The 143,307-nt window shown below is 34.1% G+C and overlaps 16 protein-coding genes and 1 long non-coding RNA gene across 28 annotated transcripts; 8 read left to right on the top strand and 9 right to left on the bottom strand.

Moving 5' to 3' along the window:
* Positions 1-15,267: 15,267 nt before the first annotated feature.
* On the bottom strand, positions 15,268-16,018 carry LOC107900433 (auxin-responsive protein SAUR50). The gene has a single exon (XM_016826031.2). It carries the CDS (start codon positions 15,922-15,924, stop codon positions 15,610-15,612), a length of 315 nt encoding a protein of 104 aa, XP_016681520.1. The 5' UTR covers positions 15,925-16,018; the 3' UTR covers positions 15,268-15,609.
* Positions 16,019-18,626: 2,608 nt separating this feature from the next.
* Positions 18,627-23,850, bottom strand: LOC107902022 (transcription initiation factor TFIID subunit 14b). Of its 4 annotated transcripts, XR_001685557.2 has the most exons (7): positions 21,640-23,850; positions 21,223-21,341; positions 20,892-21,113; positions 20,088-20,275; positions 19,883-20,004; positions 19,381-19,683; positions 18,627-18,986 (listed from the first exon to the last, which is right to left on the bottom strand). XR_001685557.2 is itself a non-coding variant. In XM_016828248.2 (6 exons), the coding sequence occupies exons 1-6, from the start codon at positions 21,751-21,753 to the stop codon at positions 19,606-19,608; spliced, it is 801 nt and encodes a 266-aa protein (XP_016683737.1). In that variant the 5' UTR covers positions 21,754-23,850; the 3' UTR covers positions 19,360-19,605. The 4 variants fall into 4 exon arrangements, 3 of the variants coding, with proteins under 3 accessions (XP_016683737.1, XP_016683736.1, XP_016683735.1); XM_016828248.2 differs by lacking the exon at positions 18,627-18,986 and having other exon boundaries at positions 19,360-19,683; positions 21,223-21,299; XM_016828247.2 differs by lacking the exon at positions 18,627-18,986 and having other exon boundaries at positions 19,360-19,683; positions 21,223-21,302.
* LOC107902019 (pentatricopeptide repeat-containing protein At3g12770) lies at positions 21,641-23,845 on the bottom strand. The gene has a single exon (XM_016828241.2). It carries the CDS (start codon positions 23,843-23,845, stop codon positions 22,388-22,390), a length of 1,458 nt encoding a protein of 485 aa, XP_016683730.1. The 3' UTR covers positions 21,641-22,387.
* An 8,030-nt stretch (positions 23,851-31,880) lies between the features above and the next one.
* LOC107902021 (uncharacterized) lies at positions 31,881-34,744 on the top strand. Of its 3 annotated transcripts, XM_016828245.2 has the most exons (5): positions 31,881-32,160; positions 33,330-33,626; positions 33,706-33,912; positions 34,050-34,178; positions 34,363-34,744. In XM_016828245.2, exons 2-5 carry the CDS (start codon positions 33,414-33,416, stop codon positions 34,567-34,569), a joined length of 756 nt encoding a protein of 251 aa, XP_016683734.1. In that variant the 5' UTR covers positions 31,881-32,160; positions 33,330-33,413; the 3' UTR covers positions 34,570-34,744. The 3 variants fall into 3 exon arrangements, with proteins under 3 accessions (XP_016683734.1, XP_016683733.1, XP_016683732.1); XM_016828244.2 differs by lacking the exon at positions 31,881-32,160 and having other exon boundaries at positions 33,117-33,626; positions 34,372-34,744; XM_016828243.2 differs by lacking the exon at positions 31,881-32,160 and having other exon boundaries at positions 33,141-33,626.
* Position 34,745: 1 nt separating this feature from the next.
* On the bottom strand, positions 34,746-36,688 carry LOC107902020 (aquaporin TIP1-2). Its single transcript, XM_016828242.2, has 2 exons — positions 35,885-36,688; positions 34,746-35,790 (listed from the first exon to the last, which is right to left on the bottom strand). Exons 1-2 carry the CDS (start codon positions 36,032-36,034, stop codon positions 34,954-34,956), a joined length of 987 nt encoding a protein of 328 aa, XP_016683731.1. The 5' UTR covers positions 36,035-36,688; the 3' UTR covers positions 34,746-34,953.
* A 10,540-nt stretch (positions 36,689-47,228) lies between these two features.
* LOC121224637 (uncharacterized) lies at positions 47,229-48,001 on the top strand. The gene is made up of 2 exons (XM_041108267.1): positions 47,229-47,391; positions 47,465-48,001. The coding sequence occupies exons 1-2, from the start codon at positions 47,286-47,288 to the stop codon at positions 47,692-47,694; spliced, it is 336 nt and encodes a 111-aa protein (XP_040964201.1). The 5' UTR covers positions 47,229-47,285; the 3' UTR covers positions 47,695-48,001.
* Positions 48,002-55,353: 7,352 nt separating this feature from the next.
* LOC107947405 (aquaporin AQPAn.G) lies at positions 55,354-56,612 on the bottom strand. The gene is made up of 3 exons (XM_016882075.2): positions 56,497-56,612; positions 56,344-56,419; positions 55,354-56,261 (listed from the first exon to the last, which is right to left on the bottom strand). Exons 1-3 carry the CDS (start codon positions 56,583-56,585, stop codon positions 55,602-55,604), a joined length of 825 nt encoding a protein of 274 aa, XP_016737564.1. The 5' UTR covers positions 56,586-56,612; the 3' UTR covers positions 55,354-55,601.
* Positions 56,613-73,778: 17,166 nt separating this feature from the next.
* On the top strand, positions 73,779-75,484 carry LOC107947404 (uncharacterized). 4 transcript variants are annotated; one of them, XR_001697105.2, is made up of 5 exons: positions 73,779-73,795; positions 73,929-73,995; positions 74,685-74,782; positions 75,061-75,135; positions 75,223-75,484. It is a non-coding gene; the product is annotated as an uncharacterized lncRNA (long non-coding RNA). The 4 variants fall into 4 exon arrangements; XR_005922241.1 differs by lacking the exon at positions 73,779-73,795 and adding an exon at positions 73,843-73,860; XR_005922242.1 differs by lacking the exon at positions 74,685-74,782 and having other exon boundaries at positions 73,781-73,795.
* A 4,781-nt stretch (positions 75,485-80,265) lies between these two features.
* LOC107945054 (COBRA-like protein 2) lies at positions 80,266-83,872 on the top strand. 2 transcript variants are annotated; one of them, XM_016878883.2, is made up of 6 exons: positions 80,266-81,557; positions 81,832-81,911; positions 81,993-82,449; positions 82,550-82,724; positions 82,837-83,099; positions 83,374-83,872. In XM_016878883.2, the coding sequence occupies exons 3-6, from the start codon at positions 82,092-82,094 to the stop codon at positions 83,664-83,666; spliced, it is 1,089 nt and encodes a 362-aa protein (XP_016734372.1). In that variant the 5' UTR covers positions 80,266-81,557; positions 81,832-81,911; positions 81,993-82,091; the 3' UTR covers positions 83,667-83,872. The 2 variants fall into 2 exon arrangements, with proteins under 2 accessions (XP_016734372.1, XP_016734371.1); XM_016878882.2 differs by lacking the exon at positions 80,266-81,557 and adding an exon at positions 81,579-81,730 and having other exon boundaries at positions 82,565-82,724.
* A 99-nt stretch (positions 83,873-83,971) lies between these two features.
* On the top strand, positions 83,972-86,083 carry LOC107945055 (type III polyketide synthase B). The gene is made up of 2 exons (XM_041108268.1): positions 83,972-84,783; positions 84,920-86,083. Exons 1-2 carry the CDS (start codon positions 84,600-84,602, stop codon positions 85,924-85,926), a joined length of 1,191 nt encoding a protein of 396 aa, XP_040964202.1. The 5' UTR covers positions 83,972-84,599; the 3' UTR covers positions 85,927-86,083.
* A 326-nt stretch (positions 86,084-86,409) lies between these two features.
* Positions 86,410-90,218, bottom strand: LOC107945057 (ER lumen protein-retaining receptor erd-2.2). The gene is made up of 6 exons (XM_016878889.2): positions 89,639-90,218; positions 88,246-88,445; positions 87,429-87,569; positions 87,266-87,346; positions 86,765-86,889; positions 86,410-86,656 (listed from the first exon to the last, which is right to left on the bottom strand). Exons 1-6 carry the CDS (start codon positions 89,859-89,861, stop codon positions 86,608-86,610), a joined length of 819 nt encoding a protein of 272 aa, XP_016734378.1. The 5' UTR covers positions 89,862-90,218; the 3' UTR covers positions 86,410-86,607.
* A 3,063-nt stretch (positions 90,219-93,281) lies between these two features.
* LOC107945058 (uncharacterized) lies at positions 93,282-100,154 on the bottom strand. 2 transcript variants are annotated; one of them, XR_005922244.1, is made up of 4 exons: positions 98,136-100,149; positions 94,636-94,778; positions 94,465-94,539; positions 93,282-94,252 (listed from the first exon to the last, which is right to left on the bottom strand). XR_005922244.1 is itself a non-coding variant. In XM_016878887.2 (2 exons), exons 1-2 carry the CDS (start codon positions 98,695-98,697, stop codon positions 97,907-97,909), a joined length of 597 nt encoding a protein of 198 aa, XP_016734376.2. In that variant the 5' UTR covers positions 98,698-100,154; the 3' UTR covers positions 96,282-97,906. The 2 variants fall into 2 exon arrangements, 1 of the variants encoding a protein (XP_016734376.2); XM_016878887.2 differs by lacking the exons at positions 93,282-94,252; positions 94,465-94,539; positions 94,636-94,778 and adding an exon at positions 96,282-97,941 and having other exon boundaries at positions 98,136-100,154.
* Positions 100,155-106,290: 6,136 nt separating this feature from the next.
* LOC107945052 (uncharacterized) lies at positions 106,291-107,090 on the top strand. Its single transcript, XM_016878880.2, has one exon. The coding sequence runs from the start codon at positions 106,550-106,552 to the stop codon at positions 106,838-106,840; it is 291 nt and encodes a 96-aa protein (XP_016734369.1). The 5' UTR covers positions 106,291-106,549; the 3' UTR covers positions 106,841-107,090.
* Positions 107,091-112,800: 5,710 nt separating this feature from the next.
* LOC107912721 (asparagine--tRNA ligase) lies at positions 112,801-113,966 on the bottom strand. Its single transcript, XM_016841029.2, has 4 exons — positions 113,787-113,966; positions 113,547-113,676; positions 113,404-113,462; positions 112,801-113,108 (listed from the first exon to the last, which is right to left on the bottom strand). Exons 2-4 carry the CDS (start codon positions 113,559-113,561, stop codon positions 112,925-112,927), a joined length of 258 nt encoding a protein of 85 aa, XP_016696518.1. The 5' UTR covers positions 113,562-113,676; positions 113,787-113,966; the 3' UTR covers positions 112,801-112,924.
* A 6,019-nt stretch (positions 113,967-119,985) lies between these two features.
* On the top strand, positions 119,986-120,682 carry LOC107945051 (uncharacterized). Its single transcript, XM_016878879.2, has one exon. The coding sequence runs from the start codon at positions 120,112-120,114 to the stop codon at positions 120,496-120,498; it is 387 nt and encodes a 128-aa protein (XP_016734368.1). The 5' UTR covers positions 119,986-120,111; the 3' UTR covers positions 120,499-120,682.
* A 1,176-nt stretch (positions 120,683-121,858) lies between these two features.
* LOC107945050 (uncharacterized) lies at positions 121,859-122,562 on the bottom strand. The gene has a single exon (XM_016878878.2). The coding sequence runs from the start codon at positions 122,495-122,497 to the stop codon at positions 121,859-121,861; it is 639 nt and encodes a 212-aa protein (XP_016734367.1). The 5' UTR covers positions 122,498-122,562.
* An 11,239-nt stretch (positions 122,563-133,801) lies between these two features.
* LOC107947403 (translocon-associated protein subunit alpha) lies at positions 133,802-136,561 on the top strand. 2 transcript variants are annotated; one of them, XM_041108270.1, is made up of 8 exons: positions 133,802-133,959; positions 134,346-134,495; positions 134,594-134,644; positions 134,797-134,880; positions 135,267-135,344; positions 135,450-135,653; positions 136,000-136,071; positions 136,239-136,561. In XM_041108270.1, exons 2-8 carry the CDS (start codon positions 134,376-134,378, stop codon positions 136,284-136,286), a joined length of 657 nt encoding a protein of 218 aa, XP_040964204.1. In that variant the 5' UTR covers positions 133,802-133,959; positions 134,346-134,375; the 3' UTR covers positions 136,287-136,561. The 2 variants fall into 2 exon arrangements, with proteins under 2 accessions (XP_040964204.1, XP_016737563.1); XM_016882074.2 differs by having other exon boundaries at positions 133,817-133,959; positions 134,792-134,880.
* Positions 136,562-143,307: the final 6,746 nt, after the last annotated feature.

Raw genomic sequence — 143,307 nt, forward strand, 5'->3', positions numbered from 1 at the left:
ATGTAGATCTACTTGTAAACTTTAACATGTCCGGTTTTTCATCAAGCAATGGGCAATTTTTGTTCTCTAATATACTATATAAACATACGTGAAAGACACAAGAATTGTCATATTCTTTTTATCAATCAGGACGAGTAAGACCCATGAGAGAAAGAGAGTGGGAAGAGCATGGGCAACGCATGAAACAACCCAAAAAGCAATAATGGAGGGTTGGAAAAGATATGTATATTTATTCTGAGGAAGTTATTCTCAAAATAGGTTTAATTTGTTTTAGCTGAATATGTATGTATGAGGTCTGAGGGGAAGTTGCAGAAGCAGTTAATACTGACAGGAAGAGGTGAGGATGTGAGTGGGTATATATGTGTGGCTAGAAGGAAAGGAGGGAAAAGATTATTGCAATGAAAGAAAAAGAGAGAGAGGACCATCTAAGCTAGAGGCAGCTTTTGCGTCCTTACTGGTCCATCTTACGAAAGGCAGTTACCATCAGCAGGTTTCACATATATAAATGCCTCACTATATGGCTTCACACACACATATAATATTTGTCATGGTCCCCAAGTTTATACTTAATAAAGCCAAATAAAAATAATAATACTCTGTTTGTTGCGTGAATGAATATTTGTGCATGTGAGAGGTGGTCTATCCAGATTACATTGCATGCATTGCACTGTTTCTTCCTTACATCCCAAACACTGCCCAAGTGGGTGTTGGGGGGAAAGTTATGCAAGTCATGGATGAGTTAGTTTTTTTTAACCCCAAAAGTATGTTAGCTTTTAATTTTTTGAAAAAGTAAAAACGAAAACAGAAAATAAACAGATGATGGCTGGTGATTGAATTAGGCTGCTTCTTTATATTTTTTATGCAATGCATCCCTCTCCAATATTTGTGATTAAATAGTAATCTATGTTCTGGGATTTTATGTATCAACAGAACAATCAATGAAGGAGGAGGCTGGCTGCTCATTAATATAGGAAGATAGAGGAGACAGACCAAATAGATAAGTGTTATTCCAATAGGGTCGGAAGCGTGTAAATTATTGTACTAAAAAATCACACAAAGTTCAATTCCCAGGGAAGAGAGGTGGATCACATGGATCTCTTAAATACCAAGTCTTTCCTTAGACAGAATATCCCTTCTATAGTAATTTAATAGCACAATTAAATACTACTATTATACCCTCAAATATTGAAAGAAAAATAGGACAAGAAAGAACACAAGAGATTTAACGAGGTTCGGTAAATTATACCTACGTCCTCGGGCACTAACACCAGATGATAACTTTACTATCTCCAAAGTATTACAAACAAATAGAATTCCTTAAGAATTCTCAAATGGGAGAAGAGAGAAAACTAAGAGAGAAAGATTGGTTGGGATGAATTGAAATGAGAAATGAGAAGGCCTATTTATAGTTGAGGTTTAAGGACCAAACAATAAATAGCCCATTATCTCAAGGACCAAAAAAAAATTATCCCATGCCACTTTTTCAAAGTCAACTTTAGGGTGCTAAACTTGCACCACTTTGTATTGTTTGCCATTAATGTTGTCTTCCATTAATGTTAACAATCTCCACCTTGAAGATTTGATTAGGATAATCACATCTTCACACACTTCCTTCAACTCCCCAAATTCGATAAAGTTATCTTTTGTAGTGCCTACAAATGCACTCTCGAGCGCCATACACCTGAAGGTGCTCAAATTCTCAGGATATTAATCAAGTTCAAACAATGATTAAACTTGATTGTTGTTACCACCTTGGTCATCATATCTGCGGGATTATCTGCTGTCGGAATCTTCTGAAGTAGAATTTTTCCTTTTTCAAAGACTTCCCGCACAAAGTGATATCTTACGTCGATATGCTTGGTTCTTGAATGATAGACTTGATTTTTCGCTAAATGAATAGCGCTCTAACTGTCACAATATAAACTTATGTGACTTTGAACAACTCCTAAGTCTTTCAACAATCCATTAAGCCAAATAGCCTCCTTAACAGCTTCTGTAACTGCCATATATTCTGCCTCTGTAGTAGACACAGCTACTGTAGACTGTAAGGTAGACTTCCAACTCACTGGGGCTTTCGCAAGAGTAAACAAATACCCCGTAGTTGAACGACGTTTATCTAAATCACCAGCAAAGTCGGAATCAACATATCCAACTACAAACTGACCAAGTGCTTCATCCCGTTCAAAAATTAAACCAACATCTACGGTTTTTCGAAGATACCGTAGAATCCATTTCACAACTTGCCAATGTCCTTTTCCAGGATCATGCATATACCTGCTTACAACTCCAACAGCTTGTGAAATGTCAGGCCTCGTACACCCCATCGTATACATCAAACTCCCAACTGCATTAGCATATGGGACTTTTGCCATATATTCTCTTTCATCTTCAGTCTTCGGAGATAATTGAGCACTAAGTTTCAAATGAGAAGCAAGTGGGGTACTTACATGTTTTGTGTTTTCATTTACACCAAAACATTGTAATACCTTTTTCAGATATTGCTTCTGATTTAAACAGAGCTTGCCTCTCGGTCTATCTCTACTTATCTCCATGCCGAGAATCTTCTTGGCCTCACCTAGATCTTTCATCTCGAACTCTTGATTCAACTGAGCCTTCAGCTTATCTATCTCATTTTGGCTCTTCGAAGCGATTAACATATCATCAACATACAAGAGTAGATAAATGAAAGATCCGTCATGCAGCTTCTGCAAATATACACAATTGTCATATTTGCTTCTTGTGTACTTCTGCCTTCTCATAAAGCTATCAAATCGCTTGTACCACTGTCTCGGGGATTGCTTCAATCCATATAGCGATTTGTTAAGCTTACAAACCCAATTTCTACCACCAGCATCTGTGTATCCTTCTGGCTGAGTCATATAGATCTCCTCTTCTAACTCACCACGCAAGAAAGCCGTCTTAACATCAAGTTGAGCTAGCTCCAAATTCAACTGTGCTACCAAGGCCAACAAAATTCTAATGGAGGAATGCTTCACAACAGGGGAAAATACATCATTGTAGTCAATTCCCTCCTTCTGAGCGTAGCCTTTAGCTACCAATCTTGCCTTGTAGCGAATATCCTTCTTGCTAGGAGATCCATCTTTCTTTGCGAATACCCACTTGCATCCGATTGCCCTTTTACCTTTCGGTAATTGCGCCAACTCCCAAGTATTGTTCTTCCGGAGAGACTGCATTTCTTCATCCATGGCGCTTTTCCATTTATCACTTTCTAAGCTTTGCATTGCTTCTTGATAAGTGATAGGAATATCATCAACAACGGGAAGGGCGTATGCCACCATATCAGTAAATCGAGCAGGTTTACGAATTTCTCTCCGTGGCCTTGTAACTGCAACTGGTTCTGGTGTACTTAGTGGTTCTTGGGTCAGAACCTCTTCAACCTCTAATTCCTCCATTGTGGCTGGAGAATTAGACTTATTAACTGGGCAAATCCCCATCTGCTCAAACTCCACCTATTTTGGAGTACACTCCACCTGCTGTGGAGTATTGCTCGTCTGAATATCTTTATCTGCTACCTTTTTCAATGTGGCAGATTCATCAAAGGTAACATCTCTGCTACAGATCATTTTCTTTGTGCTTAAGCACTAAAGACGAAATCCCTTCACTCTAGAAGTGATTCCCATAAAGAGAGCTTTCTTTGCCCTCGGATCTAACTTTGACTCCTTCACATGGTAATATGCAGTGGTTCCAAACACATGTAAGGAATCATAATCTGTAGCCGGTTTTCCAGACCATACCTCCATAGGAGTTTTTCTTTCTAATGCAGATGATGGCAAACGATTAACAAGATGGCCAGCGTATGTCACAGCCTCAGCCCAAAATTGCTTGCCCAACCCAGCATTGGACAACATACATCGAACTTTCTCCAGCAATGTTCGATTCATACGCTCTGCCAATCCATTCTGCTGTGGTGTATCCCTAACTGTGAAGTGTCGAACAATACCATACTCTTGGCACACATCGAAGAACGAATCACTTTTATATTCCCCTCCATTGTCCGTCCTAAGCCGCTTGATTTTCTTGCCAGTCTGGTTTTCGATCATAGTTTTCCATTTAAGAAAAACTCTAAGCACTTCATCCTTAGTTCTATGGTATACACCCAAACTCTTCTGGAAAAGTCATCAACAAAAGTAACAAAGTAGTGTTTTCCTCCCAATGAAGGTGTCTTGGAAGGCCCCCACACATCTGAGTGAACATATTCCAAAATACCTTTTGTATTATGGATAGCAGTACCGAATTTCACTCTCTTTTGCTTTCCCAGAACACAATGCTCGCAAAATTTTAATTTGCAAGCCTTTGCACCTTTCAACAATCCTTGCTTTGCCAGAATTTACAAGGATTTTTCGCTGGCATGTCCCAACTTCATATGCCACAACTGCATTGAGTCCAATTCTTTGTTACCGGAAGCTGTAGCGACTGCTCCAATAACTGTACTACCTTGGTAGTAATACAAGTTATTTTTTCTGATACCCTTCAATATCACAAATGCGCCAGATGTCACTTTCAAAACCCCATCTCTCATAGTAACAACTGAACCATTAGATTCCAAGGCTCCCAATGAGATGAGATTTTTCTTCAAACTGGGCACGTATCGAACATCAGTCAGAACTCTGGTTGATCCATCTTGATTCTTTAATTGGATTGAACCTATCCCAACAGTTTTACAGGCATTGTCATTGCCCATATAAACAACTCCTCCATTTAGTTCTACTAAATCAGAGAACCACTCCCGGTTAGGGGACATATGATAGGTACAACCCGAATCCAATATCCACTCATCTGAATGGAACGACGATGATGATGCAACCAGTGATAGTTCAGAGTCACTAGTATCATGCTTTGCAACACAAGCATCTACAGCAGCTTTTCCCTTATTCTTCAGCTTTGGACAATTTTTCTTCCAGTGGCCTTTCTCATGACAAAAGGCACATTCATCTTTCCCGAGTCTAGACTTTGAATTTGATCTCCCCTTTTGAGTTTTCTTCCGAGTGTATGAATGACCTCGGACTACTAAAGCTTCTGTATCTCTGATTGAGTTTTTCTGTTTGTCCTTCTTTCTCTGTTCATAACTGTATAAGGCCGCACAGACTTCGCTAAGAGATATATCACTCCTGCCATGAAATAGAGTAGTTTCTAGGAACTCAAACTCCTCAGGAAGTGACCCCAACAGCATCAAAGCCAAATCTTCATCTTTGAATGTCTCATCCATATTCAGCAAATCAGTGACTAACTGATTAAATTTGGTGATGTGATCATTCATTGTGGTACTTGGGACGTATGTGAAGCGAAACAGTCTTTTCTTCAAGTGGAGCTTATTTTGACTGTTTTTCTTCAAAAAATTTTCTTCAAGTGCCACCCACAACTTATTTGCAGAAGTCTCCTTTGAAAAAGCATACCTCTGCTCTCGAGAAAGGCATGATCGAATTGTGCCACATGCCAACCGATTGATCGCCTTCCAATCTTTCTCCTGTACATCATCTGGTTTCTCTTCATCAATGGCAATGTCTAGACCCTGCTGAAAAAGGGCATCTAGAACCTCACTTTGCCACATACCAAAATGGCCCGTGCCATCAAAGATCTCCACGGCCAATCTTGCATTTGCAATTGTCGGTCTTGTCCACATGGACGATGTTGAAGCTCCTACATCGACCGTTTTCTCCATAATCTTTCAATATACCTAAGGAAATCTTTTCTGATGTGGAAGATCAGTTTAAACTGCAACCACAGAGCATACTACGATTAACCTTCGGCTCTTGATACCACTTGTTGTTCCAATAGGGTCGGAAGCGTGTAAATTATTGTACTAAAAAATCACACAAAGTTCAATTCCCAGGGAAGAGAGGTGGATCACATGGATCTCTTAAATACCAAGTCTTTCCTTAGACATAATATCCCTTCTATAGTAATTTAATAGCATAATTAAATACTACTATTATACCCTCAAATATTGAAAGAAAAATAGGACAAGAAAGAACACAAGAGATTTAACGAGGTTCGGTAAATTATACCTACGTCCTCGGGCACTAACACCAGATGATAACTTTACTATCTCCAAAGTATTACAAACAAATAGAATTCCTTAAGAATTCTCAAATGGGAGAAGAGAGAAAACTAAGAGAGAAAGATTAGTTGGGATGAATTGAAATGAGAAATGAGAAGGCCTATTTATAGTTGAGGTTTAAGGACCAAACAATAAATAGCCCGTTATCTCAAGGACCAAAAAAAAATTATCCCATGCCACTTTTTCAAAGTCAACTTTAGGGTGCTAAACTTGCACCACTTTGTATTGTTTGCCATTAATGTTGTCTTCCATTAATGTTAACAATAAGCCCCACCCTTTCTAATTAATTCTGTCTGAACAAAAATTATTCCAAAGAAAATTTTATGTTTTGAGTTCTTTTGGAGCTAAAATCTATAGGAATCTGCCTTCAATCTTTCAAAATTTTATTTCGGTGTACCTCCACTCAGATTGATTCTTAATCATATAAATATAATTAAAATAAGGGAACCCTTCCATATATTTTAACAATTTAATCCTTGTATTTATTGATATAATTGTAATTGTCATGTAAATTTTTAAATTGATTTAGTATTTCTATTATACTAATCTAAAAAACTGTTTATATTAATATTTATTGAACAATTCAAAATTTTTTTATATAAAATAAATAGTTAGAAATTTTTAATTTATATGAAAGTTGACATTATAATCTATATGAATAGAATATGAAATATGGCGTTCGATCATTAAAATTTTAACCATACCAAAATTTAAGGAAGGGTGTAAAACTATTTTTAATTTTTCACCGGTGTAAGTGGATCCTTTCCCCATTAAAATATATTAATTTATCAATTCAAATATTATAATAGAATATTTTCAAATAATAATTAAAGTATTTTTAATATATTAAATTTTTTTTCAAACTCGTACTTTATATATATATTTGATGAATTTTTTCGTATTAGTTGAATGATAGATTACATTAAAAATTTACTTATAAATATTTTATATTTAAAATTTATTTAATATCATTTGTAAAAGTACACTAAATATATATATTTTTAAAACACCAAAGCGTCTAAATATTTCACTTAATCAGCATCGTTGTTTGTAAAATCAACTTTAATTCAAGGTTTAATCACTTTATTACCTAAATTATATATCATTTTCATTCTAATTTCTCCAATTTTTAAAATTGTCTATTAAGAATGTGACATGCAAAATATTCTTATTAGATTGATTGCTAACCTAGGTATTAATATTTTTTAACAAGTAATTAAACAGTTAACTTAATTTAATTATTCAGTTATATTCATATACCCAAATTGATTAAAAACAAACCCCAAATTTAACTACCCAAGATATATTATTCTAGTGTGCAAACAATATTAGCGGTAAATGTAAATCAAAATGTCAAATATATTTACTTAGTTTTTATGTAATGTTTTTTAGGTTTTTAGTATATGAGTTGAATAGCAGATTTTTCAAATTAGTTATCACAATGGATAAACTCGTGACACTCAACTCATGATTGTTGGAAATATAAACTGAACGTAAATAAATAAAATAATCACTATATCGTGGAAGAACCACTGTCTTAGAAGCAAATTCGTCCTAATCGGTGTAATCGTGTAATGGACATCACCCCCCAAGGTCAACACAGTACCTCAATATTCGTACACTCGAATAAAGAAGGTAGAACACAATTGGTATTGCTCTTCTCGAAAGGAATCGAAAATATAGGACAGAAAATAAAACTGAAGATTTAGCCGAAAATTTTGATAGGAAAATAAAACTGGCGAGTTGAGAAAAGAAGAATGAGGTTGTTGTTTTTCTTGTTGTCTAAAATGAGGAGAATGATCTGCCATTTAAACTATTTTTTGAAGAGGTAAAATGGTAAAACATGCAGTGTCAATTTTCACAAGAAGTGTAACACCCAGAAACTGACTAGATTTTCTGTAACAGTCAGAGGATTTTTGGCAACTTAAAATATTCTGGAAAAAAAAATAGAATAAATCCTTTTCCAAAAAGAAACACGTGCAGTACGTGTTAACACGGGCCGGGCAGCGACGGCGGTGCACATGTGTTGGGCCTTTAGCCCTAATTACTCAATGAGGGTAAGAGGCAAGGCTATATTTAAACCCTCTTAGTAGCCTTTTCTTAACCAATATGAGATTACTCACTTTTCATTACCAACAAATGATCATATTTAAATCCGCTCTTTATGTAGCCATAGCATTTAGGAAGAGCGTCAACTTGGATAAATTTATATAAAAAAAATCATTAGAAAACTCCTAGCCAGAAGCTAAAAGAGTAGGGGGGATACTAGAGGGGTAGGTTGGGGTCTTGGCCTCCCTAAAATGGATAATTTAGTTCCTTAAAATTTTAAAAAGTTATAAATTAATACATGATAAAATTACGTTTTGTCTCTCTTTAAAATGATAAAATTATGATTTAGTCTTTTGAAAAATTATAAAGTTTTAAGCTTACAATGAGGAAAAATTGCATTTTGGCTCTTATAAAAAATTTTAATTTAATTTCGGCCCCTCCAAAAAAAATTAACTTCACCAGATTATCTAGTTTGAAATATAAATTTCCAACATTATTTGATTAAGAAAATATACTATTATTGAGTTGAATGATGAAAACGGTGATGATAAAGTCAAAATGAAAATTGGTGCTTATCCCTCAACTAGGAATAGCACACTAGAGATATACGTAAAGTTTGAGGATGTTGAGGCAAGTGGCCTGAGCTTATCCAAATTTCCTGTTAGTATGTCTTCCAATGTTGGTAAGAAATATGACTAAGAAGGCTCAACAACATGTTTGTGTCATGATTTTGCATCGTTGTCGAAAAATCCATATTCGAGGATATTGTCATCATTTTTAGCAAGGCATTCTTGTGTAAGTGTCTTAAATTTCAACTTCGGTAAACCAATGAGGATTGCTACTAACCTGTATGCAGAGATCCCATCAAGTTCTATAGGGAAGCATTCTGTAAGAAGCTTTTATTTCAACTTTACTATGTTGATGTTATATGCTTCAAACTCTTATACATAGATCACATTATGTGGAATCAAGATACATTCTATAAGCACATCTGATTTGAACATAGGATTCTTGATGGAGAATGATGTCGAGTCGTGCCTATACACTAGTGAAGGGATATTCAAGTAGTTACATAATTTGAAAACTAGGATTGATTTTGGTAATCAGGGTAATGTTGAAAAAATCCGATTTAGAAAGTGGGTTTTAATCACAACAAAAGTTTGAAATTTTTGAAAACTGGGCCTATTTTTTATATTCACAACAATAAAATTTTTACTGACAAGTGCCTATGCTTTGTGCGTTATGGATTTGGATTGTTCTCAACTTTCGATCGAGCGACCTTCTCCACTATCCTTGTGCCCCAAATTGTGTCGAGTGTGGGCTTGAGCAACATGAACCAAACATAGAACAAGAAACGATTTTATTACTTTCAATAGGAAATTAATTCTCTCAATAGAAACCGGTAAAAATTGTAATTCCCAAAAAACATAATTTTCTTAGCTTTCTGGTAAAACAACAATATATGAAAACTTATTGTAAATAGTTCTACTAGTGTCATCTATTTATAGGGATAGATAGGAGAATCCTAGTTGAATAAAAATAATATAAATAATATTTATTTAATAGAAAACACACTCCTAATCCAATTGTAGTAGAGGTGGGCGGCACACCCTAGATAATAATTCCAAGGTTGTCGTCCCTCTCATGTAATATGTGGGGAGTTTGGTCTATTTTATATTGGGTTTAATTATATGTGCTTCATAGACTTTTGACCCAACACTTTATAATTTAATCCAACCCAACATTTTTTTCTATTTCCCAAAATAAATATTAATTAATTAAAATAATTTCTTAATTAAATAATTTTCTCAACCAAATTCTAATTCTGTTAAAGTTATGACAACTTTATCGTAAAAGAGTCTATGAAGAAATATATTTAATTTCCTTATTCAAATGGATTCATAATGACTAATTAATTTAATTCCATTTCAAATTTCATTTAATTAATTATAATTAATTAAATAATAATTTAAAAACCTTAAATTAATTCTCAAGTCATTTATATACTTAGTTGCATTCATTTGTGAATGTCACCCTTTTCTCTAATTTCATCATTTTTATTCATTTTTGTTCATTTGGTTCTACATGCAATTCATTTATGGTTTCAATGAGCTAGGGAGTGACCGATTGGATATATATAAGTAGGGCTTAAATAGTTTATAAATTAAGTACTAGTTTTTCGCCTATTAATTATAAATTTATTTAATCACAAAGTCATTCCACTATAGTATCGTGATTGAGCTCTCACTAATTACATACCATTATGAAATCTACTTAATAAGTGTTCGTCCAATGACCTTGTCATAAGTGTATTACCCTCATAGAATATCCTTAGTCTCTTTTTGGATAAATTTGTTCTCCTAATATGATCCTATTTTATCTCATAGTAATTATTACATCTTCCTTCATGAAAAATCAATTACAATTAAATAGTAATCAAATCATTTATCACAAAGATAAACGACTCGTGACCACATGTACTTTTCATCTATCATGTAATGCCAATGAGAGGATATTTTTTACTCATTAGTTGGGATATGAATTCCACTATTGTGAATGATGTTACATATTACAGAAGTCTTATACCTAATGCACTAGCTTTCGGTTCCTTATGTATTTGAACTTAGGCTTTACTTACATCAAAATATACGAGTCACACGTACATAGTCAATTATCCATTCAATATTAATGTATGTCACATTGTGAACGTCACAAGCGGATAAATCCATAAATGGATTTAGGATCAATTCTAATTGGGTCCTACCTGATTTACTGTTTGTCCAATAAATCACATCTATGTATTTATCATCTGGGAGTCAACCGCTTCGATTCTTAAGAAAAAGCCTCTCCCCAATTGGGTTTGATAAATGACATATTAGTTTTTGAATTGGTTTGTTAATTTTCGATTAGACTAAAGACATGCTTAGGTTTTTCTACTAATGCAAGTTGTCTTTCCATATTACGATTTGACCACGTAATACCACTTAGTATTAGTTAAACATTAGATAGTCAATGAGCCAATATTTGCTTCCATTTTTCTTTGCGTGCAAAAACATCAAAGAAAATATACAAAGGGTATTAATGTAATTAATGAATATTTTATTAAGCCGATTTGTTTAAAAAATACTACATTAAGGGAACTAGATCCCAACAGGTAAATGATGTGAACATGATGAAGAACTAGCCCAAGAGCTTAGCCTTGATGGTGCTAAAACAAGTTTACTTTTTGAGCTTGAGGTCATTCCAATTGGTGTAAAGGTCAATAATTCTAATGATGAAGTACCTAACAATGTTGTTGTTAACGAAATGTGTTCTAGAGGATCAAGTGGAAATCTACCACTGTATGAACCCCCATCCCACATATGCAACATTGACATTAATGCAATGTGTGTATTAGAATTTTTGAAATTACCTCTTTCGATACCAAGGCATGTGAACTCTTTTTTCAAATTCCAACAATTTGTATATTGGGATAGAGTTTCCTTCTAAAGTGGCCTTGCTTTTAAAAATAAAGCATTACAATATTAAACATTTAGTAGATTTTAAAGTTAAGAAATCTACTACGGTCGAATATATTGCAAAGTGCTTAAAGCATGGTGATGGGTGTAATTAAAATATTGTGGCATCACTTAGATAGAGAAAGCAAGTCTAACAGATAAATAAATATAATGATTCACATGTATATGTTGTTGGAGGTATATTACAGAATCATTGAAAGTGGGATTTTGACATTATCTGTGACTATATAGTGCCTTTGGTGCAAGCCAATTTGGGAATACATGTTTTAATCTTGATCATTGATGTCTAATCGCAATATCAATTTCTTGTCTTATACACTAAATCATGGCATACAAAACAAAATGATATGACTCAACTATATGAAAATTGGGATAAATCCTTTAATGAGCTACTTTGATGGTTGAATGTAATGGAGAAACACATTTTAGGTGGTGAAAATGCAAATAAAATCTGCATACCATGGACATTGGATGGCCACATGAATTTTTTTTTTACAATTAATGTTTTGGACATTCAAGCCTTGTATTGATGTATTTCAAGTTTGCAAACCAATTGTTCAAAAACAATACTTGGATGTACGAGAATATATACAAACATTGTTGTTGGCTATTGTATAGAATGGTAACCAAAACATCTTGTTAATATCGATTACAATTGTTAAAAAGGAGATGAAGGAAGCTTGGGATTTTTTTCTTGAAATACTTACATAGGAATGTCGTTATGCAATATGGGATATACACTATATCCAATAGAGCAACAGTGAAAAAAGCTGTGTTTAATTGTCTTAGAAGCCTATAGAATTATGCTCATCATAAGTATCGGATACAACATATAGATTTAATTATATGGGAACATTTCACAATAATGATAAATATAAACTTTAATAGGGTACAAGCTCGTACCGAACCTATTACAGATGAGGAAGTTTTTTGTCCGCAATGACCAAAGTTCACAAACAATGTGTAGTGGTGGAAATAGATAAGATATTGAAGATGATGGAATGGAAAAAAGATTTCTAATCTGATTTGGTGATGAATTTGGCCTTGTAATATGGAGATGTGATTCCTCATAAAAGATAATTTCAGATGAGCAATTACTCGTATATGGTGCCAATGGGTATCCTTCCTTCATGGAAAGCCTTTAGATGGATGATCTCTAGATAAATGATACCAAAGAATGCCCTTTTCCCATGAAAAGGACCTTGGACAGATAAAAATGTCAAGAAATGGTCTATTCCATAAAGAGAGTCTTGAATGGTGTTTCAAGGATAAAAAGAATAGTCCCTTATTATGGATACTTTCTTAGGATGTGATTTTGATCCTTTATGAATGAAGCGAGGGTGGCGAAAGTTGTCCTTCGAGGTGTACTCCAATGGTCAAGATGATAATCGGGCGAAATAAGTAAAGTAACCAAAAAAAAACAAAGTATAAAAAGTAATATGCTTAAAGTGCAAACAAAGTGAAGTAGAATGTCTTTGGACAAGCGTATTGTTGTGATAAGTAATGATTTTGGTCGGGGGAGGGGTATAAAAGTATATAGTAAAAGAGAACCAAAGAAAATTGCTCTTAAATGGATAAGATCTTATGGGATTGTATTGTGTTTTGAGATATGATTGTTCAAATGGGCAAACCCTTCTATTTATAGTACTTTCCTCGCCAAGCAAACATGTTAAGTTGGGCGTTGGCCACATGTCTTCTTGTGAGATCTTATGTGATTGTATTGTGTTTTGAGATATGATTATTCAAATGGGCAAACCTTTTTATTTATAGTACTTTCCTTGCCAAGCAAACATGTCAAGTTGGGCGCTGGCCACATGTCTTCTAGTGAGATGATGGGAAATAGGTGTTTTTTTAAGGTGCATACATATTATTAATTGTGTAAGGGTGCAAGTGGTGTTTACTTACAATTGATTATGACTTTTGGATAGCTTTTCCATGCCAAAATGGGCTCTTTATTCCCCAGAGTAGGCCTTTGGTGCCCCGTAATGGGCCTGTATGCCTAAGAATGGTCATATACACTCGAGAATGAGCTCCTATATCCATTGTCAATGGTTAGGATGGGAAGCATTCTTTTGATCTAGCCTAGTGATCATGTCTAACATTTAGTGCATCAACATGGTCTAGGAATTTCAATGCCAATTGTATTGGATCTAAAACCCCCTCATATATTCACTTCTAGTTCTAACCTTCTTTTTACTTGGTTTAGGTTGTTTCTTAAATGAAATCCCCTCTTGCGTTCACTCTTAATTTAGCATAATTTGCATAACATGCCTATATATGGCTTTGGTGAAGGTTAGAACAAGTTTGAATGAAGATCTGTGGAAGTGAGAAGGTGGGATGATCATGCAAAGAAAAAGAGATCTAAAGCTTGAGCAGTTTAATGTGGGCATTGTAACACCTAGCTTGATGGTTGCAGTGCTCTGAAGGTTTCCATCTGATGCTTCTTATTCATTTTTTTACTTGGAACAAGGCTATTTCTATATTTTTGCCCGTAGATCGTGTTGTAACCCTATAATGCTATGTAAACACATATAAATAACACATTTTAGGCTAGGTTAAGGGTGCTATTGAGTCTTAAGATAGTATGTGCTATTCAAGAAATTTTTTTTTCAATTTTATTCTCTCTAGCTTTCAAGAGTAGTTGCTTGGATAATTACTTGTGGATTTCAATCAACTCTTGGATCAAATTATTAAAAAGACCTTTGCTTCAATCAAATAAAATTTTCTACTCTTTTCTATAATATTTTTCTTTGCACTTATGTTTTCTTTTATATGTTGTGTTAATTTTAATTTCACCATGCACTACTTTTTCCAAGTTGTATTAATGGTTTAGTAATTGAAGTAGGTTAAATATAGGTTTAGACTGTGGGTAGATTAATTATTCAATTTGTTACTATTAGTTAACCTAGGTGATAGATAGGTTAATGAAAATATCATAGAAGAATGCAACAGAACGTTGACTTAACCTTAGCAAACCCCATTCAATAGTTACCCAACTCACTAAGATATACACCAACTGTGAGATTGTTATAAGTTATACACTAATGTAGCAAATCTCCATCTAAGTCTCCTAGCTTCTTTCAAATCACATAATTGTGGTATTTGCCTTACATGTATCTGATTTTGAGATTTATTTAATAAGAGTAATCTCCTATGAATATTTATCAAATTTATGAATTAATATAGGATTAAGTAATTATTAATTAACTTAAAAGACTTTCACAAATTAGAGAATAAAAGTAGGGATTATTTTGATTTAATTTGAAAAAAATTATTTGTGATATGTAATATTTTGATTTTCTAAAATCAAATCCACAATATTATTATTTGATCAAGGTTCAAATTGTTTTTTTTTATATATATATATAAAATTATTTTTTTCAGTCCTAAAGCGAACCTTGTGATCCGTACTTGCTTAGGTACCCACATTCTCTGACAACACATGTTGCTGTCGAGTGTGGAAGCACATTCACACTCTCATGTTTTCTTTCCCTTGTATGTCCTTCACTTGATTAGACTAGGATTCAGATCGTACAAATGACATTGTTATTGATACTAATCCCATAATTTGCATGGGAACTAAACTGTGGGATGAAATAAAGAAAGGAGAGATGGAGGTTGTGAAGTTAAATAGGTTGATTTATATATCTTCTTGCTTTCCATAACATTCAACATCTCTCACACATGGGTTAAGATTAATCCACCATCTGTCTGTGAGGAAACAAACTTAATTTGTACAAATTCATCTAAACCCAGAAAAAGTTTATAATTCTTGGGCTAAGTTAGATTCACTACTAACTACTTAAACACGCACAAAAAAAAACCCAAGTTAATGGGTTCAAAATAGTAAAGCCTAATAAGAGGGGTGAAGAGAAGGACGTTAAAAAAAGAGAAGCTAGAAAGCTTCTTTTTGGCCATCATTCTCCAAGCCAAGCCCCATCGTTTGACGACATTAATCAATGTTTATCGAAGCATAGAAGTGAGAGAGCGAAAAACGACTTCTTCACAAGGGATGGTAAGGCCCATATCGTGGTTAAAACCAAACTCTTCTTCAGCTCGTTGAAGCAAGCATTGGAATTCAGGGTGAGTCAAGAAGGTGATAGGGACAATGTATCTGCTTCGGTTTTCGCCAACATAAACGGCGAAATGACCTTTGGGAACGTCAAGAGGGAGTCCATCTTCGCCGTACCCATGTTTCTTGCCTAAGCTTGAACATCTCTTCAGAATTTGCTTCAGAACAGCAGTTTGTGGCAGTTTGGACGACTTTCTCATAGCCATTGTTGCTGCGGCACTGCAAGCGAGAAATGGAGGGTTGAGAGGGGGGGAGGAGATAAAGCGGTATTTATTTAACAAGAGAGATCATGTGGAAGAGAAAGGAGGGGGGGGGGGGCCGAGGGATCATGTGCGACTGTGGGGGCAAAGCTAGCTACAGAAGGAAGTACCACGGGTGTTATCTATATATTTAGATTATAAAATACAAATAAGACACATAAATAAATTATAAAAAAAAATGTCTGCAAGCCTCTTCTTTTTCGCCCTGATTTGTAATCTTTCTAATTCCGTTTAATTATAGGGTAAATTACACCCAAAGTATCTAAACTATTAGTAAGTTTACGTTTTAGTCACTCAACTTCAAAAAGTTATAAAATAATCACTGAACAATTCAAAAGTTTTTATTTAAGTCATTGGGCTATTAATTTTTTTTAAAAAGTCTGGGTAGCGAGCTTTAAGCAGCAATTCGGCAATCAGTATAATGGATCAATACACATTAATGAGTGAAAGAACATACATTAAATCTAAGTTGATTACGATCAAAGTCAAAGATTGAAGAAGAAAGTTGTTTGAATTTTAGTTCACAAATTTGTAATGTTCAAAGTTGTTTCATGAAAATAAATTGAACTATAGAAGAAAAAGAGAATGAAAGCTTTCAATTGGTGAAAGCGGTGTGAACAGATAAGGCAATACGATAGCGATTTTAATTCTAATAACTTAAATAAAAAAATTTAAATAATTTAGTGATCATCTTATAAAATTTTAAAATTGAGTGATCAAAATATAAACTTATTTTTACCCATAATTATATTGTATCATCTTATGTGTGTCTCTCTCTACCTGAACTCACGGACCGATAATACGTGTACTATAGAGTACAACAGTTTTGTTGGTTTGGAATTTTGTGATTGTTTGGACTTGTGATTGCTGATTCTTAGTTTTAGAGACATTAAAAAATAAAATAAAATAACACTTGGTTGAGAGTCGCAGTAATATCCGGCTTTCAAATTGCAGAAACCCATGTGTTATTTACTGCTAGATTTGCAGGTTTTGACCGATGTTGCATTGTTTATTACATGGTCGGTGATGACTTAGTTGGTCATATCTTCATCAGGCATTAAGCCATAAAAACCCTTAGGTTTTGCTTAAAACCCAAAAGGAGCATGTTTCTAATGGCAATGAATTATCCAAGTGAAGCAAAGGATGAGAAACTGGGGTTTGGTTGGTGGATGCAACTGCTGCAGCTACATTTAATAAAAATGACAAGCTGCAGGTTGGGATGTGCAATGCAAATTAGGGCTGGGTTTGCATGTGGTCCTACTCCAATGTGTGCAAATACTTAATAGTTTTAGTTTTAGACGCAAAATGTTTACACTTGAATTGCGCATCACCATCTTCCTAAGGCTCAGATTTAATGTCTCATTCTACACTCTCTTCTCTTCTTGTTATTCTCAAGCCATAACCCATAAAACAGGCCACCAACCTCATATGTACTGCAAACCTATGGCCTAAACATAGTGAAAATTGCTTTACTTTGATTTTGACAGGCTGAAAAAAGGGAGAAATAACGCCATCTATGAAAAGAACTTTTGCATGTTCTGTGAATGAGATTGGATGCAAGAGAAATGTATGAAAAAATATAAAAAGGCCCATCATTGTTTACAACAATACGGTACCCTGATGAGCCAGGAGAAATTGATAGACAAATCATTTTCCCTTTTTGTTTATAGTTGAAAATGACTTCGGCACGTGAAGGCCATGTTACTTCTGCCCCTACCAAGTTCTCCTGTAAAGACAATATCCTTTACCCAATTGCTTCAAACCGCTAACCCCTGATTTTTTTTTTACTAAAACTGTATACAACTCTCTTGGAATCTTGGAATTTTTTTATCAGTCCCTCAAAACTATTTAAAAAGTCATCAATTTCCCTTTGTCCCCAAATCTGATATCATAATAATACCCTCTTTTTTTTTAACAAATATCATAATAATTCTTAAAAATAACATTCTTATTTTATAGCATGTACAATGTATATCGTATAATTGTGTCATATCTAAAATTATCAAATCTTCGTATGATCTGTAGCTGTATTCAAAATACATGCATGGACATCAAAGTTTAATATAATTTTGCTATATTACTCAGGGCTAAGCTATAAGATCGTGACATGCATAACAACATAAAGTTTGATGGGGGAAACATTTTTTGTGGCTTTCGTGAAAGATGGATCCTTGATCAGATTGACAGAAGGTGAGGTGAGGACATCAAAGTTTAATATAATTTCGTGAAAGTGTAAATCATCTAAAGGAATGCCTAAAACATGAAGAGATAGAGAACAAGTAGATAGGGGTTATATATATTAAGGATTTTATCATGTTTAACAGATGAAAGAACCAATGGAACAAACATCACTAAACATACTTACAAATCTGAGTATTGATCTAACTAGTCAATTCAGCGGCTTCTGGAAAATAAATAACATTCTAATCCAATGGATCTAAAGTTTGAGTGTGAGAAGACTAGATAAGGAAGTTCCTTAAGCAAAGTAGAAGGTTTGGACCCACTATAACAAAATTAGGAAGGTTTTTGAGACAGAAGGATATATATAGGGCTGTACAGTATATTTGCAAATCCTAAATGATAATGACAATGGAATCATATTGAAATGATATTGACAGCAAGAAAAAAGACCTATCGAAATGCCAGAATTGACGACTCCATTTCCATTTACAATCACACTTAAAGAGCATTCACAAGGACTGGTTTAAGTACCTGGTGAAGGGCCATTTGATCAGGCAGCTTTATTGAAAGTTTCAGATCTAATGATGCATTTCCAGTACAAGAAATGGCAATCTGGTAGATAATGATACAAGTTTGAGAGCCAAATTCTACTACTTTCGGAGTAACATTGAAACAAAAGTAATCAATCAAGTAGACGGTTTGAGGTGCTTCAGAAATAACACACACACAAAAAAAAAAATTGAACCATCTATAACCAGAAACTGATATACTGAGAGCAGAATGGTAAAGATTCATCAGCCATGCATCCTCTGGCAAATGGCCATAACCTAACCAAATAAACAAAGACCATTAAAAGCAAAAAGAAGATGATATGAATTTTTCTTAGCTGGTCATATTTACAAAAGACATGATTTTAATCTTTATCAACATGCTTATTTTACATTTAATAGTTAAAATATTGTGCCCATAGTTCTTGGTTTGTTCCTCTGTCCCTCAAAAACAACTTATTGCCACTTTAAACTCTTAGTCTTTTGGGATTAGACTAAATCATTGTCATGAGTTTTCCTAGCATGACAGTGAACTGTAGCACTGCATCTTATCAGAAAACTGCAAAAAACTAAAATTTAAGGACTAGTTCTTATTTTCCACTATATTTTATATACTTGTATATCTTCAAGGAGAACTAGGAAGAAACTGGTGTTTTTCAATTAGTGAATTTACCTTCTATTAAAGAAAGAAATAGTAGATACTGTTCCTTTTGCCATGCTTTTATTAGTACAGAGCTCAAAAGCCATGAAAAGGAAGAAAACAAGACAAAGCTCAGCAAAGTCTTAGAAAATACATATCTCAGTTACATTACTATGCCATCACGTGCCTTTGCCGCGAAATCAATTTAAACTGGAAGTGGAAGTCTCAAAATTTCCAGGACTACTGTAAATTCACAATTCAGAGTGGTTTGAACTGTTGATTCTGCCCGTCGGTCAAGCTAATTTGTCGTCTGAGCTTAGCAATATGAGCTTGTACCTACACATTCCAGTTAAAATATCCAAACATTTGAATTTCTTGACATCTCTACATGATAATGGGCCAAGTATTTTGAAAAGATGTCAAAGTTTGTGAACAAACCAAATGTAACTGGAAATAGAAAAAGTAAAGATGCTTCGCATTTCATATTTCACAAATAGGAAACTCATCCTAGGAAGTAAAAATCATGCTTGCTTACCTGCTGACGAGCAGCTGCAAGTTGTAATAGCTCATCTGCTTCAGAGAAATTCAAGAACCACTGGCTTAGGGGATGGTCCTTAGTGTCACCTCTCTTCTTTTTACTTTCATCTTCAGTTGATACTGCAAGCAATTTAGAGGTATCCTCATGAAACATAAGCTTAACACCAAACAAAAAATTTCAAAGACAAGGCATAGGAATAAACCTGGGGGTGGTAAAGTAACACCAGCTGGTAACCTGGGGAAGGTTACTGCTGGATGATTCTGCACACGAGCTAAAAAACTCTCTGACGGTTCTGTGAATACAACCTCATCATAGGATTCCACAACAACAGGTTTTTTAGTTGACATGGGGCCAGATTCATCTTCTGGGTATAACTTCAGATGATGATATCTGGAGAATAAAATTTTACCATCAACATTTTGCCTCGAGGCTTTATTTAGATTTTTCGCTTTCCACCAATGGAGTGGGTGATATGTGATTTTTATAGCAAGAATTTTTAGTTAAAAACTGAATCATTGCGAGAAAATTCCAGCAATCACTAAATATCTTCAGTACAAAGGGGGGGGATGTCAGAAAATCCAACATTAATTCAACATAATCAGAACATTATATCTGCTGATTATTAAAATGTTTCACTTTGATACCAGCAAACTCCTTAAGAAATTGAATAATATAAAATGGAAAACAACAAATAAAGTAATTCATGTATCTCACGGTTATATCTAAATATAACCAAATTCATGAATTTTCTACACTTGATTTACCAACTGAGACACATCAACAGTAGTCTTTCATGGTAAGAGTTATCCACTGTAGGCCAAATGACTATTAACAACATCAAAATTAAAACGAGTAGAAGTTCTTTCTAGTGCTACAGAATTGTATGTTCTCCTACATATCTTTAACAATGTCCTAATTAAACAATGACTGTATTAGGACTAAACCTCTGCTATTTCTGGAATAAACCAACTTAACTAAAACCAGATTAACAGGCAAAGCAACTCACAAGTTCAAGGGCTTCTCACAAACATCGTTATGGAAGAATAGTGTAATGGCAATCTCAAATTCGCCCCACCCTGATTCTGATAACTCAAATGGAGCAGACTCCACAACCCTTGTTGGGTTATTGAAACTGGAATGCAACTGAAAAACAGCCCGTTTTACAACCACACTAAGATCCTCATTCGTTGCCCCACGAACATACACGGTCCATTTGTGCGATTGATACCTGAATCAAGCATTGAAAATACAAACCAAACGTAACTGAAACGTGCAAATAACAAACCAAAGAAGAAAGCAGAAGTTCCAATAGTTCCAAGTGTTAAGCAAATACTCACTCGCTTGCCTTTTTACCAAGCCAAAATGCAGCATTACCATATACGATAGGAACACTTATTTCAACATCTTTGATCTTCTTCTGCACCGGAATCATAAAATATACAACAATAAGATATTCCTGACAAAAGAACTACTTGTTCAGTAATAAAAACCTTTCAAAATCATAGTTTTATAGTGCAACCAGGTTGATAACTAATTTCTCTTTTCATAGGTTACATCATTTTGATTGCCGACATATTGGGTAAAACTCCAAATTTAAATGATGACAAATTGTAGCTCTAAAATTCAATTAAACATCAGTCAAATATCTGAACACGGCAATTTGAAAGAAAAGAAAAAAGACAGCTTTTTGGCTTCTTGGGGTGATGTTATTTAGGTGAATTGAGTCCAAAATTGAATTGAGATTTCAAGGCTACCTTCTTTTCACTGTCTTCGGATTTGCCCATTTTGGTGCGCTGTGATTTGAGCGTGGGCAAGCTAATCTCCGGCTGATCTGGATCTTTCTTTTTCGACAATGAAGTATCTACCATATCATGTAAGAAAATCGGCTCAACCTCGTAAGAAATCAAGGTTCAACTAGAAAGAAAATTAGGGTTTTTCTTTCCCCTTAGTTACAGTGCCTGGTTTGCAGGGCATGGGTTTTGAGGAATTGATTGCGTAAGAGAGGTTTCTATAACACTCATGATATTAGCCAATAATAGAGCAACATGTCATGTGACAGACGAACAAGTGCGCTATAGAATGACTAAAAGGCCCTTATTTTTAATGTTATGTTCAGTAGGATTGGCCAGCTTGAGTCTGGCCCTTTTGTAGTTGGCCCAGCGGCCCCGACAGAGAAATTAGGAACAAATTAAATTGCCCCAAAACTGGAATTTAATTCCAAACTTTTATGCCAATGAAATCTTGGCCGTGTTCGTAAGGTTAAAGCTTTGGAATTCTAACGTGAAAATGATGTGCACTTAACATAATTTATACAACACAATCCTTGCAAGCTCCATAAAAGCAGCCAAAATGAAGATGCTGCAGTTTCCTCCAAAGCATGTGGTGACATGAAGTTATCAACGTATTCACCCTTCTAAACTGCATGCTTCAGAATCCCATATGTTCATTCAAATGAAACCATTTACATCCTACATGTCTCCTTCATGACTGATACCTGCTCTATCAACCACTGACTTCTACCCAACTAAATGCGGTATCTTTCTTTAATCCTCTCTGCTTCATTGTCTCCCTTAACTGACCAATCTCATTCCACATTCTTAACCTAGCGTATAAATTTGATAGCTTAACATAAACTCCAACATTCTGAGGATCCAACTCGAGTGCCTTTTGAGCAGCAAATTTACCCAACTCAACATTTTCATGATCACTGCAAGCACTAAGTAAAGCCACCCACAAGGAAACACTGCCGTTGTTGTGGCCTTTCTGAAGCATCATCTCATTGACCACCTTCATTGCCTTCTCTAGCTCACCAGCCCTACATAGTAGATCAACCACACAACTGTAGTGCTCCGGACCAGGAATCAACTTGTAAACGTGAGTCATGCTATCAAAATACTCAAAGCCTAGTCTTATTTGACCAGTGTGACCACAGGCTGAGATGACTGTTACAAATGCCACCTCATCTGGCTTAATACCCTCCCTCAACATCTCTTTAAATAGCAAAATCAAATCTTTATAGTGTCCATTTCTTCCATACACACCAAGCATTGAAGTCCAAAGAACAACATCCCTTCTTTTCTCCCTCCCCAATCTCAGCCCTGCCAAACTGAAAACTTGGAAAGCTTTCATCACCAACCCACATTTTCCATACATTTCAATCAATGAACTTTGCAGAAATACATCCTCCACCAAATTATAAAATTTACGGAATAAATATCCATGCACTTGCCTCCCCAATTCAATAGCCGAAAGCCCTGCACATGCACGTAACATAGCCGATAAAGTAAAATGGTCATAATCCAAATTCAATCCAGGCATCTTCCTAACAAGTACAAGTCCCTGAATCCACAACTTAGCCTCACAAAATCCTGATAAAAGCGCATTCGCACAAACGGAGTTCTTAAAAGGAATTTCATCGAACATCACAGCTGCATCGGCGATGAGTGACGATTTTGCATATAAATCAACTAGAGCACTGCCTACAAAGACACTCGACGTCCAACCTGATTTCGCCACGTGACAATGAATTTGTTTACCAAATTCAGCTTTTTTCAATGAAGATGACGCTGATATGGAACTACACAAAGCATAAGTATCCAAAGAAATGCCATTAAAGTGCTTAAAAGAAAAGGTTTTTAGTGCAAAAAACGCAAACCCATTTTTTGAAAAATCAGATATTATTACATTAAAGGGCAATGGGTTTGGGGGATTTATGGATTTGAAGTAATTGGTTAAGATTTTAATGCTGGTTTTGCTTTCCAGGCATGCGGCATATGTGAAAATGAGTTCGCTGTGGATATTGGGAGAAACAAAAAACAAGCCTTTTCTAAGTAAGACAGCATGAAGGATTTTGGTGGCTATTAGACTCTTTATTTGGGAACAAGTTTGCAAGAATTTGGTGATGGAGTTGAAGCTCATTAAACTGGTAGAAGAAAATATTATGGAGTCTTCCAAACGCATTTTCTTCTTCAGAACGGTAGTTCGAACTTTCAATTCAATCAATTATAACAAGAGGAGATTGTTCCTTGATAAAGCCATGACACGGTGGCGATCTTGACTAACTCAGAAAAGTTAAAGAGGAAATGAAATGAAGAAGCCCTCGTAACAATTGATGGCATAACCACCTCATTTCCATTATGCTGTTTTAATGGAATGAAGAAGCCCTTGTCACAATTGAAATTCGGCTAGCTGTTATCTCCACAGCTGTGCTACCCAAAACGCCCCGTTTCACTTAAGAGACTAAACTAAAACGTGCTCGTATTACTAACCTGCGTATATTAACATACAACGCACCGCATCTCTTCCCCTAAACTCACCGTATCACTAACAATACTAACATTAAAATGCAGCGTATTAGATTATTAACGGTAATAATAGAAATTCAAATTTAGTTCATGACAAATACACCCATGCCAAAAAGATCCTTGACCTCAAGGATTGAATGTTGGATAACGTTGCTGCAACTCTGCAAGGCTCTCCCAAGTGGCATCATCAGGGAATGTGTTGGCCCACTTGACCAGCACCTTCATGGCCGTTTGATTGCCTCATTTGGCTAGGCGCCGATCTAAAATACAAACTAGTTCCTTGATTATAATTCCATCCAAGTCCACTGCTAGAAGTGTGTGTTAAACCGATTGTTGTCCCACGTGTCTTTTGAGTTAAGACACGTGGAACGTGGAGTGAATGCGGGACCTTGGGGGTAACTGAAGGCGGTAAGCTATCTGACCGACCTTTACCTCCACAGTAAAGGGTCCAAAGTATTTAAGGGCCAATTTTCGATTGAGGATCCTTCTGAAAAAATGTTGTCTGTAGGGTTGAAGCTTCAAATAGATCAGGTCTCCCACTTGAAAGGCCCAGTCACTCTTTCTTGTCAACAAAATGTTTCATCCTTTGTTGAGCACGTTTGAGATGGAACTGTAAAAGTTTTCTTGTTGCCTCTTAGTGTTAAAGGTTTCGATCTACACATTCCACACTAGATGAACCAACCAAGTATGAAAGATGATAAGGGGGAGGTTGGTCGTACAAAGCCTCATAAGGAGTCATTTGAATAGCCAAGTGGAGGGTAGTATTGTACCACCACTCAGCCAATGGAAGCCAACAAGTCTAATCCCTTGGCTGATCCCCAATCATGCATCTAAGGTAGCTTTCAAGACACCTATTCAAAACTTCAATTTGCCCATCAGTTTGGGGATGGTAGGCTGTTGACAAGTGTAGCTTGGTCCCCAGCTTGGTGAAGAGTTCCTACCAAAACAAACTTATAAAGACCTTGATTCTATCATAAACAAAAGAGTCAGGCAAGCCATGGAGTTTGAAAATGTTATCCAGGTAAGCCTAAGCCACTGTCAAAGCAGAGTAAGGATGAACAAGGGCCACAAAGTGACCATACTTTGTTAGCCTATCCACCACTCCCCAAATGGTATCTTTCCCCTTTGAAGTTGGAAGCCCATCAATAAATTCCATACTCACATCCAAAATATAAATTATTTATAAACTCAATTTAAACTATCAATTAAACAAATTAAGTTAAACTTTCTTACTACTGTTTTAGACCATGTAAATGATTAAAACAATGATTGATTGATTCGTTAATCACTAACTAAGCTAATAAACCTATACCGATTATATTGTTTGTCACTCTTAGCTAGGAATTTTCTCTCGGTCTCATCCTAGACTAAAATATACCACCTAAGTTCTCTCGGTCTCACTATTCATCACAATTATATTGAACTATCTAATGATATACTCTCCTTTCAATCTCGTTTATCTAGATTTTCCATTAGATGTGACAATTCTAGCATATTACGTATTTCGACATAAAAGAACAACCAAACAATCAATGATAGACATTAACTTAGTTTAACAATCAATTCATTAATTAACCAACAAACAATATCAACACATAATAAAGCTTAACACCCAAATAGACATTTCATCGAATAGTTGATATGCACAATATAAAGGTAAAGGTAAGAAATACTCATTTAGATGTGGAACCAATGACATCTAAAAGCTTGATCCATCTTCATTTACAAAAAAAATCTTTAGCAAGAAAAAGAAATAAAACAAAAAAGTAAAATCTTCTCTAAAAAAAGGTAAAACCTAATCTAAAAAATGAAAAGAAAAGAAAACCTAACCTAACCTGTAACACCCCTAACCCATATCCGTCGCCGGAACAGGGTTACAAAGCATTATCGAAATTTACAGATCAAATACAGACATTTCATATCACTTCACATTCATATCAGAAATCAATCATAAATCAATCATATTGTCCCTTATATGAGCCATCGAGGCTCAAAATACACATTTGAATCAAGTCAAGACTAAATTGGGAACTTAGAGAATATTTCACAAAATCTCAAAATTTTTCCAAAATACAGGGGACACACACCCACGTGGTCAGGCCGTGCATGTCTCAGGCTATGTGAGCATTCGAAATAGGGCACACGGTCGTGTCCCAGCCCGTGTTAGTACCCGTGTAACTCTCTAACTTGAGTCATACGCCCGTGTGCTAGGCCGTGTGAACATAAAAAAATTTGCATTAAATAGGTGCAGGGGTCACATGGCTAAGCCACATGCCCATATGTCAGGCTGTATGATAAATTTTGAGCATTCTGTTTTGAAATTTTAAAGATGAAAGGGACACATGACCAAGTCACACGCCCATATGCTAAGCCGTGTGTCACACACGGCTGAGGCTCACACCCGTGTCTCTACCCGTGTGGACAAAATAAGGACATTTCTAAATCATATTTCTCACCCAAATTTGCCTTCCACCTACATGAACATTTAAACATATTCTCAAGCCAATACAAGACATTCAAATCCATTCAAAATCAAGTCTTATACATGATATAATACCTCTTATAACCAATTATACAAACTTACCTAACTTACCAAATTCACATATATGCATATTTTACCAAATATGCTAACTTAATTTAATCATTAATTTACCAATATGATTCTATCAATCAACCATTTCAAACACATATCAAACATGATATAGCCTCTTATATTCACATCAAAACATGTCCATCACAAGCCATTCCAATGGCTAGTGCCATTATAACCAAAGTTGATTTACTAAATATACCGAGATGAGCCGATGGATAGTGTGATGATATCTCTGTCAAGCTTTCAACCCAATGAGCTTCTGAATTACTATAGAACAGAGGAAAATAAAATAGAGTAAGCATATTATGCTTAGTAAGTTCGTATAACAGGAAATTAACTTACCATTCATTTACCTTTAAAGTAAGCAAGCAAAATTCATCCAAATAAATTTGGCAATTTTCCTAAACACAAAAAACCTCAAGAAACATGTTAGTCATGTACTTCATGTGAATATCAAGAAATAAGGATGAGCTCATCATGTAACAATTTTCATATACATATGTTTTCCACATCATATATTCATATAACATATACATTTCCATAATAATTCATCTCAAGTTCAGATTATTCCATGTCGGAACTTTTCCCGCTGAATTTATTTGAAATATCGGTGGATACACAGGTAGTACACTTGAAGTGTACAAAACTGTAATCCGTCAAATCATATTCGGGATGCTTATACGAGCACATAAACAGGAAGCTCTTTCTCGAACCATATAACGGGAAGCTCATGTCAGCCATTAACAAGAAGCTCATACGAGCCAATAATAGAAAGGTTCAAGCGAGCCAATATCGGGAAGCTCTAGAGATCCATTAATCTGAAAGCTCATGAAAGCGCATTTAGTCAGGAAGCTCCGAAGAGCCATATATCGGGACGCTCATAAGAGCTGCGGTGTGTCCACAACACATGTAAGATCACAACCAATTGGGATGCTCCGAAGAGCTATTAACGGGAAGCTCGCAAGAACCATATAACGAGAAGCTCGAGAGGGCTAATAACGGGACGCTCTTTCGAGCTGTGGTGTGTCCGCAATATATGCAGGATCACAACCAATTCGGGAAACCTGTATCCATCGAAATTTCATCTTTTCAAACGGAACTTAACATTTATCAGACTTTGTCGGATATGTAATCAATTTCATATAAATAGCAATTACAAAATTCACATATACAACATTCAATTCAAACATATAAATATACAAAAATTTAATTACACGAACTTACCTTGACAAGTGTTCATGAATAGTAATATACTAATCTGATACTTTTTCTTTTCCTCGATCAAATTTCGTATTTGGTATATTTGGATCTATACGAGTAAATTTAGCTCAATTTAGTACAATTCATATTCAATTCAATCCAATTCACATCTTAGGTAAAATTATCATTTTACCCTCATACTTTTATTTAATTACGATTTCATCTCTAGGCTCGGAAAATGAAATTCATGCAATTTAATCCTTATTCCAAGCCTAGAAAATTTTTACATGTAACATTAACAGCCCATGTATTTCATAAAATTTATAATTTTTCCATGAATTTTATAACTTTTCAATTTAGTCCCTAAATCATAATTTCATCAAAATTCCCTTTACAAAAGTTGTTTATTTATCAACAATCTTTTATTTTCTACCATGAAACTTCATAATTCAACTATATTCATCTATGGAAAAATCCCAACACTTTGATAACTTTACAAATTAATCCCCAAGATAGCTAGATTAAGCTATTACGATATCGAAAATTTGAAAATTACTAAAAACAGGACTTGAAAACTCACCTAATTGAGCCAAAGTAAGCTTTTCTATTTTCAAGCTTCAAACTAGGATTTCCATATCTTTTGATTTTAGGAAAGATGATAAATGATGATATTTTGTTTTATTTTATTATTTATCATCTTTCCAATTTTATCATTTTCTTTTATTAATTTTCTATGGATGAATCATCATACTTATCTACTAACTCCTCTTAATGGTCTATTTTTCATATAATGACCTCTAATTTTGAATTCCATAGCTATTTGATACTTATAGCTACTAGAACTCAACTTTTGCATTTCATGCAATTTGGTCCTTTTATCAATTAAACATGTAATCGGTAAAATTTTCTTAACAAAATTTTCATATGACATTCCTATCATAATTCAGACCATGCAATAATATTAAAATAAATTTTTTACGGACTCGAATTTATGGTCCCGAAACCACTGTTCCGATTTCACTGAAAATGGGATGTTACATAACCTAACCTAACACTATGAAAACTTAGAAGAAAATGTTCAGCCAACAAAATCTGAATTCAAAGGCTTATAAAGTGGTATTTAGAGTCTACTAACATTTAACCTAACATTAACTATTATGCCCCTAAATGAAAACAAAGACTTAAGCTTGTTTGGACACAAAATTGCCCCTGCAATGTTATCACCCGTCAGGCAGCGGAATTGTGATACCATGGTAGTCTTGAATTGAAGGGTCATGGGGTGTCTCGGTATCGCAATACCACTAGAAATGACCTCACTGTTCTTCATTTCAACCCTAACTTCGATATCGTGATACCCCTTTTAGGTGATGTTTTCTTCAAGTTCGAGCCATTATTGACCCCTTACACTACTCAATTATATTGTTAGGTTCCCCATGGCACGACTGACCAATCTGGGTCTCAAAAGAGCATAAAACTCACAAAAATAATTTATTAACAATAAAAACTAAAAGTCGACAAAAGTAAATAAAAGGCACCTAAATTGCTTGAGAATAAGCTCTTTAAGTGTAATGGAGAGCCTAATTTGACGTATCAAATTATGACAGATCAAGAGGTGAGGTCAGCCTCACAATCTTCATTCGGTTTTTAAAAGATTTGACCAACTAAGAAAGTTGGCTTTTTAAGGTTTTATTTTATTAATTTTAATTATAAAATTATTTTCTATGAATTCAAAATGGAATAGTTTTTGGATTCAAATGAATTTATGACCGTATTTTAATTAGATCAATTTTTCATTGGTTTTGATTTTGTAAGATTTATTTAATTTTCAAAAATTAAAAAAATTGAAGTTAAATGTGTTATTTACAAAATTAACATTCGAGTTTTAGTCCGAACTCAAGTTAGAGTTGGATCTAAGCAAGTTTTAATGTTTTCAAATTTGAATCATTTCGAATTTATATCATTTTGGGCTTACATATAAAAATATTAAAACTCAACATTATTTAAACTTGACATGAAACTAAACTCGAAATAATTCAAATTCAAACTGAAATGCATTTTGATCTGATCAATACTCTTAAGATTATTTATATATAAGTCGTTCAATTGGATAAATGATTGTAGTATCAATATAATAATTCATTTGGTTGAGGAAGGTATAATTGATCAATACTCTTAAAATTACTTACTCACCATAATGTCATTACATTCATGCATTCACTGATTTAATTGAATTAATAATTGTACGATTAATTATATAATTCATTCAATTAGGCTCATAATTAGGAAATGTGTATGCACATAATGTCAGTAGACTAGTACATAAATGATTCAACTGGATCATTAAATGTAAGATTAATTATATAATTCATTAAATTATATTTATACATAGTACTTAAACTCAATTCGATAAAAGATTATATAATTAATATTATAATTCATTCAATTATATACATAATTGGCAAATGCACATAATGTCATTACACTAGCATAGAAACAATTCAATTGGATCATTAAATGTATGACTAAATATAATTCATTTGATTACGTTTATATAATTAATGATTGTATGATTAATAATAGAGGTGGCAATCGATGGGTTTGGGTGGGTTCAAATCGAGTTATTTCGGGTTTGGATCTTTTCAAGTTCAGGTTATTTTGACTTCGATTTTGAGTTTGAGTTTGTTTTACACTCCATATAATTATATATTTACGTAATTTAAATGTTTGCATCCAATTAATGTTTCAAAATTAGACCGGACCGACTAGCCATATTGATTGGACCGACAATCGTCGGTACATCAATCCAGAACAAGGCAAAAAAAATGATTGACTGCAAATCGATACGAACTGACTAAACCGGATTTTATAATTTTTAATGATTGTTTTATTTTTATGAATTTCAATAATGCATAATAATTGTTGAATCGGAACCAGTTACCTAGCCAATTCGAGTATCAGTTTAGTTCCAAAAACATTGATGTCCATATAAATTATTAGTTTATTGTTAAGTAAATTTTTATCGTAACGAAATATTTTAATTATATTGTCATTAAAATTAAAAATTTTAATTGTCACTTATTAGCATAAAAATAATATTCAATTATTTTATCATATAAAATCAAGTGTTCAATAATTTTATTATAAAAATATAACATATTATAAATTAATTATGTTAATTGAACTTGATGTTTGGAAAAAAAACTAATAATTGTGTTATGAAAAACTAACAATTTAAAAGAAAGGAAGAAAAGAAAAAATAAAAGATGATTTACAAATAGAAAAGATAAGTAATTATATATATTTGAGGGTTAGGTCTAGTTGATATTCTTAACATGGTTGCACTTAATAAAGTTGAAATTATTTTAAGGGGTATAATTAGATTATATATTTTTATGTAGTAAAATTATAATTTTATTGTTTTAATAGTTTTTATTTTTATAAATTTTAAAAAATTAAAATAAATTTTTATTAATTTTAAAGAAATAAAATATAATTTTATTATTATTAATTTAAAATTTTATAAATTATAAGAAAACTTAAATGAAAATTTTTCTACCTGCTACCCCTGGCTGTGAGTCACCGATTGAATGACTTCAAACAAAGATAAAAACAAAGATTTACAGGACTAAAGTGAGAGTTTATCCAAAATAAAATTTTAAAATGGCTTCCATCAACATTTGATTACCACGTATCCATCGAGGGTAAAGAAAATCTCAACAGTAATCCACGCGTCACCACGAAGTGGGGGGAAGGTGACAAAAGTAAAAAAGGAGGGATGGACTTTTTGTGCTCCCCATATCTAACTTCCCTTATCGGAGGCTCACTACCATCCCACGTGTCCTACCCCCAAATCGAGACTTGTATATAAAACAGCCTAAAGAAGCACCCGTCAAAAGGCCATTCGTATTTGACTCAGAGGCCACTGCAAAAATAAAGAGGCCTAGCTGTTTAACTCACAAGACAGCCACCCGCTTTTGTTCTAAAAGAGAATTAATGCAGACAAGTAGTAGAGGACAGGAGGAACCTCCCTAAAGAAGTTTAAGTTCAAGGGAGCTTGGTAAGGACAGTGATGGTCAGCTTTCTGTGAAGCATTTACAGTACAACCTGGTGTTGTTGATGTCAGTGCCTCTCTTGGCTTGGCTGCTTAGTGTTCTTCAGATCATATTATTTACTTTGAGGTTTGTCTTGTCCCAAAACCCCACCTACCTCATTTTCTATCTCTTTCTTGGTTATTTTCGTGCTTTAAGTAAAGCTCATGCATGTTAGGATTCTTTTCCTAGCTAAGACAGGTAACAAGAGAATTTCTATTAAACGAATTTTAATGCTATCATCTTAGAAAAAAAAAAACAAGAAGCCAAGTCTAGATGCACCAAGTATAAAAAAAAATGTAATCTTATTTGCTAATCTTACAGTTTCCAATAATCCAACCTTTTAGCTGTCGCTGTATCATTTGTAAGTTGTAAATTAATGGATAACATACAGGCAGTCAGCCACCAAGGTCACAAGTATAAAAAACCCATTGTCCTTTGAGGCTTTGACCAATTGACTTGTAAGGGGTATTTAATTGTCAAAATTTCCATTTCTAACTTGCTCGAGAACAATCGACCTATGGATTGATTCAGTCGGTGTTATATGGGCGACTTTCTGCTATTCTCCCACTCACACTTGCTTTACCTTTTCCTTTTATCTTCATATATGGGAAGGAATCTAGTGACGAATCTTGTGGAAACTAGGGTTGTCTTTTAGGAACTTTATTCTGCATACAAGCCATGAATGATTAATTTAAGACTTTGCTTGCCTCGTTATCCAATCAAACTGTGACACCATTGGCCAAAAGTGCACAATCAAGCCACACTTCGGACTAAGATTAAATTAATGAAAGCCTTGTTTGTATGTTTTGAATGTCATGATTAGTGGGGAAAACGCAAGTACTTGCTTCAATATTGGACCATCTTCCACTTTTATACCTAATTCGTGAATCGTTTACTCAAATTTCCCTTTAAATAATGAGATCAATATGGTCATATACACTATAAAGGTAGTTATCGGGGGGTCCCCTCTTTCCTTTAGGAGAATGAGTTGATAAAAATTGGAGACGAGACAATTGAGCACTATTCTCATGATAGAGAAATATAAAAACAGGTAAGACTTGGACCACGTCCAGGACCAGTGCCAGTATGATTTCCGATCATTAGCGTATAAAATAAGCGCATAAGCTTCTGGTTCTGCATATGTGTTTATAGGTTGTGAATAGAGATCGGGAATTAGGAACTGAAATCATCACACGATGGATCATCAGAGTGGTGATGGGATATGGAAGCTGACATTATTTAGAAATGTTTTTCAGGTTTTGAAAGAATTCACCCATGGAAAACAACAAAAGGTGAGCAAAACTGGGCTTAAAGAGGCTCTTTCAGATATTCTACTTGGTATGGCTGCAGGTTTGAAGCGGGATCCTATTGTGATCCTCCGTATGGATGGAGAAGATCTGTTGGAATTCATCAATGGTCCAAGTTATGAAGCGGAGATGGTGTCTATATTTTCACAGATAGAGTGTGAAGATGCATCGTTGCGTGATTGTATTACTAAGGCTTTGGAGAAACTTACAGTTGATCAAGGAATGCCCCCTTCGTCAGATTCTTGGGTATTTGGCTTTTTACACCTTTCGTTTCAGTCAGTAATATTAGGAGAATGTGAATTTGGTCTTTCTTCTGCTTGTGTAGGTTATGAGGAACATAGTGGAACCAGCTTTGGAATCATGGGATGACCAACCTGTCTCTCAAGAAACCTTCTTGGAAGAATCAAAGAAAGTAGCTAAGCGTGTTGCTCAAAATCTCAAGGAGGAGCCTGTGATTGTTGCTCATAGTGAAAACACCTTTGATGGAAGTGGCATTAAAAGACTACTATCCAACAAGTTTGAATTAGACAAGGTATATACATACATATACATGCTTTCGTATTTTCTTGTCTTACCCTAGTTTTCCCTGTGTGTATATATTTATGTCGGATTTTACATTTTCTCTTGTGCCGCCATTACTGAACCAAGTCTTTCATTTTCGCAATACAGTTGCTGAATGTAGGTTTAGAAAATGTGCCAAAGGATCGCAATGGGAAAATATCAAAGGAGTATTTACGTGTGGTGCTAGATGTAGTGGCTCCATCAGTTGGATTAACTCAAATCGGTGCTGTTGAACAGGTATTGGTATTGCAACCACACATCTCGATCGCCTGCATCTTCACATTCATCAATACATAACAAAAAGCTTGCAAACTGCAACACTCAGCTCTGGTTTCCGGAGGGTTGCTAGATTGGCATGCCCTAAAACACCTTTGTTTTTTTTTCACTCCACTAACTAAAACTCTTTTTTGAAATTCACCAGATGGACAAGGTTGTTGCTGATGTTCTCAACAGGATAGACGCGGATGATGGGAAGATGATTAAAGAAGATGAGTTCACGAAACTATTGACAGAGATCATGGGGAGCATCATGCTGCAGTTGGAGGGAAATCCCATCTCGGTTTCTTCGAATTCTGTTGTTCATGAGCCCCTTCCATCATCCTTATCGCTTTTACAGGCATCAACCTAGTTGCCTATCATCACATATCAGGTGTCATGAAATAAAAAAAGGTTCAATAAATTCTGGTTTAATCAAGTACATTTACCTACTAGCTTAAGTCATTTGTTGTGCAGTTTACTGGGTTGTGTTAATGAAATATGTTACTCTTAACGTAACTAAACCTAATGCATGTTTTATCAGCTAACAGACATTATTTGGAGCATTGACATTCTTTTCATACAGGTACAGCCCTAGAAATTGTCCATGATGATCACACCAATTACCAATATATAGAGAACATCCAATTTTATTCAATTTGCTACTCTGATTTAATCTTTTGGAGATAAATATATTCAGTCTCCCATGAGAATAATAATACACTCCACCTGGTAGGCGGTAGCCTCCATCAGTGATTCAGCGTCTCACAATTTCCAAAACGTTCCCATTAAGTTGACTTGTCCTACTTCTAGGTCCCCAACAACAAAGTGTAGGAGCGGCTAAATTCTTAATGTCATGCTTTTCATCTTCCCAAACAAGGCCTTCTTTGGGTAAGCCCTTGGTGAAGCCATAATAAATTATGCAAGCTAAACAAGGTCCTATCCAAAAGACCCAATGGCCATCCCACAACGAACCACCTCGCAGTAAGGCTGGGCCTAAACACCTCGCAGGATTAAGCCCCACGCCGGCATAACCAGCCCGCCCAGTCACACTAATGGACACAAAAACTGCTAGTGCCATCGCCCCTGCCACCACTGCACAAACCATAGCTAACCCTAGTTCTTTGCTTCTTCTCTTGTCAAATGCTATGGTTACACCAACAAAAAGCACCACAAATGTACAACAAAATTCCAACATCAATGCCGTCCCAGAGCTAACCCCAGAGGTTGGCCCGTTTCCATCAATGGTACAACCTCCCAAGGAATACTTTTTTGCTGCGTCATGGCTCATCACACTGCTGAGTATGAGAAAACCTGTTATCGAGCCTACACATTGGGCCAAGATATAGATGGAAGCTCGTGCTAGAGATATGATGCCCTTGAGGGCAGCAATGAAAGTAAAAACTGGGCTCATGTGTCCACCTGAAAGAGGAACTGTCACCATGAGAAACAGAAAGGCAATAATAAATACTGCAAATGGGACAAGAAGCTTGGGATTAGACTCGTTCGAGTCCAAGCAGGCGACAACGGATGTTGTTAATGTGAACATTAGTGAAGCAGTCGCCACCAACTCTGTGAGTGCTGCCTTCCACATCTAAAACAAACGAATGAGGAGGGAAGCATTAGAGCCCTTTTCTTCTGAAAATTGAATCAAGCAGAATAAATCATTTGTGGAAGAAGATCATTACCTCTGGTGAGGAAAACTCACGGGCACCAATGCAACCAAACAACGTCGCTTTTATAGATTTAGATTCCTTTGGGAGCCTTGTCTCGTGATTTTCAGCTGAACTTGCTGTTGGAAGATTATGATCAGATCCGCGAGAGAGAATGGAATCCATGTCTTGAAAAATATCCGAGACTATTTACAAGAAATAATGCTTGCCGGATGAAGAAACCATTAATGGTTAATCCATTATATATATAATATGGTGAAAGAATACGACCAAAGATTGTCACACTGTGACTGCCATGGCTTTTATATTAAACGGCCAAGTCCCATAATATTACAAGTGATAGTTGCAATTCAGAAACGAAACATTAGCAATCCATTCCATAGTTGCCAGTTACAAGAAGACGAAATCTGATCTGGTTTCTGGCAAAGACCAAATGCAAAACACCAAAGAAACTAACAATGGAAGTATATCTTGTGTAATATGCTTTAGGCAAATTTTGTTGGAGGTGCAGAAGTAAACCCACCACGATCCAAAAAGCCTTTTTATCCGATAAGGATATCCATTTTAGATCAACTAAGATGCTTACTCTAGGTTTATTAAAAAATGAAGCATCCTTAACTTATATAGCAGTCGATGCTTAATCTTGGCGTTTTACACTTCACACCTGTCATCTATACTTTGAAATTGTCAATTTTATTATATCACTAAACAGTAATCAACTCCAGCTAATACTCCAATCCCCCTTAAAATAGTTACCTAGGAATTTTATATTACAGAAAACATAGAAAAATCCTACCAAACAAAATATTTCAAAGAGAAGGCATAGGAATAAACCCGAGGGTGGTAAAATATTTCATTCAGTTTGCAGCTTCCACTTTTCATAGATTGCATATTTGTCAATTCGCACTTTTTTCGAGTTCCGACCACTCTTTCTTGACCATCTTGCAACAAACTCCAATGTTGTTTTCTCGTGCAACTTCTTCAAAAATTGCATGCTCCAATACTGTTAAATTACATCTGTGATAAGTTTCAACAATAGGCCTGATTTTAACAGGAAGATCATCAAAACCTTCATCTTCATCTTTATCTTCAACTTTAGTCATCTTCTCAACCGGTTTTGACTTGCACACTTGACTAAGGGAATTATAGTTCACATGTCCCTGTCTTTTGTGCCAACTATATGATTTATCCATTGAACTGGTATAAGCTCAAAGTTTCAATCCAGCACAAAACTTTTATTATTCATTGAGACTGTGATCACTTCCTATCCTAATGAATCAAATATAGTGCAACATTTATCTTTGAAAACAACTATGTATTTCTTCTCCATCAATTAACCAATGCTAAGAAGATTATGATCTATTTCATGAACTAAAAGCACATCTGTAATTTCCTTAGTACCTGTTGGAATGTTGACCAACACATCCCTTCTTCGCTTAGCTTCTGAGAGTTCGCCATTACCAATCCTCACCTTAAGATCACATCTTTTGTTAATCTTCCCGAAGATGTTTTCATCTGAGGTCATGTGGTTGGTGCATCCACTATCGATCAACCAACCTTTCGCGACTCTGATTTTTTGATGCAAAACTTGTGGCTGTGAACACCTACTCCTCTTGAATGTGATCTCCTTCAGCTGCCTAAGCCTGCGTATTCTGTTGAGGAGTTCACCCTTTGTTCTTGCATACCTTCTCCATATGGCCAAATTGTTTACAACTTCTACATTGAAAATCTGGCCTGAACCAATAACACCTTTCCGAGTGATTTGTCTTTTTGCAGTGAGAGCTTGGTGAGCTTTTTTCCTTGCCACCATCTCTCCATCTATCCTCTTTCTTCTCTACCCAACCTTTCTTAACCTTATGTTTCTGAGGGTTCGCATTGTAACAGCCCCTTTTTTTGAATCTGATCGGAACAGTGGTTTCGGGACTACTTAACCGAGTAAAAATATTTATTATATTATTTTTAATAAGTTTTACAGCATGATAGAATTATAGTATAAATTTTACCGTTTAAATACTTAATTTGATAAAAAAGACTTAATCGCGTAAAATGTAAAAGTAGCATTCTATAAGTTAAGAGTATTTATTTGCTGATAAGTTAAATGAGAGGTCCTTATTATGTTATTGGACCAATGATAGTGGTGCTGGTCATAAATGACCTTAAAATATGTGAATTATGCTTTTATTTCATTAAGGTTAATTTGGCAAAATGGTTATTAATATTGAATTAAAGTAAAAAAAAAAAAACAAAACAGAAAGTGGCAGTCATTTTCTTTCTGCACGATTTTGAAGTTTAGAAAGCCAATGTCATGGCTTTTACATTCGACCAAGCTTAGATTCTCAATTAGGGTGTGGTTTTTATTCCGTTTTTAATAATTTTTACGTTTTTGAGATCGTTGCTTTGTATTAATTCTAGCTAGCTCGTACCTCAATTTCTGAAAATTTTGATGATTTTGAAATGTGCCATTGTTGAATGCTAGTATATTTTGAAGTATTATGCTAGATTATTGATGGGTATTGAAATATATACAAGTTTTATAAAGTAAATTTTGACAAAAATGAGCATTAGGGATTTAATTAAAAAAATAGAAATATTATGTTAGAAATGTGAAATAAATGAAAATATGGGCTGATTAGAAGATATATAGTATTTGGCTAAGAATACGTATAAAGAAATTTCGTATATTTTGTGTATTTGTGAATTAGGAACTAAAGTGTCAAAATGTGAAAATATGAGGGCTATTTTGTAAAAATGCCAAAATATATTTATATGGATTGAATTGATTGATTTGGTGAATAAATGAGTTAAATTTGAATTTATATAGATCAAGATAAACAAATATCGGAACTTGATTGGGGGAAACAAAAGTTAGACGGGTAGACGAAAGTATTCGAGCAAATACGAGGTAAGTTCGTATAGCTAGAATTGAATTATTAAATAACTGTAATTGTCCAAAAATGAATGTATGTAAGTTGAATGAATAATCTATTTGAATTTTAAATTATCAATATACTATTATATTACTGTTTACATAAATGCAAATGAAATGTTATAAATACTTTATACGTTATATTGTTTTGGTATGATAATAGGCACTGAATATGAAATTTTGAGTATTTAAATGTATGTACTAAATTATATTAGATATATATATACATATGAATTGAGAAATTGAGTTATTGATTTTTAATTGCTTAATTGATAAAATTGGTTAATACCGAGCCCGTTTGAACTTTAGAAAATTGTCGGATACGAATGACTTGTCACTAGGGTTACCGTTTGGTTGAGCTCCTGCATTTGTTGCGGACTCACTACAGCTTGAAAGAGCTTACCGTTTCAGCTCTATAGAGCTTACCGTTTCAGCTCGATAGAGCTTACCGTTTATCAGCTCGAAATGAGCTTACCGATCATGGCTTGAAAGAGCGCAAATGACAATGAATTGACGAATTTCTGATAAATACACTTATAGTGTATCACCCGTGTATCCCTCGATGTTCTAATAGGTTCAACGGGCATAATTACTGTTACTGATTATATGAATAAACTATGTAATTATATGCATGAATTACCGTTGATATGTATAAGTTACGGTTGATACGAATAAATTTCTGTTATTACTGATGAATTACAGGTTATACGAATAGAAAAAAATTGATATAAATGTTATATGATTTACATGATTTAAAAGTTACATGAAATACATGATTTACATGGATTGTTGTTTTATGAATATATGAATTATAGGGACGACATGATATATTTAGCTATATGACTAACTTGTGGATGGTGATGTGAATAGACTTTGTAGACAAATGAGTTGATTTTAATTGTTTTAATGCTTAAATGTTAAATTGGTAAATTTTAATTCTATATTACACGGCTTACTAAGCTTAATGCTTACTTCATTCATTTTCTTATGTTCTAGATTTCGGAAGCTAGCTCGATTTCGGGAGAGGTCGGAGATTTGCTATCACACTATCAAAATGATTTTCGGTACTTTTGGACCTTATGCAATTAATGTAAATATGGCATGTATAGTTAGTTTTTGGTATGAATTTTGGGTTTTGATCAAGCTATGTGATATGGCTTGAGTTGGAAATGTCTAGTTTAGAATGGAAACATTATGTGTTATGTTCATTTTGGGTACACTTTGATAAAGGGTATTTTGGTATAATTGTGCATTGGTTGTAATTTGAAATTTGTAGGGAATGTACAATAATTATAAAGGGGTTATATTCATTTTTTTTAAAATGAATGAATGAAGTCAATTAGTAAGAATTTATATGAATTTATGATTATATATGTTTGTTATTTATTTAAGAATTATTGTAAATTATCCAAGACATCCGGTAATGCCTTGTAACCCGATTTCGGCGACGGTTTGAGGTTATGGGGTGTTACACGCATCATCAGTACTTAGGGTTCGCAGTGTTTCTTCTTCTATGCGCTCCCAATGCCTTGATGCTCTTCTTTGCTCTTGAGCATACAAATCATTTATTAACTCTGAAAGAGAGATCATCGGGAGATCCTTTGAGTATTTGAGTGAGGAAATCATCGATTCATACCTCTCAGGAAATGTTGTTATGACCTTCTCAACGACCCTGCTATATGCGAACTTTTCCCCAAGTAACCGATGTTATTTACTACCGCCATAATCCTGTCTACGTATTGCTTCACAGTTTCAGCCTCCATCTTCAAATTCTCAAAGTCTATTTTGAGATTAATAAGTTGTTATTGTTTGGTCTTATCAGAACCTTAAAACTCCTCTTTTAGCTTATTCCAAGCTTCGTTGGGAATCTCACAAGCCATAATACGCATGAATATGACATCCAAGATGTCATTCTGTATACATGACATTGCCTTGTATGTTTTAGCTTGCTCGTCACTATGGTGTTTAATTTGAGCGACTGTAGCATTGTCCCTCAATCGTGCTAGCTTGACATCAGTATTCACAACCTCTCACAAGTCATAAACCTGTAGGTAGGTCCTTATATTAACAACCCATATATGATAGTTTTCTCCATTAAAACAAATGGTGAATGTGGTGAGAAACTCGCGGAAGTCATGTATAACTCAGAAAGAATAGTAACAACTTGTAATAAGATAGGTCTAATACCACTTGTTGGAATTTTGATACTAAGGAAAAAAAGAATTGCAGAGAAGAAACGAGAAATTTAGCAACAAAATTATATGCTAAGGTTTTTATTATTTTTCACTTATATATTTTGAACAATATAACAAGAGTATTTATAACAAAAAAAACTCCTAAATATGGAAAGAAATAACAAAGATTTTTATACTAATAAATGTCAAATATATTATGCTAATAAATGTTAAATATATTATGCTAATAAATGCTAAATATATTATACTAATAAATACTAAATATTCTAGAAAGAAAATATATTTTGTAAACATAACTTGCAAGCAAGCTCTTCAAATCTAGCTCGTATTTTTAGTTCGCCAAAGTTATGAGCTCGCCACTTTCTGTGAGTCCGCCAATATTAAAGGATTCGCCAACTTTGCATGTGGCATGAACGGTCATCTTGCAACAATATATCATCCAGTTGAAATTCAAATTTGCAGTACTTTAAGCAAATTGAACCTTCCTTTTTGCACTTCTCTAAGAGAAAATAATTTGATTTCGTATTCCTATAAAAAAATAGGATTGTTAGAGGTAGAAATTGTAGCTTGATTATTAACGAACACTTCTGTGGATCCTTCTTGATTCAGATTCAAATCCACTAAAACTTTTTTTAACCACAAAGCTTGATTGACAGTAGTACTAGCTGCAATAAATTCAGCTTTTGCTATAGATTGTGCGACCATATTTTACTTTTTGCAGTACCAGGAGAACACACTTGAACCAAACTTGAAACAATAACCTGAAGTGCTTTTCAAATCATCAAGTGAACGTTCCCAATCACTATCTAAATAGCCTTGCAAAACATAATCTTGATTTGCACAAAACTTGATTCTATAATCTAGTGTTCCTTTCACATATCTAAGACTCTTTTAGCAGTTGTAAGATATGTTTTAGTTGTACAATTTGTAAATCTGAATGATAGATTTACATAATGTAAGATACCAGGTCTTGTAGTCGTTAGATACATCAAACAACCAACTAAACTTCTGTAGAAGGTTTTATCAATTTTTTCAACTTCATCTTCTTTGCTCAGCTTCTCCTTTTGACACATTGGAGACTAGGAGAAAAAATATAGAAATATTTGTGGGTAAAGTCACATTTTTATTGAACTGAATTGTTGCTTAAATACATGAAAAAAATAACCCCATCCTAGTGTCACGGGCCGCAGTTCAAAGTCCGTGAATAGCGCACCAAATGCATCCAATGGAGGTCTGTTGCTCAGATAGGGATCATTTGGCCCACAAGAACTGGCCCGATTCAAAGAGATATTGGACAAGACTGTCAGATTGAAGCCTGGTTGGCCCGATAATGAAGAGATGACAACTTAGGCTAATATGGTAACTGATCTTAGAAGATAGAGGGAATCTAATCCCTAAAATTAAGGGATATGGTTAAATCTCATCCGTCGATGTAATTGTATCTTGACCGTCGGTTTTGGGGGAGCTTAACTATAAATAGAGAGCCTCCCCCTCATTTGTACTCACTCCTGAATTGTTTCATTATTCTTTGTAAATAAGAATTGAGAGCATTTACTCAAACACTTTGCGAGCGCTCTTTCTGTTGTTCTTTTGTAGCTTCTTTTGGCACAATCGCTTCCGCTATAGAGTTCTAAGGAATCCTCACTTTTAGGCGTAAAGGCTGACTTAGGCAAGTTTGGAGCAAACGGATCGCCTAAGGCCGCACGGTTTGTGAGACGAAAGGTCTAGCCCCGTGACACTAGAATCAAGCAACTACCACATTTCATAATTAACAAACTCCTAAAATCAGCAACAATAATGAAACAATTTAAAAAATGAAAAAAATTTGTTTTAGTAAAATCTCTAAAGCACAACTTCAGCAATAACTTATTGCCACTTTAAACATTTAATCTTTTAGGATTAGGCCAAAAAAATTTAAATACTAAACAAATATAAATTATTAAGTTTAGAAATAAAATAAAATAAAATAAAACCAAATGGCTAACTCTAGTTTATAAGGAAATTTTCAACCCAAAACAAATGCAATAAAACTGCTAGTGCCATCACCCCTGCCATCACTGCACAAACCATAGTTCTTTGCTTCTTCTCTTGTCAAATGCTATTGTTACGCTAACCCCAAAGGTTGGATTGTTTCCATCAATGGTACAACCTCCCAAGGAATACTTTTTTGCTGCATCTTGGCTCATCACACTGCTGAGTATGAGAAAACAGAAGAGCTCTTCAAGAAAGCACCATCTATTTCCCTTAAAACCAAAAAGCTCTTCAAGAAAGGACCATAAATTTCCCTTAAAACCACAAAACTCTTCAAGAAAGGATCTCAAAACTTTTTATCAAATTCCCTTAAAACCAGAAATCCCTTCAAGAAAGGACAATCAATTTCCCTTAAAACCACAAAACTCTTCAAGAAAGGACCTCAAAACTTTTTATCAATTTTCCTTGAAACCAAAAAGCTCTTGAGTACCATCAATTTCCATTAAAACTAAAACACTCTTCAAGAAATGACCTCAAAACTTTTTATCAATTTCCCTTAAAACCAAAAACCCTTCTTGACCTTTTCTTCTGAAAATTGAATCAACCAGAATAAACCATTTGAGGATGAAGATCATTACCTTTGGTGAGGTAAAATCTCGGGCACAAATGCAACCAAACAATGTTGCTTTTACATATTTAGATTCATTTGGGATCATTGTCTCATGATTTTCAACTGAACTTCTTGCTGAAAGATTCGTGAGAAATAATAGAATCCATTCCTTGAAAAATATTTATGAGAATATTTAAAAGAAATAATGCTTCCTGCATGAAGAAACCATTAATGGTTAATCTATTATATATATAATATGGAGAAAGAATATGGCCAACGATTGTCATACTGTGATTGCCATGGCTTTTATAATAAACAACCAAGTCCCATAATATTACGAGTGACAGTTCCAATTCAGAAATGAGTTATCAACAATCCATTCCATGGTTATTTGATGTTGATAATGCAAAGTGGGTAGTCCATATATATTGGTTGAGAAAAAGAAGTTTATAAGCGTATTTAAATATACTCTTGCCTATTTATTTATTGAATAAATTAAGGTTGAAGGCTCAACATGTGCGCCGCTACTATTGCCCATTCTGTGTATGCTTTTTTTTGAATAAAATTTATGTTGCTTTTATCAAAAATATTTCTTTTGTTATTCAAGATATTTTTTCAGTTGCAGAAAATGTTCCGATTGTTGCAGAATATGTTCGGTTGAGGTAAATTCTCTGTTATTTTTGGAAATTAATTGTTATTTTACCATCTTACCCCTTCAGAAAACAGTATAAATAGTAGGTCATTTTTTTTCATTTTTCCACAACAGCAAGCAAACAATAATCTCTTCTCTACCTTTCCTAGCTCGCTTCTTTTCTGTTCAAAAAACTTTTGCAGTCAAATTTTTAACCAAGTTTTCAGCTTTAGTTTCTACTATATTTTTTTAAATACTTTTGAGAAGAGCAATACTAATTGTGTTTCACTTTTAGGGGTGACGTCCACTACAAGATTATATCAATCAGGATAGATTTACTTCTAAAGCAGTGATTTTTCCGAAACACAATTATTTTATTTATTTAAGCTTAGTTTATTTATCTTGTCGTATTTCTTTTTGTAGGATTACATTTCCAATATTTCGTAGTTGCCGGTCCACCAAGAGAAAATGTTTGCTCAATTTTGGCGTTCACCACAGACTGTAATTCTATTGTCCCTAATACACCCGCAACACATTGAGCCAATATATAAATGACAGTACGTTAAAGGGAAATAACTCCGGTAAGTGAGGCCACAAGGATAATAAGAGGATTGATGTGGCCACCGAAAATGGAAACGTGGCTAGGAGGAGAACTGTGATAGTGACAGCAATAAGAAATGACATTATAAGGTGGGGCGTTTTTGTTTGTGTCTCGTGGGAGGAGACGACTGCAAAGACCAGCACTGCTATCCCACAGAGCGGGCAATTTACCAATAAAAGCTCTTTTTTTCAAAAATTACCAAAATGAACCTATTATTTTATTATTTACCGAAATGGTCCAAAAACTGCAAAATCGCGTCCACGTCAGCGACTGGCGTGTGCACTAACATCGCGCTGATGTGGACGCCACACACTGTAGGATTACATTTCCAATATTTCCAATATTTCATTTTGTAGGATTACATTTCCAATATTTCGTAGTTGCCGGTCCACCAAGAGAAAATGTTTGCTCAATTTTGGCGTTCACCACAGACTGTAATTCTATTGTCCCTAGTACACCCACAACACATTGAGCCAATATATAAATGGCAGTACGTTAAATGGAAATAACTCCGGTAAGTGAGGCCACAAGGCTAATAAGAGGATTGATGTGGCCACCGGAAATGGAAACGTGGCTAGGAGGAGAACTGTGATACTGACAGCAATAAGAAATGACATTATAAGGTGGGGCATTTTTGTTTGTGTCTCGTGGGAGGAGACGACTGCAAAGACCAGCACTGCTGTCCCACGGAGCGGGTAATTTACCAATAAAAGCTTTTTTTTTTAAAAATTACCGAAATGAACCTATTATTTTATTATTTACCAGAATGGTCCAAAAACCGTGAAATCGCGTCCACGTCAGCGCGATGTTAGTGCACGTGCCAGGACATCGCGTCCACGTCAGCGACTGGCGCGTGCACTGACATCGCACTGACGTGGACGCGATTTCGCGGTTTTTCCCACGTTAGGTTTTTTTGGCTTTTAGGGTTTAGGGTTCAAGCTTTTATGGGTTTTTAAGTCCTGGAAGAAATAATTTTGAGTTGACTTTTCTGATAAAATAATATAAAATCACTTCTAGCAGGATGGTATTTGAGAAGAATTTGTGAAATCGCGCCCTCGTGGACGCGCTTTTGATACAGTAGGTCACGAAAGAAATATTTTTTTTTTGTCATTTCTGAGAAAATAGTATAAAATCTCTTCTAGTAGGATGCTATTTGAGAAGAATTTGTGAAATTGCGGCCTCGTCAGCGTGCTTTTGCTACAGTAGGTCATGTAAGAAATAATTTTTTTTGACGTTTCTGAGCAAATAATATAAAATCGCTTCTAACAGGATGCTATTTGAGAAGAATTTGTGAAACCGCGCCCTCGTGGACGCGCTTTTGCTACAGTAGCATGTTTGCGCTGAGGCTATAAATGAGGCAGAAAATGTTCTCAGAATGCATAAGTCACAGCAGAAACAATTTAGAGAGGCTAAGAAGGTTAGAGTTTCAAATATGAGTGAACGTATTAGTGCTGTTATTTACTATGATGGTGAGGTTTGCCACACCGAGAATGGTGTTGGTTTTTAGTCAAAGAATACGGTGCGACTGGTTTTTAACCAGAACATAGATTTGACAAAACTTCGTAAAAGGATTAGGCGTAAAATTTTTGAAACGACGCCAATGAAAGTTCTGTCTATCACGTATTGATTTTGTTCTTCTATTGATCTGGTGATATATGACTCATTCGACATAAAAGGTGCTCGTAGCTTGGAGGCAATAGTGCAGACTCATCTTGCTAGTGGAGCAGCTTATATTGAGTTATATGTAAAATTTACATTGCCAACTGATGTACCAGTGACCGGTGTTCGAGATGTATACACCACCTCTGGCTGACACTCGGTCAGCGAGTTACAAAATACAGAACAGCCCATGTTCGGTAGCAGTGTCGATTGAACATTCCCTGTAAGACACTCTGTCGGTGGATGGGACATGTACGTCGGTGGCTCGATGTTTGATGTTAGAAATACGTACTGGGGAGCGGCATCAAGTTCTAGCGGGTGGCAATCTACATCCAATTGGGGACGTTATCAAATGCCCAGAAGAAGGGATGATGTACTCCCTACGACGTCAACCGGTGAGGGGACCTCTCACACTGCAGATGATTGTGGGTTAGAAGATGACTCGAATGTGGATCCACCTCAAGAGCCCGAGCCGAATGGTGTAGAAGTTGGCTTATTTTCTGAACCGGAGCCTATTCCAACAGAAGCTGAAGATGCTGACAAGAGTTCAGATGAGGAAGAAAATCCACGATTCAAAGCATACTCACCTCCAGCCCACATGCATAATGTCGATCTGTCTGTAGATGATGCGTTAGAGTTTCCAAATCTACCACACCGGTTGCGTGATCGTACAAGTTTGGGGATAGATTTCGGTGAACTTGAAGTTGGTAATCAGTTTACCAACAAAGATAGTTTTATTGGTGCTTTGAAATAACATAGTATCAAAAACGGCGTTAACTACCACGTCGTTAAATCAAAATCTAATAAGTTTGAGGCGAAGTGTATGGTGCAAGACGGCACATGTTCATGGAAAATCTATGCCTCGTTATGGAAAAGGACAGGGTTGAGGGAGATAAAAAAGTACAAAGGTCCACATACATGTGCTGCAGGTACAGTACTGACTGTATCTGAATAATACTTTTATTATGCAATGTTACATTATTTAATGTACTCCCTTTGTAGGTTTTTCACAAGATCATCCCAAAATGGATTCAGCTATGTTAGCTAGCTTGATACTGCCCACGATAAAAGCAGATCTTAGGACTTTAGTGCCGGTGTTAATTGCCAATATCCGTAGCCAAATAGGGTACATGCCTTCTTATTGCAAGGCTTGGATAGCTAAGCAAAAGGCATTGGAGAAGATGCATAGTAGGTGGGATGCCTCATATAATGAAATATGGCAGTGGTGTTAGGTGCTAGAGAGATACGTCCCCGGTACCATCATAGACCTTGAAACGGAACATGCGTACTACAACGGCCGATTGCTACGTGGATGCCAAGTGTTCAAACGCCTGTTTTAGACCTTTAAGTAATGCCGAGACGCTTTTTCATACTGCAAGCCGTTGGTACAAATTGACGGTACCTTCATGTTCGATAGGTATACTCATGGGCTATTGCTTGTAGTGGCACAGGATGGCGGTGAGAGAATTCTTCCAATTGTATTTGCAATAACACCAGGAGAGTCGTCTGATGACTGGGATTTCGTTTGGTGACTGGGATTTCTTTCTCTCTAGGTTAAGGAGTCATGTGTGCCCCTAACCTGATATCTGTGTTATTTCAGATCGGGGCGCGGGTATACTAGCTGCATTTGATCGAGAGGGAAGCTTATGGCAGCGCACACACTATAGATATTGCCTAAGACACGTTGCTTCGAACTACTACAGGCAATATCCATTTAGGAGCGAACGACGACAAGTGACCAACATGGGTATTTAGTCTATATTTGTGTTATTTCATTTGTCAATTTGAATTAGTTTTATTAGTAGAAGTGGTATAAGTTATTTGCTATGATATTATATTGGCAGGGTATGAAATAAATAAAGATTATTTTCACGAGATGTTGGCAATTTTACGATCCCAAAACAGCGAAGGGGCGGACTACCTTTGTAACATACGTTTCGAACAGAGGGCACAAGCATACGACGGCGGCCTACGATATGGCCATATGACGTTGAACCTGGCAGAATGCATAAATTATGTTCTTAAAGGAACGCGCCATCTACCGATAACATCGGTTGTGCGAGAGAAATATTTTCATTTTGCGGCGCTATTTCCAAAGCGAGCAGCAAGTTATGCAAGCCAGATGCAGGGAGGCCATGTATGGTGCAGTAAGGTAGTTCAAGAAATTAACAAGGCCAAGGCAAGGGCAAACACCATGCTCACAGTGTGTCACGATCGAGACAATTTATGGTTTCGCGTGACAGAGTTTGACAGACCGCACTAAGGTGTTGTTGGCGGGCAATATCGTGTACACTTGCAAAATAAAACTTGTGACTGTGGGATGTTTGATGCACTTCGGTATCCATGCGCTCATGTTATTGCAGCTTGTCAGAAACTCTGTCTGGATCCGATGAGTTATGTGGACGAAGTGTACAAATTAGAAAACATGTAGAACGTATGGAGACACATTTTCCCACCGGTCCCGGATGAACGTAAGTGGTTGTCCGTATCTCTTGCTCCTTTTAAGCTGTTACTGGATAAAGAATTACGTCGCAAACCACAGGGTCGACCTTACTCGACTAGAAAAAGTAACAATATGGATATCCAAGAAACAGCCAGTCAAACGAAGTTGTGCGGATGGTGTAGGAATCCAGGCCATACAAGTCGATCATGCCCTAATCGCAATAGTTGAATGTAATTGTAAAAAAATTAAGTTTGTGAAATTATTAATTGATAAATTGTATTACGTCAAAAAATTGTATTAATGGTTAGTAAAATTATCAAATTATATACAATTATTAATTGTTAGTACCAGTCAAAACATTTTTCCAAATCTAACATTATGTGAATGTAAAATTATTAAGTCAAAAAATTATATTAATGGTTAGTAAAATTATCAAATTATGTAAAATTATTATTTGTTAGTACCAGTCAAAACATTTTTCCAAATCTAACATTACGTTAAGGTTAGGGTTTTTAAAGTTAAGGGTTTAGGGTTTTTAATTAAATTAGGCTAGGGTTTTTAATTAAATTAGGTTAGGGTTTTTAATTAAATTAGGCTAGGGTTTTTAATTAAATTAGGTTAGGGTTTTTAATTAAATTAGGTTAAGGTTTTTAATTAAATTAGGCTAGGGTTTTTAATTAAATTAGGTTAGGGTTTTTAAGTTAAAGGTTTAGGGTTTTTAATTGAATTAGGTTAGGGTTAGGGTTTTTAATTAAGGGTTTAGGGTTTTAATTAAATTAGGTTAAGGTTAGGGTTTTTAATTAAGGGTTTAGGGTTTTTAATTAAATTAAGAACGGCGACGGTGTTTGAAACCCATACGTTGGTGGGGATTGGTAAAAATGAGAGCTCCTTGACGACCCCCCTTACGATCTCTCTTGCGCCTTTGGAAATGGAGCTGAACTGGGCATTTGTATCCAACCTGCCATAGGACTCGGAAAAGGATACATATAAGGGTTAGGGTACATATAAGGGCTAGGAAACACACCTGGTATCATCTGAAAAGGCGGTTGCGTGGGTATCATCGGTTGAACTGCTGCGTCGGTGCTCTCGTTGGGCCTGGTTATTGAATGACCGCTGATGATGAGCCGAGTGAATGTCTGGGCCTCGTTGAGGGGCTGCCTTCATCTTGTCATCTTGGATTTAGAGGCCCGTGCCTTACCCTTTCAACACGTATTCGTCGCTGCCTCTCCTCTAGTGTCAGTAAATTCAGCTTGCCATGGATCCTAAACCATGGCATGTATTCTGGAACGCACATAACTCTGGAACGATGATTGGTTCCTGAGTAGGTAGATATTCATACTGATCTTCCCATATTTTTGTGTACTCAGACCAGTATCTCGGCCAATCCGTATTCAATTACCGAAGGTCGACTTTGTGTTAATTGTCAAACACCTCAGGATCTACCAGAATCGGTTGTCTACATCCAAACTGTCGTAGCACTGTGTCTGTCTGGTGCGGCTCCACGGTTGCATAGTTGACCAACACGACTTTCACATTCTAAGCTTGTGGATTTTGTAAAAACTCTTCAGGGATTACTGCCCGAATTGCTGGATCCTTGTATGGTGTCCATTGAAACTATATGAACATGATAGAAATATTAGTTATATACATACATAATACTAAATACTAAATATCAATCAAATAGCGAATGTATGGAAATATCTATTTGCAATAATAATTACTTCTGCTTCCGACCGTTGGTCCAATAGAAGCCGTATATCTTCAAGAGGGGACGGTAATCGAGCATAACTTGTCGGATGGTTCCACCTAATTAAATAAATTTTTAGCATACTTTTATTTTTAAAAATCTACATAATAATTGTAAAATGTAATATAATAAAATTTACCTCGTTATGAGTGGGAATGTATATGAGTGGTTCACTCGAGGACGTAGAAATAGAAACCGAAACCGTGCCTATGACTGCAGTAGTGATAGGCAACCTCCGAAATTTGCTCTCCTCGATCGCGTCGCCTGCACATCTCCCAATATAATGTTGCCAAGACGGCAGACTCCCAACTAAACTCACCGCTGCTCTAAAATCAACGAGTTTTAGCAGCCATCTTGGATGTACGCGGCTCCGTGACATGTCGGGCATCAGATAACCTCCAATTAATTGAAGAATGTATGCCCGAGCATATCGGATTCTTTCAATTTCGGTTGAATCTTCATTCGGATCAGGGAATGTGTCACGTAACCAGCCCATCTTGACCTTACCTCCCTTCATTTTTTCCGGAATAGCGCCCAAAAGCTCGTAGCACACCGCCTCCCAATTGCTAGATTGGACAGACCCGGTGACTGGGTGCCCGTCCACCGACAATCCCAACTGCAGACTAACATCTTCTAGAGTGATAATGCACTCTCCACATGGAAGATGGAATGTGTGCGTCTCGGGTCTCCACCTCTCGATCAACACACTGATCAGTTTCGGGTCCAACTTGCATCCCCGGCCCACCGTCGCCACGTGCCAAAAACCCACTTCCCGCAGGTAGTTCTCTACCAACGGTGATAGAGGAGCATGCATATTCTGGATATTGCATTCCAATACCCGATCTTCAGACTTTTATAACAAATAATAAATTAATAATTATCTAAAAATGCATAAATAAAAAATTCTTAAATAATATTTAAAAATTAAATTTAACACTTACCATTGTCATTTGTTCCACCGATATGTGATGCCTATCAAGACGAGTCAATGATCCGGCCATTGATGAAATCAGACAAATTTTTACGATTTATAAAAATATAAAAAAAATTAAAATTATTTTAAAAAAGGAAATTGAGAAGAAATTGAAATTAAATATGGATTTGAGAGAATTTTTGAAGGAAATTGAGAGGAAATTGAAATTAAATATAGATTTGAGAGAATTTTGGAAGGAAATTGAGAGAATTTTGGAAGGAAATTGAGAGGAATTGAGAGGAAATATGATAGAGGATTTGTTTGTGAAAAATAAAAAGGGAGTGGGGGTATTTATAGTTTTTTTTACCGTTGGGGGGGGCAACAGTCAAATTTTTGACCGTTGGGTACTGTTCACGCACGGAGGACATCGCATCCACGTCAGCAACTCGTGCTGACGTGGCAGCAAATCGCGCCCTTAACGTGGACGCGATTTCCTGGAAAAGGACCATTCTGGTAAATAATAAAATAATTGGCCCATTTCGGTAATTTTGGAAAAACAAGGGTTTTTATTGGTAAATTGCCCCCACGGAGCTCTGCTAGAGATGCTCTCCAAACCTTACAATTCAGTAGCATTATAGGATTAGACTAGTAATGCCCTTTAAGAAAATTAAGGAGAAAAAAGAAGTTCTAAAACCTCAAAAGAGAAAAGCTCTAATCAAGACAAAATCTTGTTCAAGGTAGTGGGACTTTGCTTCTCCTCATCCTTAACCCTGCAAATATATTTGAAGAAAATACAATTTCAAGTTGAATATAGTCCAAAGATTATTAAAGAGTATGCGAGGCTTGCCTTGGTGGCAACAAGGGGCCGGACACTAGTTCCAGTATAGACATTTTCCTCGTCTTCAATAACACCAACCAAGGATTTAAATAGCGGTCCGTTACCATAATAGCGGCCGTTATATAGCGGTAGCGGCGCCGTCCGAAACCGCAATTGCTGAAAATAGCGGTGTGAAACGGAGTCACACCGATAGCGGTGGATCGCGGCCGCAATTTAACAGGTAACGGCCAATTGCGGCAATAACAGGACACTATTCCCGTTATTTTCCGTTAACAGCAAATTAAAAAAAATCATCTCCTCTAAACAAAAATCAATAGAAACACTGAAACACAGTTCAATCAAAAAAAGGAAAAAGAACAAAGAACAAAGAAGATAACGGGAAACAGAAAAAAAAAGAGGAGGTATACCTGGAAATGGAGGTACCTGAGGGCATGAGTACGCTGAAGAACAAAGAAGATACGATTGGCTGTGTGAACCAGACTAGAAAGCACCAGGAGAGGAAGAACGGAAGGAAGAAAGCTTCAAAACAATAAGAAAATGGAAAGGTTCGGAAGGAAAAATTTTGAAAAAGGAAATTGTCAAACTGAAAATGAAATGATGGGAAGAAGAGAGGGCAGATTTCAGCAATTTCTGATTGGACAAGGAATCGGTGCAATAAATGTTGATTCTAGAAGTTACTTTAAAAATATCTACATTTTTTTATCTTTGGCCATCTGCTTTGGGCCATTTTCTTAAGATTATAAGTGTGCAGTTTTTGTAATTTTGTTCTATTAATAAAAGCCCAATCTGATGTTATTCAAAAAAAAAAAGGAAAAAGAAGTCTAAATAAACAGCAGAAAGCAATCAAAGTCCAAATATTCAAAACTCTAAAAATCATTAAAAATGACTTTTTATAATTATAATTATAATTACTATGTTTTATAATAAGTTGTGCGAATTTTAAAAAAATTTACGACCGCGATACCCGTAGTGACCGCAATAGCGTCCGTTATGTCTGCGACCGCGACAAACGCGACGCGACCGAAAATGCGACCGCGACCGCAATTTAAATCCCTGACAACAACAGTTCCAGTAATCTTTGGTTTAAAGCAATCTTGCTCCAGTTTTTGCTATGTATCTATCCTGATTAAAAGCTATCTTGCTCTACTTTGCCTTGTATCTATCCTGATTAAAAGCAATCTTGCTCCAGTTTTTGCTATGTATCTATCCCGATTAAAAGCTATCTTGCTCCAGTTTGCCTTGTGTCTATCCTGATTAAAAGCCATCTTGCTCCAGTTTTTGCCTTGTGTCTATCCTGATTAAAAGTTATCTTGCTCCCGTTTTTGCCATGTATCTATCCTCTCGATTTATAATTAATGTAACTACTTAACCGGCGCTATTATCCTGCTGCTTATTTGCTCTGCGATATCTGAGGTTGCTTTGAGTTTTGGTTTGCTTTATTCCACTTTCCAAAAAAGTGAACTTTCCTTTTTCATGTTTATTTTAATTTTGAAAACATAAATTAATTATTATTTGCACTTGAATTTTTAAGTTTATTTGTGATTTTCCACTCGTGCCATGTCTAACGTAATGTGATGATATTATATTTCTAATAACTTTTTTATTATATCAAAACAATTAACGAGTTTATTATTAATTAGATTGAACGTCACTCTCAATCGTTCAAAGCATGAATCATCAATCTAAAAAAAATTTAAATTTCAATAAAAATATTTATTTAATAAATAGTCATTCTATGGAACAAGTTTTTAAGACTACTTTAATTAATTATTTATTTATGTTAAATGAATTATTTCTTTACATAAAAAAACTATTTCTCCTCAAAGTTAGCAACATGTTTGGGTCTTAAAATTAAGTTGTTCTTACAAACAATCTTAAAAGTAGACTCAATTTGCAACAAACAAACATATAAGTACGAACTTTGACTAAGCATGAATCAATGTGATACTGTTTTAATAAATCAAATTTTCATACAAGACAGGAGAGCCAACACTACATCGGACCGTTCATGCATTTTAATTATATCATAATAAAATTTAACATAGATTTCGTTGATTTTATTTTCTAGAAAAAATCTTGACGTATATAAAATTTAAAGTACAAAATTAACACCAACCCACTTGTTATAACATTTCAATTATCAATATTTTGAAAAAATAAATTAGATCATTATTATAAATAGGAATATCATATATTTATAAAAAAGATGTGGGTTAAAATGAAAAAGAAATGTAAGAGAATTTAGGTGTTTAAGTTGGTAGCAGATATTAAGTTGCAACAAATGAATCCCTTCCACCATCTTAATACAATTATAGCATGAACTTCAGGATATCATTACATGTCATACTTTGACATGCAATCCATCAAATCCCTCCTGTTCTGGATACACATTGGGCGATCCACTCGAAAAATAAAAAAAGTTTTGAGTAAAAATATAATTTTAGAAAATAAGTTTAGACACAAAAATAAGACTTGTTTTCGTCAAACCCTAGTTAAGGTTTTTTTGATCTGCCCGAATATGCAAAAAAAAGAAGATGTTTTTTTCTTGTTTTTTACTATTTTCTTATTATTATTTGGATATTGTATAACTTTTTAATTTTGTTACTATTTTAAATGCATTTGCTTGTTAAATTGCACCTATCTTAGTGCTATTTAAGTATACATATATATTTATTTTCAATTGATTGGAAAACATTTATTTTAATATTTTTAGTATCTTTGGTGTATTATATTTTTTAAAAAATTATATAATAAATAATATAAAAAAATTAATACGGGCGGGTTGGACCGAGCCCGAATTTTAACATTTTTATTCGAGTTGGGCCCAGACAAAATCTTAGACCCATTTTTCGGGCCAGACCCAAACCTAACAAATAAGCCTAAAATTTTGGTTGGGCCTGACCCTGCCCAGCCCATGAACACCATCATGTTTGTGCCAAATAACAAGTTCAAAAAGTCTGAGGTTGTAAACTATTCGCACTTCCGGAGAAAAAGAGATGTTCATTTATAATTGGATCAGCTTAGTTTGATACGTAAGCATCCGAAACTGATTAAGTATCCATGTTCTTACATCATTTAAAGATTACTTATTTATGCCAACCTTGTTTCAGGCATTCAATTATGCAACAGTTGACTTGGGATGAGCTTTGTATAGAGGGCAAATGCTACACAAGCAAAGACAGGTCCAGCCCAAAAAACCTAGTGTCCGTTCCAAAGGTGGCCACCTCTAATTAAAGCCGGACCCAAACATCTTGCAGGGTTCATCCCAACCCCTGCATAGCCCTTGGTGGAAGTTACAGTAGTTGAGATAAATACGATAAGGCCCACCACAACACCAATGATAGAGCAAACCACCACTCGACCCAAGTGCTTGGCTTGACGTTTATCAAAAGCAATCCATATGGAAGCAAAAAGAAATACGAAGGTGCAAATAATCTCCAGCCATAGGGCCTGCCTCGTCTTGAGTCCGATCACAAGTGGCCCATTTGCACTTGGCACAACAATAGTGAGGGTGCACCCACCAAGAGAAAATGTTTGCTCAATTTTGGTGTTCACCACAGACTGTAATGCAAGTGCCCCTAGTACGCCCCCAACACATTGAGCCAATATATAAATGGCGGCACGTGAAAGGGAGATAACTCCGGTGAGTGACGCGGCAAGGCTGATAACAGGATTGATGTGGCCACCGGAAATGGGAAACGTGGCTAGGAGGAGAACCGTGATAGTGACAGTAATAAGAAATGACATTATAAGGTGGGGCATTTTTGTTTGTGTCTCGTAGGAGGAGATGACTATGGTGTCCATTGCGAAGACCAACACTGCTGTCCCAAGGAGCTCTGCCAGAGATGCTCTCCAAACCTGACAATTCAGTAGCATTATAGGATTGGACTAGTAATGCCCTTTAAGAAAATTAAGGAGAAAAAGGAAAAAGTCCAGAAACCTCCAAAGAGAAAAGCTCTTCAAGACATAAAATCTTATTCAAGGTAGTGGGACTTTGCTTCTTCTCATCCTCAACCCTGCAAATTTATTTGAAGAAAAGACAATTTCAAGTTCAATATAGTCCAAAGATTATTAAAGAATATGTGAGGCTTGCCTTGGCGTGGCAACAAAGGGCCGGACTCTAGTTCCAGTATAGGCATTTTCCTCGTCTTCAATAACACCAATAGGTCCAGTTCCAGCCATCTTTGGTTCAAAGCTATCTTGCTCCAGTTTTTCCTTGTATCTATTCTCTCTATATATAATCAATGATACGAGTCACAAAGGCCCAACCCAAGCTTAAGAAGGTGATGGGCTCAAATCAAGAAAATCAAGATTCACTTTCTTGTTTTCAAGAAAATCAAGAAATCGAATCTTGGCCCAATTTTGCTGTTCGGAGCGATTTCAAGAATCAAGAAAATCAAGATTTCAAATCTTGGAAATCTTGGTCCAAGAAACCGAATCTTGCAGCCAAAGCGCGTTGGATCTCCATTACGAGCGTCAATGACCCAATTTCGATAGGAGATGGATCACAAGCCCAAATTCTTAAAGGCGAGGCCCAATAAGCAAATTCCCAGCCCAATCAAGAAATCCATACATATTTAGTTGAAAATCAGGCCAAAATGTCAAAGGGCCCAATTTGTAAACATTTTAGTTGTTTAAGTTAATTTTTTAAGTTTTAGGAATATCACATGTTAAATTCGGCCCAAAACAGCCCAATAGGATGCATGGCCGAATTTTCCTTTGTTTTTTTTAATTAAGTTTAAATTTTTTAAGTTTTCTAATTAGATTAGGATTTGTTGGAGGCCTATATAAGCATTGGCCAGCCACCCTTTGTAAACATCTTATTATCATTCAATACATTACATTTCAGTTTGTTAGAGTGCAGAATTTTCTTTGGGGTTTTCTCCAAGAATTCTCTCTTGAGCTTTCTTTAGAAGTTGTTTTAACAATCTTTTGATTGTGGGAGCCATCTTCAACCTTCTTCTTGCCATCGATATTCTTTGGAGGGGAGATTAGAGCCGTTTGAAGAGATTTGTGAAATCTTTTGGGATTTCAAGGATCTTTAGGACTTATCCTTTAATTTTTGTTGTTCAATTTCTTTTATTTAATTCTACTTGTGCCGAATCTCAATTCTAATCTATTTGCTGTTTTATTTGTGTTTCCAGCCCTCGTTTATCTTAAAGAATTGATCAATTTCACTTTTTGCTGGAGTTCGACAATCAGCCCTAAATCCCCAAATTCTAGGGTTCTTGCCGAATGCACACTTATTCTTCTTGGGTGAATTTGGTTGTGGAAACTTAGGGGAAACGTTCGTGGTGGTCAATTGAGCAGATCACCCTCGCTTTCTCAGCCTCAATAGCCGTTTTTATGCCTTCAATTTCTTTCTTGCTCATTGATGCATAAACCCTAATTTGTTTCAAGAAATTCTGGTCGATCTAATTTGCTTGCTGATTTGGTGTTCTTTGACAGATTCGGCTTGTGGGAGTTCATTCTTGGGAATCAATTTCGTGTTCTTGGTTTCAAGAAACCTCTTTCATAAGTGTTTCGTTCCTTGATTAGATCTTGCTGATTTTTTTTAGGGTTCTTATTCCAGATTTTAATTTTCCAGATTTAATCTCGTCCTTTGTTTGATTTCAGATCTGTTCGTTTAGAGCTTTCGTAGGAGTTTCCCGTGACTTGACGACTCGATCTTGGTCCGCGTGCATTCCGTATCATTTGGTATCAGATTTTGGGCGTTTTGGGTGTTCTTGGTTGATTTCTAAACTGATCTCTATTTTTTAAAGCACAAACAGCAGTTTTACCCAGAAAAATTGTTTAAAAAAAATTCATTTGATTGGGTAAACGTTGTCCGATTGATCTGGAATTTTACATACATATTTTTGGCACTGTGATTGAATATAAAAAAAATTAATCCCGCAAAAAAATCAGTCAAAAAAGTCAAAAAAATAAAAAAATATGAAATTCAATAAAAATTTAAAAAAAGATTCAGCGGGTTGAATTTGGTGCCCAAACTTTCCAAATCAAAAAATAAATATATAAGGACATTCCAGATTTAATTTCGTGATTTTTAGAGATTGGGAACACCTCAAACGAAGTTGTCAAGTTACTCCGCAGTTTTTCGGGTTTTCTGTTTTCAGCAATTTTTATTGATTCTTAGCTGTAGGTTTTCATTTGTTTGCCTTTATTTTTCCTTTACACTATCTAACACCTTCTTGTTTCTTGTGTTAGTAGGATTTTTAAAGTGTGCACAATTCTTCCTCGGTGCAACACAAATCAGTTGGTGTCTCATCCGTTTTTGGCATCCTAGTGCAAATTAGGATTCTTTGGTAGTTTGGTTCACACTCTCTAATTAGTTGATATAAACTCTGATAAAGAACTCACAAGATTGAACTCTACCTCATTGAGAATTTGAATTTTCTTTTTGAGTGATTAACAGTGAGGTTTGCTAACTTTTATTTTTGAGTGTTGAGTGTTTATTTTTTACAGGTTTTTGAAAATGTCTAAAGGTGATAATAATGAGGACATATTTAAAAGATTCCAACAACAGTTGGACGAACAGGCTGCTGCACTTCGAGCGTTGACTGCTCCTATCAATGAGGTGCGGTTGAATCAAGAGCCTCAATATCGAGATCAAATTAAAGACGATGTGGATAACGAGCCTCCTGCTCATAGGCGCGCTCCTCGGCGTGTCCCTAGAACTGATTATGATCTTCATGATCATGGACAACCCTCTTTTGCAAAACCAAAGAGCGAGCAGCAACGAGAACATCTCTTTCATACTCGCTGCCATGTACAAGGTAAGCTTTGTAGAGTTATTATTGATGGTGAAAGTTGCTCGAACGTAGCCAACACGACGATGGTGGAAAAGCTTTGCTTAACCACTACCAAGCATCCACGACCTTATCAACTACAATGGCTTAGCAACGAAAGCCAATTTAAGGTCACTCAACAAGTGCGCATCGCCTTTTCTATCGGTAAGTATCAAGACGAAGTCGTGTGTGACGTAGTACCTATTCAAGCCTGCCATTTGTTGCTAGGAGAACCATGGCAACTAGATCGAAAGGTCACTCACGATGGTCGTACCAATAGGTATTCTTTCAAGTATCAAGGAAGGAAAATCACCTTAGTGCCGCTCACTCCGGAACAAGTCCATGAGGACCAAATCAAACTGAAAAATTCTGTTGTTAAAACAAGTGAGGAAAAAGAAAAAGAGAATGAAAAAGAGCAAAAAGAGATTGAGAGTGAAAAGGAATGTGAAACAGAAAAGAAAATTGAAAAAGAAGTTGAAGAAAGAAGAGAAAATGAGTTAGAAAAAGAAACAAAAGAAAAAGACAAAGAAAGGCTAGTGAGGAATGTTTTCACTAACCAATATATGAATTTTTCTTGTGTTGCTACTTTTCAGGTTCCCGAAGGACCGAAAGATAACTTTCAACTTCAATACCTCTCAAATGAAAGACGCTTTCATACGATCAACTTAGGTAAAGATGAAATCACACTACATGATCCCGAAGGTAAGCGAGGTAAGGAAATTTTAGAAACCGAGTCCAGTGCAGATTTGAAAATTATTGATAAAACTTTTGGTGACTTAGTTCTTAAAAGATCCCCTCATTTTGATCCGATTAATTGTTACTCTTCGATTGTGGCTGATCAAGTCATTACGAAAAGAAGCGTGATTTGTTATTCTCTTGATTTACCTTGTGTAAAATCCTCGAATTTGTCCAAATCTGTTTTGGAGAATAAGGTAACGAAATTTTCCAAATTTTTTTTCAATTTATATTCGTGCCTTAAACAGTTTATATGGTTGTACATGAAGTTTGAGTTCCATTTGACAAAGGTTAACTCAACAACGGAGATTCGACTACACTATGCCCCTGATGAGCGAAGGTTTGTTTTAAATGAAAAAGGTAAAATCGACCCTTATTCTTTTGCTTATCAAGGTAAGATGCTTGAAACCTTTGAAACACTTTTGTACTCCTCGGATAGCGACAAAGATCGTGTTGATGAACACTTAGATCGAAACGTGCTTGACTGTCCTATTTTATTTATTGATGATAAATCTATTTTGATGGTTGATAAAAAGATTCTTGTTTTTGATAATGCATGTGTGAGTGAATCTATAAACCGTCGATTAATGCATGGTAATCTGAATCTGCCCATTCACATGCGTTATACCTGTTCTATTATGCTTATAATTGGACTACAAGCTTGTTTGCGTTGCTATTTACTATTTCATGGCTATTCTTTTCAGTGGACTCAATTGCCATTAGTCCCGTTCGATCGAGGAAAGTCGAGTTCATTTGATTTTTTAGATTCGAGGACGAATCTTTTTGAGGAAGGGGGGAATGATACGAGTCACAAAGGCCCAACCCAAGCTTAAGAAGGTGATGGGCTCAAATCAAGAAAATCAAGATTCACTTTCTTGTTTTCAAGAAAATCAAGAAATCGAATCTTGGCCCAATTTTGCTGTTCGGAGCGATTTCAAGAATCAAGAAAATCAAGATTTCAAATCTTGGAAATCTTGGTCCAAGAAACCGAATCTTGCAGCCAAAGCGCGTTGGATCTCCATTACGAGCGTCAACGACCCAATTTCGATAGGAGATGGATCACAAGCCCAAATTCTTAAAGGCGAGGCCCAATAAGCAAATTCCCAGCCCAATCAAGAAATTTCTTCATACTTAGTTGAAAATCAGGCCAAAATGTCAAAGGGCCCAATTCGTAAACATCTTACTTGTTTAATTTAATTTTTTAATCTTTAGGAGCATTACATGTAAAATTCGGCCCAAAACAGCCCATATAAGTGCATGGCCGAATTTACCTTGTTATTTTATTAATTACGTTTAATTTTTTATTAGTTACTTGTGAGATTAGGATTTGTTGGAGGCCTATATAAGCATTGGCCAGCCACCCTTTGTAAAAAGATCTTATTATCATTATTATTAAAATTTCAGATTTGTTGAGAGCAGAATTTTCTTTGAGTTTTCTCCAAGATTTCTCTCTTGAGTTTTCTTTAGAAGTTGTTTTAACAATCTTTTGATTGTGGGAGCCATCTTCAACCTTCTTCTTGCCATTGATATTCTTTGGAGGGGAGATTAGAGCCGTTTGAAGGGAGTTGTGAAATCTTTCGAGATTTCAAGGCTTCTTAGGACTTATCTTTTAATTTCTTACTGTCAATTCTTTCTTTATTTCTACTTGTGCTGAATCATTATCTAATCTATTTTCTGTTCTTATTGTGTTTTCAGCCTTTTTCTATCTTAAGGAATCAGCCCAAAAATCCCCAATTTCTAGGGTTTTTCCATACTCTTTTTGGGTGAAATTAGATTGTCGAAATTTGGGGAAAACTATCTTGGTGTTCAATTGGGTAGAATCACAATCTCCTTGAGGGTTTCAAGAACCCTAACACTTATTTCTATTCTCAATTTGATTCTTTGCAGATTTGGGGATTTTATTTCAGATCTGGAAATTCAAAGTTCTAATATTTTAATTTTTCTGTTTCGTTTCGGATCTGATTGTTTAGGGTTTTCGTAGGAGTTTCCCGTGACTTGGCAACTCGATCTTGGTCCGCGCGCAACCCCGTATCACATAGCTTTATCTTGAACTACTTAATCGGCGCTATTATCGTGCTGCTTATTTAGTATACGATATCTGAGCTTGATTTATGCCTTTTCAACCATAAAGATGTAGGCGTTTAAGATGCCCAAACCTATAAACTGCTATTTATTGATCCTGGAGGCCAGTGAGAGCTATTACCGCAAGTATCTTGAGATGCAACTTGCAAGAATTAATGGCATCACGATCAAGAATAGACGCTCCATATCGAGAGCTGGACCAGTTTTCAATTGGCCTCATAAATTGGGAGAGTCCAATTAATGAGGACTTGCCACACATTTGGTTGATACATATTAGCTGGCCAATCTTTATCTAGCAATATAATTAGGCAGTAGGCAGTGTTATTAAATTCCCAACTATATATGATAATGAAAAAGCAAAAGTATATTTGCAGCAGTGGACTGTGTATAAGATTGGGTTGTGGTTGCATTCAAAGTGATCAGGGGTTGGGATACAAGCAGTCTCAACTGTGCGTACTTGCAACGTCTTCAATGCTCAGTTTTAGGGTTTTGGTAATAAGTGTTGTTCGAAAGGTGGTTAAAGCTAGTCCTTGTATATTTTCATCATTTTCAACATATAAATGAGTGCCACAACATCCTTGAATTCAGAGTACAACAAGATGGAGTTTAGACTGAAAACCTCCAATGTATAGGAATTTCATTTTATTAAATGTAAGGAATAATAGCTGTTGAGTAAAAGATGCTGAGAACGACAAGTTACAGCCATGGATGGATTGTATTTCTTCTTATTTAAATAAACAGCAAGAAAGCTCATTGAATTTCAGAATCAACATTTCATTGCAAATTTCATCCATCCACCTGATAAAGTCAAACAACACCTTTTCTTTTCACTAAACCATACTTAAATTTCACTCGCCAATCAAAACTTACCATATAATGTGTGGCAAGTTCTCATTTTTTTTTTGGAGAAGTTATAATTTATTTTTGAAAATTATAGAAACACTTTTTAAATTTATAATTATGCAAAAATTTAAAATTTCATAAAATTCTAATCAGGTTTTCATCGGATTTTTTAGATTAAAAATTTCATAACAAAGCCAACAACCTTGTGAAAGACTAGATCGTTGTTCACATTTTCATGTTCTGTCAGCAATAAAGACTGCCATTTTCTAATTGGTTAAACCAATTAGAGTTCTCATATCCAGCATGTAAGTTAGTATAGAATAAATGTACTAAAGCCTTTTTTTTTTTTAAAGTCAACATTGAGGAACAAAACAATATAGTGGAAATGATTTTAAAATCGGGCCAGTGAACGAATTACTCAGATTAGTAGTTATATATTCATTCGATTCGATTTCTTCGTTTAGTTTAATTTAATAAATTATAAAAAATAAAAATATATTTCTTCAAAAAAATAAAAAGAATCAGCTTAACTAGGCCATCCATCAACCCATTAATAGGAGAATAATGAGTTTTAATGCACTCAAACCTACATACTCCTACATTAAACAACAATACCTATACCAATCGAGTTAAGACTCAATCAACAAAAGGATTGTTATATATATTTTATAAAAGAGACATCCTACAATAATTAAATATAAGAGAGTGAACTACAAATTTTTACTTATAATTAGTTTACCAGTATGCATGCAATCAATAAATATATGTATGGAATCCCCCCCCCCAAAAAAAAGAATCAAGCTGCATAGAAAAATTATACGTTAAATGTTGTCTATTTTGACGAATACATAAAGGTTGGTAAATTAAATAATAACCTTGAATATTCTCATAAATATTTTTTTCTAACAATTTTTTAATCCAAATTTCTTTTTTCTCGAAAAATAGAAGGCGAATATCTAAATTTTATTGTAAACATCGTATGAAGATTGAGGACAGTAATTAATATCAACGAATTATGATTAGAATGTTTTAGACTTTTATGAATTTTAAAAGCGTTAAATTAATATTTTAACTATAATTTAGAGTTTGTGTTGCTATGAGATTAATGAAAATTAACCGACGATAAAGCATTATAGTCCGATAATATGAGTGCCTATATTATAATTTTTTTATAGCTGAGTTTTAAAGAGATGAAATGTATAACTCACTTTTTTTGTCACTTTCTTATCATATTTACTCTTTTTTTATACAATGCCTAAAACTACCCATAACCTCTCCCCAACCCTTAAATAGAAGGATAATGCGCTTCAGCACACTCAAACCCACTTCCTCCTACATTGGTAACTATGCCAATGCCAATCGAGTTAAGACTTAATCGGCAAATTAATTTTTAGTTTGTAGTTTTTGACATATTACTTGTATTTATTCCACCTTTGAAATGCAACAAAATTATATACCTGGACTAAGCTACATGTACATGTATGGAGCCTCTTCACAAGATAAGAGGATAACAACACGAGAATCTTGTCTTAGATCAAAGACTATAAATATTAAGAAGAAAATAATCTCATTACTTTTAAAGATTTGACCACTAACTTAAAATGAATATCGAAGAAGATAAAGCGACATTTTGAATTAAGGGTTAAGTGGTGCATGTTGGTGCATGGTGATAAAAAAATATATGAGTAATAAACAAAGGCTTAAAGCTGTATAACCATGCCACTATCTTTAAGATTCTATTCACCCCCACCCATAATTTGGTATGCAATAGAGTTACTAGCAAATGAACTTAAAGACACAATGTGTAACACCCCTAACCCGTACCTGTCGCCAGAATAGGATTTTGGAGCATTACCAAGTAACCGTAATCTAAATCATTCATTTCAAACATTTCAAAAATCATAATATAATTCATCATTAACATGCATAGAGTCCCTTATTCAAGCCTTTGAGGGCCTAAAATCACTTTAGAAATGATTTGGGACTAAATCGGAAACATTTGAAGATTTTAGGAAAAAGTTAGAAAAATTTTAACTGCAGAGGTCACACACCTGTGTGGCCAGGCCATGTGACATACAAGGCCAAGTCATGCGCCCGTGTGTCTGGCCATGTAGGCATTCGAAGTAGAGACACACGGTCGTGTCCCAGCCCGTGTCCGTGCCCGTGTAACTCATTGACTTGGGTCACACGGCCAAGCCACCCTGTGCCAAGCCGTGTACCCTTCAAAAATGGCCTCGCACGCCTGTGTGCTAGCCATGTGTCTCACACGACCAAGTCACACGCCTGTGTGTCTAGCTGTGTGGACCTAAAATGTGTCTTAAACAACAAGTTTACCATTTCCTACTTGCTTGGGCATTAAGTAACTCAAAAACCATTCGTTTAATCTATTCAAAACACGATCAAACACACTCAAAACATGCCAAAACAATCATCTTAGGTGCCTAACCAATATACCCTCATTGGTACCACATTTGTATCAACAAAACCTATCATCAATGCATCATTCAAATCAAAATTATAAACATGCCAAAATCCATCAAATTTGGCCTAGCTCATATCTACCTAAAATATTAACTTAAATTCACGTACACATATTAAGCATTGATTCAATTCACCATACCATATTATGGCTTCAAACACAAACACATGATTACATATATACCAAACCAACATTACACTTATAACTTTATTTACAATCCATCCACAAAATAACCATCAACTAGACATCCTAGGTACATGCTGACACAAAAGATAAACATCGCCACATTTGAGTTCGGGATCGTTGCTGAATGCTAAGTCGATGATCAAAGGTGAAGTACCTAACCTGTGCATGGAAAACAAAACCGTACGCTGAGTAAAACTCAGTGATATTTCTATAATCCGAACATTTAAAAACATAAAGATACATGAATGCTCAATTTAAATTGCATAATCACATTTCTATCTAACAAGCAATTGTAAATTTATCACCATATCAATTTCATGTATAATAGCATATCATTTCATACTATACTCAAATTGCACATGTTATCATCTTTTATTTGTTTAACAAATATCCCAATTCACAGATCTTGCTATATAAATAGCTTTTCACATATCAATCAACATTGTATTTATACAATGGCACAATTCATTCCATGTTCAATTCATGAATACATAACTCATATATTTCATTTGATCACAACATTTTTCACTTTTCATGATTCAATTCTCTATCTCATTTCCATTTCACAAATCATGTCATTCTAATATCAATATAGAATTTTAATAATTAATTACTCATATTAACACGACTCGAACTCAGATGGATACACAGATTCAACCAACACACCAGTTTGGCACCATGTGCCTCATCGAATAAATTCGAAGTAATAATTGCGCCCAATGCTATATAAATTGACACCCAGTGTCTCATCGGTTAAACCGAAGCAAATTGGCACCCAGTGTAACGACCCGATAGTCACGAGTGTTAGAAAGTGCATTTCTGGGACTCCTTTACTGTAAAATGGATAAATATTTACGGAGCTAGTTGTGTAGCTAATTAGGTTTTGGTTAAGTGAATTTGCATGAATTAAGAGTAATTAGGTATAAGGACTAAATTGCATAAAGGGTGAAAGTTAAATTATAGATTAAAGAATAATTAAAAGGACTAAAGAAGTAATTTTGCCATTGACTTTAAATGACGTGGCATAAGGATTAATATTATTATAAAATTTAAAGTTAAAATATATATTATAATATTATAATATTATATCTTAATGTTTAAGTATATATTATATATTATATTATATAAGAATAAAACAAAGAAATAAAAGAAAAATAAATAGAGAAAGAAACAGAGAAGCAAAAATGAAGCAGGAGAAAAAGAAAGAAAGGAGAAAACTAGGGTTTCAAAGTTCCAAGTTCAATTGGTTAGTCAATTTAGTCCTTTTTTCTTTTAATTTTTATGTTTTTGGAATCCCCGTATTAAATACTACCCGATCCATGTCAAAATTTTAGAAATTATTAAGTTTTTAAATGTTGTTAATGTTGAATAATTTTAGTATTAGGGATTAAATTGATACATTTTCAAGTTAGAAATGAAAAAGGAATGAATTGTAGAATAAATTGTAAAATTTGAGAAATAGAGACTAAATTATGAAAAATTCCAAATTTAGGTATTTAAGTGAAATTAGAGAGTTAAATCTAGTTTAAAGTGGAAATTAAATGAAAATATAGAATTGATTGTGAAGAAATAAAATTAGTCTCAGTTTAGGGACTAAATTGGAATTTAGACAAATGTTGAGTAAAAATTGAAATATGCAATATGAAATTGAATTGTATTGTATTGATGAATTTTAATTGTTTTAATTCCATAGCTAACGTCATATCAGAATCCTCGACTAAAAAGGGGAAAGATAAAGTCGACGTGGAATAGCTCGGAATTTCTGGTTTGTATTTCCATAATCTGAATTTAGTTGTTAATTGTTATAATTCAATTTAATGTATATGGTAAGTGTTGAGGTGAGAATTATTATGTTTTGCAATTGAAATTGATTGATTTAATATGTGATGAATTTATTGAATTTATATTGAATTGAATTGGTAGATATATATATTGAATGGATTGATTTTTTAATTGAAATGTTTATATGTGTAATTATGTATTATATGAAAAATCAGTATTGGATATTGATTATATCTGAAATGCAAAATTAAACCGATTAACTGTATCAGGCTGAGTCGGATATAGATGGCATGCCATAAGATTGGAAGAGTTCAGGGATTTCTTCTACTTCGAGTCGATGAGACACTGGGTGTCAATTTACTACTTCAGATTAATTCGATGAGGCATTGGGTGCCAATTTACTTCGGTTTAACCGATGAGACACTGGGTGTCAAATTATTACTTCGAATTATCTGATGAGGCACTGGGTGCCAAACTGGTGTGTTTTGGTTGGATCTGTGTATCCGTCCGAGTCCGAGTCCGAGTCCGAGTCGTATTAATAGGGGTAAATGGATAATAAATTTTTATAATTGATATTGAAATTGTATGGTATGAGAAATGGAAGTGAAATAGTGAATTGAAAATAGAATGTGAAATATGTTGCAAATATATGGAATATATGAGTTATATACTCATGAAATGACTATGGAATGGATATTGCAATTGTATAATGAAATATGAAATAAATTGTGAAAAATTATTTATATAGCAAGTATGAGAATTGAGATATTTGTGAAACAAATGAAATATGATATGGTTGTTGTAATAATTAAATATTAATATGTGTTTATATTTCAATTGTATATTTGGAATTTCTTATTTTTAAATATTCGGATTATAGAAATACTATTGAGTTTATACTCAGCGTACGGTTTTGTTTCCTGTGCGCAGGTTAGGTTCTTAACTTTTGATCACTGATTCAGCATCCAACAACGATCTCGAACTCAAATGTGGTGATGTTTATCCTTTGTGTCGGCATGTACCTAGGGTGTCTAGATAATAGTTATTTTGTGGTTTGATTGTAAATGAGGTTATAAGTTTAATTTTGGTTGGTTTTATACATATAAATATGTGTTTGTTTTTGAAGCCATATTATGACATGATAAATTGAACTAAATCTAAATAGGTGCATGTGAATTTAATTCTATGTTTAAGTGCTCATGAACTAGGCAAATTGATTTGGATTTGGTATGTTTATAATTTGTATTAAAATGATGCTTTGATGACTTGTTTTGATGATATGAAATGTTTGAAATTTCTGTCCGTTTGATCTGTAAACTCCGGTAATGTTCCGTAACCCGGTTCCGGTGAGGGATACGGGTTGGGGATGTTACATCCATTGCCTCATCAACTCGAAGTCGAAGAGATCCCTAAACTCTTCCTATCCTATGGCATGCCATCTATATCCGACTCAGCCCTATACAGTTAATAGGGTTCCATTTCGCTTTCAATATATATATCCAATATCAAATTTCATATAAGCACATTATCACACCTATTCAATTCAATCAATATAAATTCAATAAATTCAACACATACCAAATCAATCCATTTCAATTGTAAAACACAGTAGCTCTCACCTCCAATGCTTACCATATGTAAGAAATCAAAATATAATAATTTACAACTTAGTTCGGATTATAGAAACACAAACTGTAGATTCTGAGCTATTCAATGTCAATTTTATCCTTCCCTTTTTTAGTCGAGGATTCCGGTATGATGTTAGCTACAGAATTAAAACAATTAAAATTCATCAATACAACACAATTCAATTTCATATTGAATATTTTAATTTTTTCCTCAATATTTGCCTAAATTCCAATTTAGTCCCTAAACCGAGACTAATTTTTATTCTTCACATTTAATTATATATTTTTATAAAAATTTCACTTTAAACTAAATTTAACTCCCTATTTTAAATTAAACCCCTAAATTTCAAATTTTTCACAATTTAGTCCCTATAACTCAAATTTTATAATTTGTTCTACAATTTAATCCTTTTTCATTTCTAGCTTAAAAATCTATCAATTTAATCCCTAATACTAAAACTATTCAACATTAACAACATTTAAAATCTTAACAATTGCTAAAATTTCAACATGGGTCGGGTAGTACTAAACACCAAAATTCCAAAAACATAAAAATTACAAGAAAAAGAACTAAATTGACTAACCAATTGAACTTGAAACAATTTAGAACCCTAGGCCGTGCGTTCTCTCATTTCTCCCTTTCTTTCTTTCTCTTTCTTAATTTGCATGTTTCCACTTACTTTTATTATTTCCTTTTTTTTATACTAACTATTATTATATAACTATTATCATTATTATATAATACATATATGTATATATATTTAGTTTCTTTTAAAATTACCTAATATTATAACATATATATAACATATGACGTTCATTATATTAAGAAATTGTTAAATTACTATTTTAATCCCTAATTGATTTTTAATCTATAATTCAAATTTTATCCTATACGCAATTTAGTCCTTATACTATAATAACTCTTAATTTATGCAAATTCACTTAATCGAAACTTAATTAAATACACAACTAATAAATATTTACGAGTCTGATTTACGAGAACGGAGTCTCGGGAATGCACTTTTTGACACCCCTGACTATTGGGTCGTTACAAATGAAACCAAATGACTACATTTTGCACCGACGAAAACAATCCACTAAGTATTAAGTGACGCATAGAAAGAGTATCAAATTCTATAAAGAATTTCTATACTAATGCTTTGACATAGGAGCATCACTATTTATTATGTGTGAACAATTTAAGCTCGTGACTAGGAGCAATGTGACAGTTTAAGCTTGTGCCTAGGAGCATTTTTTTATTAGCTTCTTTGACCTGTGGTTAGAGTCCATTTCGATATTTTAGAAATAGACGGTTGCCCTCAATCCCTTGAAAACCCACCATTTTGTTTTTTCATGAAGTTAGTGTAATAGGATTGAAAAGAGTCAAATTTTATTGTTCTATTCATCATGTTGAATTGAGAAACCATAGTGGATGATGTCAAGTTTTATGATGGTACCTCTTTTTCAAACTCAATTTTTTATTCTTTGTGGAGTTGCGGGATTTTGTATTCCAACACAAAGCATTCCTCGAGAGAATGACTAATCAACTGGTGGTATTTGCTATAGTTGGGATCATCTACTCGATCGACTTGTTCAAGTCGCTTAATATTTGACAACTGATCAAGTCGCTTCATATTTGACAACTGAATCAACTTAGGTTTTAAACGTTCTTTAAGCATTTCTGGAACATCAGTATAGAGCAATGATTTTTTTTTCTTGCCTCTCCTTTAGTGTGACTCTTTTTGTACCTTTAACTTGAGCAAAAATGGGCCTAACATTTGCAACCATGGATTGATTGAAATCGTCATTGTTAACTAACATTTTTCCCCCAATGTGAACTGCTTGCTCAAAAGGTTCTTGATTTACAACCATTGTAATACTTAACTCCAGGCCATGAGCTCAAATAGTTAATTTCTCAAAGGACTTCAAATTGATGCCTTGGAGAATGTAGTGCAAGTCCTAATTCATGCCTTGTATGCATGTTGATGGTAGAGAATTTTGACAATTTCTCTTTGTAGTTTAGACTTAGATTCATCCAGTGGTGGATGTAATCGATAACTAGCTTGTCTTTCCATTGTTGTGAGCTTGTGAGCTCACTTATGCTAACAATATGATGAGTGCTACAGAATCAATTGAAAAATTAACGCCCAAGTTCTTCCCAACTGTCAATCATTCCAGGCTAAAAATCAGTGTACCAATCAAAGGGATTTTCTTTCAGTGATTAAATGAACTGCTTCACCATGAGATCTCCATCAGTACAGGTGCTATTATAGGTTTCCACTAATTAAGTGACATGTTGACGTGGATTTCCTTTACCGTCGAGCTGTTGGAATTGTAACACCCTTAACCCTAATCTGTCGCTGGGACAGGATTACGGAGCATTACCAAACTTTTCAAATCAAATACGAACATTTCATAACATTTAATATACATATCAAAAAATAATCATAAAACACTCATATGGTCCCTTGTATGAGCCCTCGAGGCTTATAATACGCATTAGAAATAAGTTGGGACTAAACCGAAAACTCAGAGTATTTTTTTCCAAAATTTCAAAATTTTTCCTAGGTGTAGAGGACACACGCCCGTGTGGGCAGGCCGTGTGGCTCACACGGCCAAGAGACATGCCATGTCTTAGGCCGTGTGGGCATTCAAAATGAAGCACACAGTCGTGTCCCAGCCCGTGCCCATACCCGTGTAACTCTCTAAATTGGGTCACACAGCCAAGCCACACACTCGTGTGCTAGGCCATGTGAGCATACTAATTTATGAAATTAAGGTGCAGAGGTCACACGGCCAAGCCACACACCTGTTTGCTAGGCCGTGTGAAAATACCTGGGCATTTTGTTTCTCAATTTTAAAGATGTATGGGACACACGGCCAGACTACACGCCCATGTGCTAAGCCATGTGTCATACACAACTGAGACACACGCCCTTGTCTCTGCCCATGTGGACGAAAATAGGTCATTTTAAGGCCATATTTCTCACCCATTTTTTATTACAACCTATACACAACATTTTGGTACATCAATACATCCCAAACAAACAATCAAAACAAGCCAAAAACATGTTTTAAGTATAACATAACATCACATATACTCAAATACCTAAATTTACCAATTTTAATCCATCTAACTTGTCTACTAAAGTTAACCACAAATTGGATCTTGAATTAATGATGTCCACTTCAAGGGTCATTGAGACTTGATCTTAAAAATGAGTTTGGAGAGAGTTTGGATCCAAAGATTTTTGGGACTTAATCTTGAATGGTTTGAATCCTCTTCAAGTATCGTGGTGACTTGCTCTTGAAACGAGTTTTGATCTCCTTTCTTCAGTTAAACTAAATCAGAAGGTGACTTTCTGTAAAAACATCTTTTACCTTCCTCTCCTCGGTTGAACTAGATCGAAAGATAACTTTTCTACAAAATTAATGTGTCGTTCTTCAAAATTTCTTCAAGTTTTTCAATTTCTTCATAGAATTTATGGACTTTTTAAACTTGTTAATGTGTTTTTAATGGCATGAAGGTAACCCATTTTATAGTGCTAGTCACTTGAATAAAATAGAGTACTTGTAAAATCTAACTTCTTCATTTGAGTATTCTACAATGATTAAAATCTTTTATTTATTATTTAGAGATAAAATAATCATTAAATAATATAATTTTTTTGTAACAACTTCTTAAAAAATTTAATTTCTTGATTTATCTCTTTATTAATTTAATTTAATTTGAGATAAACAATAATGACAGGTGATTAATTTTGATGAGTCCAAAATTGCTCCCCTCTACAAATGCCAGAAATTTGTACATAAAAATTTTGAGTAAAAAATTAACTTGAAAAGTTTGGAGTCAAATTTATTTATAGCTTTGAAAAGGTTACAATCTCTAGACTTTCTTAAATATAAAGAAATTTCTTTGGTTCTTCTCTCTAATTGGGTTTCAATATATAGACCTAATTTTGGAAAGATACGATTTGTTTCAAGGGTCGTGAAACTTGATCTTGAACCAATGATGTCCACTTCATGGGTGGTTAAGACTTGATCTTGAAAATGAGTTTAGAAATAGTTTGGATCCAAGGATCATCTAGACTTGGTCTTGGATGGTTAAGACGTGAAACTTGGAGCAAACTCACCCATAATGGGTTTAGAAATAGTTTAGAAATAATTTGTAGTGACTTGCTCTTATAATGGGTTTTGACCTCCTTTCTTTAGTTGAATCGAATCAAAAGGCATCTTTCTTCATAAACGTCTTTTAACTTCCTTTATTCAATTGAATTGGAAAGGTGGTTTTTCTTCAAAATTGATGCAGCATTCTTCAAAAAAGTTTCAAGTTATTTAATTTTTTTCGAAAAATTTCTAGACTTTTTGAACTTACGAATGTGTTTAATGGTTTGGAAATGACACCTTTTTATAGTACTAGTCAGATAAAAAGAGTTCTTGTAAAATTTAACTCCCCCATTAACACCATGTTTGGTTGGGTGTAATGGCTAATCCATTACACCCCGATTCGGTGGCCCCACCCAATATGCCGTTTGGTTCACCGTTTACCAAATCGGAGGTTTTGCTATTCCTTGCCTATTCCCTCAGCAGCTGTAATAGGTATTCCTGACTTTTAGTTTGTAATAGCTATTCACCGTTTTGTTCTTTAATTTTGAGACCAAAATAGCCTGCCTTCTTCTCCCCAAAAATATCCCGTCGATTTCATATCCTCAAATCAAGCCAAATCGATTCACCTTCATGTTTTCACATCTTCTTCCAGCCAAATCGATTCGCCTTCATCTTCTTCCAGCCAAAGGTACGCTGACAGTCAAAGGGCTTCACCATTCTTCCGCTTCTTGCAGCGACTGAGAAACAGTAGCGGGAAGGGAGGTAATCTTTTTCTACCCTCATCAAGCTTCATCCTCTCCGACGTTTCCCTTCCATTGATTGCAGAGGTAAACTTAAAACTGATTTTTGCCCTCAGCTCCATCTTCTCATACGTTTTTGCTCTTTATTTTATCAGGACCCAAAAATTTCATCACTTTCACAGATTTGAACTTCCAGCACCGCCGCCTGCGCCTCTACTACCAGTTGCATGACCTTAGTCTAGGCCTATAGGGTTCTCACTTTTGTGGCATATTAGGCATGTTTTTTTTCAATAGGCTGTTAATTTTCGAACCTGGATGAAGTTGGAAGCTATGAAGCTTTCTATATGTTCACTATGACACTGCACTATGGTCAGTTAGAACCCAATTCTACTTCTTTGCTTGCTTTATATGCAGCTTGAAATCGCAATCAAGTTTTTGTCGTAAAGTTGCACCATGTTCATTCTTGTAGAATCAAACCTCTGCTCAATAGGCCTAGATGATTATCCTTTTTTGCAATGTTATGTCTTAAGGTTTATGTATGCTATCTGGTTTGCTTATCCCATGCAAAAACATGGTCTTATTACATTTCGCAGCATGGGATTCACATTCTGTTGCTTGTTCATGGATTATACTACCTGTTTTTCAACCCGATTCTTATCATTTTCGTTCTTGTATCAATAATCAAATCGGTTTGTTAACATGCTCAGAACCCTTTCAATGCCAAACTATGGGGTTGAAATTAATGCATAGATATCTTCTGCCTTAGCTTGATGAATACAAGGTTTGCTTAGGTCAATATATTCCCTAATGACGCAATAAATATTGCATAACTAAGCTCTGCATAATTATTTAATTGGTTATTATTAATTAACAGCTGACTCTCTCTTTTTCTTGTAAATGTTTAATGGCAGTTGGTTAAGAACATCAAATTGGCATTAAAAATGCGGTAGAAATTTGCTTTAAAAAATCAGGTTATGGTGGTCAGACCAAACTAGTGTTCCACAAGAAGGTAATTCCTCTTCACTTGTCTTTTGTATCTTGCTTGGTGTTTAGTTATATAACCAAAATATCTAGAATTCTTATGCTGAATCTTCTAATACTAGTTAGTAAAGGATGTTTAGTTATTGCTATTTCTCGATACACCGAGAGAGGATCTAATATCTTATGCTGCATCTTCTGGTACTAGTTAGTAAGAAGTGTTAACTCATTTTGTCATTCTGATCATTGCTATTTCTCAAGACTCCTAGCATGTTATATAATATTAATGGCATTGTATAGTTTGAATAGGCCAAGACCACCAAGAAGATTGTGCTGAGGCTGCAATGCCAGGGTTGCAAGCATGTATCCCAGCATCCAATCAAGGTTTGTGCATTGAGAAAAACCCTTTGTTGACCAATGTGTTTGCTTGATGAGCTAATGTGTTGGTGTTTGTGTCTTGTGTTGTTGCAGAGGTGCAAGCATTTTGAAATTGGTGGCGACAAGAAGGGGAAGGGAACATCTCTTTTCTAAATGGTGTTTATTCATTTCATGTCATGTCATGTTGTTGGGAACTTTTTAAGACATTATGGAATTCTAGTTTTTCTAATGTATTGTTTTCTGAGGGATATGGTGTTCTTTAAGCACTTAATAGGTAATGGCATCGTTTGATCTATTGTCGCCATTTGTTTTAAATACTGTATTTTAATTTAATTGTTTTTGGTAACTTCAGTAATCTCTGCTATACTTTTCATGAACGAGGAATTCAATTCAGCACTCTTGATCCATTTTAGCTCTGGAAATTGAAAGATAAATAAGATCTCAACGCAAAGCAATCTGATTAGTTAAGTAAAACAGTTGGATATTTTATTTCTTTTTGCAGAGTTAGATCTTTTTGGAATTTTTTTCTCATTAAAGTTTTTTTTTTTGGTTTAATTAAGTAAAATCGATGTTCAAACTTTTTGATGTTGTAAAACTATATAACATATGGATTATGATGTAGAATTTCATTTTCATCTAACATTTTCTTAATATAAGTTAATTATGTTTATGCAGAATATAATTCTCAAGTTATATTTTGATTTTAGTAAATTCATATAAGAACATTTTATTATTAAGAATTTTATGAAATTATATATCATTATTAAATTATATTTAATATTAATTATTTTAAATTGTATAAATTCATATAAGAAAAATTATTATCAATAATTTTATGAAATTATATATTATTATTAAATTATATGTAATAATAATTATTTTAAATTATACAAATTCATATAAGATAATTTATTAGTTATAATTATTTTAAATTTTATTAAATCATATATTTTAATTAAAATATATTTAATATTAATCATTTCAAATTATCTTTTATAGTATCATATATTATGATTTGAGAAAATTCATATAAGAATATTAATTATTAAGAATTTTATTAAATTATATATTTTAATTATAATACATTTAATATATTTAATAATAATTATGTTTAAATATGATTAAATTATTTATTAATAATAATAATAATCTTATTAAAATTTAAATAACAATAACAATAATCATTTACCAAAATAAATTTATGCTAAGGGTATTCTAGTCATTTTAGTTTTTTCCATTATGCTATTACACCTCTATTCCATTCAACCAAACACAATATTACTATTACGCCTCTATTCCATTACATTCAACCAAACAGTTGATTTGCTATTACACCTCTATTCCATTACACCTCTATTCCATTACACCTCTAATCCAATACACCTCTAATCCAATACAGCGAAAAAATATTATTTTTATTATTTATATTTTAATTAATTTAAATTAATTAGAGAAAAATAATTATGATATAGATATCATTTTCATCTATGGTAATTTCAGTTTGACCCATAATAATTTTCACTTGACTAGTGACATTTTATAATTGGTTAGAAAATTTCTTACTAAACATATGCGAGCAATTATGCAATAAATTACATAGAGGAAGGAATTATTTTTATGTCAAAGTAGTCTCTCGAATGCAAGTTTTGCCCTTGCCCCCAAAGATCTAAAACGTATTTGGGAAGTCAATTGCTTAGAATTTTTATATCAAAAGATTATTGTAGTGGATGTTTTATGATCTTGTTTTGTTTGTAATTGTATAAGTCGACAACATATCCTTCGATCTGCTATTTTTTTCTTGAACCTCCCATGGGTCTCCATCAGGACATTGATGCGCGTCGAAAACACAAAATAAAAATTCTTACAATAAAATAACTCTAAACTGTTATAAAGAGTAGTAGGGTCGAATTCATAAGGATTGGTTATTGTTATCTAATTTCGTTCTTTTTATTGTGAACAGGAATTCTGTCGTGGCAATGGTCGTGCCCACGACTCAAAACAAACTTGCTGAAAAATAAATAAATAAAATAAATTAGAAAAGTTAAAAATATTTAGAAATTAAATAAGTGAGATAGCAGAAATAAATAATTATATTAATCAAAAATAAAATAAAATAAGAAAGTGGACTTGAATTTTGTAAACAGAAATATAAAGCCTTAGCCTTAGACTCGGTGAATTCTGGTTTCCGAATCGATCCTCAAAAATAGATTTTCTCTTCTAAACCATAAGTTGGTTATAGCGATCAAGAACGTCCTAACTGCCAATTCTTCCTTTCGTAGCTGATTCCGGTAAAACTTGCAAATCAACCCTTACCGTTTGTCTAACCGCGATACACGCGTTCACAATTCAAGACCCCAGCAGCCTTGCGTTCTGGAAAACCCAACTAGGATCAACAACCTCAACCGCGCGGGACATTTAAACCCGACCACTATCTCCATTGACGAAAATCCCACTAGTATGACCCCGCCAAGATACGCCAATTTGTTTGCAAGAATTCGAATTCAACACGGCCGACTTGACTTTCCAACTGTACGCCAAAACTACTCCAACCCATCGCGCGCCTATTGAATTGAAATTGAATTGACTTTAAGGGATGAATTTGTGCTATCCCATATTAAAGAGATATGGTGAATACTGTTATGAAAACTTTTAGTGCGGATTCATTTCTTACGATTCTTGATCGGAAAGAATACCAGCCTAAAGCTAAGTTAGAAGTTTAGCTTAGCATGAAATTGGTCATGCTTTATGGAAGTGGATTTAATGGAGATGGGTGAAGATGGAAAGAGAAGAAACTTGGAAAGAAATTAAACAAATTTGTAAAAGGAAAAAAAATTTGAAACGAAAAGGCAGTGTGCTTATTCAAAGGAAAAAAGGTTACAGACGCATGAAATTGAAAGGAATAAAAATAATTTCATTCAATTTCCAACCTATTCAAGTGTGTTTTTTAAAGGCCACCACACACCCTATTTATATAAAAACCGTATACTAAAATTAGCCTAATCCACCTAACAACTAATTACAGGAAATAAAATATAAGATTTTCTTTTCTAAATATGACTTTTACAAAGTAAAAAATCTGATCAGCCCTTAAATGTCTCCAAATTTCTTATTCGACCGCTTTTCTATGGCTCGCACTCCAATTTAATCTTTTTCTCCTTATTTTTGAATTAAAGCATCTGAATTTTGTTTTTGACAAAATTTAAAGATAAAATTACCAATTTAGCAGGAATTATTTCACGAATTAATTGATTTGAACATGTAAGATATGCAAAATAAACATGCTATCAGACATTTTGCTCGTCTCCTCCTTTCTCCATCTCAATCGACACCTTCAAACACTCGAACACTAGCTTGGATACCAACTGTCACGGGGCTAGAACTTTAGTCTAGCAAACTACTTGACCTTAGGTGATTTCTTGGGTTCAAATCTTGCCTAAGTCAGCCTACTCTCGAAAAATAAAAATTTTTTTTTGCAGAAATTCTCTAAGGCACCAAAGCAAAGCAGAAACAAACTCGAAAGACAAAAGAAGCTATGAATGAATAAAAGGCCACAAATAAATAGCGTACACTAAGTGTTTTAGTAAATGCTTTCAAAAGTATTTTATTACCTTGAAGGATTAAAACTGGATGATTACAAATGAGGGGGGAGACCTCTATTTATACTTGAGTTCCCCCAAAATTCAACAGTACAGATTAAGTTACATCGACGATCAAGATTTGTGCCTATCTACAAGATGAGAGTCCTAAGGGATTTAAACTCTATACATCTTTATCCCTTAGGATTTACATAAATTACCCTGGTAACTCTAGTTCTACTGGAGTGATTCACTGGGGCACCAAGGTTTCAAGTAGATGGGTTTGTTCATATGTTTCACGAGTTGGGCCAATTCAAACGGGTCAAATGAGCTCCATCTAATCAGTTGACCTCTATGGGACGTTCTGTACGTAATGGTCATGGGCTTTGATCCGCAACATGTGACACAGGCACCCGCTTTTTAGGTGTGAATACTCCTCAAGTGTAAACACACCCTCGAGGCAATAGGGAACCACCTGACATAACAAAAAACCTTGTACTGACCGAAGGCATAACAAAATGGGCCCTACAATGCACATCTTTCATGTATTTCATGATGACAACCTTCCTCATAACAATCTGTCATGTCATGCTAGCGAACACGAGGACCTCCCTTATAAGTACCCTCTAACGATAAAGAAAGGGTCGACTCTTGAACCTTTAAAGTTTCTCTGCACAACCATCTTCTATCCTAGCAATCAGCCTATGTTTTTGTTCCTTTCCGACTCTCCACCCCTTGAGGTGAATCGGCCTCCTCAGCACCACCACCTACTTCTCCCTACACCCCTTCTTGTTGTACACTATGTCAACAGTTATAATGTATTAAACTAATGAAATCAATGCCTCAAAGTTCAAAGCATGTACTAATAACTTTGGAATATAGAGTTATCTTCAGTACTTTTAAACTAATAATTCATGTAAATTTTGAGTAGTTGATAACAAATTTCGTAATTTTTATTATAATTTTGTCCTATTGGATAATGTTAAGGTAAATTTGTTATCTTGATCACTTTATATGCTAAACACGTGATTTTTGCAGTTTTGAAGATAGTTGGTACATTGGAAGGAAAGATGGATTTGAAACCCACTTATGGATGCTCAGTGCTGCAGCATCTCTACAGCAAAAGCCCTATGAGAGTGGACTGATGTGGTGTCATCTTTGGATGGCACAAAGATGCTTAATAGACCTCAGAACTCCTCTTGATCCAACTCTAAAGTGGGTTAACAAATCTAGACAGTCCACTAAGGGAGGAAGGAGCCCAAATTGTCCACTTGAGGTGCCCAAACCATCCATGTGACTTGGTAATCACCTAAATCAACAACCAAATCAATATGGAGAGAATCAAGGATCTCCCTCTCCACAAATCAAGGTGACCATCCTCCTCTCTCCACATTTCAAGCAACTCCCTCACCTTAGCAAGCATGTCGTCCACTCCTCTTCCACAAATCAAGGGTCGGCCACTTACATGAAGAAATTCAAGGGATGATCATGCTAAAAATAGTAAGACTCAAGGGGCTTTCACTACTATAAAAGGGGGCACTAGCTATCAATCATTCACCCACACCACATTTGAAAGAGCAACACACGAGTTTGAGAGAGCAATTCAAAGGTTTATTTTTTAGAGCAACCAAATTCGGCATTTTGAAAATAGTTGTGCATAGGAGCAAAGGAGAAGAAAGGAGGAAAAGCAACATGAGCAATGCCACGGAAAATCACCAGAATCAGCTTCTAGTTTCTTTCCCTTTAATTTTTTACTTTGTTCAAAGTTGATAAACATGATTGTCATTTACTCTTTTGCTTTCAATTTAATGATAATGACTTAATTCTGTTGATGCTAGATTGATTGCAATCCCTTAGCTTATGTTATTAATACTCTATTGGTGTTGTTATGTACTTTGGTTGTTTATGCATTCAAATAAAATCATGTGAACATGCTTACTCATGCATAATTAATTTAGGGAAGCATATGAACTAGTGATTTAATCCAAATAAGAAGGTAATTAGTAGATGCAATATTTGAATGGTGCATGTTTGATCTCTTAATTATGGAATTAGTAGTGATATTTAACAATATTGTTACCTTACATAACCTCTAAATATGATGTTTGCTTATGAAACTTTGAAGTTAATTGAACATAATATGCTAAAGAGACTTAAAGGTTAAAAAGTATGACTTCATTAACATTGTTTTTAATAATTTCAAGTTAAGCGAAAGTAATTAATCTAGCTCCTTTGCGTCATAGTAATTAATCTTGTGATTTGCTGCTTATTATTCTTTGTTAACACTTTCTTTTGTTTTTGCATACTTGTAATTTTACTTAAGATAATTAGTTAACTAAATTTACTTTTGATTATTTCTTTCACTGATTTGTCATTTGATAAATTTCATAAATAATTACTTACATTCAGTCCCTGTGGAGACGATAATCTTACTTATTATTCGACAATGTCGCAACATGTACAAAAAGACATTAGGGCTTCATAGTGGTTGGGTTGTCAACCGTATATATTCAGTAACCTTTATTCGTAGTTACAACAATTACATGTTTTCCAAGTCAATGATAGTTTCAAATATGATGATTTTGTTGCTAAGTGATGATTTCTTATCTTTAACTGGTTTTCAACAGTTGATGTCGCAAAGGACGAACAATGTCATTCCAAAACCGAAAGGACTTTCTATTTTGCTTTAATATGCTTCCGGCCTTCAAGGAATCTTCTAATTGGCTATTTGGGATTTGTCTTTTAATATCCATTTCTGATTTCTCCAATGATTCTAGTTTGTCCAAACCCCAGCATTGTGAAAATGATGAGGATTTGGGTTTTAACCAGATGGAACCACACCATTTCTACCTTGTTAGTAACTAACATCACAATACATACTCCGTCACAAATTTTCAATTTAATATCTAAACCCCATATCTCTACTTTGCTATTTGTTTCCCAAAAAAAAATGGGGCTGTTTCTTTCTCTTGAAAGGTCACTTGCTTTGATGCTGATATCGTTAATCGCTGCTTGCACTTTATCAGGCATCAAGCAGTTCTCATTCTTTGTTTCTTATACTTTTTAATAAATGAAACTATCAATTAATGTTAATGATATATTGTTTGCATTTCTTACTGGCTTGCAGATTGCTATGATCCTTTGGATCCCAATGGCAACATTACTGTTACTTTTGACATTAATCAATGGATACCAGAAGGCTATGTGGTTTGTATATTATTCATAATCACTGCAGGGTTTCATTTCACTCATTCACCATGTGATTACTCAGGATGTTCTGGTTTGCAGGCAAGGGTAACAATTCAAAATTATTATCAATATCGCCATGTTGATAAACCTGGTTGGAAATTGGGTTGGACATGGGCCAAGAATGAGACCATCTTGTCTATGGCAGGTGCTTTTGCTACTAAACAAGGGAACTGTTCATCGTTCAAGTTCCAAACACCGCCGCACTCTTGCGAGAAAAGCCCTGTCATTGCTGATCTTATGCCGGATGCGTTATCAGAAAACAAGCCAGATGGTTGTTGTCATGGTGGTCTTCTTGCTGCTTGGGCTATCAATCCTTCTAAGTCATTCTCATCCTTCGAAATGACGATCGGAAACTTAGTGACGAATCCGAATGTGCAGGCACCAATCAATCTCACTTTAATGGCTCCAGGCCCTGGTTATACTTGTGACTTAATTGAGGACACTGATCCCTCAGTTTATTCTGATATTGGGGGTAAAAGACAACTCCAAGCTTATAGTAAGTATTCAATTTAACTTCATTATTCACCATTGTATCCACTAAATACTGAAAAGCTCTCCATGAGATTTAGAGGTAAATAAATATTTTGAAATGAAAGCCATGTGTTCACCAGGAACATGGAAATCAACATGCACTTATTCGAGTTTTGTTGCCAATCAAGCACCTATATGCTGTGTTTCACTCTCCACATTTTACAATCCAAAGATCACATCATGCCCTACTTGCAGCTGTGGATGCAGAGAAGCAGATAAAAACACAGTTTCATGCATAAGGTGGGTTATAATTGTCTTCATTTTGTAATTCAAAACCAAAATACCTCTATTTCCTAGCTATAGTTTCCAAGCTTTAACGACACTCATCTTTTGTTTCTTCATGCAATGCCAGAGAAGGTTATAGTGAACCAGAATCCGATTCATTTGATAATAATGATATAGTGCAGTGCACTGACCATATGTGCCCAGTTCGAATTCATTGGCATATAATGACAAATTACGTTACACATTGGAAAGTGAAGCTGACCATCTCAAACTACAATTATGAAAGAAACTATTCAAACTGGAATGTGCTAATTCAGCATCCTGGTTTCAGCCAGAGTACAACTGCATATAGCTTTAACAGTACAATGCTTCCCTCTTTTGGATTTTCAGGTACTTCCAGTTTACAGTAGTGTTCCAATGGCCAGGATTCAGACATATCTCCCCCTTCACCTCACGTGCCGGGGTTTTGGCCATCATCCCTTTTAGGCTACATTGAAAGTCCTCTTTGGGAACGCACAAGCCCCTCAAGCCTTCTTCCCTCAGTTAGAACCAAAGACTCTCCATTAAGAGAGTCCATTAGCCCTGAGGAGGTGTCCGAATCCTGGTCATTACGATGGATTTTTCCTACTTTTTTTATAATTCTTTCTAAGAAGAACTCTTGCAGATGAGGTTGCTCTATTTTGGGGGATTGAGTACTATAATGATGAGCTACTCTATGCTGAAGAAGATAAAGTGGGTGCAGTATCCACACAGATTTTACTAAGGAAGGATTTAGATTCCTTTACACTTAGAAACGGATGGGCGCTACCTCGAAGAATATATTTCAATGGTGAAGACTGTCAAATGCCTCTTCCAGACACTTTCCCCATGCTACCAAATGTCAGCTCCAGCTTGAAACCTACTAACCCAGTTTTTCTTCTTTGCATCTATCTGACTTTCAAGAGATTATTTACTTGATATGGATAAATAAAATCTCTGTGAATGTTTGCTCACCAAATCATAACTTGGTGGGAATTTTTGTTATTTTTTCCCATAAATTCATTGTAAGGCATTTTTTTGGGGGGTAGTATAGTTACAAAGACGAATCCTTTATAAAAATATTAGGAATCCTTTACAACAATCCTTATAATTCATTGAAAGGTGAAGATTTCAGCTTAAAGTTATTCATTTGTATGCTTAGCTTTTGTGTTTTTAGTTTTGAATCCAACACGAATCCTTAATTAAAAAGAAAAAATATGAAACTTGAACTCAAGTCAAGGCTGACGGAGAATATGTTTGATATAAGGTAACGGTACCCGGGGGGTGACGATCAAATCTACATGCAGTGATGTGGGGAAGACGAACTAAATCCTGTCATCACTGCATTTTGTTATTTTATTGTTCTTTTCCTCATAGGCATTCTTTGACAGATCAAACAACACTGTAAAAGCACTGGAGTAGATTGTAGAATATCTTGGCAAATGATTCAAGCCCGGCAGGTTTGTTTTTCTTTATCGGCAAAACTCCACCAAATAAATTAAGGACTTTGGGTACATATTTACATAGCAATTGACATATCCTACCATGCTATCAATACAGTAAAATGCAGATTTAAACCTCGAACCAAACCCCAACCAACGCTTGTTAAAATGAACTGCATGAAGTTCTTACTTCTCAACGACTCTTTCTCAATATAATAATAATGACACCTTTCTCATTTTTCTTAATAGGAAAGAATAATCCACAACTCCCTTTAAGCTTGCTCTAAAAAACTGTGCTTGCAGAAGCACCGAAAATATATATATAAATATATAGAGAGAGTAGCATACCATCAATACTCCTTTGCAGGTAAAACAGTTCCTATACAACCTCCCGAGGGAGTAAATTCAGTAACGTTTCAGGGAAGAAAATATGGGGAGTGAAGAGGAACCAAAAGAAGGTTTCCCGAAGATGGTGAACCCTGGGAAAGCCACAATTCTGGCTCTGGGAAAGGCTTTCCCTCACCAGCTTGTCATGCAAGAATTTCTGGTTGATGGGTATTTTAAGAACACCAACTGCGATGACCCAGATCTCAGGAAGAAGCTAAGCCGACTCTGTAACACTACCAACTTCCACCTCTGATTCATTTTCCTTGCTATATTGCTAGTCTCCCCTCTCCCCTCTTCCTTTTTTCAGTCTCAACTTAAGCAACAGTTATTTAACATATTTTCCTTCATTTTGGCTCTTGGCAGGCAAAACAACTACTGTTAAAACAAGGTATGTGGTAATGTCAGAAGAAATCCTGAAGCAGTATCCAGAGCTTGCCATTGAAGGACTCCCCACTGTGAAGCAACGATTGGATATCTGTAACGATGCTGTCACGGAGATGGCTGTTGAAGCCTCACGAGTTTGTATCAAAAAATGGGGACGGCCTATATCAGACTTAACCCACTTAGTCTATGTTTCCTCGAGTGAAGCTCGGCTGCCTGGTGGTGACCTTTACTTGGCCAAAGGACTTGGACTCAGCCCTGAGACGCAACGTGTGATGCTCTATTTCATGGGCTGCTCTGGGGGTGCAGCTGGCCTTCGTGTAGCAAAAGACATTGCCGAAAACAATCCCGGAAGTCGGATCTTACTAGCTACTTCTGAAACTACCATTATTGGTTTCAAACCTCCAAGTGCAGATAGACCATATGATCTGGTTGGTGCAGCTCTTTTTGGCGATGGTGCTGGAGCTATGATCATTGGCTCTGATCCAGTTTTGAGCATTGAGAGACCTCTCTTTGAGCTTCACACTGCAATGCAGAATTTCTTGCCTGATACTGAGAAGACGATTGATGGGAAACTTACAGAAGAGGGGATTAGTTTCAAGCTTGCAAGGGAGCTTCCTCAGATAATTGAAGATAACGTTGAAAGTTTCTGTGAGAAGTTGATGGCAACCGTTGGATTGACTGACAAGGACTACAACAAGATGTTCTGGGCTGTTCATCCTGGTGGACCTGCAATCTTGAACAGAATAGAAAAACGACTAGATTTGTTTCCAGAGAAACTAAGTGCCAGTAGAAGAGCGTTGATGGATTATGGAAATGCTAGCAGTAACACAATTGTGTATGTGTTGGAATACATGATAGAAGAGATCTTGAAGAAGAAGCAGCAGAAGAAAGAGAGCCAAGAAGAAGAGAGTGAATGGGGATTGATTTTAGCTTTTGGACCTGGGGTTACCTTCGAGGGTATTCTTGCAAGAAACCTAACAGTATAAGAATAATGTCTTACAATTTCAAAGAAGTTGGATCTCCTATTATATAATCATAGTGAAAATCAATTATCATGCATGCAAAAGGAGACCTTATGCATTTCATGTTTCATAAAGAATCTACGAAACTGAATACTCTAAATCTATACGATTATTATTTCTAGTATTCTGTCATTTGATTCTCTAAAAACTTAAGCCAAACTGATCTTTTTACATGCAATCTTGTAAACAGGTGGGAAAGTGAATTCTCAATGTCTCCAAAATATGAAGGTTGATAATCATCTAAAGCCAGTTTCTGTTAAAGTATATTTTGGGACTGTAAGCTAGAACTTCTATTCATTTCCATCCAGACCTGTTAGATTATTACTTCAGATTAAAAATTGTACGCTAGCTGAGAGCCAATGCATATCATCACATGTAGGAATGGTCTACAATAATTAACTTCATATAAGCAAAAGATTAGCATTTGACGAAAAAAATCAATCCATCTACGAAATGTTTTCAATATATATCCACCCAAAGTTTCTGCACCCCGAAATTTACAAGCAATCCGCTAATTTCCAGTCATAAGAAACATGTCGAGAGCAAAAACCAGAACTTGAACTAGGATGCCTAGTCACATTTTTAACCGAGTAATACTTTTTTCGGCAAACAAGCTCATCGATCAAAGCAAAACAGAATCTTCACTTAAACTACTCCGGAGGGAAGACGGAGAACAAGCTGCCCTCCAAAGACACTGCAAAATATAAATGATTATATAAGTAAACATTAACAATGTTTCGGCAGACTATAGTATTAGTTATTATACTTGTATACCACACATTATAATGTATTTGTAACCAACCTCTTAATATAATAGTAACAGAAGTCTGCTAAAATGAAAGTTTGGACAATTTCCGAAATAAGAACCATGGAGGGCCACAATCCGTAACCCAGGGCTACCAGCAAGTGTCCTCGACTGTCTAAAACCTGTTGAAAGCAGTAGGAATGAATTAATATCTGAATGCAATTGCCCTCACAATAATTTACAATGACACTTCTCCAATCAGCATCATACAGAGGTTTCCCCTCCATGCAGAATTACTTATGTTGACATAAAATGCAGCTAACTGAAATGACATGTATGAACATCTAGAACCAGACTCATCTAGGCAATATGCAATCAATTCGACCTTCAGGATCGTTCATCAAGCAGACTCAAGTTGTCTATTATTTCTAAAGCAGACAAAATTTAACCACAGACTAGCATCCATTTAATGCTCCAACTAGGCCTCAATTTCAAAATTGCTAAACATTAAAAAAAAAGATAACCAAAACCAATCACATTCAAGTCGCAAGATCAAACCTGGAGAACCCAGTGAGCACAGCTGAGGAACCTTGCAACACCCAGTGCAAATACATAATGAGCTGTGAAAGGCTCAACAATCTGTAAGCACGAAGATGAGTTAGAGATGGTAATCTTATAAATAAACCTTCTAAATGTTTATCTATCATTAAGTAATTTATACCTTGGTATTTTGCATCACTCGCAGCTGGGGTAGAACTGAAACAGCTTCTAAATATACACAGAATGCCCAGAAAATCCGGTTCACTAGATTATGAGAAGTAGAGGGGTGAATAAATAGGGCAAGTGCAGCACATGGGACAAGCTGCATTCAAACTCAAAAGTCAGGTTATGAATTCAAGAATGTGCTCAGAAAATCCACTTGAGCAACAAAGAGGACAATTGTGCAATTAATATGTATGTCCATGCGTTGCAACAAGAACAAGCTAATAATTTTCTTCAATTGGTTACATAACAGTATTTATTAAATCAAAACAAGAAGGATGAGGTACAAGGTGACTTTCACATTGGAATTCGAAACAAACAGTACTAAGAACAACTGAAGACAAATGAGAACTCAATAGACAGAAGACCAGCACTGATCTAAAGAGCAACACGTGAAAAAGAAAAAGAGAACAAAGCATTTCAAATAATACGCAGATGTCTTATTTAAGAAACAGAGATTGAAAAGAAATAAAGTTTTATATTTTTTAAGAATATGCAGATCTCCAAACCAACAGGAAATCCCTGAAAACTACCATCATAGATTGGAGAAAATAATTAGCAATCTGCTTCTGTAAGCATACCAAGCACTTTCAAGATTACATACACCTCAGATGATAGAGAGCGTTGGCTCTACTGCAAAACATGGCCATCTATTGACTAGGAAAACACGAAAAACAGGATATATGGTTCATTTCTAAATTCAACAATATGTAGGACAGGGCTGCATGCATATAATTGCAAGTAAATAAGAGTTCAAATGACTGATGAAAACTCACAACATAATATAAAGCAAAGTTGTCCTTGTCTTCCATGTAGCTGGACTTTAGTTTGAAACGGATCATATAAATAACCCATAAAGTTGTTGCCAATGTGGCCAAATCAAGTAGGGTATGTATATCATATTCCATGACAAAGCTACAATACAGCCTAACAGCTAAAAAGATAGCTGTTAGCTCTTGGGATTTGAGCGATAGCCCTGCAACCATTCAAATTTTTTTATTGAATGAGTAAAACCAATATTTTTGTCAACAAAGACTTTCTTTGCATGCTTAACCAATAATCTAGGGTTACCTAATTCAATCATTTATGTCGTGTAAACAGTTGACCAAGACTAATAGGCATACAGCATTTTAACAACCAAAAAGTATTAAGCATACCAGGATTGTCATAGATGTGAGAAAGGGAACAAGTATTTGTGCTCCAAAAACAACATTTATTTGTCAATCAAACATTCTTGTCATACGTACAGTTAGGGGAAACCCTAAAAATTGCATTAGATACTCATGCAAAAAGAATTAGCATATTGATTGAACGGGAATATAGTTTCCCATTCCTAATCTGTACAATATTAGTTTCGATCAAATCATACATTGCAGCATACAAGGCCCTTGTAATTCTCTAGTACCTTGCTTGGTTATTTAGCATATTGATTGAACGGGAATATAGTTTCCCATTCCTAATCTGCACAATATTAGTTTCGATCAAATCATACATTGCAGCATACAAGGCCCTTGTAATTCTCTAGTACCTTGCTTGGTTATTTAGTGTATTAACACAAGAGAAAGGTTTATTATTACACGAGTAAAAAAACATTTTGTCATAACATAAAGAATAATTAGTACAAATTTAAACTTGAAATTAAAAGGAGAAGCAAAACTTAGTAAAAAAAGATATCTTCAAAATAAGTTAAAAACTTTCCTCCCCTTTTCTTAAAACAAAAGAAGTCATGTGAGTGACTAAAAATTACCAAGTGAAATTAGTTTATTGCTACCAAATGAAGCATAAGAGGCTTATCCAAAAGATTGATGATGTAGCTTCCTTAAACTAGCAAAAAAAAAATGGTTTTAAAAATGGTTTCACTTTGCATCAAGAAGAAACCCTTCAATGTAAATTGATATGATACCCTATAATGATTATTAACACCCCAAATATATATATAATTCTAGGCATCGGAAATAAAATAATTTCTCATCAAAGCCTGCCACAAGACCAAACCCAAACCTTTAAAATTTTGCAAATTAGTCATTACCCTTCATGAGTTTCTTAAATTACTAAATTAGGGTAAAAGCATCCATGTATTAAGTTTAAGCTACAAATTAATCAAAAACAATTCTAATAACAAATCTAGAATTCTTTTATCAAAAAGATTCGAGCTTTATTCGTAATTACCAGCACAAGTCTTCTCCTTAATAAGCTTATAGATAAGGACAGAGATTCCGATGGAGTGGACAGCCTCGGCGGCGACGAAGAGATTGTCATGGTCGTGTACGATGAATCGAAGAAGAACAAGCGCTGCCATCCCCGATACTACCCCCAAAAAAGCCTTCACCTTCGGCGGCTGTCGTCTCACCCACATCGACAGCGCGCGGATCGGCCTCTGCTGTACCCTCATGTTTTTTTTCTTTGTTCTCGAGAAAGCGAGAAAGCGTGGGAAAATTTTGGGATTTGTGGATTGCTAATGCGAGTCTATTGGGAGTTGACGTAAGAATTAATTTTTCTCCTACTAATCCATATCTTAAATTTACCGATAATAAATCAGATTAAAAAAAATTGGGGGGGTTTTGTATTGGGTTTGGAATAATGGATCTGAATTAAATTATGTTTGGTGACCAATAATTAAACTACTTGCCTACAATGTTAAATTAGTGTTAAAACATTACACTTTGGATAATGTAATCAACCAAAATCTTGACTTTGGGATATCTCCCTCTGACTTCGATGGAGTTTGACCAACAAACAGTTAAAAAGAGAGTTAGCTTACCATCTTTGATCCCCCCCCCTCCCCCGCCCACACGACCATTCTCTTGTTTTCGTCTTCTTCTTTTTTCATTACCACCACCACTCTTTTGTTACGTTGTTGTTATTTTGCAATTTCTCTATTCCAAAACAAATTTGGAATATCAAATGTACTAAGGTATGTTGAATTTTTTTAATTTTTTTAATGTATTTTGAGGATTTTAGGAGATTCATAAATGTTTAAATATTAAAACAATTTTGAATATTTTAGCAGCAAATCATAGTAATGAAACACGCATTTTATTATGCCTAAAACTAGGGGAGGTTTAAATGATTCTAACTTCGCCTAATCATTTCGCCCAATAAACATATTCACCTAAAGACCAATGAAAGGTAGCTCCGGTGAAGGCTCTACACTATATATTTCTACTGTTGATAAAAGTTTTATCAGGTTCTTATATAGAGAGTCAGGTTGTATTTTTTTTCTTTCTACTCAAATGTAAAAAATTAGTCTTTGTATTTTTGTTTAAAAGTTCATCTATTTTATTATTAAAAATTAGTCTATGTACGTTAATATAAGGTACATGTGACACATAACATGTTATTACCTGGTTATTTCATCAACCACACTAATTTTTAACCGTGCAAATAGGTGAAATTTTAACAAAAATGATCTACTTACTCTTTAATCTAATGTAAAAAGACTGGCTTGTTCATTTTATTAGTAAAAAGAATAAAATACAATTTAACCATTAATATAAAAATAATTTCTATAGTACTTTTGCTCACTTCTATTTTTTTGAAATAATATAAATATTCCTATAATAATTTTACCTACTTTTACTTTTTTTAAAGTAAAAAACCAATGTGTTACTTTAACTAATAGACGTAACATCTCCTACTTTTACCCATTTCTATCTTTATAGTACTTTTTATTTTTATTTTTAAGTAAAAAAACACGGTGTAACATCTCCTATTAAGATTCTTCCTAGCCCTTAAGATGGTGTTGCATAGATGCGTAATCACGGAGCTTTGCTAATGACTGGTTCGCCGAAATGTCAGCTGCATTGTTAGCTTCACGAAAAACATGTTGAATTTTTGCGTCTGTCATTGTCTACTGAGTTCCTTTATGTTCCTCATTAAAGCCAAATTATTGCCCACGGTATTTTCCCCATTCACCATTCTAGCTACCGCCAAACTATCACTCTCCACCGATACCTTGCAAAACCCACTACCCCAACCAATTTTTTATTTGTAACACTTTGCCCAAAAGCCTATAATTTAAAGGGTAAGTATATTAAAATTAACAATATATACAAAGTACATTAATTTCACGATTTTTATTCACTTCATATTTAATTAGTGCTTAAACTTTGAAGATTCTAAGATTTAATTAGTATTTAAACTTACAAATAGTAACTCAAATTGATTCCTTTTAGATATATGATTAACGTTGTTAAAATATATTGACGTGGCACTAACAATCAATAACATGATAATATGTAACAGTTTCACATTTTGACACATAATAAAAATAAAAATATATATTTAATAAATTTTAATTATTTTATATTTAATCTTTCATAATATTTTAATTATTAATTTTTAAAAATTTAAAACTTACTTATAATTCTAAAATAAATTTGTATACTTATTTAATAATATTTTAAAAAATCACTCTAGAATGAATCTAGACAAAAGGTTATTCATGTTTATTTGAACATGGACAATCATTTGTTCAAGTTCATTATGGATGTTTTTAATAATTTTTAGTAAGTTCAATATTTTTATAAATCTTAATAATTTTTAAATAATTTCCTATGATTTTTTTAGATTGATATTGGATATGATTTTTTAAAAAGATTATTTGTTTTTTGGGTTTTTATAATTTAAAATATTTATTAACATAGCATTTTGTCATATCTAGTTTCTCTACCAGTCACATCAACACTTAACAATAGAAATAGATAAAAACTTTAACAAAATGATTAGTTTGCCATTTGATCTAGTACACATGGATTAGTTTGTCTATTTTTTAATGGAGAGGGAAAAATACAATTCGAATCTTAGTATAGGGCCTCCGTGATACTTTTACCTAATATTACTCATCCATTAATTTTATGTCACTTAAAAGATTTTGAAAAAAAAACAACTAAATCATCACTTAACAGCACAAATAGATGGCTAATTTGAATTTTTTTTTACGTATAGGGGCTAATTTGCTCATTTTTTAGTATAAGGGGTAAAATGTAATTTGACTCCTAATACAAATGTCTCGATGGTTTTATTGACCTTAGACCTGACATTAAACCTATCCATGGACAAAGTAGCCTACTCCACTTGGGCAAAACTCTTTGTGTTTGGGTAAACTTGAATTTAAATTAAGTATTTTAAAATATCATTTAAATTTAATTATAAAAATATATAAATATAAAATAATATTTAATTTTTAAACAATAATATGAATTTTTTGCATTGGGCTTGAGATTTTTTTTAAAACCGGGCTTCAACTTAACCCATAGACACCTCTACTTGATACCTATCAATTGTAAGAACATAATTCAAACTTTGCTCGTCCAATTTCTCTAAAACTCTATAAATCACAATTTTCGATTTTTATCATATCCTTTCACACATCCAAACCCTAAATCCATGAAAACACTTAAAACTTTTTAAATCACTCTTTAGTAGAACTCAATTAATTGTATGAGGGTTTTTTTTCCAAGATTATGTTGTTAGTGTTATTAAAAAATATTCTTGAATATGTTGTATGTAATTATTAAATTAGTGTTTTATTTTTTGGATTATATATTATTAAGAATTATTAAATTTATTAGTATTATTCCTAATATTAATAATCCTCAAATGATAAGTCCATTGTAATGGAACAATTAATTCGACCAAGATAGTCATCATATTGGTTCAAAAATACAAATAGAGGAGTGTTCGAAAAATACAGAAGGATATATATAGGGCTGTACAATATATTTGCAAAACTTAGATGATACCGACAATGGAATCATATTGAAATGATATTGACAACAACGGGTTGAGGACCCCATTTCCATATACAATAATTTAGAAGAGCATTCACAAGGACTGATTTAAGTATCCAGGGAGAGCCCTTTGATCAGGCAGCTTTATTGAAAATTTCAGATCTAATGACACGTTTCAAGTGCAACAAATAAATGGCAGTCTAGTAGATAATATGATACAAGTTTACCACTTTCAGAGTAACATTGAAACAAAAGTAACTAAGCAAGTAGCACAATTTTTTTAACCATCTATAACCAGAAACTGATACACTGATAGCAGAATAGTAAAGATTCATCAGTCATGCATCCTCTGGCAAATGGCCATAACCTAACCAAATAAACAAAGACCATTAAAAGCAAAAAGAAGATGATATGAATTTTTCTTAATTAGCTGGTCATATTTACAAAAGACGTGATTTTAATCTTTATCATCATGCTTCTTTTACATTTAATAGTTAAAATATTGTGCCCATAGTTCTTGGTTTGTTCCTCTGTCCCTCAAAAACAACTTATTGCCACTTTAAACTCTTAGTCTTTTGGGATTAGACTAAATCATTGTCATGAATTTTCCTAGCATGACAGTGAACTGTAGCACCGCATCTAATCAGAAAACTGCAAAAATCTAAAATTTAAGGACTAGTTCTTATTTTCCACTATATTTTACTTTCAGGCAGTTTATACTTGTATATCTTCAAGGAGCACTAGGCAGAAACTGGTGCTTTTCAATTAGTGAATTTACCTTCTATTAAAGAAAGAAATTGTAGATACTGTTCCTTTTGCCATGCTTTTATTAGTACAGAGCTTAAAAGCCATGAAAAGTCTTAGAAAATACATATCTCAGTTACATTACTATGGTATCACGTGCCTTTGCCGCGAAATCAGTTTAAACTGGAAGTGGAAGTCTCAAAATTTCCAGGACTATTGTAAGTTCACTATTCAGAGTGGTGAACTATTGATTCTGCCCGTCGGTCAAGCTAATTTGTCGTCTGAGCCTAGCAATATGAGCTTGTACCTACACATTCCAGTTAAAATATCCAAACATTTGAATTTCTTGACATCTCTATGTGATAATGGTCCAATTATTTTGAAAAGATGTCAGTGAACAAGTTTGTGAACAAACCAAATGTAACAGGAAGCAGAAAAAGTAAAGATGCTTTGCATTTCACATTTCACATTTCACAAACATGAAACTCATCCTAGGAAGTAAAAACCATGCTTGCTTACTTGCTGACGAGAAATTCAAGAACCACGGGCTTAGGGGATGGTCCTTGGTGTCACCTCTCTTCTTTTTACCTTCATCTTCAGTTGATATTGCAAGCAATTTAGAAGTATCCTCATGAAACATAAGCATAACACCAAACAAAAAACTTCAAAAGAGAAGGCATAGGAATAAACCTGGCGGTGGTAAAGTAACACGAGCTAAAAAACTCTCTGGCGGTTCTGTGAATACAATCTCATCATAGGATTCCACAACAACAGGTTTCTTAGTCGACATGGGGCCAGATTCATCTTCTGGGTATAACTTCAGATGATGTTATCTGGACAATAAAATTTTACCATCAGCATTTTGCCTTGAGGCTTTATTTAGATTTTTGGTTTTCACTAATGGAATGGGTGATTTTAAACAATGCGACAGAGGTAGAAACAGAATGCTTAAAGTTTCAATTTTCATTCAATCTTTTTCCTCATGAGAATACTTGAGCTAGGGTATTTATACTACAAGGAATATTGTTGGTAACAACAATAATAACAGCAGTAACCACATTAATTGCTAGTAACTGACTTAACAAACAATATTTATCTTAACATTTCCCTGGTTTTCTAACTTTTTTCTGAATTGATCTTCACTTTACAACACTCGCAATGCTTCTTTAAAAGTAGAAAACTGTTTTGGTGTAATTAACTTTGTGAGCACATCAGCCACCTGTCTTTCTGATGGAACAAAATTGATCTACAGCATGCCGTCAAGAACTTTTTCACGCACAAACTGATAATTAATTTCCACTTTAGCATGATGAGTAGAGTTTGCAGCCATTTCCACTATTGATGTGTTATCACACCATACAACTAGTGGTTGTTTTACAGACACACCAATCTCATTTAGTAGTTGCTTTATCCATAACAACTCAGAAACACAATTTGCTAGGCTTCGATACTCAGCTTCTGATGAGGATTTGGACATAACAACTTTCTTCTTGGAGCACCATGCAATTGGATTGGAACCAAGATAAATGCAATAGCCTGTAGTTGATCTTCTATCTTCAACAGTAGAGGCCTAATCAACATCAGAATAGCCAACTAGGTCAAGCTGTCCTTTTGTGAAATATAAACCATAATTCATAATGCCATTCAAAAACCTTAACACTTACAGCCTTCCAATGAGTGTCATAAGGTGCATTCATATACTGACTAAGCTTGTTGACACAGAATGCAATCTCTGGTTGTGTAATGCACACATATTATAGTTTGTCAATAACACTCCGATATTCATGAACATCAACAAGTGGACTACCATTTGCAACAGTCAACTTGGGAGTGCCTACCATAGATGTGGGAGTAGCAATGGCTGCAACCATACCTGTGCCATGAAGCAAATCTGAAGCATACTTCTTCTGAGAGAGAAACAAATCACCACAAGAGGTGCAGTGAACCTCTATACCCAGAAAAAAGTGAAGTTCACCCATGTCTTTGAGAGAGAACTTGTTGTGAAGTTGCTTGATGATCTGGCTGATTTCTTCAGATGAGCTACCTGTCACAACTCTATCATCTACATACACCATTAAAAAAACTATTGAGGCATCAACCATTCAAAAAAACAGTGATGGATCAACTTTAAAAGCTTGAAAACCAAGGTGCTCCACCAAATGTTGCCTCAAGGTATGAAACCAGGCTCGAAAAGCCTGTTTTAAACCATACAATGCCTTGTTCAATTTACACACACACTATTCTCCTTTGACTCCGTGCATCTCAAAATCTGGTGGCTGATCCATATAAATTTCCTCAGTCAATGTGTCATTAAGGAAAGCATTATTCACATCAACTTGCCTTAACACCCATCCATTAATAACATTAATTGCCAAAATAGTTTGTCTTGTTACAACTCGAACCACAGGGCTAAAAGTATCAAAAAAATTAGAACTAGCATGTTAAGAAAACCCCTTAGCAACTAGCCTTGCTTTATACCTGTCCACAGACCCATCAAGCTTATTCTTCACTCTGAACAACCACTTACAACCAATTGATCTCCTAGAAGGCGAGAGAGGGCAAAGGCTTCAAGTATTATTTCTGAGAAGAGCTTGTAACTCATTATTCACTGCACCTTGTCAGTGAGACAAGCTCATTGCTTTATGAATATCAGTAGGTACAGTAGCAAATAAACCATCAGTAGGCACAATATCAGATGAACTAGTTACCTTAGTGACATATGCTTTTGGTTTAAAGGTTCTTACTTTGCTATGAGTAATCATAGAATGAGTATTAGTGGCTGACTTTGAGTTGGACATTGAGTTGGTAGATGGGAAATAAATAACACACTATTAGAAGGTGAAGATGTTGACACACTAAGAGAAGTTGATACAGAAGCTTAATTCATTGGTGTATTAGATGAAAAAGATAAATTTGTGGACTCGTGAGGTGAAACTTGATTTGCAACTAAAGATGATGGAACTATAACTAATTTAGAACTAGATGATACAGTTGAGGGACTATTGGACAACTTGGATGTATGTAGAATACTTTTAAATGGAAAAATACTCTCATGAAACGTGACATGACGAGACACAAACACCCTACCTGAAGGATCTCGACACCTATAACCTTTATGTTGAGGAGAATGACCTAAGAATATACATAGAGCTTATCGAAATTTAAGTTTGTTAGTGTTATAAGGCCTAAGGTTAGGAAAACATAAACAACCAAAAACTCTATATGGCAGATAATTAGGTTTAACACAAAAAAGTTTTTCATAATGAGAGATACTGCCTAGAGATAAATAGGGTAACTTGTTTACCAGATAATCAGGTTTAACACTCTAAGATGCATGCTTGAGCCAGCATGAAAAGACCAAATTCCACAAGTTGTTTGTATTTTCGCTCAACAATACCATTTTGCTCAGAGGTGTAAAGACACGTGAGCCTGTGAGAGATACCTCATTGTGACAAATACCATTTCAATGCTTGAAACCCATCCCCACCATCTATTGGAAGCACTTTTAATTTGACCCCAAGTATTCTTTTAGCTTGTTGGTGAAATTGGGAAAAACTGTAGCAACATCTAACTTTTTCTTCAAAAAATAAAGCATGTGTGTCTAGTATAAACATCTGTAAAAGCAACATAATAAGAGAAACCATTGGGACATATTAGAGCTAGCCCCCAAACATCTAGAGCCACCATTTGAAGAGGAGCAGTGTATTCAGATTTAAAAGCAAAAAAATACATTTTATGTTCTTTGCCTAGATGGCAAGCAACACAATCAACCAAATTTTTATTATCACACACAAGTACATTACAATGAGTCAAAGCTTTCTTAAGTGTAACTAAACATGAATGCCCTAGTCTAGCATGCCATACAACTAAAGGAACGGATTTGACAGTAGTAAGACACTGTGTTGAAGTAGCAGGTTCAGTAGATTTGACAGCAGCATTTAAATGTAATTTATAAAGACCATCATGAATTGATCCTTGAAGAAGCACATCTCGAGTCTGCAAATCATTCACTCGACATTTAGTGGGAAAAAACTCAAACACCAAATGATTATCCTTTGCAAATTTAGACACAGACATCATATTTTTAATACTACCAAGCACAAACAAGAGAGACCTCATATACAATGGACGAGAACAAGGAAGTAAAGATGTTTGACTAGTATGGAGAATAGGTAAGGCAAATCCATTACCTACATACACTTTACTTGGGGCATTGTATGGAGTGCTTTGTTCCCTTATTGAAGCTGAGTGAGTGAGATGATGTGTGGCACTAGAGTCTGGATACCAAGCATTATCTCCAACAATGTCAGGCGTAGCAACATAAGCTTGAGGATTAGGACTCAAGACAGAAGTGGTTGTTGAAGCACTTTTAGGCTGCAATGTTGTACAAAAGGGGTTGAACCATACATTTGCAAGAGTTGGAGAAGGTGAGAAAACCCAATTTCCATATGAAGCCATTGTAGGAGAAGACATTAGTAAACTAAATACAAGCTCCCACGATGGCATTAATGATCCATTACCAAGCATACACACATTTTCTTGTGGAGACCGATAACCAGTACTCTTGTATTTAGCATCAAACCTATGATAGCAATGATCAATAAGATGCCATGTTTTTCCACAAAGCTGGCACTGAATGCGAGAGCCAGACATGCGACCATGTCCTCGGCCACGTGAAGAACCCGAAGTAGGATGATAAGTAGGAGTTGAATCACTATCTACCACTGAACCAATCTGTTGATGAGAAACCATATTTGCTAAACTAGGAATCTTAACTATAGTAGATTACATCCATGCTTCAGCATCAAGAAGCATAGTAGAAATATTTCGAACTCTAGAAGGTAGTTGACTTCCTATTATGACAGTTATAACTTATTCATACTCAGGAGATAAACCATTGAGAATGGCAGTAACATGCTTATGCTCATTATTGATCTCACCATAATTAGCAAGACTATCACAGTAGCCTTTAACCTTCATCAAGAAATCCTCCAATGATAAATCTCCCTTACGCTAGGAATAGAGAGCACGTCTATAGAATATTAACGTAGACATGGTCTTACTACCATATATAGTAGCAAGCATATCCATATCTGTACACTGGAATCCATGCCAATAAGTTGAGGTAACACAATTTGGCTAATAGAAGAAAGAAGCCAAGATGCAAGCGCGCTATCCTATTGCTCGTACAACACTAAAGCAGGATTTTCTTGAAGCACACCATTTTCATCATAGATCATTGATGGAGGAACAATAGTTTGATGATCAAGAAAATGTTGCAACTTGTAAGTTTTTATTACAAGTAGTAATTGTTGGCGCCATAGTAGATAATTGGAGTCATCAAGAAGAATATTAATCTTCTTGGTAGAAAAGAAACGATTATCAAAAACTGAATTAGAAACTATTTTTGGTGCAGTGGGAACAGTCATGAATGCTCCATAGGTCCTCAAAAATCTGTAAAGAGAGGGAGCTTCGATACCATGTTAAATAATGCAACAGAGATAGAAACAGAATGCTTAAAGTTTCAATTTTCATTCAATCTTTTTCCTCATGAGAATACTTGAGCTAGGGCATTTATACTGCAAGGAATATTGTTGCTAACAACAATAATAACATCACTAACCACATTAACTTCTAGTAACTGACTTAACAAACAATATTTATCTTAACAGGTGATATGTGATTTTGATAGCAAGAATTGTCAGTAAAACAAGTGAGAAATTGTCAGCTAGTAGAAGAAATGGAGAATAAAAAGAAGACCATGCAAAAAAAGCGATAGCTGAGCAGCAAACTGATTAAACAAAAAAGACCATAGAGGACAAGCCAGAAAATGGCGGCAAATGATTTAATGGCACTGTCAAAAGACGAATCCAACAGCCCAGATAATCTGAAGCTATTGGTTCGACGGTTGATGTAGCCCTGTTGCTACGCAAAAAGCTTCATTCTCTTTGAAATTTTTCGTCCTCGAAGCTCTTGCAACAGAGAGAAAATGTCGAAGAAAACAATGGAAATACAACATGAATTTTTTTTCAAATATTTAGGTATATCGATTTGGTGGAGAAGGTGGGCTTAAGAAATTTATTTACGAAAAGATTACTTTTGAATTGCAGTTGAATTGATTCTAGGTTACTGTCAGATTGTTGTTCTATTTTGTGGCATGCCCATCTTATTCTAATTCTCTTTTTTTCCTTCTTTTTTTTGGGTTTATTTTTATTTGAGGGTTAATGACATAAGCGCGTGGTTTAGAGGAATGCTTGAATTTATACACATTTATAAAAAATAAAATAAACCAAATGGAGGATTATATATACGAGAAGAAAGAATTTTACAAGTAATTTTCTTTTCCTAAATTTGTTGAATCAATAAATAGATAATTACTTTAGGAAAATGATTACTACGTATTAAACACATTCTGTACAATGCAATAGAAATCGGAACTGTATCAGGCGCTACTTCAATTGCAAATTCAATTTCCCTTTCAGAAGATAAACCAAGCAATTCTTTGAGAAACACATCGGTAAATTCTTGAACTGCCAGAATTTGTTCTATTTTAGATCCCAATACCCTGGTATCCAAAGTATAAGCTAAATACGCTTCACATTTTTTTTGCTGACATAACTGATATAATATTCATCGAAGAGTCAAATCTGCCTCAACATTTATCAGTTCACTGTCCCTACACTACAATTATATTTTTTCTGTTTACAGTTGACCATAGCATCAGGCAAAGTTAATTAATCGATACTGAGAATTATATCAAATTCATCAAATGACAACAACATTAGATTAGCTGGAAACTCACGGTCCCGGATTTTCAGTGGACAATCTTTACAAATTTTATTGACAATTACAGACTGACCTAATTGGTTTGTTACCCTAATGTTAAATTATGTCAATTCTACTAGCATATTTCTTTCAACTACTAATGTAGTGTAAATGTATGAATAAGTTGATCCAAGATCAATCAAAGCATGCATAGAAACATCAAAAAGAGAAAATGTACCATCAATAACGTCGGAAGCAAAATCAATCAAATAATTGCATCTATTTTACAATATCAACAGCATATACTATATTGTCATCATGATCACAATTCAATAATATAAAAGTTCAACATATAATTTTTTACATTTTAATCTCTATTAATAAAATCAGACTCAATGGTGGATACTCGGATCAATCCACCAACACTCCAATATATGCACCAAAGTGTTGACCAGACATAAATGCACCGATCCCACCAACCACACTAGAATATACCTATATCCTCAAGGAATTTGAGCTAGTGATACATTCTCAACTCCCAGGATATAAGAGAAATATCACAATATATATACGCATAGCGTTGAATCTCTTACCAACTAAAACAAACCTTATAACATGTCAATTATATCCTTGACTCTATTCGACAAAGTTAAAAGCGCAATTTCTATAATACCCCTAACCTGTATCCATCGCTGGAATCGGGTTACGGAGCATTACCGGAGTTTACAAATCAAACAAATAGAAATTTCAAACATTTCATATCATATAATATTCAGGTCAAAAACCAATCACACTCATACGTACTGTCCCTTATTCGAGCCCTCGAGGCCCAAAATACTCGTTAGAAACAAGTCGGGACTAATTCAAAAACTCAGAGAATTTTTCGAAATACATTAAAAATTTTCAAAGCTGCAGGAGTCACACGGCCAATAGACACGCCCGTGTCTTAGGCCGTGTGGATATTCGAAATAGGGACACATGACCGTGTCCCAGCCCGTGTCTGTACCCATGTAACTCTTTGACTTGGGTCACACGGCCAAGCCACACGCCCATGTGCCAGGTCATGTACCCTTTAAAATGGCCTTGCACGCCCGTGTGCTAGCCGTGTGGCTTACACAGTCGAGTCATACGCCCATGTGTTTGGCCGTGTGGACCTAAAATGTGCCGTAAACAACAAATTTACCATTTCCTACATGCTTAGACATTAAACAACTCAAAAACCATTCATTTAACCATTTCAAAATATGATCAAACGCATTCAAATCCAAATTGTAAACCAATTTCAATCCATTTTTCCTAGTTCATAATCACTTAAACACTAACTTAAATTCACATGCACATATCTAGATTTAGTTCAATTTACCATGCCATAATATGACTTCAAAAACAAACACAAGATTATATATATACCAAACCATTATTAAACTTATAACCTCATTTACAATCCATCCACAAAATAACTATTATTTAGACACCCTAGGTACATGTTGTACCTAACTTGCGCACAGAAAACAAAACCGTACGTTGAGTAAAACTCAGTGGTATTTCTATAATCTGAATATTTAAAGACATAATGATATAATATGCACATATTAATTATAAGCACAATTGAATATTTAAAACCACAATTATTCATACAATGACATTAGCCACTTAATACTCATTTCATAAATACTATGCTCAATTCTCATCACTTGCTATATAATAGCTTTTCACATTCTCTTTTCAATTCACTATATCACTTCCATTTCTCATACTATGTCATACCATTATCAATTATAGAACTTTATTATTTATTTACCCCTATTAACACGACTCGGACTCAGACGGATATACGGATCCAACCAACACACCAGTTTGACACTTAATGCCTCATCGGATAAATCTGAAGTAATATGCACCCAGCGCTATATGCATTTGACACCCAGTGTCTCATCAGTTAAACCGAAATAAATTGGTACCCAGTGCCTCATCGATTCGAAGTCGAAGAAATCCCTGAACTCTTCCTATCCTATGGCATGCCATCTATATCCGACTCAGCCAGATACAGTTAACAGGGTTACATTTTATTTTTCAAATATAACCAATATCCAATATAAAATTTTCATATAATCACATTATCACATATATACATATGAATTCAGTTCAATTCATATAAATTCAATAAATTCATCACATACCGAATCAATCCATTGTAATTGTAAAACACAATAGTTCTCACCTCCAATACTTACCATATACAAGAAATCAAAATGCAATAATTTTACAATTTAGCTCAGATTATAGAAATACAAACCAGGAATTCCGAGCTATTCGACGTCGACTTTATCTTTCCCCTTTTTAGTCGAGGATTCCGGTACGACGTTAGCTACGGAATTAAAACAATTAAAATTCATCAATATAACACAATTCAATTTCATATTGAATATTTTAATTTTGACTCAATATTTTCCTAAATTTCAATTTAATCCCTAAACCGAGACTAATTTTTATTCTTCACATTTAATTCTATATTTTCATACAAATTCCACTTTAAACTAAATTTAACTCATTATTTTCACTTAAACTCCTAAATTTTCAATTGTTCACAATTTAGTCTCTATTATTCAAAATTTACAATTTATTTTACAATTTAATTCTTTTCTATTTCTTACTTAAAAATCTATCAATTTAATTCCTAATACTAAAATTATTCAACATTAACGACATTTAAAAACTCAATCAATGCTAAAATTTCAACATGGGTCGGGTAATACTTAACATCGGGATTCCAAAAACATACAAATTAAAAAAAAAGGGGACTAAATTGACTAACCAATTAAACTTGGAAACTTTGAACACCTAAGCCTTTGCGTCTGTTTCTTTCCCTTTTCTTTCTTTTTATTTCTTTCTTTTCTTTCAAATTATGGTTTTACTTTTGTCTTTCTTTATTTCTTTTATTACTTTCGTTTTATTATAATTATATAATATATATATACTTAATACTTAAGAAAACTTTAATTATTATAATATATATAATAAATTTACAAATATCTTACCTAATGCCGTCCCACTAAAGAAATAATGGTCCCTTTAATTATTCTTTAATCTATAATTCAACTTTCACTCTATATGCAATTTAGTCATTATACCTAATTACTTTTAATCTATGCAAATTCACCTAAAGGAAATCTTATTAACTACACAAGAGTCCGATTTATGGGAATGGAGTCCCGGGAACGCACTTTTTTTTATTTGGTCCTTTTTAATTAATTAACTATCGAGATGTTAAAAATTGTCAACGAAACTTTAATACCACCTTAATGACACTACGTAAATATTTATAAAAATATTTACAGCTCATTTTATAAAAATAAGGTCCCGATACCTCATTTTCTAAAACCACTTGAACTTAATAAATCACCTATATAACATAAATTATCAAATCAAAAACCTTTTTAAAAATCACGTTTGAAGCGTAAATATTAAATAATAATATTTATGAACTTACTCGTCGAATTTAGTGACTCCAAAACTACTATTTCCGACACCACTGAAAAACAGACTGTTACAATTTCCATTATTAATAATAATGATATGTTATCAAGCTTGATTCACTACCACATTTCTAACATGTTACCTAATTTAACTAACCAACTTAAACTATCTACAACAAATATTTTAAAGCTTTCCAACACTAATAATCTAAATCTAAACCTATTAATTCATATATATATTGCTTGGGCTTTCATGATAAAAGTACCATTCATCAATATTCCAACTACAATTAAAAAGAAAACTTACCAATTTTGTTGTTATGAGCCACGGTAATTGGGGAATGAAAGGAGGGTTTTGTTTTCTTCCTCTAGGTGGACGGTGAGGAAGAAGGAATGAAGCTTTTTTTTTTTCCTTTACTTTCTCTCTCCCACTATTCTTGTATATATACGTAGGTAATTAGCAAATTAATTAGCCTAAGTAATTATTAATCAAGTAGGTTAGTAAGCTTAATACAAGTTAGTGGGAACTGATTACACAATTTACACTTAAATGGGATATGAACTATAAAAGGTTTAATTATTTCAAGGTCCTTGACAAAATTACACCTTCAGGCCCCTTTAATGTCTTTTAATCAAATTCTCCTATTATACTCACTTCATAATGGATCCCATTAAATCCTGCACAATAACTCGACCCTTAAATTTTTATACTCGATAAGTAATTATTCTATTCCCATTTTCAACTAAGTTGATTTAATAAATTCGACCCTAAAAAGTAAATTGTTTTTCACCACTGTTAAAATTTGAGTTCTTACTTCACAGCTAGAGATAGTTTCGAAGCAAATAAAATGATTTTTATAAAAAAAATTGAAATAAATATTATTTTAATATTTAAAAGTGTGAAATTTTAAGTAAGATGGGCTATATAAAGTTTTCATGTGCTTGTAAATTTTTTATAATGGGATTTCAAAATTTATAAACAATTGAGTTTTAAATTTATAATTTGTTTATTTTGCTGAATTTGTCAATCCAACTGGATCAATTGAAAATCGATGGTTTGATCCGTTCAATTATTAATATGATACTAAAATTATTAATTCAATTGTTAATATAATATAATAATAAATAATATTTGATATTTTCATCAATTCATACACATACCATATAATAATAAAATTTAGGTCATTTTATATAAAAGAATTCTATTAAATATATATAATTTATTAGTAAATCTTAATTTAAATAAATTATTACATTTAAAATTAAAATTATTATAATTTAAAATTATTTAAATCCATTAAAATCTATCTCACTAGATCGAGAGCAAAAAACTCGACTTCAAAAAATCGAAAAGCTGAAAAAAGCAGAGCGGACCTAATTGCGACCGCTATGTATGACATATATAATATATTTTTGGCGTGAACTGGTAAGCTAGGGGTGACATTGGGCTTTTTGGAGAAGACAAGACCATGAATTTGATCCAGTATACGGTTGCCAGGTGCTGCAAATCGTTGATATTCCATTCTACCACACTTGGCTGATCACCAAACGGATTGTGTTAACGCAAAATAGCCTACCTGCTTCCAGGAGGTTAAATTATTTTAATAAAAAAAATTTTAACCGGTCGTTTGAACCGATTGTCAAGTATGGAACTTGACCGAGTCTGCTTGGCTTATGCAGTTATTGTTGTTAGTTGAATTGTACTTTTGTCTCTTGCCTGTTGGCCCCATTCTTTTACACGCCTCATCTGCGCTGCTTATTGGAAGAAATTAGCAGCCATGAATGATGGTCTAAACCATCAACTTCTCAAAACCACCATCTTAGTTTCTCCATTAGTATTTTTATATGCTTATTCTGATATTGACTCCCAATTTATACCATAGATCGAGATAACAATCAGCCTAATATTGTTAGGTTTTACTAGTGTGCTTGCCTTGCTTAACAGGGAAGAAAAAAAAATGCTTGTGGGGCGCTGGTTTTAGGGCTTTATTTAAATAGGACCAGCAAGAATTAGTCAAATCAAGAATCTTTTTTTGTCCATAATGACTTAGGTTACACTCTTGCAATCATCCATGGTTTCAGTGTCTTCATCTGTTGGCTAAAGGATAACAATTGATTTCCCAACCACCAAGTGCTTAGCTTTTCACTTTTTCAATGGTGGATCAAGAAACTTACAATAACCACATCATTTCCATCCATTCATTTCAAACAGAAAAATACCCTAGTTTTGTGTCAGTATATTATGGAATATTGAGTCTATCTGAAGGAAAATAGATGTGAAAATCAACGAATTGGAACTATCTGGGTACCCAATCTCTTAACCTTTTGATTTCAGGCTTAGTCTTGGAAAGATCTTCTCGATCATGACTTACTGCCATTATGGACACTGCTATTGTGGGAGATGCCATCGTCCCTCGTCTCCTCTACCCTTCTCAGTCCTGCTGTTCTTGGCGCTTGCATTGATGTTGCTTGCCTTATCATCTTTAATCAAAATTGAGATAGATATGGAAAGTACTGGGGACAGTATGACATGGCTAGTTTTGCTCGCAGCATTGGCAATACTAGTGGTTGTTCGTTTCTTGTCTGCAAATTCTTGTCGGCAACCTCACTATTGTGGATGTGGAAGATGTACGACATGGAAGTACTGCTACTGAATCTACCTTTTCTGATCCCTCCCTGGTTTGTCTAGTAATCCTACATGTTATTTCCTCTATGTATGAGTTCCAATGTCTTTGATCAACTGAATTGTGTGCATATATATATATATACTTCTTCTTCTGGTCAATTTGTGAACAAATTTTTGGAAAATCTTCCAGGGTAAACCTGTTTCCCTTTCATTCATAGAACAATATATATTGCTTTCTGAAAGACTGATATGAATTTTGGATGTTGTTATGAATGAAACCAGAGTGCCTATGGATGTGTAAAAAATTGAAGATTTTTTTGTTTTTGTTTTCTGGATTTTGCTACATCTCAATTATTGTCCAGTTCTTAAAGTTTGGATGTGTTGATCATGTAGTTGTAAAGGTAAAAGTCAGAGGGAGGGCAGGTTGTTTAGTTTTAGAGGTAATATTTGCAGAATGCCCAGAAGAGGAGGCGAACGCATCTCAAACCAAACCTTTATGACTGAAATCATCATTTTAAATTACTTGAAGAATATACTATTCCAACTCATTTTCGATTCCTTCAAAACAAATTCAACAAAGCCGGAAATGGGACAGATCAGATAAGCGTGTTGAATCTATAATGGAAAAGGATGAATGTCAGAGGCCGAAAGGGCCTCAGCTTTCCTATCATGTAAATTGTCCCATTCATGACCCCCCCAATTTAACTTAAGCTCACATTCTGCTATCACTCCTTATTCTTAGCGAAAGTTGTTTTTAATTTAGTCATTTTTATTCTTTATACTTTTTAAGCTTTAAACTTTCAATCCTCACCAAACAAGTGTTAATTCGTTAGCTTATGCTATGCGAAGTCAACTTGTTATTCCTCATGCTACTCCCTAAATATCCAATTAATGGATTAACGATCATCATTTACATCATATTGAAATTTCAATGTTCAAAAAGTATAGAGACTTAGAATGAACCCATTGAAGAATATGGACGAACTCTATAATTGTACGTATAGTGCAAGACTAATAATTGAGTTTAACTAAATAATTTTAATTACTACTGTTTGAGTTGGGATTAATATTTTAAATTGAAAAATACAAAAACTAAAATTAATTAAATTAAAGTATATGAATCCTTATTCTCGACTTTCATCACCATTCTAGTAAATCTATGTTTTTGTTTTGCCAACCATTGGAAATTTCGAAATCTCTTTCATAAATGTTTTTTAAAATTAAATTTTCATTTAAACAAAAAATATCTCTTATATAATATTATTTTGGACAATTTTTATATAGAATTTTTTTGAATTTTTTATTATACGTAAAATAATTAAAATTAATTATACATTAAATAAAAATAAAGTCTATTTAAATCGAATATTACGATTTTTTACTTATATTTCAAAATCAGTTCAAACAATTTAATTTAGATCTGATTGGTTTTAAGTTTTTTTTTTCAACACTACAATAACTGATATTCAATTTGACATGTATATGTCACGAGCCGCAATTCGAAGCCAGTGACCAAAGCACAAATAGCGTCCCATGTAGATCTACTTATTAAATGAGACTCATTTGATCCACTTAAACTGACCCAATTCAGAGAATAAGTGACGAAGCTCATTTGCTTGAAGCCTAGGTGGCCCATTGAGACAATTATGGGAAATTAGGGCTACCTTGGTAAATAGGGAAAGTAATCTTAGTAAATATTTAATCTGATAAGATTTGATTTTGTAATCTAGGAGATTTTATAAATCCCTTAATTGTAGATATGTTTCGATCTCGTCCATTAATGTAACTCAATCTATATTGTTAATTTTGGGAGAGTTCAACTATAAATAGAGAGCATCCCCATTAGTTGTAATAATCTTTTTTTTTGAATTCTTTCAATGAAAGAATATATTAAGAGCATTTACTCAAACACCTTGTGGCTATTTTACTCTTTCGAGCTTCTTTTGTCTTTGAGATTGCTTCCGCTATAATTTGGTGCCTTAGAGGAATTCTGTAAGAATCCTTACTTTACGAGAGTTAGGCTGACTTAGGCACATTTGAAGCGAATGAATCACCTAAGGTCGCATGAATTGCAAGACGAAAGTTCTATCCCCGTGACAGTTGATATCAAAGTTAAGGTTTCAAAGGCATCATGAAAGATGTTGAAAGAAATTGTCGATCAAGTTGAGCCAATAGAGACCTGTGTGAGGGCCAGGAAAGTAAGTCGTTCGAGAGACATGTTGTCAACTTTGGAAAATCAAGTGGTTAATCTCGAGGAGTCCATAAGGGACATAAGGGAGACACTCGAGGAGGTTGAGGGACGCATCGATGAGTTGGACTCGATAAAGGAGCAGCTCAAGGATTTTATGTTTGAGTCTCTCGATTCTAATGTGGAAAAGATGCAAGGGGTGCTCAATTCCACTATGGGTAAGCTGACGGAGAGGGACAATACTTTCGAGGCCATTGTGATGGCCTTGAAGGAGGAAACAATGGCCATGACGAGGGTAGAAGAGTGTTGGGGGTAAATACTCAATTGTGAGATAGATGTCCCAAAGCTGAAAGAGTTCGCAAGGACAAGGTCCTCAAGTGATGCGGACAACTTCTTGTAGAGAATAGAGTAATATTTTCGTAGCAAAGGCATAATGGACGATACTACTGAGGTAAACACTATTGCTATGTATATCACTTATGTTGTTTTGTTATGGTGGCGTCATAAGTTCACAAATGTGAGACATGATGGATCTGTAATTGGGACTTAGGAGAGTTTCAAAAGAAATTCAAGACACAGTTTTACCCGGAGTATGCCGAGGATGAGGCTCGAGCAAAGTTACAATGGCTTACGCAACGTGGCACAATTAAGGAGTATGTGCGGGATTTCAGTGAACTTAAGTTCCAAATTTTTTATTTAAGCGAGAAAGAGTCATTTTTCTCTTTTATGGATAGGTTGAACCCATGGAAAAAATAAGAGTTACAATGCCAAGGAGTCTAGGAATTTACAAAAACCATGATAGCAGAGTCCTTAATTGAATTGTTCCGAGGAAGAACAGATTCGAGTCTTTCAGGCCCAATGGGAAGGGCAATGGTGAGGGAGGTCATGAGGAAGATGAAGAGGGAGATAGTGACGATGGAAACGGTAATAGTGGCAATGGTGGCAATAAAAAACCACAAAATGATAAATGGAAATCCAAAGACAACTCGAAGGAGAAGGGGAGCAAGATAAAATGCTTCCTTTGTGACTGTCTTCATATGATAAGGAACTGTCTGAATAAATCCGTATTTTCTATCATCAGAGAGGATGATAACCCAAAAAAGCGCTTAAGAGGATTAGTTCGATCGTGCATGGTGTCAAAGCCAAGAAAGGCAAAGAGAGCAAGAAAAAGCTAGTGAAGTGCTTCTTTTGTAGTGGTCCCCATAGGTTGTGGGACTGTCCATAGCGATCTAAGCTAGCCGCAATTACTGGAAAAGATGAAGCGGAGCCTAAGGTGGATAGGTTATCAAAGTTTGGATCAATGATACTCATTCTTACAAAAAAAGATTACGAATATGTAGGGTTGATGTTTATGGACATCAACATCGCAGGCCAGAGAAATAGTGCTATTGTTGACACGGGAGCATCTATTTGTTCATATCGGAGAAAGTCGTGGGTAAACTTTGTCTTTCGGTTAGCAAATCGACCAAGACAATCAAGATGGTGAATTCCAAAAAGGTTCCAACTATGGGAGTAGCACAAGGAGATGAGCTACAAATCGGTTAGGGGAAAGGCATCGAAGATTTCAAGGTAATTCATTTAGATGATTATGATTTCGTGCTTGGCTTAAACTTCCTTAATCAGATTAATATTGGTTTGGCTCCTTATGTCGATTGCATGCATATCTTGGATCCTTAACAACCATGATGCAGTATATCGGTTAGTCGAGACATAAAGGTTGGGACCAATGTGTTGTCGAAAATCCAGCTAGCCAAAAATGTTTTGTATGAGAAGAATATTGGCTCGGTAGATCGAACAGTTAAGGAAGCCCTTTTGGAAATGCTAGTGGGGCATGAAACCAATATGAAACATGTTGAGCTATCAGTGGAGCTACCACCTATGAGAGAGGTGAGTTGTGCATCAAACTTTGGAGGTAAAGTGATGATGCAAACTAGGCAGTTAAGACGAGTAAATATTGCGAGTGAGTTACATCTCAAACACTTTGGTAGTGTTTTACATTTTAACTTACCTTTGGCTTGACAAAGGCACAGTGGACCTTTAAAAGTTCTGAAGCAGGTGGGCCAATGGGCTTACAAGCCAAAATTAGTAGTGAGGCTCAAGGTAAACCTAGTGTTCAATGTAGGCATGCCGAAGTTAATGTATACAAATCAAGGGGATCTCAATCGAGGCAAGTCACTATGTGGGCGAGTAAGAGCGGCGAGCTCTTATAAACGAGATGTACCAACGAGCGGCATGGTTCGAGTTAGGTGACAACAAAAGTTGAAGCAAATGTTCTAAGGGGCGAAACTATCCAATAATGAGATTAGTCGGGAAAGAGCCAAGATGTCGAGAAAGTTTCGAGACGAATCAAACCAGTGTCATTGCGATGACGCAACGAGGGCATTACTATAATGCGTGGGGGAGAATGTCTTGGGCCACAATTCGAAGCATGTGACCAAAGCACAAATAGTGTCCCATGAAGCCTATCATTTGACTTACTTGAATTGGCCCGATTTAAAGAAAAAGTGATGAAGTCCATCTACTTGAAGCCTTGGTGGCCTAGTGAGGCAATTATGAGAAATTGGGGCTACCTTGGTAAACAGGGAAAGTAATCTTAGTAGATATTTAATCTGATAAGATTTGATTTTGTAATCTAAGAGATCATGTAAATCCCTTAATTGTAGATATGCTTCGATCTCGTCTGTTAATGTAACTCGATCTATTTCGTCGATTTTGGGGGAGCTCAACTATAAATAGAGAGCCTCCCCTCGGTTGTAATCATATATTGTTTTTGTATTATTTGAGTGAAAGAATATATTGAGAACATTTACTCAAACACCTTGTATACATTATTTTTTTGTGACTATTCTACTCCTTCGAGCTTTTTTTGTCTTTGAGATTGTTTCTGCTATATTTTGGTGCCTTAAAAGAATTTTGTGAGAATTATCTTTTACGAAAGTTAGGCTGACTTAGACGAATTTGAAAAAAAAAATCACCACGGGAATTGTGAAACAAAAAGTCTAGCCATGTGACATATATAGCTTGTTAAGGTATAGACATTGTACGCGTCATTGTATACTTTAGCTTATGCATTGTACAAGGGGGCTTTGGCTATATATTTACACCTTGTTTGGTTCGCCGTAATACCCAATCCATTACGCCCCGATTACGTGCGTATTACATTACGCCCCTATTCCGGCGTTTGGTTCGCTGTAATAGGTATTACGCGCGTAATCGGTTACGCCCCTAATCCCCAAATTCTCGTGTTTTCCAATCCTTTCCCTTTTCGGTGTATTAGCTATTACTTCCGGCCTCCCTCCCCATCTCCCTGTTTTACCCTCCCTCCCTACCCGACCCTCTCCCTAATCATTTTCGCCGTCCTTTCTCTTCATCTGGATTGAATTACATCGAAGGATCTACCACTAATTTCCCTTCTTTGATCCTCTCAATCAAGGTATTCTCCCGTTTCATTCAGTCCTTTGGCTTTTTTTTTTCCTCCGTTTTTTCTTTCTTCTCTGTTTCATTGTTTTTTTTGTTAATTTTGCTTATGTGATTATGAACACAGTGAATTTAGTGTTGGGATAGCTTTGATGTTACTGGGTTTTATTTTTATTTTTATCTATGTGTATTTATCTGAACTTCTTGCTTGTTTTTCGGGTTCAGCTGGTAGTCCACAATAGAGAAGGCATTTGTGATATTGAGCAGGTGAAAATGATTTTTTGAACTCCATTTATCTTTCCATTTGATTTAATGGCACTTCATTTTGCACAACAATGGTGAATTGGTGATAGTTCATCCATAGCCAGTTTGTTTAAAGCATCTTTAGCTATAAGATTAAGATGTATTGCATTTAGAATATCTTTTTACACGAGTTTCTCTGTATCTGAAACACAACCAAGTTGAAACTATGATCTCTCTATTTTTATGAACTTTATAGACAGTTTCTTAGTTGTTGGCTTTGCCATGAGTTCGGGGAAAAGGAACTACATCTCTGACATCAGTGAGGCCAGTCATAAGAAGAACCATAAGATCGAACCCTAGTCTAAACCCAGAGTGCTTGACTGTTCCATGCTTGCGAAGATCTTGGTACCATTCGTACTGATCTCTTGACAAGTCAAATTCCTTCATTCTGAAATCAGAAAACCATAGCAAACAAGGAAAATAGGCTTTGGTATCAATAAGGATAGTATTGAGAATAGTTCAGTCCTCAAGAATAGACCCAAATTAAGATGGCTTTAAAGTGATCATTAGAAGAATTGAGATAAACCTAGAGTTTAGATCAGGTTGTTTTGGGTTCAAGTAGTTTTAGGTCGGTTCATTCACATTTGAGATTTGGATTTTTCAGATCGGATCGTTATGGGTTTGAATCATTTCAGACCATTTCTGGTACAAGTCATTTTGAGTTCGAGTTGTTTTGACATTACCTTGCACTTAGCATGTCAAGCCGCTCTTCACTTTGGCTACCCGTAATCACTGTTCCCATCTGCATTACCATTTATCCATCTTTCATAACCAACTCAAAACCACCCACTGTTTCAATATATTTGTTTCAAGTTTTAGGCTTTACCTTGGGTACAACCATATCAAAAGCGGCCACTGTTTTTCCATCATCATTCAAGCGTACATAAAATGGCTTAACTGCTTTTGGATAATCATAAATAATCACAGGTCTCTTATAGTGATCATCAGCCAAGTAGCTGCCATTGAGTAAATGGAAAATAATAAGAACATTTTGTAGGAAAAGTCTCGTATTGTTTTAGGATATTTGCATGTGATAGTTCTTTGTTAGTAGCCAGATTATATGTACCTTAGATGTTCAGCTGTTAAAGGGACTCCCCATCGAAGTTTTGTTTCGAAAGTCTTATCTGTCACCTGGTGTTGAAGAATGAAACACTTTGATCAGACATAAGTTGCTAAACATATGGCAGTCATGTTGGCCGGCTTAATGTGGGTTAATTGCACCAAACGTTCTTAAATGATTACTTATATTATAAGTTGGTTCTTATTGTTGAAAATGTTCTAATTGAGTTTTTAAACTATCAATATTGTATCAATCATATCTTTCTATCAATCTAGCAGTCAATTTAGGCATTAAAGGCCAATTTGGATCTAATATGGAGCATATTTAGAATATGTGGATTAAATTATAAGTTCATGTACTTATTACATGAATGGATTTTATGTGTTAATAAAGAAGATAGTGCCAAGAGGTTTATTTATTAGTTGATTATGTAGTAGTTACACAAATTTTTTCAATTTGATTCACGTGTTTTAAATATGCCAATATGCTTCATGTTAGATTTGAGTTGAGCTGATATTTAACATTCACGCTAATGGTTCGACTGATGAAAGGGCCTAAATTATAGATACTAACCATGGCAGATCTTGGGATTAAATTTTGGGGCTTAGGAGTTTAATGAGAAAATTTTAAAAACTCTCATTAATCTAAAAGAGTTTAATTAAATTTTTTTAAAAATTTCAATAGAAAAAATATTTTTCCAAAATTTTGGGGGGCCAAGGCCCCCTGCCACCATTTAGCTCCACCTCTTTCTTGTTCCTTATTGCTTTGATTTGGTCGAAATATCCCTTTTCTTTTATGTGTTGGAATTGGTTGATCTACTTTGGAGATATCATGTCATTATGGTAGAAAGAATTGTCTATAAAAATTATATATTGTTTTGTTTATGGTAATAAAAATCAATTTTTCATTCCTTGCTCCAATTCGAACAACTTTTCAGCAACTTTAGCTCCAATATCCAGTGCATTAAAAGTTTTACAGGAACTGAGTAATGAACTCCAGATTCCAGCATCTGGTTCATCAGGCATTTCATTTACATGTCGACCTCACCCTATGTTTATGCATTTTTATTTGTTTTAGGGTAGCATAGATAGTCAATCTTGGTTTCAGTTGAATATTTTAACTTCAAAAAACAGATTTAATGTTGGAATTATTAAATGATTAAATTCAACAAACAAGTATCCTCTTTATTGATTTTTGCTGTCTCTCAACACTTAATCGATTTCCCTTTTATCATTACAGGTTCTTTCTTCCAACACTTCTTCATCGCAGTCGTCCCCGATTTGCTCATTACAGGTTAGTTTTCCATTGGTATTTATGGTTTTGTTTGTATGTTTGTATTGCTCATTACAGCCTTTGTATTGCTCATTACTTGTTTCTCGATGGCACAGTATTTGATATTTAGCTTTGTAAACTTGTAGTCATTAAGGAGGAGTAAAATAACATTTGAATGTTCATTGTCACGTGAAAATTCATTTCTTATGTATTTATATGTACTGTTTCTGTTTGAAGCTTTCCCTGCACCGGGTAGATAAATGAGTCACTTTTAAATGCTTTATGCTATTGTTCATGATTTCTATGCTATGCTATACAACTAAATGATGTTTATTTTTACTGATATTCTTTACTGTGTAAATTTTGAATATATTAATTGAGCCCATATACTAATCTTCTTATTAGTATTTATTTTCATGCATACTTTGATGTTTGTTAACTTGGTCGCAGTAGTCTCTGTGTTATTTTAGAGAAATTACATTTTAAGTTGATCTTTTATCAGCAGAAAAGTTTCCCCTGCTTCTATTTTAAAATTATAATTGTGAAAGTGTAAGGAAGTTTTTAAAATTAACGTATATATATTATGATAAATAAAATTATACAAATTTTACTTAAAAAGTCAAATTTGGCTGTTAAATTAATAAATTCTATAGAATTCTGAAATTTTAATAATAATAATTTTTTGATGAAAAAATGCTAAACATGTATTTTAAACTTGATACTAGACAGCTAAGTAACAATTCTTGTAAAAAATAAGTCCTCTTCAAAGTTAATTATATTTTTACAAAATGAAATTACCATTTAAAATGTTATAAAAGTTATAAAACCTTAATTAAACTAATCATCAGTAATTAAATATACTCTTTCATTATTATTTGGGTGATTGATAAAGAAATGAAATTAAAGTTGCAACGATATCATTTAGTCGTCTAATTTTTTGCTTCGTGTGTTCTAAATTTGTGCTGTTTATTTTTATTCGATAATGTGTAATTGCAACTTCAATTCTTTGATAGTGTGTTCTAATTTTAAAATGTTGCAGTAATGGCTCGTCTGCCTTTAATTGCACAAAGTGTGAGGCGTAAAAGAATTAGTATTGCTGTGACAATATGGTTGGAAATCTGTAGAATCGCGGTTTGGTTCTTATTTAGAATGGGTGCCAGCCTTAGCCTACATAGACCAAGGATTAGGTCCTATACCGTAGATTTTTATGCAAAACGGGATTATGTGAATAGGCTTGTATATGCTAGTGACGAGACCTGTATTGAACAAGTTAGGATGAATAGAGCTGCCTTTTTTAAATTATGTGAGATGTTAGAATCGATAGGGGGATTGAAGTCGACAAGGTTCATGCTTGTTGACGAGCAAGTAGCAATGTTTTTACATATCATCTCCCATCACCTGAAAAATCGAGTTATCAAGCATCACTTTAGAAGGTCCGGGGAAACTGTTAGCAGAGCATTTCATAGTGTTTTAAATGCTGTCATACGCTTGCAAGATGTGTTATTTAAAAACCCGGAGCCAATTACAGCCGATTCTTCTGACACAAGGTGGAAATGGTTTAAGGTATAGGACTAAGTTTTATATATAGCTTCAACAACATTTACTTGATTTAGATTTAAATTAGTATTCTAACTCAAGGTTTTATATCATGTGATATAGAATTGCTTAGGTGCTCTTGATGGAACCCACATCAAGATTAGGGTTCCAACAGTTGATAAACCTAGATATCGGACGCGAAAAGGTGACATAGCAACAAATATGCTAGGTGTTTGTACACCTGAGATGCAATTTGTTTATGTTCTTCCTGGTTGGGAAGGTTCAGTTGCTGATGGACGAGTTCTTCGAGATGCCATTAGTAGAAGACATGGATTAAAAGTTCCTCATGGTAAAGTGTATAGTTATAGGACTTTGATTTATTCATTAAGATCACACTTTGTGTGCTGAATTAATCATTTTTTAATATGAAACTTATCCTATAGGTTGTTATTATCTAGTTGATGCTGGATACACAAATTGTGAGGGATTTCTTGCACCATTTAGAGGACAACGATATCATTTGAACGAGTGGCGTCAGGGTTATCAGCCAAGTTCTCCGCAAGAGTTTTTTAATATGAAACATGCCTCAGCACGTAATGTCATTGAAAGATGCTTTGGCTTATTAAAACTTAGATGGGGAATACTTAGGAGTCCATCGTTCTATCCTGTAAGGGTGCACAATAGAATTATTATTGCATGTTGTTTGCTCCATAATTTTATTCGAACCCATATGAGTAGTGATCCCATTGAAGCGGAGGTGGGAGAAGGATTACCTACAATTAATGTGGTGGATGACGATGAACCGAATATCACAAATATTCATCCATCGGATGCTTGGGCTACTTGGAGGATGGAACTAGCCAACCAAATGTTCGATGAATGGCAAGCATCTAGAAATTAGTTTGTGAAACTTTTGTGAAACTTTTGTATTTATTTTTGTATTGTACTAAAATACAGAAATTATAATATAATTTCTTCTAATTCAGCTTGTGTTATAATTTTAAATTTTTTGTGCTATGGAACTTTTGATACTTGCAAATATTCAACTTAATTACTAGATTTTATAAAGTGTTGACCTTTTGAATCATGATATTAAAATAGTAATTAATATAATTTATTTTTTTTTATTCTTAAGATCATTATGTCAGGTGTTCCAGAATCAAATGCTCAAGCTTCTCGAGGAAGCAAAAGAAAATGGGTTCCCGAGGAAGATGCAGCATTAGTTTCCAGCATGGTGGACCTGCACAATGTTGGAACATTTAATGCTGATACCGGGTTCAAAGCCGGTTATTTGAACGAGTTGGAAAGAAAGCTACAAACGGTTTTACCAAATGCAATGTTGAAGGCGAAACCTAATATTGAATCAAGGATTAGGTTACTTAAAAGGGAGTGGTCAATCGTCTACGACATGCTTAATGGCCAAAACAATAGCGGTTTTGGTTGGGACGAGCATAGGCAGCTCGTTGTTGCTGAAGATGCGGTTTGGGAGTCCTATTTAAAGGTAAGATTATTTCAAGTCTTTATTATATTATTTTTACCAAACTTACGACTAATATGATTTCCTCATTTTTTTTAGAGTCACAAAGAAGCCGCCCAATTCAGATTTCGTACTTTCCCTTACTATGACCAGCTTACTACCATATACGCAAGAGATCGAGCAACTGGGAGAGATGCTCAAACAGCTGCTGATGTTCTTGAAGAAATACACGCTGATGATGAACGTACTACAGATCTGAATGAAGAGAGAAACACATTCTATGACTGCGAAGCTGACGTCTCTTTAGATGACATGGATGTTTCTGGTACGGATCCACGAGGAGATCGAGACCAAGGGGGTTCCTCATCTTCAAACAAGAGAAAGAAGAAATCTGATGCTCGTGATAATATGTTTTCTTCATTTAATGAGGCTGCCACTTTGTTCGGGGAGAAAATCCAGGCCGTTGGCGATCAAATCAGTAGGAGTTTTGCCTCCGAGGTGGTAGTTCAGCAGAAGTCAGAACAACATATGGAAGAGAGAGCTTCAAATTTATATTCAGCCTTATGGTCAATTGAAGGTTTAACCGACGATCAACGATATGATGCATTGAGTAAAATTCCCGACCATCCAACTCAAATGATCGTTTTCTTTAGTTTACCTTCAGTTGCCCGATTGGAATGGGTTAGGAGATTTCTTTCTTACCATTAAATATCAATGTTCAAACTTTTTGATGTTGTAAAACTATATAACATATGGATTTTAATGTACAATTTCATTTTCATCTAACCTTTTCTTAATATAAGTTAATTATGTTTATGCATAATATAATTCTCAAGTTATATATTGATTTTAGTAAATTCATATAAGAACATTTTATTATTAAGAATTTTATGAAATTATATATCACTATATAATTATATTAATATTAATTATTTTAAATTGTATAAATTCATATAAGAAAATTTTTATTATCAAGAATTTTATGAAATTATATATTATTATTAAATTATATGTAATAATTATTATTTTAAATTATACAAATTCATAAACTATAATCATATTAGTTATAATAATTTTAAATTTTATTAAATCATATATTTAATTAAATCATATTAGTTATAATCATATATTATGATTTGAGTAAATTCATATAAGAATATTAATTATTAAGAATTTTATTAAATAATATATTTTAATTATATTATATTTAATAATAATTATGTTATTTTATATTTTACAGTATCATATTTAATAATATGGTTTGAGTAAATTCATATAAGAATATTAATTATTAAGAATTTTATTAAATTATATATTTTAATTAAAATATATTTATAATAATTATATTTAAATATGATTAAATTATTTATTATTGATATTAATCTTATTAAAATTTAAATAAAATAATTTACCAAAACAAATTTCTGCTAATTATTAAGAATTTTATTAAATTATATATTTTAATTAAAATATATTAAATAATAATTATGTTTAAATATGATTAAATTATTTATTTTTGATAATAAATAATCTTATTAAAATTTAAATAACAATAACAATAATCATTTACCAAAACAAATTTATGCTAAGGGTATTCTGGTCATTTTACTTTTCTCCATTATGCTATTACACCTCTATTACATTCAACCAAACACAGTTTTACTATTACGCCTCTATTCCATTACATTCAACCAAACAGTTGATTTGCTATTACACCTCTATTCCATTACACCTCTAATCCAACCCAATACACCGCTAATCCAATACAGCGAACCAAACGTGGTAAGAGGAAGAGTGATACTGATAGTTACCTACCCTGTAATATTTTGAAGAAAATTTGAACAATTTAAATTTGATTTCACCGGTAGGTCCCACACTTGCCAAGTTCAAACCTGAATCCAAGAAATTCAAATTAAAAACAAATAGAGCCCTGCGTTCAGAAATACCCTGTGACAACTTAGTTAAAGCTGTGAACCAAACAAATTCAGGCACCCACTTTTGCTATAAACTTTAAATCTCGCACCAGAGAGGACACAGATTTATTCAATGGCCTATTATAGAAGAGGGGACTCCATCCTTGATTCATTCTCTTTAAGCCCTTTGCCTTATCCTGTTCTGTTAATCCTAGCAGTGACATCAATATTTCTTGGGATGTCATGGTATGTGAACTATGAATCAGTTCTGGAAACCGCTGAAGAGCAACTGAGTTGGGTGCTTTTCGCCACACCAGTTGTGTTGATACTCTTGGCTCGTTGGGTGTCATCAATGGATACTTCCGATATGTTATTTGGTTCATCGCCATGGGAACGTCGCCGCCAGACTCACCATCGTCCTTCCGAGGGTAGCTCACCTTGGATTGTGGCTGCTTTCATTGTGCTGCTGCTGATTTTGGTACAGTATCAGTCAGTTTTTCGCGAGAGCTGGCTGGTATGATACTGTATATATGTTTAGATACATGGAAAAAACTAGTTGTGTATTTCTTATTTTGGTTGGTTTTTAGGTGTTTCATATGTGATAGATTGAACTGGGTTTGGCTTTATTAGATCAAGTATAAGCATGTATGATAGTTTTCTATTGTAAATAACATTGCAAAACACAAAAGAAGTTGCTTGTTTAACACAGAGTATCTGATGCTTTTAATGTTTTGGTCATAAAAATATTTGCTTGCATAGACATAATTTCTACCAGAAAAAATCAGACCCAACTTTGGATTCTTCGAAAATTGAATGATATAATTTCAGTTGAAGACAAGAATTTTTTTGCCTGAATAAAACTCTATTTAATCAGCAGAGACTAGAAGTTAAGTTTCGTGAATTGTCTGAAATGATTTATTAAAGTCCAAGATTCCAAGTTCTTTTTCTTTCTTGTCCTGCTTCAAGCAAAACCTGATACTAAGTTTGAAAGGAACGCTCAAGCAACAAGGAACCTTCTTTTACTAATAAAGTGGTTGCTTGTTCTTACAAGTTATCTGTAATTTATGTCTGTTTTTATTGAGATTATATATTATATGTTGCTAGAATTAAGGGATTGATTGACATGTGTTGCCATAATCCCATATACATCCTTCCTACTGCTTGTTGTTTTCATTAGTTAAATAATAAGAAAGAGAAAAACAACAGCGGGACGAGACTAAAGCATTCCATTGTTAGCTATTTCTTTCGTCAAAGCTCAAGGAAAAGGGGAACATATGAAATACTTTAGTATATAAAAATAGCACTATAGTTTTGCTGAAGACTGATCTATCTTCTTAGTTTTGTTTTTTCCAGAGATCTATTTTAATATTTATGATTATAAAGAGATATAATTTTGTGCTTGCTGATAAAACCATCATTATTGTTACAAAAAATCATCACCTTCAAAATAAGCAGGTGGGACCATGACCCCTGAATAAAGTGGCACCGTCCCTAATGGCCAACATACACGTTTCTTTGGCAACTTTATGATTATATGGTGCTGTTATTTCGCCATTTGTCTACCAAAATGAAGGGTCGTTTTCACACTTGATTTCTAGCCTATGTCTAGTCATGCCACTACCATCTGTTTCTATTTTGAAACCTTGATGGTGGCAACAATTAATCAATCATTCCAACCTATTTTTAAGAAACAAGACCCTCAAGTTTAATGATGGGTGGCACTGTGTTCACGGTTCAAACGTATATGTTTATTTTGGTACTAAAATAAATAAGCCCTGAGAAAATTCAGAACCAAAACTCATCATAAATAAATATTATGAACTTGCTGCTGCTTTTTTTTTTTTAATATTGAAATAAGGGGGGAAAAGCTAGTATTTGAGTTACAGAGGTCCAAACCATTTGGACTGAAACGAAGACTGATAAAAAAGCAACACAAAAAGAAGACCAACCAAGATAGCGATGCCCCAAGGTGAACCCCTGGATGGGTGAACAGTGTGACGTTCAAGACGATGCTGCCAAAACGCAAACCTTCCACTAGACGAAAATGAGACCATGAAGAAGACTAACAGAACCGGCAAAAGAATAAGGAATAGCTGGAAGTTTATTGCGGAGCTATGTAAGTGGGCCTTGTAATCAGCATACTGAGAGAACCAAAGCAAGACAAGGACGATCCCAAAAATGGTGAGCAATGGGAGAGGCGGTGCAGACATGGAGGGTAGTGTCTGGCCTGACCACCCTTGTTTCCACTGAGGACCCCTTCGCCTAGGATACAACCACTCCATTCCTCTGTGTTTTCTTAGTGCTAGGATTCCAACGCTTTCATATAGGTTATTATAAGCTTGCTTGCTGGCTTTCATAATTGATATATATATATAGTCCATAAGATATGGTTTTGGAATAAATTCTTTTGAGTGCAAACGCCCTTTGAACAACTTTGATTTTTCATTAGATTGAGGGGCACTCAAGTGTCTGGTATCAAGTTTTATTCTTGTTGTAAAGGAGCTGTCTGGAACTGTCATCTTTTTAGCTCATGCAGCTAAAGAGCACTGCCATGGAAAGCCAAAGGGAAATAACACCTAACTTTTTCAAAGCATTATGTTTTTATTGCAAACGAAGTTATTATTTCATAAACTGTTGGAGAATTTCTCTTATTTTGACCAAAAATTATTTTGTTTTTTCTTCTCCTAATTAAACTTTATTTTTAGTTTCTTATTTAAACTCTAATTAACCTAGAGTTGTTGTATTCATATATGCTACAAATTTGAGCTTATAAATAGACCTCAATTACTCTAGGTTTTACACAATAAAAATATTTAAATTAAGAGAATTTTGTTCTTTGTTCCGAAAGGTTTTCTTGTGGGGTTTCGGGTTTTTCTTTTAATTCTCTTCATCTTTTGTACTCTCCTTTATTATAGTGAAATCTCCTTTTGTCTGTGATTTTTTATCCTTTTTTGAGGAATTTTTCCACGTAAAATTTGCGTGTTCGATATTTTCGATTCTTATTTTCTTCACTTTGTTGATTGTTTAATCAGGTTTATCTCCTACAAATTTGTATCAGAACTATTTCAATTTTCGCAGTCAACTCATTCAAAGATGGCAGCGTCAAGGTTCAATATTGAGAAGTTCGACGGAATTGCAAACTTTAGTTTGTGGCAAGTTCGAATGACGGCAATATTGGCTCAGAACGATCTGAAAAATGTCGTTATAAGGAAGAAGCCCGTAGATATGGATTAGTTAGAATGGCAAGAGCTCGATGAAAAAGCTCTATCCACTATTCAATTATGCCTCACAAATAATGTGTTACAAGAGGTTCTGAAGGAGAAAATAGCGTTTATGTTATGGAAGAAACTGAAAGCCTTATATATGACGAAATCTTTAGCCAACAGGTTAGTATTAAAACAACGTCTCTATACGTTCAAAATGGTCGAATGTGAGTTCATTAGAACTCATATTAGTGAGTTTGTTACCCTTATTAATGACTTAAAGAATCTTGAAACAGAGATTAGTGACGAAGATCAAGCTATATTGTTGTTATGCTCTTTTGCCCTCTTCTTATAAAACTTTCAAGGAAACTCTAATTTATGGGGGTGATCATCTCTCATTCAAAGATGTGAAGGGGAATCTTCTGAGCAAGGATAAACTCCACAACGAGTTAGCCAAAACAAAAAAAAAATCAGACGGGCAAGCCTCAGTTTTAATTGCAAAAGGCAGACAACAAACAAGAAATGTAACACCCCTAACCCATATCCGTGGCCGAAATAGGGTTTCAGAGTATTACTGAAGTTTATCGATCAAACAGACATAAATTTCAAACATTTTGTATCATATAATATTCGGGTCAAAAATTAATTAAACTCATACATACTGTCTCTTATTTGAGCCCTCGAGGCCCAAAATACACGTTAGAAACAATCAGGACTAATTCGAAAACTCAAAGAATTTTTCGAAATACATTAAAAATTTTCAAAGTTACAGGGTTCACACGCCCATGTGTCTGGTCGTGTGAACTCAGAATGTACCTTAAACAATAAGTTTACCATTCCTTACAAGGTTGGATACTAAGCAATTCAAAAATCATTCGTTTAACCAGTTCAAAACACAATTTCAAAACACAATCAAACATATTCAAATCACGTCAAAACAATCATCCTAGGTGCCTAACCAATGTACCCTCATTGGTACCACAATTATATCATCAAATTATATTATCAAAATATCATTCAAATCCAAATTATAAACATACCTAATTTAATCCATTTTGCCTACTTTATGAACACATAAACATCAACTTAACATGTCATAATAAAGCTTCAAAAATAAACACATGTTTATATGTATATACCAAACCAATATTAAATTTATAACGTCATTTACATTTAATACACAAAATAACCATTATTTAAATACCCTAGGTACATGCCGACACAAAAGATAGACATCACCACATTTGAGTTCGGGATCATTGCTGGATGCTGAATCGGCTATCAAAAAGTTAAGTATCTAACCTACGCACGGAAAACAAAACCGTACGCTGAGTAAAACTCAGTGGTATTTCTATAATCTGAATATTTAAAGACATAATAATATAATATGCACATATTAATTATAAGCACAATTGAATATTTAAAACCACATTTATTCATACAATGGCATTAGCCATTTAATACTCAATTCATAAATACCATACTCAATTCTCATCACTTGCTATATAATAGCTTTTCACATTCTATTTTCAGTTCACTATATCACTTCTATTTCGCATATTATGCCATATCAATATCAATATTAATTATAGAATTTTATTATTTATTTACCCCTATTAACACAACTCGGACTCGGACGGATACATGGATCCAACCAAACACGTCAATTTGGCACCTAGTGCCTCATCGAATAATTCGAAGTAGTAAATTGACATCCAGTGTATCATCGGTTAAACTGAAGTAAATTGGCACCCAGTGCCTCATCGACTCGAATTCGAAGAAATCCCTAAACTCTTCCAATCCTATGGCATACCATCTATATCCAACTCAGTTCGATACAGTTAATAAAGTCCCAATTCACTTTTCAAATACAACAATTATCCAATATCATATTTGCACACACACACACACACACACACACACACACATATCAATTCAATCCAATTCAATCGACTTTAAATCAATTCAATAATCAAAATGCCATACCTTAACCACTTACCATATACATTAATTTAAAATACAAGAATTAACAACTAGGTTCGGATTATAGAAATACAAACCAGAAATTCTGAGTTATTCGATGTCGACTTTATCTTTCCCCTTTTTAGTCGAGGATTTCGGTACGACATTAGCTACAGAATTAAAAAAATTAAAATTCATCAATACAACACAATTCAATTTCATATTGAATATTTCAATTTTTACTCAATATTAGCCTAAATTTCAATTTAGTTCATAAACCGAGACTAATTTTTATTCTTCACAATTAATCTTATGTTTTCATACAAATTCCACTTTAAACTAAATTTAACTCTCTATTTTCACTTAAACCCATAAATTTTAATTTTTCATAATTTAGTCCTTATAATTCAAAATTTACAATTTATTCTACAATTTAATCATTTTTCATTTCTAGCTTAAAAATCTATCAATTTAATCCCTATTACTAAAATTATTCAACATTAACAACATTTAAAAACTCAATAAACTTGGAAACTTTGAAGCCCTAGAGCCCATCGTCTCATTCTTTCTCCTTTTCTTTCTTTTTCTTTCTGTTTCGTTTTGGTTTTCTATTTTTTTCTTTTATTTATTTGTTTTATTATAATATAATATATATACTTAATTATTAAGTATCATATTATAATATATATTTTAACTTTAATTTATTAATAATATATATAATAATTTTACACTTATGACGTCACTAAAGAACAATGACATAATTGCTTCTTTAGTCCCTTTACTTTTTCTTTAATCTATAATTTAACTTTCACTCTATATGCAATTTAGTCCTTATACCTAATTATTATTAATTCATGCAAATTCACTTAACCAAAACTAATTAACTACACAACTAGCTTTGTAAATATTTTTTAAAAATATTTACGAGTTCGATTTACAAGAACGAAGTCTCGAAAATACACTTTTCGACACCCGTGACTATCGAGTTGTTACAAGAAAGACAGATCAAAACTGGTCTAAAGCAAGGTCCAAATTTAAAAATCATGACAAATATTATGGTATTGTAAAAAGGTGGACTATGTTAAGGTAGAATGTTAGAAACTTCAAAATGAAATCAAAAGGGATGCCAAAAACGACAAGAAAGATAAACAGGAAGCCGAAGTTGTTGATGCTAGTGTAGCCGATGACAGAGGTGATGATTTATTATTGATGCCAACAAGCGAAAGCTCTCATCTTAATTTCGAATGAATTTTAGATTCAGGGTGCTCCTATCACATGTGTCCCAACAAGGACTGGTTCTCCACGTATAGTTTAGTTGAAGGTAGAGTTGTGTTGATAAGGAATAAATCTCCATGTAAAATATCTGGAATCGGAACAGTACAAATTAGGATACACGACGGAATTATTGGAAACTATCAGATGTCAGGTATGTTCCTAATTTAAAGAAAATCTTATCTCATTGGGAATTTTGGATTCTAACAATTGCACGATAGTCATTTAATCAAATGGCTTAAAAGTTTCTCGTGGGGCTCTTGCTATGATGAGAGGATAAAAAAGGATAGCTATATATTTTGCAAGGGTCAACGATTACTGGTAAGGTTGCGATTACCATATAAAAGCCGAAATCGTCGCGATGACAAAACGTGACTTTTTCTCCACTGATTTCGATTCAACCAAACTTTGGCACATTTGACTGGGTCATGTGAGTGAGAAATGTATGACAACCTTGTACAATAGATGTCTTTTCAAAGGCATTGGGGTTGGTAAGTTAGGTTTCAGCGAGCATTCTATTTTTAAAAAATAAACTCGAGTCAATTTTGATTTAGCAATTCACAGAACAAAAGGGACTCTAGATTATATTCATTCCGATTTATAGGGTCCTTATTATGACATCTCAAAAGGAGGTAATAAATACTTCCTAAATTTTATTAATAATTACTCTAGAAAAGTTTGAGTTTATTTCTTAAACAATTAAGCAAAGTTTTCGGAATCTTTAAATAGTGGAAGAAACTGTTAGAAAAACAAACCGAAAAATCCATAAAGCGATTGAGAACGGATAATGATCTTGAGTTTTGTTCATCAAAGTTTAATGATTTCTGCAAACGAGAAGGAATTAAAATAAATCAAATCGTTGTTGAAACTCTATAATAGAATGAAGTTACAGAAAGAATAAATAGAACATTGTTAGAAAAGGATCGATGCATGCTTTCTAATGCAAGCTTAAGGAAAGAATTTTGGGCTGAAACCGTAAACCTAGCAAGTTATTTGGTAAATCGATCTCCTCATCGAGCATTGAACGATAAAGCTCTAGAAGAGATATGGTTAGGTAATCCTCCCAATTATTATAATCTTAGGATTTTCGGTTGTCCTGCTTATGCCAAAGTTAGCTAGGGAAAGCTCGAACCAAGGGTCGTTAAATGCATCTTTCTAAGATACTCTATCGGTACAAAAAGTTTTAAGTTGTGGTATTCGAAATCCAACAAAATAATTGTTAGCAAAGATGTTACATTTAATGAATTTGTCATGTTTTGATTAGAAATGGGGAATTTTACTTTTAAAGACACAACAAATCAGAGTGTCTCGAGCAAGATGGAGTCAAAAGTCGAAATAGGGGGCGACGCCTCAACGAGTAAATGTCCAAGGATGCGATGAACAGAGGTCTCGTCCTGACGAAGAGTCACGCGACATCGCTACGACATGACAAAATTCTGGTCCTTGCAAGTTTGAAGTTGTTTTAGATCTGTTGGGGCTCCATCCGACCCGTAGGTACCTTGACCATCTCAGTTAACTAATTATAAGTTGGCTCGTGATAGGAAAAGACGAGAAATCCGACCACCATAGAAATGTTATGAAGGAAACCTAGTGGCTTATGCTCCAAGTGTTTCCGAAAGCATTGATTCAACCAATCCTTCATGTTATTATGAGGCAATTCAAGCCTCTGATTCTAGAAAATGGCTCGTTGCAATAGAAGAAGAGATGGAATCACTTCAAAAGAACGAGACTTGAAGGCTAGTTAAACCACCCATCGGTAAAAGAATCGTTGGTTGTAAATGAGTGTTTAAAAAGAATAAAGGTTCAGGTCCTAACGACACTAGGTACAAGGCATGATTGGTTGCAAAGGGCTACAGTCAAGTGGATGGAATTTAATTTCATGATGTTTTCTCTCCCATTGTGAAACATACGTCTATTCAGGCGCTCTTGGCCCTTATTGCATCAAATAAACTTGAGTTAGAGCAGTTAAATGTAAAGACTGACTTCCTTCATTGTGACCTTAAGGAGGACATCTACATGCAACAACCGAAAGGCTTCAAATTTGAAGGTAAAGAAGATTATGTTTGTCTCTTACAAAATTCTTTACACAGTTTGAAGTAGTCTCATCGACAATGGTATAAAAAGTTTGACTCATTCACATTGAGTATTGGTTTTTTCGAAGTAAGTATGACAGTTGTGTTTAACTACAATATCTTGATGATGGTTCTTTTATATATTTATTGTTTTATGTTGATGATATGTTAATTGCGGCTAAGAATCCATCTGAAATTGATAGTCTTAAAACCATGCTTAACTCTAAGCTCAAGATGAAGGATTTAGGTACTGCAAAGAAAATTTTGGGGATGGAAATTTTGAGAGATTGACATTCTGGGAAATTGTTTTTATTGCAACAAAGGTGCATCAAGAAAATCCTTGAGTGATTTGAGATGCAAGATGCAAAACCGGTAAGTAGTCCTTTAGCTGCACTTTAAACTCTCAATTTTAGATTCTCCATAGAATGAAGAAGATGAAAGGTATATGTCAAAAGTACCTTATTCAAGTACAATTGGAAGTTTGATGTATTCAATGGTATGCATTCGTCCTGATATTTCACATACTATTAGTGTTGTTGGTCGATACATTACCAGTCCTAGTAAGTTACACTGGCATGCAGTTAAGTGGATTTTTAAATACTTACAAGGTACTTCTAACATGTGCTTAGAGTTTGGAAGAACTCAAAAGAGTCTAGTCAGATATGTTGATTCTGATTATGCAGGAGACTTAGATCGAATAAGGTCTCTCACAAGTTACCTTTTTGCTTTTGGGAATTATGTCATTAGTTGGAAAGTGATACTTCAAGCTACATTGGCTTTGTTGACTACGGAAGCAAAATACATGACAATTACAGAAATAGTAAAAGAATCAATTTGGTTAAGGGGTCTGTTCAGTGAACTGATAAGTGAAAAAGGGGCAACTGTTGTATATTGTGATAGTCAAAGTGTCATACATCTCACCAAAGATCAAATACATCACGAGAAAATGAAGCATATAGACATTCGTTATCATTTTGTTCGAAAGGTGATCATTCAAGAGATATTTAGATTCTTAAAATTGGCACATAACACAATCCAACCGACATGTTGACAAAGAGCTTTCTAGTTTCAAAATTCGAGTATTGCTTGGACTTGGTAAGTATTCGATAAAGAATCAATTAAGGCCATAATAGGGTTTGGCAAGGGAGTTGGTGCAAATACAAGCCAAGGTAGTTGATTTGAGGGAGAATGCCTCTTATTTTGACCAAAATTTATTTTGGTTTTTCTTCTCCTAGTTAAACTTTATTTTTAGTTTCTCACTTAAACTCTAATTAATCTAGAGTTGTTGTAGTCATATGCTATGAATTTCAACCTATAAATAGGCCTTAATTACTCTAGGTTTTACACAACAAAAACATTTAGATTGAGAGAATTTTGTTCTTTGTTTCGAAGAGTTTTTCTTGTGGAGCTTCAGGTTTTTCTATTAATTCTCTCCATCTTTTGTACTCTTCCTTATTATAGTGAAATTTTCTTTTACCCGTGGTTTTTATCCTCTTTTAAGGAGTTTTTCCACATAAAATTTGCGTGTTCGATCTTTTTTATTCTTATTTTCTTCACTTTGTTGGTTGTTTAATCGGTTTTATCCCCTACATAAACTTCATAAGAAAAAAAAGCTTATTCCTTAGTATCTATTAGACATAAAATAAAAAATGATTAGTACAAATTTAAATTTGAAATTAGAAAGATGGTTAATAACTCTTATGAAAAAAATAAGATTTTTTTTCAAAATAAGCAAAAAAAAAACCCTCCTCTTTACTGAAAATAAGTCATGAAAATGGTTAAATATTACCAATTGAATTAATTTATTGCCAACCCATATACTAAAACATGTGTAAAAAATGATACTACTACCAAATTATGTAATACAATGATATTGTTTGAAAAAATAAATCTGGATTTCTTAAAATTATTTATTTATTAATTATCATATAAAAGAATGTACGGGAGCATATATGGAAATATTGAATTCTAGGTTAATTCTTTGAATTCCAAAATGTTTCCTTTTTAATTATATTAATTACTTCGATATTGCATTTAATTGTATTAAACGATTTTATTTATGTTTACATTTGAATTTATGGTAACTAATATTATGTTAATTATTGTTGTCTTTAAATTTTAAAATCAATATTGCATTAATTGTTGTTTATATTCACATTTGATTTCTAATATATATACTCATAATTCTTAATTATCGAAATTATAATTTTATTTACATTAATAATTGCACAAAATTCTATTCAATTCTTATACTACATTTACTTAATAAATAAAAAATTCCATTACCATATATATTACGAACTTTTTTTTTATTTCTCTTCTTACACAACATTTATAAGGAGTCACCATTACTATATTACAACTATTTTTCTTTAGGTAAATTATTAAAATAGTTACTTTTGTTTACCTCAAGTTACATTTTAATCACTTATGTATGAAATGTATGTTTTAGTCACTTACGTTAACGTGTTGTAACATTTTAGTCACTGAACCGTTAATTATTGTTAACGGTGGTGTAACTGTAAACTGACGTGGCATATTAAATCATCATTTAAAAAAATAGGTTAAATTATACAATTGCTCCACAAATTTTTTTCGTTTTGAGCAATTTAATTTTTTTCTTTTATGTTCTTTTAATTTTTCTTTTTTTTTCTTTCTTTTTTCATTCTCTTCTACTTCTTCCTATATTTTCCTCCCTTCTCCATCTCTTTTAATGTAGTTTTTGTTTTTATGTTTTGTATTTATTAAAACTAAAGGGGAAGAAATAAAAAGAAAAAATTAAATTGTTCAAAAAAATAAAAGTATTAAGGACTAATTTTAACAAATGAAAAACGTAGAAAAACTGCATTAAAAGATATGGATAATGGAGGAAAACAAAGAGTGAAGCATGAGAGAATGGAAAATAAAGAAAAAAAATATTAAAAGAACATAACAGAAAAAAAAATTTAAATTGCTCAAAACAAATAAAATATGGGGACCAATTGTATAATTTAACCTAAAATTTGTTTAAAATGATGATTTAACGTGCTATGTTAGCTTACCGTTACACCGTTAACGATAATTAACAACTCAGTGACTAAAATCTTACAACATGTTAACATAAGTGACTAAAACGTAGTATTTTAAATATAAGTGAATAAAATGTAATATGTGGTAAACAAAAGTGATTATTTTAACAGTTTACCCTTTTCTTTTTTATAGTAATCATCCGTATTACCACGTGTTTTACAACTATTTTAATATTGACAACTTTATATGACACACAATGTATAAAAGATTATTATTTTTTATACAAAAAAGTGTAATACCCAGAAATATTACACATTTTATCATACGATTATTGTTATGCTAATATTGCAATTAAAGATACTATGTCATTTTAATTAAAGTAAACACGTATTTTCAAGATATTTACGTATGTTAATTAATTATTAATTTTATTTTCTAAAATTAGACTAATAACAATATTTTGAAACAATTATTTAAGTAGATATTGAATATATGAAACAAAAACGTCATAAGTTGATTTTTTAAAATTCTAATTTTTTTATCATTTTAATGAATATCAATAATTAATTTGAGTTTATTTTAAACATTCAAAATTTATATTTATCATAATACAAATTATCTTAATTCTAAAAATTAAGTATTTTAAACATACAATTTTTTTAACTAATAAACACAAAATTTTAAAATTGAAACATACAACCTAATTTATGCATTGCACGAGATAGAAAACTGATATTATAATATAACAAGGTACATACATTAAATTTAGAAAATGTGACGCTCCCCTATTTTTTTTTAGTTTTTAATTATCCATTATTTTTGTAATAAAATCATGTTATAGATATATAATTAATATTTTAAATAAAAATCATTCAAAATAATTTATCCTTTAAAAAACTCTCTAAATTATGTTGACAATAAATATAATCTATTTCAATTAAGAAATAATTATATTCATAGATTATAATAGAAATCTAACAATTCATCGTGACCCCCAATTATTGGAAGAGTGTCAAAATATATTTTCAACAAAACCTTCAGTGTTCGGAATCTTTGTGTAATTTGATCCTTCCATCATATATCCCAATAAGCTTGAAGTCATGGTATGATGCCTACCATTTCTTATTCATGTTAGTCTTGCAAACTCCTTGTGTTAACCGAAATTAATTGTCTTGGCCAATGACTTATGGTTAATACGAGTTAATAGCATATAAGATATGTCCCCTCATATCACTTGGGGCAATGGGTCTTCTCTAGACCATTCCATCACCTTTGCATGTATAATGCCATACCCAAAACATCCTACCTTAAGCATTTGTCGATAGGGACCCATTTCGTGATGAATCAAAGTATAACACTCAACATTCAAAGTGAGCTAGTCTCAAAGTCTAAGGATTATTCACACTACCAACATATGAGAGTATTTCCATAGACACTTGAGTGAAATACCAAATAGAACTCTCATAGCATGTCATGTTCAATGCATTTGTTCTTATAACAAGCACATACATGTTTTTCTCAAGTATCATATACTTCAATTTACGAGATTAGTTACATGCATCCTATGCATGGAGGTTTAACATGTGCTGAACTTAAAGCATCATGATGCCGTATCTCAATAATATAATGATTGTGAAATTTTTATTGCATAGAAATCTCATAATTATAACTCTTTATAATTCCCTTGCATAGTCTAATGCGTTCCATGGGCATGGTTTTATCTACACAAGTGTTAATATCATATACTTTACTCATTTCAATTTATCATTACACAACTATAATAATATCAATACAATTAAATATTGTTTAGTGATTAAACTAACACATAATAAGCCAAAAACAAAGTTCCACTCTGAAGCATTAGAAGGGAAACTGCAACTTCTACTCGAAGTTAGGACAAAATAACATTCAAACCTTTAAAGTTATGAGCATAAACAACCAACCAAATGCATAGAAGCCAAAAACCAAATAGCCTTTATGGCCTCATTTATACACAACCAAGACATATGGCGTAAATGGTTCAAAATATAAATACTACCAAACATGCCACTACTGTGATCTAAAGTTAAAATATACACATAAAAAAACAAGGGCTCTTTGAGTACTGCTGCACCTTCACGAACTGCTCTTCTGTGTCACCTATCCACGGAAAACAAGTTACCTCAGACAATTGAGTAAAAATCTATATAATCTTTCAAATACTCAAGTGTTATGTTTTATCATACTCTTAAACTACTAAAACGACGTAGCTAAAAGTTGTTCAATTGCAAATGAACTTGCGTTATTTAAAGATCCAATCTACAGTTCTGTTTAATCTACGTGTTGTTGGGTATATACATTATTTATTTTTCTCATTTTCTTCATTTTTCTTTGATGAAAATAACAAACTCCCAGAAATGGCAATAAAAATTTTAAGGGTTTTCTTCATTGGGTTACTTCTCCTCCAATTTCCTTTGTTTCAGGGTTTGAAATCATATTTCCCACATCTAGTGTTTACCAATTTATTTATTTTATCTAGAGTTTCCATGAATGTTTTGATCTGTCGACATGAGATACAATTGCTTTATTTTTCTTTTAGTTCTTATATTTTCATTACATTCATGTTAATTTGATTTATTTCTCTAATGTATGATTGATTTGTAATCCTGGTTGCATTGCATGGCTATAAAATTTCAATTAGTTTCGTTTCTTTTAATTTTTAGGGGGAAGAAAGAAAGAAAAAACGGTGGCTACTGATATTTCAGCATCTTTTCACAGTTCCTTTCAGCTTTTCCTATCCACTCTTGTTTGATAAGTGTCACTATTGTTTTTAAATTATGGGGTAACATGATTTTCCTCTGGTTTGATAGTCGTTAGGTGTCAATCAGAAATTGAGGCTGATGTTGAAGGAAGTGAGCTTGGGATTGTTCGTGAGGATGTTCAGGATTTTGTTGGTGGCAATTTTAAGCCAGCTCCTGGAGTTGAAACTATCTGTTTATTCCCCAAAAATAGTGCCAAAGGTAAGAACTTTGTGATGTTGTATGATTTGAGAGCGATGTGCTTTTTTTTTATTTAATTTCTAATTGGTAACCTTTTTTTTTTGTTTTTACGTGGGCAGTGGTTCCAGCTGGAGAAAAGACAGAACTCCTTGTTGGGATGGAAAATGTTGGTAATTATTTCGTCTACACAACATTATTGGCTCATCTTCTAGTGAATTTTGATGTGTTAAAACTGGTTAATTTATCTGTCTATTGTTGACTATGCTTACATGTTTACCTCTTTTTCATCAGTCATGGCTTACTTCGTTAAATTGCAGGGCAGTCACCTTTGAATATCATTGCAATCGAAGCCAGTGTTCATCTCCCTTTTGATCATCGCATGCTTGTTCAAAATCTTACAGCACAGGTAATCATAAACTAATTTTCAAATATTCCTAATTTATCAGTTAGTCAAGGTTCCATTTTGATTAATTTATAATATTTAGTAACTCAAAACCTTTTCTTAATTGAATACCATGTCCTTTAAGGTTGGAGATTGAGCTTGCAAAGATAGTTGAGACGTTCATGCTCTAATTGGTCATTGTGTAATTATAATGCTTTGTTGTTGGGTTTTGATTATTATATGGTTTAGGTTTTGAATTTTCTCCACACTTTATCATCAAAGGCTTGTTTAATTATTTGAAAAAGATCTTAAGCTTCTGTATTTCTACCAAGTTGATCATACACCTCATTATCTTGTAGTTTTACTATCTATGTTGTGGATTTAAATTGGAAGTGTCTGTTTAAATGTAGGTTTTTGACAATGCATCTGTACCCCCTTCAACACAAGCTACATTCCCTTACATATTTGCTGTTAGCAAGTTCTTACAGGTAAATAATTACATGGGAATTTTATGCTTTAGAGTTGTATGTAATTTCTTTTTGTTAGAAGGGTTGTGTTACACAAAAGCTTACATGTCTAGAGCTTTGATGCAGCCCGGAACTTTTGATCTTGTGGGTACAGTTGTCTATGAGATAAACCAGAGCCCATACCAAAGTACATTCTATAATGGTACCATTGAAGTTGTTGAGGCTGGTGGTTTCGTCAGTGTCGAGTCAGTTTTTCTTGTGACCCTGGGGATTTCACTTGTTGTTCTCCTTGGTTTATGGATTCATGGTCAGTTTAAGCGAATCTCCCAGGTAATCTCGTTGTGCCACCTTGTAGTTGTCCTATTAATTTATTTTAATAACCATGTATGTTTAAGGCTAGTTATTATAAGATGCAGTCTAGAGAAGGCTCTTTTTTTTTTATGAAAAATAGTGTTGAATATCTCTAAGAAAAGAGCACATCCATGGCTACATGGAAGAAAATGTACATTTGTCCTAGCATGGGCCTATTTTAAGCCATCTGTGGTTATTGCGCTGACAATGTGGGAATGTTAAAATTTGTGAGTTTTGTCTTGCATTGGAGAAAGCTTCAACTTATAAGGAGTGAGAGTGGTAGGGACCAGTGCTTATAGTATGTTTGCCTTCATTACTTTGCTAGAAAACTAAGGCGGCTCCAAAAGTGGAAGTTGGAACTGGGACTACTGATGCCTCAATGGATGAATGGCTTCAGGTAATGGGCTTCACCTATGCATCAATTCGATTGTTTTCTATTGCAATTGACTTTGGCTTTGAATCTGTTTAATTAGATATCAAATATCATGAGTTCATTGCATGTAGACTAAATAATCATTAATTGTCTCAATTGCAATGTTATTGCTGGCTTGTCTTAAATTTCAGGGAACAGCTTACAATCAGTCATCTTCCAAATCGAAGAAGAAGAAGTAGATGGAGTAGTGCTCATGAAAGTTAGGCAATTGCAACTCTTGCTAAGTCGTTTGGAAATTCTAGAAGTGAGGGCCGATAGTAGTCTGAGAATGGGCCAGGAAAAGACAAACCTTGCTGTTGTAGCATGCAGATGCAATTTTTTCCCCATTTTACTTATTAATGCATCACATATATGATGTTTAATCATTCTTAAATAATATTAAAATATAAGTAAAAATATTTGACAAATAATATATTTTAAAAAATATATCTGATGCTTAATGATTTTTAAATAATTATTTATACTTATTTTTTATTTTTAATATTATCTTAAAAAATATTATTACATAAATTTATCATCATATTTATTAAATTACTCATTAATTTCATATTTGTTTCGTATATTGTTTATTCCATTAATATAAGGCTTTTAGTTATATTTTAAATAAAAATAGAGGTTTAAAAATATTGGTTTTAAACGCAATATTTTTCTTTTTTTTAATTTATATATTTAACAACTTTAATTTAATAACGAAAGAAAAATGTTCTTTTCTAAAAAAATTTATAGATTTATTATTTAGCACACTTATTAGAACAATTTATTTTTATTATTATTTGAATTGAGAACTTTTGATCATTATTGAAAACAATTACCGAAACAATTATTTTTGTTATTATGATTGAAAACAATTGTTAGTATTTTTTAAAATAGTTTAATGTTATTATAATTATTTTTTAAAATTTTTTTAACATTTTTAATTATGTTTTTAACAATTTATAATTTGTTGGTAGTAAATTGTAATGGTAAAATATTTTAACTTTATAATCCCGATTATAATTTTTGATATTTTAAAAGAATTTCACACCTGTTTTTAATTTTTTTAAAATATGTATTTATCAAGTCTTTAAAATATTTAATTTAATTATCACTTAAAAATATTTAAACATTTTTGAAAATTTTCGAAAATTTTTATTTAAATACAATTTTAAAATGAAGTTAATTAATATTTTTAAATATGTAGAATTGGAATTGCTCATTGAGTTTGATGAAGAAGAACACCATGATAACTTGATTTCTCCCTCTTGAGATTTTCTTTTAATTATACAAACTTTAAGTGATCGAGACTAGAATTTTTATGCATATTTTGTTTGTGTAACCCTAATAGATAGAGGGATGATTAATTTGAAATGATCAACTTTTAATTTGATATGTTCATCAAGTAACCGAATGAACGTATAAGATTAAACTTCTATTAAAGTAAAACACTCAATCCCTTTAAATTGGGCCACATTATTTTATACTTAATTGGGCACACAAAATTGGGCTAAAGAATCTTACATTCTCTCACTTGGCCCAATGTGATAAAACATAATTTTTAATAGAATAAACATTGAGCGTGCATAAAAAATAACACCCATTATTATTACCATACTACAATGATCGGCAAATATGAGTTATGGTAGTTGTATATAGTTTAAGTCACATGCTTCCTTCCATATTCTACAACATTACTACTCAATATAATAGGACCATAAATATCACATCATGATCGCAATTATATCTTATAAAGATTTTCCTATTTCAAATCATTTCAAAATTTATGCGCACACACTCATCATAAACAATAAATATGTCAATTTTATATCAGAAACACAATAATTAAACTGAAAGTGTCACATTATCATAAAATATCATTCATTAATACAACCAAGACCTATTTATTATAAAATATCATAAAAGGATGCTAATATTGAATAAAAAAAACAAGCAATTATTTTATTATAAATGTTATTCTTGGAGAGAGGTTCAGTCAAGGACGAATCTGCCTCTCTAATTGACCATAGGTCAGAGTAAGGACTCCCTCACGTCTAGACCTGTGACTAGATCCTACGCCAAGACTTATAACATCTTGGTATCAAAGCCTTCTGTCATAGGTGACGAGGAGACTTTGGCAGCCAAGCTGGATGCTTTCATGGAACAAATGGCTACAAGGTGATGAATATTAGAAGAACTGATGGCTGAGTTATCTCTTTTGGTCTAAACGACAACGAAAAGGTATGCAAAGAAAAATAATGAAGAACGGAGCAGCAACAGAGGGAAAAAAAGGGAATTTAGATTCACAACAAGGTGGGTCCATGGTGCCACAATACTCTAATATGGAATTTCCCACTTATGATGGTGTTGGAGATCCTTTAGGGTGGCTAAAAAGATGCAAGCAATCAACAGGCTAATGAAGAAGACAAAGTAGGCTTAGTTGCATTCCATCTCTTTGGAGAGGCGCAACTATAATTTGATCAAATGGAATAAGATGAGGTAGGTCTTGATTTGGGGCGTTTCAAAGAGTATTTTCATGGGAGGTTTGGGCCACCTATGAGTAACAACCCATTGGGGGAACTTGCCAACCTAAAATAGATTGCCACTGTAGAGGAATATTAACGCCAATTTCAATCACTATTGGCTAGGACTGTTGATCTCAAACCTCGATAACAAGTAGACCTCTTTACTGCCGGGCTAGTAGAGGAACTTAGAATTGATATTGAAATGCAGCAACTGAAAAACCTTGGAGTTGCAATGAATATGGCTCGAGCATTGGAACATAAACAAAAGGTCTCTTCCAAAATGTCATCTCGAACCAACCTGAATTGGCCAACTTTCCAAAACATTGGCAGTAATTCAATCATTCCAATGACAAAGAGTCTTGCAAAGGGAGGGGGACAAACAACAAAACCAGTGAGGAACAGTAGCAAAATGGGTTCTTCTGTAATATTTATTAAGAGATTTACACGAACAAAAATGGCAGAAATAAGGGTTAAGGGTTGTGTTATAATTATGACGAATCTTATTCTATGGGGTACAAATGTAAAAGGTTATTTTCGATAGAAGTACCAGATGATGAAGGCGAGCAAGATGATGATGAGGTAGATGATCTTGAAATTTCTCTACATGCCATCAGCGGAAGTTGCAATTCATCTACTATGCAACTGATAGTAAAGGTGTCAAGAATAACAAGGTTAGTACTCATTGATTCGAGCAGTATGCATAACTTCCTACGTGAAGGTCTAATGCCAAAGTTGGTATTGGAAGTATGGAAAAAATTGGGTTGCAAGTCTGTGTAGCAAATGAAGAACGAGTACCTAGCATAGGCATTTGGAAATCAGTACAGTTCGTAATTGCAAATGACAGCTTTCAAGCTAATTTTTATACCATACCACTAGAGGGGTTTGATGTGATTTTAGGGGTAAAATGGTTGTGTAATCTTGGTTCACTTTTTTGGGACTTCAGCTTATTGACTATGCAATTTGCAGTAAACGAAAATGAGATACTATGGCAAGGGTAGCTTCTAGAGGAAGTTCCATGACTTAGTCTAATGCAATGATAGAATTTAACTATTATAGTCTTGGATAAACTATTGGTTGAATTTGTACATTTGTTTCAAAAGTCGTACGAGTTGCCTTCTAATTGCGAATGTGACTATCGTATAACTCTTAAACCAAGATCAGGACCAATTGTAGTCAGGCCTTATCGATACCCATATTTTCAAAAGGATGAGATCAAGAAATAGTGTGATCAAATTCTACAACAATGACTCATTCGAACCAGTAGATCCCTATTATATTTGAGAAAAATATAATGTCAGTAATGATAATATATTGCAAAGAAAAATAGAAATAGAAAAATAAAGAACACACAAATTTTAAGTGGAAACCCTTTCGGGAAAAAACCACGGGCAGAGGAGAAGAAAATTTACTATGTCGAAAACTTAATTACAAGAGGAGTAGACTATGCCTTTTTATAGGCTTGTAAACCTTATTCTAATCGGAGTGAAACTCCTTATTCAAATAATATCAAATAGATGGAGTTTAATAAGGTTTAGAAACCTTATTCTAAAATAAAATAAAAGAAGTATAATTCTATAGGGATTTAACTTTTATTTTATTTTACCACAGTATTTTATTTAAATAAGGATTTGGGTCACTTAATTCTAACAATCTCCACCTTGACACGAATTCTTAATAAACAAGTTCTTCATTGCGAACTCTCAACGAACAAGTTTCTCCACCTCTTCCATAAAACCCCTTAAGGGTTTATTTGCAACAATGAACACCAACCAAGTCTAAGCAATACTCAAACTTGGTTATAGGAAGTGACTTAGTCATCATATCTGCAGGATTTTCATGAGTACTAATTTTGCTCACAAAAATATCACCACGAGCAATAATATCACGAACAAAATGATACCGAACATCAATGTGTTTTGTTCTCTCATGAAACATTTGATCTTTTGTAATGAAGATGGCACTCTGACTGTCACAAAATACTGTATTGATTTGAAGGTCTTCATTGAGTTCACTAAAGAGTCCCTTCAACCATATAGCTTCTTTACAAGCCTCAGTAATCGCCATGTACTCAGCTTCAGTGGTAGACAAAGCGACTGTAGTTTACAAAGTGGCTTTCCAACTGATTGCACAACCTCCAATTGTAAAGACATAACCGGTGAGAGATCTTCTTCTATCGAGGTCCCCAGCAAAATCAACATCAACATACCCAATGGCTCCATCTCTAGTTCTTCCAAACTGTAAGCAAACATCGGTAGTACCTCGTAAGTATCTTAAAACTCACTGAACTGCTTTCCAATGTTCTTTACCAGGATTCGCCATGTATCTGCTAACTGCACTAACTGCATATGATAAATCTGGACGTGAACAAACCATGGCATACATGAGAGATCCCACTGCACTAGAGTATGGAACATGTGACATGTACTCAATCTCATCATCTGATTGTGGAGACAAAACAGATGAAAGTCTGAAATGAGCTGCTAAAGGAGTACTAACAGGCTTAGCATTCTGCATATTGAATCTGGAAAGAACTTTCTCAATGTACCATTTCTGACTTAGATACAATTTACTTGCTTTTCTATCCCTGAGAATCTCCATACCAAATATCTTCTTAGCTGGTCCCAAGTCTTTCATCTCAAATTCTTCACTTAGTTGGGCTTTGACCTTTCTTATCTCTCCTTTATCTTTCGCTGCTATCAACATGTCATCAATATAAAGGAGTAGATACACAAAAGAACCATCATTGTTTTTCTTAAAGTAAACACAACTGTCAAAGCTACTTCTTTTAAAATTATGAGAAGTCATAAAGGAATCAAACCTCTTATACCACTGTTTTGGTGACTGTTTCAAACCGTAAAGGGACTTTTTCAGCAAGCAAACATAATCCTCTTTTTCTGAAACTGTAAAACCTCTGGTTGTTGCATGTAAATATCATCATCAAGTTCTCTATGCAAAAATACAGTTTTTACATCTAACTGCTCAAGCTCCAAATCATGTTTGGCCACAATACCAAGCAAAGCTCGATTCGAACTATGCTTCACAACTGGAGAGAACACATCTGTGAAGTCCACTCCTGGAATTTGACTGTAACCCTTTAAAACAAACCTTGCTTTATATCTGGGTTCTTTAACTCTTGGAGTCCCCTCTTTATTTTTGAACACTCATTTACAACGAACAACCTTTTTTACCTTTAGGAAGTTTCACAAGATCCCATGTTTGATTTTTGTATAGTGATTCCATCTCTTCTTGCATAGCAAACATCCATTTTTCTGAGTCTTCACAATTAACCGCCTCAGAATAATTAGATGGCTCTTGATTTGCATATATATCTTCAGCCACATTTAAAGCATAAGCAACTAGATCAGCATCGACATACTTTTTTAGAGGTTTAATTTCTCTTCTAGTTCTGTTTTTGGCGATAGAGTATTGTGGTGAAGAAGCAACTCTATTTTGAATTTTTGTACTGGCTTCAGTAGTCGATTCTGTTGTAGATTCTAGATCAATCTGATGCTCCACCTGCTTTTGATTTTCTTTATTGGAAGAGTCTTTAAGAGATAAGTTAGGTAGTATAGCAATTTCATCAAAAACAACATCTCTGCTAATCATAACTTTCTATTTTCAGGACACCATAACTTATACCATTTTACACCAGCTTTATAACCAAGAAAAACACATTTAATAGATCTTGGTTCCAATTTTCCATTATCCACATGAGCATACGCAGGACAACCAAAGATCTTTAAATCAGAATAGTCAGCAGGATTACCAGACCATACCTATTGTGGAGTCTTTTTCTCAATGGCAACGGATGGAGATCGGTTGATCAGAAAACATGCAGTAGAGGCTGCTTCTGGCCAAAATGACTTTGATAAGTTGGCATTTGACAACATACATCGAACCTTCTCCATGATCGTTCTGTTCATTCGTTCTACAACGCCGTTTTGCTGTGGAGTATGACGAACTGTCAAGTGTCTCATGATCCCTTCTAACTGGCACAGTTTATTAAATTCATCAGAACAGAACTCTAAGCCATTGTCTGTGCGGAGATATTTTATTTGCTTTCCCGTCTATTTTTCAATCATGGTTTTCCAAGACTTAAATGCGGAAAACACATTGCTTTTCTGCTTCAGGAAGAACGCCCACACTTTTTTGGAAAAATCATCAATAAAAGTTAGCATATAATTAGCTCCACCTCTCGAAGGCACTCTAGATGGCCCCCATAGATCAGAATGTATATACTCTAACGTTCCCTTCATGTTATGGATTCCTCTGGTGAATCGAACTCTCTTTTGCTTCCCAAAAATGTAGTGCTCACAGAACTTCAGTTTGCAAATTCCTTGCCTATCAAGAAGTCTTCTTTTGCTCAATTCTGTCATGCCATTCTCACTCATATGCCCTAGGCGCATATGCCAAATTTTAGTAATATCATCATCTGATAAGGAAGAGGATGACACAGCTACATCATCAGTAACAGTAGAACCCTGCAAAACATATAACTTGTCAGTCTTTCTCTGCCCTTTCATCACAATGAGGGAACCTTTGGAAATTTTCAAAACCCCACTTTCAACTGTGTATTTGTACCCTTTTGAATCAAGAGTACTCAATGAAATTAAATTTCTCTTTAATTCTGGAACATGTCGTACGTCACTGAGTATTCTGACAACTCCATCAAACATTTTAACTCTAATTGTTCCAACACCTA

This window comes from Gossypium hirsutum, chromosome D12 (assembly GCF_007990345.1).
Source record: "Gossypium hirsutum isolate 1008001.06 chromosome D12, Gossypium_hirsutum_v2.1, whole genome shotgun sequence".
NCBI lineage: Eukaryota > Viridiplantae > Streptophyta > Magnoliopsida > Malvales > Malvaceae > Gossypium > Gossypium hirsutum.

Bases quoted from the DNA above. Each gene is read 5' to 3' on its own strand.
- LOC107900433 (XM_016826031.2), bottom strand. From the start codon at position 15,924: ATGGCTATGAGAAAGTCGTCCAAACTGCCACAAACTGCTGTTCTGAAG.
- LOC107902022 (XM_016828246.2), bottom strand. From the start codon at position 21,753: ATGGTAGATACTTCATTGTCGAAAAAGAAAGATCCAGATCAGCCGGAG. The intron at 20,276-20,891 runs GTGAGTTGCTTT...TTTATTCTCCAG, and splicing joins TGTGAGAAGCCCTTGAACTT to ATATCATCATCTGAAGTTAT. The intron at 20,005-20,087 runs GTTTATTCCTAT...AATTGCTTGCAG, and splicing joins TGTTACTTTACCACCCCCAG to TATCAACTGAAGATGAAAGT.
- LOC107902019 (XM_016828241.2), bottom strand. From the start codon at position 23,845: ATGCGTTTGGAAGACTCCATAATATTTTCTTCTACCAGTTTAATGAGC.
- LOC107902021 (XM_016828243.2), top strand. From the start codon at position 33,270: ATGGATCATCAGAGTGGTGATGGGATATGGAAGCTGACATTATTTAGA. The intron at 33,913-34,049 runs GTATATACATAC...TTCGCAATACAG, and splicing joins ACAAGTTTGAATTAGACAAG to TTGCTGAATGTAGGTTTAGA. The intron at 34,179-34,362 runs GTATTGGTATTG...GAAATTCACCAG, and splicing joins AAATCGGTGCTGTTGAACAG to ATGGACAAGGTTGTTGCTGA.
- LOC107902020 (XM_016828242.2), bottom strand. From the start codon at position 36,034: ATGGATTCCATTCTCTCTCGCGGATCTGATCATAATCTTCCAACAGCA. The intron at 35,791-35,884 runs GTAATGATCTTC...CGTTTGTTTTAG, and splicing joins GTGAGTTTTCCTCACCAGAG to ATGTGGAAGGCAGCACTCAC.
- LOC121224637 (XM_041108267.1), top strand. From the start codon at position 47,286: ATGGTGCAAGACGGCACATGTTCATGGAAAATCTATGCCTCGTTATGG. The intron at 47,392-47,464 runs GTACAGTACTGA...CTCCCTTTGTAG, and splicing joins TCCACATACATGTGCTGCAG to GTTTTTCACAAGATCATCCC.
- LOC107947405 (XM_016882075.2), bottom strand. From the start codon at position 56,585: ATGGCTGGAACTGGACCTATTGGTGTTATTGAAGACGAGGAAAATGCC. The intron at 56,420-56,496 runs GCAAGCCTCACA...ATAAATTTGCAG, and splicing joins CCCTTTGTTGCCACGCCAAG to GGTTGAGGATGAGAAGAAGC. The intron at 56,262-56,343 runs GTTTCTGGACTT...CTGAATTGTCAG, and splicing joins AAGAGCTTTTCTCTTTGGAG to GTTTGGAGAGCATCTCTGGC.
- LOC107945054 (XM_016878882.2), top strand. From the start codon at position 81,655: ATGGGGCTGTTTCTTTCTCTTGAAAGGTCACTTGCTTTGATGCTGATA. The intron at 81,912-81,992 runs GTTTGTATATTA...TCTGGTTTGCAG, and splicing joins GGATACCAGAAGGCTATGTG to GCAAGGGTAACAATTCAAAA. The intron at 82,725-82,836 runs GTGGGTTATAAT...ATGCAATGCCAG, and splicing joins AACACAGTTTCATGCATAAG to AGAAGGTTATAGTGAACCAG.
- LOC107945055 (XM_041108268.1), top strand. From the start codon at position 84,600: ATGGGGAGTGAAGAGGAACCAAAAGAAGGTTTCCCGAAGATGGTGAAC. The intron at 84,784-84,919 runs GTAACACTACCA...GGCTCTTGGCAG, and splicing joins GAAGAAGCTAAGCCGACTCT to GCAAAACAACTACTGTTAAA.
- LOC107945057 (XM_016878889.2), bottom strand. From the start codon at position 89,861: ATGAGGGTACAGCAGAGGCCGATCCGCGCGCTGTCGATGTGGGTGAGA. The intron at 88,446-89,638 runs GTAATTACGAAT...GAATGGTTGCAG, and splicing joins TAAGGAGAAGACTTGTGCTG to GGCTATCGCTCAAATCCCAA. The intron at 86,890-87,265 runs GTTTGATCTTGC...TGCTTTCAACAG, and splicing joins GTGCTCACTGGGTTCTCCAG to GTTTTAGACAGTCGAGGACA.
- LOC107945058 (XM_016878887.2), bottom strand. From the start codon at position 98,697: ATGGTTTCTCATCAACAGATTGGTTCAGTGGTAGATAGTGATTCAACT. The intron at 97,942-98,135 runs GTAATGGATTTG...AATGATTTGCAG, and splicing joins CCCAAGTAAAGTGTATGTAG to ACTCGAGATGTGCTTCTTCA.
- LOC107945052 (XM_016878880.2), top strand. From the start codon at position 106,550: ATGACTTACTGCCATTATGGACACTGCTATTGTGGGAGATGCCATCGT.
- LOC107912721 (XM_016841029.2), bottom strand. The intron at 113,109-113,403 runs GTAATGTCAAAA...TTCTGATTTCAG, and splicing joins CTTGACATGCTAAGTGCAAG to AATGAAGGAATTTGACTTGT.
- LOC107945051 (XM_016878879.2), top strand. From the start codon at position 120,112: ATGGCCTATTATAGAAGAGGGGACTCCATCCTTGATTCATTCTCTTTA.
- LOC107945050 (XM_016878878.2), bottom strand. From the start codon at position 122,497: ATGACAGTTCCAGACAGCTCCTTTACAACAAGAATAAAACTTGATACC.
- LOC107947403 (XM_016882074.2), top strand. From the start codon at position 133,893: ATGGCAATAAAAATTTTAAGGGTTTTCTTCATTGGGTTACTTCTCCTC. The intron at 135,654-135,999 runs GTAATCTCGTTG...TTACTTTGCTAG, and splicing joins AGTTTAAGCGAATCTCCCAG to AAAACTAAGGCGGCTCCAAA. The intron at 136,072-136,238 runs GTAATGGGCTTC...CTTAAATTTCAG, and splicing joins CAATGGATGAATGGCTTCAG to GGAACAGCTTACAATCAGTC.